Source organism: Zingiber officinale, chromosome 10B, assembly GCF_018446385.1.
Source record: "Zingiber officinale cultivar Zhangliang chromosome 10B, Zo_v1.1, whole genome shotgun sequence".
Taxonomy (NCBI): domain Eukaryota; kingdom Viridiplantae; phylum Streptophyta; class Magnoliopsida; order Zingiberales; family Zingiberaceae; genus Zingiber; species Zingiber officinale.
In genome coordinates, this window is record NC_056005.1 from 69,830,709 (window position 1) to 69,974,887 (window position 144,179).

Here is a 144,179-nt window from a genome sequence, read left to right on the forward strand (position 1 = left end):
CTACTCATGCTCAAACCTATAGCAATGAAATAGAAAATGAAATCTAATCATGCATATTCAATAGCAAATGGGAAAGTCCAAACAGCATGCTAGAATAAACCAAAAAAAAAACTGAAATGCTAATATACAATGTTAACCATTCAAAATCTGCTATGCTAGACAATCAAAAATCTGCAATGCAAGCTCTAAAGCTAGGATAGGTTTAATGGGCTGTTCTTGTTCAACTTATAGCACAAAAGGAATGGGTTGTTCTTATTCGGAATTTACTACAAGATTTTGAAACTAAACTTCCAAATCACCCAACTGTGCAGGCTTGTAAACTACAAGGAAGCCAACCAATAAGACTAAATCTGTTACAGGTTCCAAAGCAAAGACAAAGTGCACTAATTCCCTAACAACATAACTGGTTACAGCAGAAAACAACAAATTGTTAATTCAATCTAAAACCTTGTAATGATTTCTGGAAACGAAACAAAACCATCTCGAAACAGCAAATCTCATAGCAAGGGATCACAAGCTACTAATCTTATCCACCGAATTCAAACTTCAATTCAAAGAAATACAATCTGTTTCCCTTCTTCGTTCCCTTTTGAGACTCACGGCAACAACCTCACAACAGGCTCCTTACGGCATTCATCACAGAAAACAACAAGTAAAGCAAAAACTCGATAGCTACTCTTACCGCAGGTGAGTAAGCAACTTACATCGGTTCCTTAGACTTACAGCCGGCGAGAACAATTCTAGGGCTTCGGAGAACTCGAGCTTTCGGTCCCTCCTTGTGCTCACGGCTCCTCCTCGACGAGAGGAACGCAAGGAGATGAAGAAGCCTTTGAATGAGCCTTTGGCCGGCCACCGGAGACGCCCTAAAGCTCGGCTGCGTTTTCGCCGAGAAGAGTCGCGCCGTCGAACTCGAGAGAAGGGGAGAGGGATCGAGAGAATAAATTTCCTCTCTTAACTTAACCTCTTTTATAACCTAATACTTCTGTTACAGCTTAAGAATATTTCGCTTCCTTTTTATTACGAAATTCCCGTTGGATCACCTGGTCAGCAACGTTTGATCAAATCAAACCGTTGCTGGTTCGATTCCCCCGCAGCGCCCTTTCTCGTTTTAATTAATTTTGATTTCCCAACTACGGCTTAAGTATAATTCGACCCATATTTGATTAAATAACAACTGCTAGCCCAGTTGGTCCGTTGGGCTTTGCTCGAAGCCGCAGGTCTGGGCTTCGATTCCCGTCTGCGCCCCCCCTTTTTCTCCCATTTATTTTAAACGTTCCATCTACTGCATATATACATTTCGCTCCAAATAAGGTTAATAAAAATCGTGTAGCTCAGCTGGGTTGGCTGGTTTTGCTCGAAATCACAGATTGCAGGTTCAAAACTTGACTTCAACATATTCCTTTTCTCTTTTTTTTTTAAAACTTCTTCCTCTTGGTAAAAATACCAAACGAACTCCAAAAATTACATAAAAATATTCTAAAAATTTATAAAAATCTCTAGAATATTTTAAAAGTATTTATAAATATTTTAAAGTACTTTTAGGACTCCTAATGAGGAAAATTGGGTCGTTACAGGCATTATTTAAGTTAAGTTTTAAAATTAAAGTTTTGACATTAATTTTTAAGTTTAAAATTTTGAAATTAATTTTTAAGTTTTAAAATTAAAATTTTGAAATTAATTTTTAAGTTTAAAATTAAAATTTTGAAATTAATTTTTAAGTTTAAAATTAAAATTTTGAAAAAAACTTTGAAATTAATTTTTAAGTTTAAAATTAAAATTTTGAAATTAATTTTTAAGTTTAAAATTAAAATTTTGAAATTAATTTTTAAGTTTAAAATTAAAATTTTGAAATTAATTTTTAAGTTTTAAAATTTAAAATTTAAAATTTTGAAATTAATTTTTAAGTTTTAAAATTAAAATTTTGAAATTAATTTTTAAGTTTTAAAATTAAAATTTTGAAATTAATTTTTAAGTTTTAAAATTAACATTTTGAAATTAAATTTTAAGTTTTAAAATTAAAATTTTGAAATTAAATTTTAAGTTTAAAATTAACATTTTGAAATTAATTTTTAAGTTTTAAAATTAAAATTTTGAAATTAATTTTTAAGTTTAAAATTAACATTTTGAAATTAATTTTTAAGTTTTAAATTAAAATTTTGAAATTAATTTTTAAGTTTTAAAATTAAAATTTTGAAATTAATTTTTAAGTTTTAAAATTAAAATTTTGAAATTAATTTTTAATTAAACAAATTTAAGCCTTATTCATCTCACCCCGATCTATATTATCAATCAGGGAATCCTATGATTTTGTGAGATGAAATTGGATTTTTAATTATGGAGTTTTGGTTTAACTTGTGTTAGATTCAGATTTAGCTTTGGTCTCCACAAATAGGCAATCTTCGGATAAACTTCTAAGCTTGGTGCGTCACATAGTAGTAACCAACCTTTCGAGGTTTTCCGAATAGTCCTATCCACGGAGCTTAGTACTAAATCTTGGTCTAACTGGTTAGGATTCATTTAAGGGTAGCTTCGGTCAGTTCCACTTGGCCAAATGCACCAGATCGAAACCATATCTTTCTAGACATGCAATGCCCAAGCTTCCCTAACGTACTATCATCCAAAAACTTCACCAGTACCATGATTCAAGTTGAACTTGGTCTCTTTTTAACTAATCCTAATTACCCTGCCGGGTTAGTTAATTTTGGAGGTGCCAGCTATTCTGGAGCCTCCTTCTGAATTATTGACCTTTAATTTAAATTTTCGTTTTAGGTTTGTGTCTGTTTCTTTTATAGTTATAATTAACTTGGTGATAGTTTAAATTTTGTTGAGTTTTAAATTTTGAATTTTTCGATTTAGGTTTGTATTTTGGTTTTTTATTTGGTTTAATCGAGTTTATATAATATACTTTTTCTTTAGGTATATAATACTGATTAAGCCCTACTTGCGTGGCCAGACACGCTTTTGGAACCCAAGCTTGATTAGTTGATTTGTATTGAGTTATTAATGACTTAAAAGTTTTATTTGAGTTCGACTTGTATCCGAGTCCGGTTTTATTATAACATGCTTTTTGATTGTTCAGGATTAAGTCAAGATTTTTTGATCTTGTTGTAAATTTTTCTAGCATTTCTTTTAAATTTCTAATATCATTTTTTAATGATAAATTCTCCTCCTCAAGTGTTAGATCTTGAGTTGGATTTGAATTTTTGATTTGTTCCTTGAGGTTTTGATTTTCCTCAAGAAGTGATTTGTTTTCATTTTCTATTTTAATTAATTTACTATTTAAACAGGAAATGATTCTAAAAAATTTTTTGTTTAAATTAAAATATACCTCATTCGGGCCTTCGGAAACGAGTATGGACTCGTGGCTTGTTTCAGGTTCAGACCCGTCTTCATGTTCCGACTTGTCTTCTGTTTTAGCTTCGCGGGCCATCAGTGCGAGGTGGCTCTGATGTTTCTGCTCTTCTTCCTCCGATTCGTCCGAGGAGTCGTCCCACGTTGCTTTGAGGGCCTTCTTTTTGGTTGTCTTTGGTTTGTCGAACTTTAGTTTTGGGCATTCGTTCTTGTAGTGTCCCTTTTTATTGCAGCCGAAGCAAGTCACGTTCTTTTGTTCTGAGGGAGAACTGATCTTTTGAAGGTCCTTTTTGCTGAAGCTCCTTTTTCTCCTGGTGAACATTTTTCTTACCAAGTTCACCAGGTATTCTTCGTCTTCGGAGTCTTGGTCGGAATCTTCTTCATATTCAGGCTTGCTCTTCTTTTCTTTGGAGGAACCTGCAAATAAAGCTATACCCTTCTCGGCTCCAGCATTAGTTTGTTCATGTAATTCTAATTCACAGAAAAGCTCGTCTAATTTTAACTTAGAAAGATTTTTAGAAATTTTGTAGGCATCTACGATTGATGCCCACAAACTATTACGTGGAAAAGCATTTAATGCGTACCTTATTAAGTCTCTATTTTCCATATGGTGGCCTATCACATGAAGCCCGTTGAGAATGTCCTTGATCCTCGCGTGGAGCTGATTCACCGTTTCACCTTCCTACATTTTTATGTTAAGAATTTTATTTAAAAGCAGGTCCCGTTTTGTTACCTTGGCGTCGCTCGTTCCCTCGTGCAACTCGATCAATTTATCCCATAGCTCTTTAGCGTTTTTGTGTGGACCGACTCTGTTCAGTTCTTCTCTTGTTAATCCGCACTGTAGAGTGTTGATCGCTTTATTTTCTGTTGACGCCTTTTTCTTCAAATCTGTTGTCCAGTCTTCAGGATCCAGTATATTCCCGGAGTTGTCCGCTGGAATTTTATAGGGTCTCGTAACGCTCATCCACTGGTCGAAGTCTGTTTTGAGGTAAACCTCCATGCGCTTCTTCCAGTACGGAAAATCGTCCCCGTTGAAGAGTGGAGGTCGTACTGTGCTGAATCCTTCTGTCTGAGACATTTTAGTCCTGCGCACAGAAGAAAGAAAAGAAAAACAAAAATCCCAAGACTTGGTCTTGGATTAATAGTGCGGAAGAAGAAAAATAATATAAGTATCTAAATTGGTGTTGCACCAATTTAGTTTTAATTGCAACGAAAAAAAATTCAAAGCAGGTAATAATACCAGTTTGGAATTAAACATAAAACTGAAAACCGAAAAAAAAATAATTTTTCACCCCCTGTCTGATTGGTGGTTGCACCAAATCAGAGCGGTACCTGCTCTGATACCACTTGTAGGACCGTGATCGTTCGATAGAGGGGGGGGTGAATATCGATTCGAAAATTCGAGTGTAAAAGTACGCAGCGGAAAAGTAAATGAACACAATTGATTTTACTTCGTTCGGAGCCTGTGACGACTCCTACTCGAAGGCCCGTGGTCCTTGACCATTTTCGTTAGGCAATCACTAGCAATTCGAATGTGATTACAAAAAAGAGTACAAGAAATGCTAATGAAACAAAACACAAAGCTGTACCGACAGAAAAGAAAACTTAAAGAGCAAGGGTGCGTTGTCGGAGCTTTGTTGGCGTCGCTGGAGCACAGAGCAGCAAAGAAATCTGGGAATTCTGAGAGATGTTGTATTGGAAGCTCCACCCCTGGGGCTTCCTTTATATGCTGCTCCGGGCGCCCTGGTGCGACGTGGTAAGTCCAGTCAGGATGCTCCACGTGGCGAGGCAACGCAGAGGATAAAACTTGCCTCCGGGCGCCCGGACCACCTTTTTCCAGAGATTCCTTCTCCTGTAAAACAAGGTTAGTCTGAGGCAAAATATACCCTGCAACACAGATTGTTAGCACAATGAATTAACAGAAAAAGTATGACTTAGATTCCGTCTTTCCGAGACCGGAATCTAGTCACGATCTCGACTTAGATATCCGAAATGGATCTAAGCCGGATCGATGCCTAATGTTCCCTTCCTGGAAACGCGTCCTCGCAGTCACTCCCCTCCAGTGACTTACCTCACTTACCTGCCAGACGTCCGGTCAGCCCGTCGACCCGTCTGGACTTCGTGCCAGCTATCCGGTCAGCCCGTCGACCTAGCTGGGCTTCGTGCCTAAGCGTCCGGTCAGCCCGTCGACCCGCTTGGACTTCGTGCCAGCTATCTGGTCAGCCCGTCGACCTAGCTGGGCTTCGTGCCAGACATCCGGTCAGCCCGTCGACCTGTCTGGACTTATCCTGCACACTCGATCAGAGTGTTAGATCAACAATAAACCTAACTTAACATATTTGTCATTCATCAAAAACCTGGGTTAAATCGTTAGTGCTAACCGCACCAACAGAAGTTTGTTCTAATGATCCACAAACAAGCTCATCCGATATGGAGGAAGACACTCAAAGCCAACGCGCAAGCTTGTTTGCATCACTTAAAAACCAGTAATGGAGACCGTAGAATTTATTTAAAATCCCTCTCCCACTTAGTTATTTATAAATGAGGAATTTTAACTATGCTAGCCTACTAAACATGTATACTAACATACACACACAGCACAATATAAAAGCAATAAATAGAAAATCTAATTTTCAACTATTATGACTTTTATCTATGGTTGTCCTCCGTGTGTTGTCATCCCAAGCTGCTGCCATATTTGGCCACCGCCACCGGGTCTAGCTGTCGCATCCATCTTGCTCCTTGTTCCGCTGCGCCTCTGGTCCTCAGAAGGTTCCACGCTTTGTAAGATTTGATCCGCGACATAAATAGAATTTTACAATTTTGATCCTATATTCCATAAAAGGAATGTACATGTATCTAGATCAAAAATAAAATCCTAAAAAACTAAATACAGCTCCTGCTGTATTTTATAATACAATCATGCACACACATATAAATGCCCTTGACATGTCCAAGGGTCCAATCACACACATAAAACTATAAGCCATAATAGTTGGATCCTGCATCCATAAAGTTAGCACATCCTACTATTATCCTGCCTAAATTATGTATGACATGTGCATAATTAAACAAATACCAAATACACAGAGGCAAAACCCTAGCTCTGATACCAATTGTTGGTTGCTACTCGGAAAACCTAGAGGTTCCACTGTACAAAAAATTTTGTACAAAGGTCTGAACCTTTTTCTAGCTACCATGTGTTCTTTTAAATTAAATTTTGGATCGCCTGTGGAACTTAACACGTTTGATCCAAAACTTAATCTATTTGTTCTTTTAGGTTTTGACTTGGATCTCCTGCGGAACTTAACACGTTCGACCCAAATCACCTTAAGTTATTAATTCTATTAAATATTAATTTCCATAATTGGTTCCCAGTACTGACGTGGCGAGGCACATGACCTTGTTGGATATGGGAGCAACCACCACCGACTAGACAAAACCTTTTATGGAAAGCTAATATTTAATTTCCTAAAATAACTTTAGGTTAACCGAAAGGAACAATCAAATCACAAGGAAAAGAAATAAACATAAGAACACTACATCGAAAATAAATTCGAAATACTAGAATCGTAAGCCTCTTGTATTTGATATTATTTCCAAAAATAACTAGTATGATGCGGAAAGGAAAAATTACTAGTTATACCTTCTAGAAAGACCTCTTGATTTTCTACCGTATTCCTCTTCTAACCTCGGACGTTGTGTGGGCAACGATCTTCCGAGATGAGAAACCACCAATGCACCTTCTTCTCCTCCTAGCTAGGTTTGGCCAAAACAAAAGAGCTTTACCAAGGATGAAGAAAAAACCACCAACCAAGCTCCAAGGGATGTAAGCTTTCTCTTCTTCTTCTTCTTCTTCTCCAAGTAGTATCCGGCCACCACAAGAACTCCAAGCAAGAGGAAGGATTCAGCCACCACAAAGAGGAAGAGAGGAAGAGAGGTTGGTCGGCCACAACACCAAGGAAAAGAGGGAGAGAATAATAGAGGTTGTTAACCCATGAAGGCACCCCCACCCCTTCTTTTATATTCCTTGGATTTGGCAAATAAGGAAATTTATTTATAATAAAATTTCCTTAACTTTCCTTGACAACAATTAATTAAGAAAAATTAAATAAAATTTCTTAATCAATTAATCATGGTCGGCCACCTCATGGAGAGCAAATAAGACAATTTTTAATCAACAATTAAAACTTCCTTATTTATCTTTGGAAATTTTAAAAAATAAAATTTCCCTTTAAAATCCCTTCATGGTTGATAAAAGAAATTTCTATAATTTTAATTTTTCATCATGTGAATAATTTTCAAAGAGAAAAAAATAAAATATCTTTCCAATCTACAAATAAGGAAAGAGATCTAATCTCTTTCTTTAATCTTTTGTAGATCCTTTTAGAAGAGATATTTTAATTTTAATTCTCTTTAATAAATTATATCTTCCACATAATAAAAATTAAAATTAAACTCCTTTTTAATTTAATGATGGGGCCCTAAGCTTGGGTTCAAGCTAGGGCCGGCCACCCATGAATTAAGGCTTGGTCGGCCCTAGCTTGAACCACAAGCTAGCTTGGTCGGCCCCCTTATCATGGGTATGAAGGTGGGTATAGTACTCTATAAATAAGAGGCTACGATAGGGACCGAGAGGAGGAATTGGTTTTGGTCTCCCGATAAAATTAAGCATCCCGTGTTCGCCTCGAACACACAACTTAATTTTATCAATAATAATTCATTCCACTAGAGAACTATTATTGAACTACCGCACCAATCCTAAATTATATTTTTGGGCTCCTTCTTATTATGAGTGTGTTAGTCTCCCTGTGTTTAAGATGTCAAATGTCCACTAATTAAGTGAGTTACTGACAATTCATTTAATTAATATCTTTATCCAAGAATAGTACCACTCAACCTCATCGTCATGTCGGACTAAGTCCACATGCAGAGTTTAACATGACAATCTTTATGAGCTCATCTTGTGGACATTATCAACCTAGATTACTAGGACATAGTTTCCTTCTATAATCAACAACACACACTAAAGTAATATCATTTCCCAACTTATCGAGCTTATTGATTTATCGAACTAAATCTCACCCATTGATAAATTAAAAAAATAAATATCAAATATATGTGCTTGTTATTATATTAGGATTAAGAGCACACACTTCCATAATAACTGAGGTATTTGTTCCTTTATAAAGTCAGTATAAAAGAAACAACCTCAAATGGTCCTACTCAATACACTCTAAGTGTATTAGTGTAATTATATAGTCAAGATAAACTAATTCCTAATTACACTACGACCTTCCAATGGTTTGTTCCTTTCCATTTTGGTCGTGAGCTACTGTTTATAATTTATAAGGTACTGATAACATCATCTTCTGTATGTATCACCACATACTATGTTATCTACAATATAAATTAAATGAACAACTACAACTAAATGTAGACAATTTGACCAAATGTGATTCTTTATTCAAAATAAATGTTTACAAAAGCTTAGGCTTTCAGTATACGCTCCAACATCTTCAACCCCATATTACTTCCAAAATTTTAAGCTTTCCTAATAAAATGGAGGATACTAAGACACTTAAATCTTTTCTAGGATTACTCAACTATGCTAGATAATATCTGAAAGATATAGGAAAAATTAGTATACCCTTAGATAACAAAACATTATTAACTAGATAAAAATACTTTAATTTACAAGACCTAAAATTAGTCAGAGAAATTAAATATATGGTAAAAAAAAATCTCAATCCTAACATTGCCACTTGATTTTGATTACTTAATTATCTATGATTGTGAAACATAATTGGGGGGGGGGGGGGTTCTTTACCGAAAATCATCTAAATATGAACAAAAAACTATAGAAGTCATATATAGATATGCTTCTGGTCAGTACAAAGAAAAAGGACATTTAACTTCTCTTGATTATGAAATTTTAACAGTAATATATCGTTTAAATGCATTTCAACTTTTCATTTGTAGCAAATAAGAAATCATAGTTCGAACAGATTGTGAAGCTATAGTAAGATATAGTCAACAAACAAAAGGATTAAGAAAAGAACTTAATAAAAAAAAGACGGTTATAATTTATAGATACAATTATCAACAAAGAATTAATGATCCAATGGGAACATATTAAGGGAAGTAATAATTCCCCTAGCAGATACATTTTCTAGACTTTTACATTAACTTCATGACTGTTGCAGGCATGGATAAACAAAATAAAGTAAAAAAATTTTGCCATGAAAACCTTGAGGTTGGCAACCAAGAACTCCAATAGTTCACTCGTTATGAGGAACAATTCCACTATACAGTAAGAGAAAAACTTGACCATATATAAACTTGTTTACTTGACAACATATGTAGCATTCCAATAATCCCAGGAGGTTTAAATTACAAGATAGCTATTATCAATGCCCTTGCTAATTACTTTCAAACAATAATACAAAAATCAGTAGGAAAGAAGTTTTCTTGATATGTATGTAGTATACTGGTACACAAGCAGAGATCTATTCTGACTAGGAAGAAGTAACTATTCTTATCCAAGGATGCAAGCATCCTTCCTTTAAAGGTTTCTACTCCTTAGAAGAAGCCTTCACTACAACAAGAACAATCATTGACCCTAACTTTTTTATTAGCACTCTACTTAAAACAGGTGGCAAAGTACCAATGGAAACAGAGGAACTAGAACAGACTTATTCACAGGCCCTCACAATAATGCCTAGCCCCAATGTTGCAAAGCCTCTTATCCACAAACCAAAGTATTTAATTTTGGGACAATTAAAAGCTCAATCAAAAGCTACTTCAGTAAAAAGGACATCAGAATCAATAATATTAGGGCTTTCCAATTATATTCCTGAAGATATCGCCATCTACATACAAAGTTTAGCAAAAATATCTACCTTCTAGATTTTTTCTGACTTATGTGAAACCTTGAAACTATTACATCAAAAGGTACCAAAAGGAATGACAATTATTTATAAAGTAGAATTCAGTCCCAAACTTAAATGTTAAAATTAGAACAAAACTTGCGAAACTTCAACAAAATATGAGTGTTAATGTTAACTAGTATATTCATTCAGAAAAGTTCATATAAATATTGACACGTATGAGCCTCCAATAGTTAAAGGCAAGTTGATTACACCATTCCTCTTAATGGACTATGGTCTGCTTTACAATTTGTGGGTGCATAATCCTGATTCTATCTGAAACTTTTCAAAGAAACTTTTTAAAGAAACTTTGGTAGATCATCTCTTTAGTTCTTGAAGAAGAAGAAACATATATTATATATACTATTGATAGCTCTCCTCTAGAATAGGTAGATTTGAAAATTAAACTTGCTAGGCATCTTATTAAAATAAACATTGATGAGCTCAATGGACGACTACTTCTGATTTTGATATTGATTGGGATGCCTTCCCTCCATTAATTGATTAAGTAAAACACTATTGACCCTATGTCTAAGGCCCAAGCCAACATCTCTTACAACCAACAAGCCCAGTTTAATGAAGCCCAGAGAAGTAGTGCTACTCCATCAATGAATTTTATAGGTGAATATAACCTTGATAACAAGCTAGAGCCCTAAGGGTCCCACACTCATTCTGACACTCCACCACCACTCTAACAAACTCACTTTACAGCTCATTCTACTATCTTCATCTTTGTTTTATTCTCTTTTATCCACCAAATGCCTTCTTTTTTTTTCACTAAAAAAATGTTCCCTCTCCTTTATTTCAACCGCTGTCTTTCCTTCTCCATGAATGAACTCTCCTCTTCTCTCTTCCTCTATAAAAGACCTTCCAGGTTCAACCAAAAAACCTGGAGAAGTGCAACCCAAAGTACAAGTGCAAGCAGTCTCAGTTAAGTAAGAATCATTTGTAAGTCCGCACGTGTGCATGTTTTCTTTCCTAAGTTAAGTTTGAAGAGTCTATGTAAATTCCATATCTCTCTATCTATCTATAATTCACCTATGTAATTTTCTACTACTTTTTAACTATTATTTTATGGTTTTATAAAATTTATATGTTTAATAAAGTTGTTTCTATGTAGAACTAAAAATTCTCTAAGTTAGGAGACACTTTGCCTCATTTTCCAAACTAACAATTACTCTATAAAATTCTCTAAGTAACCAAGAGTCGAACAGTAATTATATAAGGAATAATAGAAGTTTGGTTGGATAAGTCTAAGAAAGATATACTGTCTAAATTTCAAAAGAATGACTAGGGCAATTGTTCAATTGTGAAGTCCTTTATATGTAAGACTTTTGGAAGAAAAATAGAGGAAAAGTTAGGGTAGAAAAATAGGACAACTTTTCTCTTGACCTAGTCTCTCCCAAAATACATAGAAAAACATCGTAGTATTCACAAGTACTATTCACTTTTTATGGTTCATAATTATTGTTCATTTTTTACAATTCATAATTACTATATACAAATTCTAAAATTTATGAAAAACACAATTACTATTAACAAACCTTGAAAAACATAACTTCTACATGAAATATGCAAAATAAGTTATGTTTTTCAGGATTTGTTAATAGTAATTGTGTTTTTAGAAATTTTAAGATTTTTGTGTAGTAATTGTAAATAGTAAAAATGAACCGTAATTATATATATAACTTAGAATTGATTTTACTATTCTAGTAAATTTAAAAGTCTAAATGAGTATGATATGCAAATATGAATTGACTATTCCTATAATTTAATTTGATTTTTAACTTTTTGAACCGATTAAATATGGAGATATGAATGACACATCGTTCTACAATTAGCGTCTTAAGATTATTTTTTTACTAGAGGAAATTAATCCACAGTATGTTATTGTGTGAATTGTGGCTTCACAGTCAACATCCCAAGATTATCTTCCTATAAATTAATCCGTAATAAGCCATAATTAAAAATTGACTCATAAGTACCTAGTTAACTAAAAAGCACCTTATCGTTGTAACTATTATTTCATATTGAAGCTATATGTAACAATGTACATTGTTTTCTTGGTGGTTGTCTGATCCCGTTATCGTTGTAACTATTATTTCATATTGAAACTATATGTAACAATGTACATTGTTTTCTTGATGGTTGTCTGATCCCGTGCCTCGTTAAATTTGATCCCCCTTTATATTAAATTAATTATCTTTTTTTAATAAAAAATATTTTTAAAAATAACTTTCAGACAAATTATAGATAAATTATGCGAAGCCGGCCAAGACAGTGTCCAGTTGCATCAAGGCCAAAGCCAACTGTTATTTCCTTTTCTTTTCCTTATTTATTTTCCCACAATTATATCACTTCACGAAAGACGGGCGGGCGTGATCATTGTTCCGCATGTAAAAAACACATGCGGGAACAAATCCACCGTCCGCTCGCCCTAATTTCTTCCATTTTCCGCAGTTTTTTTCTTTCTTTCAATAAAGTTCCAGAATAATACCGCCCACCCACCCACCACTCCACCAGCTGCCATTCCCCACTCACTCAGAGTGCTCTCTCTCTCTACCGCCGACATTGGCTGTGGCCGGGATTCGGCGCCTGCGGCGGCAGACTCGGAAAGATCGCCGTCTTCGTCGCGCTTGGATCGCCGCAAGGCGACCACCTATTTACCCTCTTTTCGCTGCTCAGGCGAGATCTTCGACGGATCTCCGAGCGAGCGACCACTGGCTCCCGATGCTCTCATGAGCTTCGGATTCCCAGCCCCGAGTGGAATTTGGCCTTTAAATAAGTAAGCATTAGGTTACTTTGGAAATTTTGTCGGCTCTTGATGATGGTATGGCGTTTTACCTCATCTTCACTAAATTTTCTTAAAAAAAAGCTGCATCTGGTCGTTATGGAAAGTGAATATTAACTTTCTATAACGATCCAGGTTTGAGATTGTTCCTGGCGTTAACTAGTGATTCCTACTAGTTGATCCTACTTCGGGTAGGTGTCTCAGATGGATTGCTCGAACACTTCCAAAAAAAAAAACAAATTGTGTGTTCAGGATCTTACCATCTCATTTTGTCTGCTTAGCCCACTTCTGATGAACCAATGATGCTGAACTGAAGCTCAAGGATAGTGTAAAGTAATAATAATAATAATAATAATAATAATAATAATAATAATAATAATAAAAGGGCAGCTCGGTGCACAAAGCTCCCGTCATGCAGGGTCCCGGGGGAGGATCCATTGTACATAGCTTTACCTTGCTTTTTGCAAGAGGTTGTTTCCAGGATTCAAATCCGTGACCTTTTGATCACATGGCAACAACTTTACCGTTGCGCCAAGGCTCCCCTTCTTGATTCAGGTTATTATAAGAGATGGATCCTTCAAAGAAGGGTCCAATACTACTTTTGTTTCTGTAGAATTATCATTGGAAGGGATATACTAATTATGTTGAAAAAAAGGTGGAAATCTGAAGGCATAGGGTTTATGGTGTTGGAAGTTGATGTTTGTAGCCAATTGATCAAGTTATTCGATAATGTAGGCTACACTGAGTGTAATTTAGAGAAAGCACAATTAACGAGTTCTAATTATAGATGTATAGAAAAAACAAATCCAATAGCAAATGTCCATTATTTAATATGGATATTGGAAAATTCTGTAGAAAAAACTTCCTCTGGCAATGAGCATTATCAATTAGTTTCTTTAGGCTCAATGTTATAGCTATTTTGTACCTAAAGAATACTTCAAGAAAAGGTCTCCTGTCATTTTCAGATTGTGAGATACATTGATGCTGATGCGTAAGTTTCCCTATGGACATAAGATTCACATGGGAAGTAATTTGATTTTTAATAAGGCTAAGCAGTAGACTATCATAAGCAATAGACTACCATAGCTAGATTGAGTATAGATGTGGAGTATAAGATTGAAACCCTAGCTACATGTGGGCTTCTTTGGGAGCCAATGAATCTATAATGTTACAGTTAAGCTGCCATGCTTGTAGCCACAATTCCCATGAGAAAATAGCATAGAGATTGATTGCCACTTTGTCATAGAGAATTGTATTATACAATGAAATTGTCGCATAATTTGGCATCTCTAGTGATCAACTAACAAATTTTCCAAACAAGTCTTCAATCATAAAGTTGTGTTTGCTTATAACAAGCTAAGTTTCATAATATTTTGTTACATTTTTATTTATATTATTATATATCCAAATATTTTTAATAGTAAGACTAATACTATTATTCACTCTTTGGTATTTGCATGTCATATTATTCTTTGGTATCATTATTTATAATATTTTTTAATTGATTTATTTGTTAATTATCTAAAAAATCCAATATTATTAATACGATTAATCATAATATTTTAAAATTGTTGATATTTAACATTTTTTAATTTTATTATTTTTGTTAACTTTTTCTATGATTATACTGAAGTGTTTTGATTTCTAATACTAATATTTATATTGATTTTATCAATCAAGAGTTTCAAGATCAGGAAAATATATTCTCCATTGTACACTAGATTAATTTGTCTCATCTACAGCAGAAAAGAGATGCTAACAGTCTTGCTTAAAACAGATTCTTTCTGTGTGCTGATGGTTGAACCTTATGAACATTGAAAATGATAACAATTGGTGCTGATCAGTGTGATTCTATAAGCAAATTATTAAATTTTCATTTTTCTAAAATGTCAGATAATTTATAACTGGAAATGCAAAATGCTAATGGCATACATCTGATGCAAATTTCATTTGCACTCTATGGTTCTATTGCCTAACCTTCCAAGTTAAACTCCTCATTTGAGCTTATTTTAGTATATATTTTTTTTAATTTTAAAATATATTTTAATTGCAAATAACCATGGATAATTCTAAATAGATTTAATTCTGATTCAATGATTTAAATTCTGAAGACTATCTCTTCTCTTTGATCCCAGCAGTGATTTTTCTCATGCCAAATTTACTTATAGATGTTTAGTTACCTGATTGAAGTTGAAGGTCATATATTTTTTTCTCAATGTGAATTTCTTTTTGAGGAACTTGTTTATTGTCAACTTGATTTATTGGACAATTCACAAAAGGCCTGTTTTTGGGATTATTGGTTTGATTCTGCTACAGATGGCAAGTAATTCACATTGTTGGAGACCTTCACTTCATTTTTTTTTTAGAAAAAGGGGGTGAAATAATCCATATATGTTCTTTTTATTCAGTAGCACATTGATGAGTCTAGTATTTATTTGCTTGTTCATCCATCAAGATTCTTGATAATGTTGTTTGTGATTATTCTTAATGCATTTTCTTGCTTTTTCTCTGCAGTTATCTGTTGTCTTGTTGATTAATCTTTTATCATCAAATGCGGTTGTGTTCTTCATGGAGCCGATGAGGAACTTATAGTTTGATGTAGGCTCATTATGCTTAATGAGCACTTCGATGGGCCAATTTCCATTGAAATTTCAGTGGCTTCTCTGTGTTATGACAACTCTAGTTTGCATGAGTATGAGCAATACAATAACTCCAGATGGTATGGGGTAGTTCTTTTATACTGCCACACTTCTCTTACATAACCTAATTGTTGGAGCTGAAAATCTATTACAGGTGAGGTTTTGCTTAGCATCAAGACAGCTATTGTTGGTTCAGATGTTGTTTTTCTCAATTGGAGACAAGAAGATCCTGATCCTTGTAGTTGGAAAGGTGTAACATGTGATTCTAATACTAAGAGAGTTACACATGTGTAAGTGAATGTTGGAAAAACATTGTAGGTTTAAGATTTTTTTTGAACTGTGTACTTTTCTTTTCAATTATGATGTGCCTTCTGTTAGTGTAATCTATGTGTTTGCCTGATCCCAATTATGTTTGGACAGTTTTACTTCTGGAGCATCTTCAGATGGTTTGATCTTGGTCAACCAGTTAAAATGCCATAACCATCACAATCTTCTAATGGACCAGATAGTTTTCTTAACTATTATGTAACTGATTCTGAGTATCACAACTGATTCCTATTCTATAAATCCTGGATGATTTTGGTGAATTCCTGGTGCCTTCCCATTAGTAAGCACTTGAGTCAAGTTTTGATGACAAGAACCATTCTGATTGATCAGAATGATACTAGTGTGTTTCTATCAATTGTAACAAAGCCATTACATAGGCATCTACCCCACTACGTCTCTGTGTTAGACACTTTGACATTAACATTTCGAGAATAATACCACAATGTCTGTTGATTGCTAGTAAAAACTTTAGGAAACAGTCGTGTTGAACTACTAGATCAATGCCTGTATCTGATACTTATATCCATACATGTCTAATTCCAAATCCAAACTTATTGTAAATCAACATATTTACTATTTGACAATCTGTACCAACAAACAAATGATTTTTGAGAAGATGGTTGTTTACTGATATAACAAACTGTTCAAATGAGAATGGGCTCATTAACAAGATAGACCTAACCACACAAGATCCCTAGATTTAAGTTAATTATTGTTCCCTCATCTAAGCCATATGGATCCCTTCATTAGCTCACAACATCCTTTGTCGGATGAAACTGGGGACTCACATTCCTCCTGTTAAGATTTCATATCATTGTCAGTGCCCTAATTCTCTTATCCAATATGATTGACACCTAGATCCAACCAATGGAGAGGTTTGTACAAAAGGAAATTATTTCCAATTGAAACACCTCATCAAGCCTTGGAGCCTAGGACTACATCTACTTCCACATGAGAGAAGTAGCTAACTCATTTCAACCACTAGTCTGAAATAAATCTAAGTTAGTGGTAGTTCAATCTTCTAAGCCTTACTGACTACTCGCACCAACCTAAAATTTATCTGATATGGAGTACTTAAACCATTTATTGAAGGGCATTTGGAAATACTTAAACAATGTAAAATTTTACATGTTTGAGTATGCATGACCGTTAAGTCATGTGCACTGGCTATTCTGGATGACTAAGTGGATGCTATACACTGCTGAGCTCTTTGTAATTTCATTTCATTAATATAACCAAGTTATTATGATGCTTTTTACTCAAGTAAACTTTTGTATGATCCCTTATTATCTTTCTAACCCCCTCATCATGGATTCAATTTCTTGTAATTATAAAATTTGTACATCATCTTTGAATGCTGATGTTAACTTATTTGCACTCATTTGTTATCTATTGAGGGCCGAGGCGATAACTAAACACTCACCAATAATACTACCTTCAATTTTATATATCCCAGTCACTGATACATTTGTCTCAACATGCTCATCTTTGCTATGATGATTGTTAAAATCAAATAATCTTGATCTGGATCAATTTTGTTATTGGATCAGCAGAGGGCCATTTTTATATTTTGTTGAAAATCAAGCATCTAAGGGAGATTCAAAGAATTAAAAAGTGAGTGAAGGACATCAATTGAAATATGATCAAGTCAAGTTTATTTGAAAACTTCACTTAATCTAGCCAATTTTTGTTGAGCTTAGCTGGGATCCAAAGAACGAGCACATGAGAGTCTTTACCTTTGGATCATGGTTTTAACCTTTAACACAAGTCCTCACCAGATATTATTAATAATTTGTATCCTTGTAATTTAATATTATTAAAACATTTCTTTAATATAATTTTATTAAATAATATTTTTGGTAATTATTAGTCAGATAATAATGTATTAATATGATAACATGAATTTATTATGATAGTATTACTATATTAATATGATAATATCAATATTATGTGAGCATAGTATATATTATTAATCCATTTAATAATTTAATATTAGAATTTTCTTATTTAATTATTTATTGAGTTATTAATAAGTATGGTGTTAATGACATATAATATGCATCCTTCGTTGAATTCATAAACATTTATTGTCATCTCATACATGAATTTTTTTGTCCCTTTTGGGGATTTTGTTTTGTCATTTCTGATGTTACCAATCTTATTGTGCAATCTTGATACATTGATTTTGACAATCATGACTTACGTAGTAACTTTTTGTCATGGAGCAGCCAAAACATATCATTCCTTCCATTCACCAATATTGATGACGTGTTGGAACAAATACATATTTGCACGTTCTTACATAACTTCAATGGTACCAATCGAGAAAAGGCTCCCTTTCCATGACTCATCCTTCAATTACATCTGCATATCATAAGGAGGTGATGAAACACTATAAAAAAAATTAGGGGAAGAGGATAAACACCAAGTAGAGGGCTCACAATACCAAGAAGAGTAACACTTGAATCGAAGAATCAAAATGTATTTATTTTGTGGACTAGTGCAGTGCCTGCTTTAGTTCTTGTTCTTCTAATATAAGTTCAACTATTGGTTGTTAACCAATATTTATTGGTGGACATGTGGAGAAATTAGTTTAGCTCCAACATTATTTGTGTCCCGGAAGCATTATTTAATATGGATTTTGAAAAATTATGAGGTTTATTGCATTAGGATGCTATAAAGACCTCACTTGCTAAACCCTAGACCTCACTTGCTCATCTAGAATTTTAGCTCCAACTCTTATCCAATACATGATACTCATTTTGGTATTAGTAAGATATAATCATTAGTTAAAATGCTTATTAAATTTTTGTAACTTATTGCTACAAAATTTAATTCAATTTATTTACTTATTGCTATAGCATAGATTTAGAGGTAAGCATCCTAAATGCTTGGAAGACAATCATAGGATTATAACTCATTTGAGGTCATACAATTCTTTAGAAAAACCTCACTTGCTGTATCCATCACTAAAATTGTACCTTTTTAACCATAGACCAAAATAACCACACAGAACAATCCTTCCTTGCTTTTTGTGTGATTGTTTCAATTGTAAACATTATCCATAAAGAAGATTGGTAGTTGATAGTATTTTTGCCTTATAAAATATTCTTTTAGCTTGAGGGGCACATGACAATCATACAATACGCTAGAAGTCAATTTTAACTATCCAATCTCTATCTCAATGAAAATAACTTCATCAACCTCTCTCTGTTGGATAAAATCCAAAAATATCTCCAAGTAATGCTAAACATATTATTATTTGCAGGCGTAATTTTGCTTAATTTAACTTTGATTTCTAAATTTGAACTTATTTGATTATACACTCCTTTCATGACAATTTACTTGTTTGTAGAAATCTTAATGACTGCTTTGCATCGTAAAAGGGTGAATAACATCCTCAACCTGATATATAATAGAATGCATATTGTGTGGATGACTGGCTTCTTGTTGCCTCTCGTCTAGAGTGACATTTCATCTATGGAGTTGTCAATCTTCACCAACTTGATTGTGGTTTTCGTTGGTTATTAGGTCTGCCTGATTTTTATTTTGTCAAATCTAACAGGTCTTAGAGGTGTCTGCTACTTGACTATAACTTTCTGTTATTTGTTTCAGAAGGCTTGCCTACCACAAGTTGATTGGTTCAATATCACCAGAAATTGGGAAGCTAAATCATTTAAAGCTCCTGTAAGTATTTTGCACTGGCTCATGATTTAATTTGTGTTGCTTTAATTACTTGCATATCCGATCCCACATAGTGGGATAAGGTTTGGTTGTTGCTGTTGCCGCTTTAATTATCTTGCATTTACTTCCGATCCTATTTCTTGTAGAGCTTTGCATGACAACAGTTTGTATGGTGCCATCCCTCCAGAGCTAGGAAATTGCAGAGAACTACAATATCTGTAATCATTTATCTTACATGCATAATTTTTTTTTTTGTTATGTTTCAGTCTACTGTGGTTGCTCTTACTGTCAATACTCTTTGCTTTCTTCAGAAGTTCTAAGTGTTTCTATAATGTTACCATGTATAAAATGTGTGTTCTATAGGACTACACACCACAAGGGTAAGTTCAATTATGATAAATTACTATGCAATCTTGAGTGACATCTGATGAAATCATTTCTAACCAAAGATGTCATTGATCTTGATTGAGCTAACATGAAATAAAGTAGTTGGCTTTCTTTGAATGCTATAGTCCATAATTTTAGTGATTGTGGAAGCTCAGTGGAGTAGTTACTGAATCTGAGTTCATCAGGACTAGGATGAATTTGGATCCTTATGTACAAGTAGAGTAGTAATGATCTCAACACTCCAAACTAGTAGTTACTTCAAGGCTAGTTGAGCCAAGTTAATATGTGACAATCAAATTAATGTAATCTTGTAGGAAAGATTTTCCCAAGTTGCTATGGTCAATTTCATAGCCCAATTATCAAAATTAAAAGTTTTGATAATTGGACTATGAAATTGCCAATTTTCAGGACTAGGATGAATATGGATTCTTAAGCACAAGTATAGCTGTTGTGATCTCAACACTCCAAACTGTAGTTACTTAGACTACTGGAGCCAAGTTAATGTGTGGCAGTCAAATTTATGTAATTATGTGGAAATTTTTTTCCTAGATCGCCCAATTATCAAGACTAGGATGAATATGGATCCTTATGTACAAGTAGAGTAGTTATAATCTCAACACGCCAAACTAGTGGTTATTTGACAAGGTGAGCTAAATTAATGTGTGGCAGTCAAATTTATGTAATTATGTGGGGAAGATTTTTCCTAAATTGCTACGGTCAATTTCATAGCCCAATTATCAAAATTAAAGGTTTTGCACAACCAATTAAACCTAAATATTGAATAAGTTAAGTATCCATGCTATGCTTCTGGTAAATACTCAGAAATGCTAAAATTCTTTGAAATTTGTCACTAAATCCCAAAGTAATAAAAGGGTCTATTGAATTAATTTAGTGGAAAAACTTTTAATAGGGTTCTTATAGACTTTTAATTGTGTCACTAAATCTTCTATGTCTAATTATGAACTTGGTCCTTAAAGAATTATAGAGCATATTATCTAAGATAAGACATTTTCTTTAAGTCATTCTTTTTGTAGCTTAATTATATTTGAAACATGGCTTCAAGTCTCAATTAATATAGTTTACACAGTTAAAATGCCCAAAACATATTATTTTAATTTCTGAACAGTAGTTTAGTCTTGGACTATGCTGGCTCATATAATTGTGTTAGTCCATGTTGACATGGTTTTAAATGTATCAACTGAGGCAAGACCTGCGATCCAAAATTAGATTCTCTTCCCATGACATTCTTTATTTCCATCCATTTATCACATGGAAAAATGTAACCCTATAAAGGGCGGGGAGAATGGAATCACTGACAAACAATATTAGTTATATAGGAAGATCTTTTTCCCATAACTCATCCTACAATTGTGGAGTGGAGAGGAAGAGGAGCACCTAGAGCCATCAATTTAGGTTGGGCCCATCGGGTTGGCCTGTCCCGTCAAACAATTTAAGTGGATTGCCCGCGAACCTCAAGGGCTTGCGCGGGTCGATCCGTGGCGGGCTTGGGTTGAGGAAAAAAAATTTCTCCAAAACTTAAAATTAAAATGGAAAATTCAATGGGCTTGTGTGTCTAACCCTCCTAATCCTAACCCACTTAAAATTTTTAATCTTTTCTATATATATTTTTATTTTTTTTATATTGTAGGGCTCGTGGGTTGACCGCCTAACCCACAACCTGCCTTAGGTTTAGTTGGAATTTTCCAATCTGTCAAGATGTCGGCCCGCCCCACCCCACCAAATGGCCGGCCGGTCCACCCTGCTATAGGTCGGCCCTTCTGACAGCTCTAGGAGCACCTACCAGTGCACTAATAAAGAAGAGTGACTTCAGAGTTAGAGAAATCAATATGTCCATATCTCGTGTATATTTTAGTTTCAATTATGCTACTCAAAGTCCAAATCTATTTAATCAGGAAATATTTATGGACATATGGAGATTCCAATTCTAATATCAAATGCCTTAGGTGCATTATCTAATACGTGTCTTGAAAATTATGGAATTAAGCTAAGTAGGATCTGCAAGAATCAAAGTTAGCTGCTTTGGAATAGGGATATTGGAAGACCATTCTTGATTTGGGTCAAAAGACATATAATCTTCAAATGTTGCCAGCTGTGTATTGATACCATGGATGTCAATTTTGATTAGGTGTCTTACTCGTTCAATTTTTAAGTTGATCCATTTTAGGAGGTGAGCTTTCAAAATGGCATACTATAAAAGTCTCCATTTCTAGGGCATGTTTGATTATCAAACCCAGTTTATGGGGAAACTTTTGAGAGGATTCTATATCACTTACCCATAACTGGTTAAGTAGTCCATAATCCATGAAAGTAAAGGGAGTTCTTATTCTTCCTTTGAATATATGGTGTTCAAATTTTTCAAAATAAATATCTACTTTTCGAAAAGAATAGATGAGTTTGCACCTGCTTCCTGTAGAAGGAGTAGCACATTGAGGAAATGTATTTTGACATTTCAGTTTGAGGTTGTATTATGCTGAATAAGTGACTAAGATGCCTGTAGTAGGATTTTCCTGAAACCATTCAGGGCTTCACAAAGATCCAAGAATCGATGGAGATTAGAATTCTCTTCCAGACTAATTATATAAGTGGAAATTTCTTCGGGTAGATTATTAGTCTGTCCAAAGAAAATATTTTCTGAAGGTTTTTTGGCTTGAAGGATTTCATGTGGAGACTCCTTTGGCTAGTGTGATAACTTGGGAACTGGTGTAGCACCAGAAAGGTGTATATCATAGAAGTCGTCTAATACTTTCTCAAAAGGTTTTTAGTCTTTTGAGAAGATGATGCCGTTGCTAAATAAGTTTTAGTTTTCTCATTGTAGTTGAGTGAAGTGTTGATGAAGAAATTAGGGCCTACGTTAGTCCTAACTGAGTCAAAAGCTTTATCTAAGGCATAGAACCCTCTGTATAAAGGTCTTTCACACCTAGAGATGGAAGTTTTGACTTCATTCCAAGTTGAGTAAACTCCTCCTTGTGTATCTGAAAAGACAGCATAACAAGAAAATTTCTACTGTTGTCAAGAAGTAATTAGATAGTGCATTGACAATAGAAATTTTATGGTCAGTGCCCTAGGGATATTCCAAATATTATCTATAAGACACTGTTGGATGTTATCCAGCTTTGATCTTAACTCAAATTGGAATGTATCTTCTCTTCTGGTGAACTGCTGAAGTTCTTGATTTCCGAACTTCTTAGTTTTAAAACCTGTATAAGTTCTTACTTTCTTTTGTCGATCCATACTTTGATGGATAAGAAAGTTGTTGCCTATTACCAAAAGTAATATGGATGGGTATGTTTTCCTGTAAGTAACATAAAACATCACATATTAGTGAAAAAGTCCAGAGCTAGAGAATTATTTGTTCCTTTAATGTGTTCTTGGTTCATTCTTAATCCTCTATTGATAATAATATTAGCAAACTTAATCTAGCATTTTGATCCTAATCCTTTTCTAGTTTCTTATAGTCATTTCCTGCTTGCTATAGATAAATAGCATAAAAGAGTCAAGACAATAAATAACTACTAAGATTTCTAGGGAAGGGGTCCTTTTTCTTTATATTTTCCAAATGCATATCAGCATAAGGATTCCGAAGTTTTAGAACGCATTTAGAAAGTTTTCTAAATAAAACTCCACCCCATTTTGATTCACAGTCATATGTTTCTATGACTAGGTAGTCAGAATGAAAGGGTAAAGTAAGTATTGGTAATTTTTTAACCATAGCTTTGACCTGTTTAACAAGATCTATATTTTGTTAGTTAAAATATCTTTGTCTAATGGCTGAAGTTTTATTATACAAAGGACCACTTATTTTTCCTATATTTTTAAGGTATGGTCTTGCATAATTTAAAAGTCCTAGAAAAGATTGAAGTGTTTTTATGTCTTCCATCTTGTTAGGAGGGTCAAGTATTTTGGTAGAGATGTGGTTTTGAAGAGAAATTTCCCTTTGTCCAACTTTTGTTCCAAGAAAGTCTATATAATTAGCAGCTAGTTTTATTTTCTTTATAGAAACAATTAATCTGTGTTTATCGTATAAGTTAAACACCATGTGAAGAAGTGCATTGTGTTCTTCCTTGGCCTTGGAGAATACTAATACATAAGCTATATAGACACAAGTAAAAGTAGATATCCTCTAAATATATCATCCATCTTTCTTTAGAAGATTTGAGGGGCTATTTTAAATCCAAATGACATTACTAGCCATTCAAAATATTTTTTAGACAAAAGAATGCACTTCATTCTATAGAGTCCAGATGCATCTTAACTTATCAAAATTCAAATTTCATGTCAAATTTGGAATACCATTTTGACTTCTGAATTTTGTTGAGTAGTTGGTCTTTGTCTGATATTTTATAGTCGTCTTCATGATAATTGTCATTAAAACGTTTATAATTAAATATCATTCTAGACTGTCATCTTTTCCGTTCAACTCTTTTTTTAACAATGAAAGCAGGACTTAAATGTCTTTCCCAATTGATAAATTTTAAATCTTGCTTTAATAGTGAGGTCAAGATTAATAATATTTAATCTGCAATAGATCCGATTTCTTTACCAATATTTAGTGAGATTTTCTCTTATAATTTCTAGTTTTTTCCTGCCTAGAGATTAAGGAGTCCAAAGTTTCGTGAGTTTTGATCAGGTTACAAAAGGAAGTCGGATTTACAAAGTCGTTAGGGACTTCATTGTCTTGATTGTGTAACAAATTCTCATGAGAGCTTTCACGACCAAGTAAAACTAGTTTTCCTGCTGACAAATTCTTATTTACAAGATTCTTTGATTTTACAGGAACAACTTCATGTTAGGTTAGTTGGGTTACAACTTTCAGGAAGAGGAATGAGAGCATCACCACGCTTACTAGCACTAACCTCTTATGTTCAGAAAGAATAGGTGCAATTACAAGCATGATAAGGAAAACAACATAGTCTCTATCAGGAGCAAGTAAGAAATTGAGTCCCAAGATTAAGTGTATATTTTTATGGGGCAATGGGCGAATCCATAATTGATCAAGTGAAATTAGAGGACTACAAGTGCCACAATTTGTATAGAAATGTAGTCGAACATTCTTAACAAATGTATTGCAAGTAAGTTTTTGGCCATCAAATTGGGTACTTACCAATGGAAGTTTTGATTAAATTGTGATGCAAGAGGATCTAAAGCTTTTTATTATTATTTTTAGTAATTTTTATTTTTTTGGTATTCAAAGTATTTTTTGTATTTTAAGTATTTTTAATAATTTCTATCTTTTTATATTTTTGTATTTTTAGTTCCTTTAGGGATTTTAGGATTGTGAGTCTATTAATTAATTTTTCCCTTTTCGATTTTTTTTTCTTTTCTTTACAAGATAAAAATTGGAGTGTATATGTTGGGATTTATTTCTTTTATCTGGTTTTAAGGTCTAGAGTCTATATAAACACCTGTATAGCTGTTTGAGGATGAATCCTCTATTCTTAATAAAGTTTCTTATTTTTGGTAAATCCTAGACAATGGCGGGTTTCTCTTTGTTTACGATGTTTTTTCTTCCTCCTTTCTCCGCCAATCTCCCTTCTCGTAAGGATAATCACTATCTTGCCCGGTGTCAGTTGGTATCAAAGCTGGCAGGTTTTGATTGAGGAAGCCGAGTGTCAGATCCTACAGAAGGACGTTGTAGTCATGGTAGGCAGGTTCCGATGGAGGAAGCCGAGCACCATGAAAGATGGTTGAGGATTGAGGATTTATTGGGGCAAGCCACAATTTAACCTAGCATGTAGTGGTGGTTACGTGAAATCATGAAGATTGTGTAGTACGTGGTCGAGAGGATCGACATAGAGACCTCAGGCTTTGAGTTGATCTACCCGAATTTTTTGGTACGTCACAATAAAGAATTTAGTTGATTGGATCAACAAAGTGGAGCGGATTTTTAACTATAATTAAGTTTCGGATCAGATGAAGGTGAAGCTGGTTGTCTTCAAGCTTAGAGGTCTAGTATCGGCATGGTGGGAGCACTTGCGACACTTACAAGACCGATAAGGTAAGGCCAAGATCAAGGATTTGGAGAAAATGATGAAGAACGATAAGTCCGAAGGTCACTTTCTTCTCTTTGATTACACTCAAACTTCATTCAAGGACGATTAAGTTTTGCCATAGAGAATGATAACTTCGACGCCCAAGTTGACCTTGACGGATTTGAAGATTATTTGGAGGAAGAAGTTGACGAGGTACTTTATGGTGATGACCCTGAGACTTTAATCGCTCATGAGGAATTTGACCTAGAAGAAGTTGATGAATTTGACACTTGCAAGTTGTGGAAGATGCTATAATTGAAGAGGAATCTCAATCTCAAATTCGAGATGAGATGACTAATAATCCAATTTACGATGAAGACAAGACTGAGTCAACTAGTGAGCTAATCTATGACGATGATGAAGTAGAAGAAATTGTAAATGCAGAAATTATCACTGCTTATGCGTGGGATAGGTTAAGTCTAGGCATAAGTGATGCTAGTGGTATCAATGGATGGACTGCTGTAGATGCTATGGGAAAGGAGCTGTTTGAGAACCAAACTCAAGATACGATTGATGTTGTAGCAAAACATGAGCACGACCATGTTGATTGTGAGGGGTGCGTTGATATCTACAATTGCCCTTTCCCAATTTGTGATTTCTGTCATGGATGAGAATTACATGAAAGTGGCGAGGTTGCTGAAATGGTGAGAAGCTCAAGCTTTGCTATTTATGGCCGCTATCAGATCTAGGACGACCAGCTGGAGAAGTTGGATGAATGTGAAGGGAATAAGTTCCAATTCAAAGGTGTATATGAGCCGTCAGATTCCATTGTTCTAGAACACGATCTGTTTCATGATAAAAACCAAATTGAAGGCAAAGAAGGCTTAGAGACAGATTCGACAGAGAAAAAACTGCAGACATTTAATGCAATAAAGGATATCAGTAACAAGCTTGAGGCGCAAAAAGATGAATGCCTTTCTCAGCTCAATGAAAATGAGATGCTGATAAATAAGTTAAAGCTCCTTGCTGATCACCATGTTTGGTCTGAGAAACAAAAAAAAAGGACAATCCGGTGCACGAAGCTCCCACCATGCGGGGTCTCGGGGAAGGATCCATTGTACGCAGCCTTACCTTGCTTTTTGCAAGAGGATGTTTCCAGGATTCGAACCTATGACTTTTTGGTCACATGACAACAACTTTACCGTTGCGCCAAGGCTCCCCTTCTTGGTCTGAGAAACACTTTGGCCAAAAATTACAGCAGAAGGCATTAGAACTTCAGCTCATTGAGCTCAAACTTAATCAACAAGAAGAGCAGTCAGCTAGGAACAAACACTTCACAGCTTTTGACAATAGAGAAAAATTTAAGATTACAACTAGCCTCTGATGAAGAGAGGTTTCAGCAGTTCCAGGATGTCATGCTCGTCGACGGATCCACGACGATTTCCAAAGTCCAGCAGCTAGTAGATTTTCTTGATTTAGGTGACGCTTGGTTTAGGGGTTTGGAAATAAGAGAATGGATTCATTCTCAAACTTTGTGTCTGGTTAATGGAAATGAAATCAAAATTTTGGGATGAAGTCCAAAAATTTGGGTATTGATGAACCCACCTCTTCTCTTGGGTTTTAATAGGAATGAGATGAAAATTAAGTTTTGGATAAAAATACCCTTAATATATTGGTTCAATTTTTCTTTCATTTCACTTTATCTCTTTTTGTTCTCTCTCATCATTCTTTCTCTCTCCTCATTCTCTCATCATACTTTCTCTCTTAACATATTTTCTCATTCTCTATCATTTCTTCCTATATTCTCTCTCATCACACACTCTCGTCATTTTCTCTCTCTCCATTCTCTTCCATCATACTTTCTCTTTCATCACACTCTCTCCCATTACACTCATTTTTTTTCATCCCACTTTCTCTCTCCTCAATCTCTTCTACCATACTCTCTCCTCATTTTCTCTCATCATACTTTCCCTCTCTTCATTCTCCCATCACACTCTCCTTATTTTCTCTCATCACACTTTCCCTCTCTTTATCTTTCCTAGCACACTTTCTCTCTCAGCACACTTTCTCGCTCATCACACTTTCTCTCTCATCACACTTTCCCTCTACTCAATCTCTCTCATTACACTTTCCGTCTCTTCAATTTTTCCCATCACACACTCTCTCATCGTACTTTTTCTCTTTTCAATCTCTCCTATCACATTCTATCTTCTCATTTTCTCTCACCACATTTTTCCTCTCTTCATTTTTTCTCATCATACTTTCTCTCTCATCACACATTTTCTCTCATCATTATCTCTCATCATATTTTTCTCTCACATCTAATTTTTTCTCTTATTTTCCTCTGAGGGTAAAAAAGAAAATTTCGGTTCATTCCGATTGAAAATATTCAACTAATCAAACATTATTTTTAAGAATAATACCCAAGCTCGTACCCATTCCCATTTCATGATACTATGATATCATTTCTATTCCGATTCCTAGAAGTGAACCAAACGCCACCTTAGTGTCAAATGATCTTCCTTCTGAGCTAAACCCTAAACACTACTCTAAATTCAAGAACGAGTTCTTTCAACCCGGTGACTGATGCAGGAGGATACGAAGATTTTTATTATTATTTTTAGTATTTTTTATTTTTTTTGGTATTCAAGGTCTTTTTACACTAATTATGGACGAACTCACTGTGCACATTCAAGGCACAGTATCGTGGTGCATGTTATTTGCAGATGATATTATTTTGGTAGATGAAACACGTGAAGAAGTAAAGGCTAAACTAGAATCTTGGCGGGAAACACTAGAAGAGAAAGGTTTTAAGCTTAGTAGATTAAAGACAGAATATGTGGAATTTAAATTTAGCAATATTAGAAGTAATGAGACAATTGTTAAGATAGGAGATGATGAGTTGCCCAAAATCGAGAGATTTAAATATTTAGGATCATTTTTGCAAAACGATGGAGGGATTGAGAGAGATGTCTTATATAGAATACAAGCAGGATGAGTGAAATGGAGGGGAGCTTCGAGTGCTTTGTGTAACCGTAAAGTACCTCTTAAACTTAAAGGAGTTCTATAAAACCGCAGTTAGACTTGCTATGTTATATGGAGTTGAATGTTGGGCTATGACTCGAGCACATGAGCAGATGATAAGAGTTGCAGAGATAAGGATGTTAAGGTGGATATGCGGACATACGAGGATGGATAAAAAAAGAAATGAGAGCATTAGAGAGAAAGTCAGAGTTCATCTATTGAGGAAAAACTCTGAGAGATACGTTTAAGATAGTACGGACATGTACTTAGACGATCAGTTAGGCGATGTGAAACTATGATAAACATGCATATCAAACGAGGAAGAGGAAGACCAAAAATGACTTGGTTAGCAATAATAAAACAAGATAAAATTTATTTAAATATAGATGATGATATAGTAGGAGATAGAGCTCAATGACGTAAAAGGATTCATATAGCCGACCCAATCTAGTGGGAAAAGGCTTGGTTGTTGTCGTCGTCGTCGTTGGTATTCAAGGCCTTTTTAGTATTTTAGGTATTTTGGTAATTTCTATCTTTTTATAGTGTTGTATTTTTAGTTCGTTTAAGGATTTTAGGATTGTGAGTCTATTAATAATTTTTTCCTTGTTTTTTAAATTTTTTTTCTTTCTTTACAAGATAAGAATTGAAGTCTATATGTTAGAATTTATTTCTTTTCTTTGGTCTTAAGGTCTAGAGTCTATATAAACACCTTTGTTTGAGGATGCCTCTATTTTTAATAAAGTTTCTTATTTTTGGTAAATCCTAGAGAATGGCGGGTTTCTCTTTGTTTTTGGCATTTTCTTTTTTTGTCTTCTCCTCCAATCTCCCTTTTTATCAACCCGCAGGATAATCGCTATCCTCCCTGGCGTTAAATTGGACAGGATGAAGGAAAGGAGAAGTGCTTCATCAATAATTGAGTTTGTTGCTCCACTATCAAGGAAAGCATGTAACATAAGTTCATGCCCCTAAATATTCAAGGCACACCGTGCACGAATGTATATAGTGTCCAATATTACACATACTAGGTGTTTTAATAAACATTAGATCTGTATCTTCTGTAAACACTAGAACTGTATCTTCTGTTTCCTTAGATGATAATACCTTTTCCTTTATCTAAGGGAGGAGTGTTTTTTTTTTCTCTAAGGCTTGCTATGTCAGTCTCAAGTAAATTTATTCGAGTTTCAAGTACTGATACTCAGAGTTTCGAGTAGTACATTTCTTATACTGCCTCGGACAATATGCACTGTAGTAATATGAAAGATTTGTGTTAAGCAAAGATTGGAACATTGCTTTTTGTAAAGTTTACATGTTCCTCTTTTATTGATAGAGGGGTAGAATCCACAAATAAAATAGGAAATGCTATCAGTTCCTTCTTTAAGTATTCAATCATGTGGGCATTCCCGCTGATCAGATCTTTAAGTCTGTTAAATTATATGGTATAAATTGGTGATACATTAAGTCAAAATCTTCCAACTATTCTTCTAGTTCAGTTAGATCTTGTTGAAGGTTTGTCATCCCATATTTTTCAGTCAGTCCATAAGGACGCTGAAGGAATGAGTTGACTAATGTATAATCTAATGAAGAAGGGACTTCTTCCAGATCCTCTACAGATAATAAAATAGATTGAAGGCGCATCTGATACATCAGATTCTACTTCTACTAAGTCTAGATTTGTGCATCCTTGCAGTTTAGCTTCTCCTGTTAGGGCATGCAAAACATGTTATAGTGTTGGAATAAGTCTTTTTAGGTTTGAAATTTGAAACATGTTTGCCTTTATTCAGATAAGGCTTCTTTCCCTTGTTTTTTTTTTAAATAGTTTTATGATGTCTAAACATAGAAAGTAGTAAAGTTAAATATTCCTTAACTATAGAGTTGTTTGGGATTAAGTGTATTTAACGAGTTGTTTGAGAAAACAGTTAAGTTTCTATCTATGCCTATGAGTTCTAATCTATGGTTAAAAAAATTGTTTCTTCTTGCTAGTATGTTATGTAACCAAGGAGTTGTATTTGTTATTGTTTGCCTTTCTAGTGTTGTTTTAGAAGAGCCAGAAAGTGCTTCAGGGTGCTTGTCATACTCATTTTGACTGTTCTGACGTATAAGTTAAGAATGTGCAAGTTTTTGGGAATTTTCTGGTAACAGATTTCCCAAGAGATAACTTGCTTAAGTGTTTGCTAGTTTGTCCAAGGCTTCCTTCCGGTCATTAGTTTGAGTAGACCCTTGGAGTTGTGTTATTATTAAGAATAACCTATTTTCCAGTAGTGTTATTCTATGTAGTGAAGTTAAAAGGGCTAGTATAGTATTGTTTTGCTTGGCGAAGATTTGATCACCTTTTCTAGTTAATTCAATCCTACAATATCTGTCTTTTTTAATTTTAGAATATTGATGTGTGTATTCTAAAGCTTCTTCATACTGAGTGTTTTAAAATCTAAGTTTGTTCATGTATACTTAATTTCCTTGAGTATCTTATGAAGAGCTATAAGTTCTTCATTGATTTGAGTCTTATTACTCGTAATCAAGTCCTTGAGTTGTAGTAATAATGCTTTGGGTTGAGCTTCCAGGCTTTGTGGTTTGTTTGTCTCGATTAATTTTGATAAGGCTAGTATATCCTATGCAGTAGGCATACTATCTAATCTTAAAGTTTTTCTTAAGGATTCTTGAGCTTCTTTAAGGTGGTCAAGATTTCTTAAGACTTCAGCTAATATCTGATTTTTCTGGACCAGACTGTTAGTTATATTGTCTAGGATTTGGAAGATGTTTTGTTGTTGGAATTCTAATGAGCTTACTAAACTTATAAGTCTGTAATGGAGTTCAAGTGTGAATTGTCAGTGTAGACAATGAGTATGAGTTTTGGTTTTAAAGTAGCAACCGTGTTTGTTTTGTTCTAAAGTGATGATCTTTCCTGCTGGATGTTGTAGAGCTAAGTCAAAATAATCAAATTTTCTGCGGAGAGTTAGAAGTCATATACTAAATGTCAGGTTTCTAGCATGACTCTGATACCATTTTTTTCTCTACACTTCGGTCCTTGTCCTAGTATAGCTTGAGTAGAACGGTAATGCACAACACTAAGTTTGGTATTAAGAAGATTTGATCACTAGTTAAAATGCTTATTATAATTTTATAATTTGTTCCAAAATTTTAATCAAATTGACCTTCTGATTGCTATAAGCTTATATTTGCTTGTAACATATATTATAAGATTAAAACTCATATGATTTCAAACCACTTGAAGCCAGGGGCAGACCCATGATCTTATTCAGTGTAGGCAATATTTATCACATCACCAACATAAAAGAAATTTGAAATCATTTTTTTTGCTATAGATATATGGACAAAACATTGTATGTAAAATGCACATGCTGGAGGTGATGATGAAGTTTGGCCTGAAAAGGGAGAGGTCGAGAGAATCCATGTCCTTTGGCCCTAGTGCCCCGACATCGAGCAACAAATGCTAGCTGTGCTGTTGTGCGAGGGTCATCCACTAGTATGAGTATTTAGCTCCGGTGATTGGACTGGGCTGGGAAGAGGAAGAGCCCCACTGCGGAGTCCTTCCTCCTCTGACTCGGGTTGGAGATTTGCTTTGCTTCCTTAACTTGATGGAGCATAGCTTGAGGGTTGGTCACTTGAACTTCTCCCTCCCACGCTGTGCCATCTAGTTCACCAACTGGCTGTTGTGATCGAACATCATCAACGATTTCTTGTTGGAGCGGAACGGATAGGTTTCAGCAAGCAGTCTGAATAGCTGAAGGTGAACACCAGGCCGTATTCATAGTCGGGGATGTTGAGGTAGTCCATGATCTTGGTTTTGACATTGTACTCCATCGTGTCTTTCTCAGCATCGGCGTATAGGGCATGTTTCCTCAGGTTAGCGGTGATCTCTGAGAGGTTGAATGCGGAGGACTCCCATGCCTGGAAGCTCTCAAGGTAGGAGAACAAGCTGAAGCCGCAGTAGATGAGCTCGACTTTGGCATCAATGTCAGCAAGGTGACAGTATTCATTGCGGGGGAGGCCATCGATGCGGCTGGACGACTGGTACTTTGGTCACATGGTGACAAACTTGGTGAAGGCCTCGTTCAGGGCAGTGATGGATTTGGTGGAGAGGAAGGCTCGCTCGACGGCGAGGGCGGTGGCGCATAGGAACTCCTGTTGGGCTTGAAGGTGGGCGAGCGACTGCGAGCAACTGATGGAGCCCTCATAGGGGTTACCGCGAGTTGCTCACACTGAGCCCATGTGAGCTCCGCCACTGCTTGAAGCCTGTTGAAGCATGCCAAGTGTTGGCTCAATATATTACTAAAATTGTTCCTTTTCATTGAGGATGAAAAACTCTACTAGAAAATAATACCTTTACCTTAGTGAAGACAAAATTTATAATGCTAATATATTTGATACCATTTAAAATGGTTTTATATCTATCTTTTTGAGAGGCATCTATTACGTGCAAATTTAAATCTATGCGTTTGATGAATATTTATGTTGTAGACAAAAAAAGAAGAAGAAAAGTAATCCTCTTTTCATGTCTCTACATGGAAGTTGAGATAATTTGGAAACTAAGGTAGTAATTAAGCTGTGTGCACATCAAACAAGTTAGGAAGAGAATATCTTGACTCTATAGGCCACAACTTTGCTGAGATGTCTATAATTTAAGCTCTATATGCTGCATTCTAGAGATTCAAAGGCAGGGTCACTCTGCCATCAAGCAAATGCTTTTTCTCTGCTACATTTTAGGATTGGGTTTGCAATAATCACCAGAGTCATGAATCCTTCATATGCCTCTCTTCCTTTTCTCTTAATACTATTAAGATTGTGGTTGCTTATTTTCATTTAGTTTGTAGAAAAGTTTTAACTTGAAATCTTTCCTCATATTATCAACTTGTTTGCAGATCTTTGCAGGGTAACTATTTGAGTGGATTTATTCCGCAAGAGTTAGGAAATCTTTTGGAGTTGCAGACCTTGTAAGTTTCTGGCTGTCATTTGTCTTAGCACATCTAGATATGTTTATCATAATTCTTTCTTTGAACTATGTATATGAACAATCCAGCAGCTATCTCTTGTGATTTGAAATCTTATACCTTGTTGGGTAGCATAATCGAAGCGTATCTTTTTAGTAATTTACCAAAACCTGATCAGTACAGATAATCTCGAGTATTGATTCTGCTAATGAGTATCATGTCGTGCTAATACTTAGCACACCTTGACATGTTACAACACAATGACACAAAGTGAATTCAAGTAACATTTTTTTCTTTTGTGTTATTAAAAATTATAATTCAATTGATTATCTAATTGTTATAACTAAACATCTTAAATTAAAGATGATTATAGGAGGAACATATTGAAGAAAAAGAAAATAAAATCATTTTTAATCTAATTACTAATTGATTCAATCTTATTAAAAAAATAAAATTTAAGTGAGAAGTTAAACGAGTAAAATTTATTTGAAATACTTAAACAAATTTAGAGTATCTAATTGCTATATTCTTATTTTCAATGTAAATAAGCTAAGTGACTGAGTATTGGAGGAATAAATTCATCTAAATTCATTTGAGCATACTATGATGAATGCCAAATCTTATCAACACAATACATCGTTGCAACTCTGTCATCATAGTTATGGACTGAAACTTTGGTATGAAATGCTAGTTCAAATTTTGCCCTTAGGTATATGGTTGTTTTATCTTCTTTTTCTTCATCTTTTTCATCTATCCATTTCAATTTACCACTGACTCCATGGGTTAACACTCTTGCATGATACTAAAATTCATACTATTCCATTCAAAAACTAAAACTTCAACTTCGACCTGATTTTCAAACCTCGCAAACTATCATTATCATTAGTTATATTGGTGAAAATTTGTCAAATAGAAGGAAGCATGGTGCCATAAAATGGAAGCCAATAGAGTCCTAATTAGAGAATAATGCAAGAGCTCATACTAGATGTTGATAGTGGGTCAACTGATAAAAAGATAGGAAGGAAAAGATGGAAGTGAAACAAAAATGTACAAGCTTTATGTGTAATTTTGTGATTCTTTCTCTCTCCCTTCCCGTTCTTGACTTCCACCCATGTAAACCTAGCCATAGAGAGAATTCTACCAATATTGTTTTGAGATCCAACTGGTACAACATCTAATTGGGATGATTCTAACACAATCTCTTGAATGTTGAACCAACAAGCCTTTTTTTTTTGATAAAGGTAAATTGTATTAAAGTTGATCAACACTGACCTGAGGAGCACTAAAAAATCTAAAGATAACCTTTCTAGACATCCTCTCAATGTTCGGCAGATCCCCTTTATATTGACATCGATTTCGGTTTTGCCAAATCAAATAGATCATACAAGATACACCCAAGTGACAGGCTTTGTTGAGCACGCTCCCTCTATGATATCGCTGTTGGAACGTCTCCAACAAGGCTGCCACTGTCCCAAAGCTGTGCCCAATGTGTAATCAACTTTGCGTCCCCATAAGGGTTTAATGACAGAACACATGAAAAAAAAATGGTCAGCCGTCTCGTGTGCCTGCTGTCACAACAGATAGGTTTTGCAGTCTACATATGACAATCTGTCCTAAGTGTGTACTTTGTCGTTTACAAACTATCACATGACTAATTGGTGCTTCGGCATAATGTAAGGCTTCCATACAATTACTGCCCACGCCTTCGTGCTACTCCGTGGCTTGAAGAAATCACATGCAGTAGCTCTGTGCCGCAATTCTGGATTGAACCATGAGCCCAGCATTGCTGCAGCCTGCTTAGCAGAACCAGCCCCTGTTGGACTATTTTGCGGATTTAGATAAGTGTCTTGATGAGGGAGTTGTCAGATGGTTTTGCTTGCTACTCCAACTCTCATATGTCAGTACGTTGGAGGTATTGGTGGTGAATCCACCGTACCCAAAGGGAGTCATTCTTTTGCTGGATGTTCAACAAGGACTTGGACAACAGTGCAAAATTCCATGTCTTGAGATCACGCAGTCCGTATCCCCCATCATCTTTTGCCAAGCACATGGTGGCCCGAGAGATGAGTGAATGCTTGGTGGACCATACAAAAGAGTGATAAATATCATATAATCTTGTCTATCACTTCACAAGAGATTGGTAAAATGGAAAGCCAAAAGCATTCGATACCTTGGAGCACTGTCTTCACCAATTTGAGCTTGCCGGCATATGATAAAGTTTGCTTGGGCCATAAAGTAAGTTTTTGCAGGAAAGCGTCCGTCAAAGGACCATAATTGCAGGTCCTCAACTTCTCCGCCGCAAGGGGAATGCCCAAGTATCGGAATGGAAAAAAACCTCTCTGAAAACCCGTGATTTCCCACAGTCTATTTGTTGTGCGGTTATCAATTCCAGCCATGAACAAATTGGATTTGTTGAGGTTAGGATGCAGCCCTACAGTTTGTCCAAACTGCCTTAAATAGTCTACCATCAAACTGATTGTTGGTTCATCGGCCCTAGCGAAGAGTAAGAGATCATCCACATACGTAAGGTGAGTGATACCGATGTCGGCACACATAGGATGATAGTGAAAAGCCGGCTTCATGGCAGTATATCTGAGCATTCTTGAGAACACCTCTAAAAGGAAGGGTGATTGTGGATCACCTTGCCTCAAGTCCCTCCTCCCTTTGAAGAATCTATGCATTGCTTCAGTAATATCCATCGAGTAGGAGACGATGATTACACATTCCTCTATCCATGTGACATACCACTTAGAAAATCCAAACCGCTGGAGTGCAGCAAGCAAAATTGACTAGTCGACGGAATCAAAAGCCTTTTGGAGATCCACCTCAAGTATACACCGTGGTGAAGTCTTCTTCTGTGTGTTCTTCCTCGAGCTCTTGGGAAGATGGATGTTCTCCACAATGGAACGGTCCTCGACATAAGCTGCTTGTGTCGGATCAATGATGTTGGTCATCACCTTGCGCATACTTCTCGCCAAGATTTTGGATATGATCTTGTACAAGACAGTGTAGCAAGCAATCGGTTTGTAGTCCATAACCCTCGATGCGTGATCTGACTTCGGAACTAACACGAGGAGGGTGTAATTCCATTGCTCGAGGAGCTGCTCTATTTCGAAAAATTCCTAGACTACCGTATAGACATCAGAATGCACCGTGGTCCAGTCCTCCTTGAACAAATTTGAGCCGTATCCATTTGGTCTTGGAGCCCGAACGTCGCCAATGTTGAAGAGGGCTGCTCGTATGCCCTTAGAAGAAATTGGAACAATCAAACCTTGCTAGAACCAACAAGCTTCTTGATTAAATCCTCTAAAGTTCATAATGAATTCATTTAACAATCTTCATTAAAGTGTTGATGGATGGGTCGCGGTGGGCGGCAATGGATCAGTGACAAGAGGTGCTGTGTTTACTATAAGAGAAAACTCACATTGAGGGAGAGAAGGGTGGAGAAGAGGAGGATTAGAGGGGTAACAGGTGGGTGGTGATGGATGGGTGGCAATGCAAACAATAGTGACGAGATGTGGGTGAGAGTTGCTTTGCGATAACTATGGAAACAATAACAAAAAGTCATGTGGAGAGAGAAAACGTGTTAAATAATAATTCTTAGTTTTTAAAAATAATACTAATCTAATTAAATATGATTCAATAATTGAACCACTCTATGTTATATATAAATTTTGGTTCACCTTTAAATTGACCAAAATATATTTAAATTAAGCTTGGTTTTAACCCATTAATCCTAATCACACTGTTTCTATTTGATAGGTTCCACTTATCCTTAATTTGACTTTAACTAGACCTTAAAATTTAAAATATTAATTCAATTTAGCTTAATTAGTATCTGTTTTTTTTAAAACATTTAAAATATAAAAATTTAAATAGTATAAAGTTTAGTATTTAACATTAACAAAGATATTTTCTTGTATTTTGACTTTTTTTTGACACCGAAAGATTTTGCAAGCAAGCAATAAAAAAATTAAGGTTCAACAAAACTATGTTAAACTTTTTCCATGTAAAATTAATCATATTATTATTAATAATTCAATTGTATAAGTATCAAAATCATCCGGCACGGTACAACATTGTACCAAAACCTTATCTAGTCAAACGTTGAAACTCTAGTACAACTCAAAATTTTAAACCTGGACACCACCTCCATCTCTCTCAAATTTGAAGTCGTATTGATGAAGGCTCAATCTACCAAATTTGAGAAGATGATTGATATTTAGAAGCCGAAAACGGAGATGGTGCAGTTTTTTTTTGTTGTAATGCCATAACTTAAGCTGGAGGAGAATAGACGAGCTAGTATCAATTGATGGAACAATGTTGAGGAAGTGAGAATAGCTACTCAACCTTGAATTTATTGCTAGAGAAGACGAAGATTACTTAAGAAATTGGATTTGATGGATCAAATTGGAATGATGGTAATAAACACAGTTGGCGTTATTTAAATGTTGGACACCTCAATGTTGAGTGTAGGAAGATCCATTGCCTATTACATAAATTTTAGATAGGCACCCAATTGGTTAAGATTCGTTGCATTCATTGCTTAAATATTATCCGATATCAGATGAAAATGGTGGATGTCAGACCAAATTGAAAGAAAATATGGAAGAAGTGGGAATAGAATAATTATCATGATTGCAGACCTCTTGCCCACTTTGTTAAATCCAATTTAAAAAGCACAAATATCACTCTTAAAAATAATTGAAACCTTTCACTAATTATTACAAATCAATGTGTTATTTTTTTCAAAATAGTTTGGTCTATCAAGTTGCCAATCGATTTGTCTTTTTTGATCCCATCAAATAGTAGGAAAGAGTTCTCAATCATTGGGTGGTAAATTATATTAGGATAAATGCTAATGTGGTGTACAATAACAACGAAGTTTTTATCCCACTAAGTGGAGCCAATTACATAGATTCTTACCATTGACCCTGGGACGGGTTGGCGGGGGCGCTGTGAGAGAGCGTATTCGCCTTTTGCCACTATCTATATTTAAATAAATTTTATCTTATTTTATCATTACTAATCAAGCCTTCTTTGGTCTCTCTCTTGTTCGATTACTGTCCATATTTGTCATGGTCTTATGTCGCCTAACTAAGATATTTATTGGTCATCTAAGTACATGTCCATATCATTTTAAATGCGTATCTCGAAGTTTTCCCTATGCGATTATAATTTTCTCTAATGTTTTCAATTCTTATTCTATTAATCCTATGTTCGCACATCGATCAAAACATTCTCATCTTATCTCTATGATTCTCATCTTGTGCTTACTTTATAGCCCAACGACCGACTGTTTTGTTAAACTTTGCTTTAAGCTTTAAAGGTATTTTACGAGCACAATGAACACGTGATGCCCTCCTCAATTTCAATTATCGTACTTGTATCCTATGTAAAACATCTCTATCAACCCTCTATCTTTTTGTAAAAAAAAAGATCCTACTTATTTAAAATTTCAGTTAGGTAATTCATCATCTTCTTAATAATTGTCCGACTATGTCCATAGTTATTTAAGGCACGAGATGCCTAAAAGAGCATAGGTGCGGTGAGGCTTGAGATGCTAGGTGCAAAGTGAGGCGTACGCCTTATCAAAGTAAGGCGCTCTTGATATAAATTTTTACAATTCAAACATATATAGAAGTTTTCTATCAAAATATTTCACTAATAAAATCATGCAGAGAAATATGTTAATTAAAAGCATGAGATAATTTTAAATAAATAAATAAATAAATATATATATATATAATTAATGGGATAATTTTATTAGAGTTTAATTAAGTCTATTTAAATTATCCTTACTATAGCTGGAAGTTGATTGAAATTATTTACTTACGTTTTATTTAGTTAAAAGCTTGTTACGTGTAGCTTGTGATTGCGATGCTCACATGAAGCTTCCGCCTCGGTGGTTGAGCTCGCACTTCCTCCGTGTCCGCGGGGCTCTTGTGAAGATTCTGCCACGGTCGCGGTGCTCGGGTGAAGCCTCTTTCATGACCATTAGGCTCACGCGACGAGTCCTTCGCGATCGCGGGGCTCACTTGAAGACTCCATCGTTGTTGCGGGGCTCGCACGACACTTCTGTCTCAGTCGTGGGGCTCGTGCGATGCTGCCGCGCTGCTACAAGGTTTGGGCTTCAATTGAGCGAGTAAAATCGCGCCTTACGCATGATTGTCACCTTTCAAAGACGTGTGTTTAAGCGCGCTTCTTTGAAATTTAAATTTTGTTTATTTTATATTTACTCTACTAAGTCTAAAATCTTAACTTTCGATGTCTTTCGCTAAGATTTGAGCTTAATATTTATTTCTTCACATGTCCCATCGTACAAAACAATGTTATCTACAAACAACATGCACCATGATAACTTATCTTGGATGTGTTCAGTGAATTCATCCATAATTAGTATAAAAAGATATGAACTTTGATTTGATACTTAATATAGGAAACATTTCGGTTAATCTATTTGAAGTGTTCATTCTTGTCATATATTTTTAACTATTTCAATATACATTACTGTAACATATTTCTTTTCTAGAATTCTCTATATAATTTCACTCGAGCCTCTAGGTCAATGAATACCAAATGTAAATCTATTTCTTTTTTTGATACTTTACAATTTGTTGTTTGATAAGATTTGTAACTTTATCGTCGACTTTTTAGTCATGAATCCAAGTTGCTTTTTAGTCACCTTGGCCCCCTTGTAGTGTCGGAGCTAGAAATTTTATAACCCGCGCGCTAATCCCGGGTTGATCGGAAAAAAAGCCCTTGGGCTACCTTTCTCTCTCATATTCTTCTTTTCTCCCATCGCAAATCCGAGCTACAGCTCTTGAACGTCGTCGGACCTCGTGTTAAAGCTTGGGCAGGCTAACACGTGGCTCCACCTTTGTCCTCTTAATTTTTTTCAAACACTCTTTCCCAAAGTGGTATGCTCATTAGCTTTATGCCCCTATACTTCACATAATTTTGTTGTCTCTTTTGTTTTATATCGAGGACTAAAGTACTTACTCTCGAACAAATATTTTCATTATTTTCAATATTAGATTGAATAATTTTATAAGTCATTCAACATGTTACTTCCTTAGGCATTTTCATAACTTTACTTAAAAGTTGATAAAGTAGGCACTTTCATACCTCTTTGGAATATCATCATTTCAGCTACTTTTCCATTTGTTTATCCCTAAAATCTATCTTACTTTTGAAATTTAAATTCTCGAATAAAAAATTTAAAATTCATATTTTTTTACCTACTTTTCCAATTGGTTATTTAAACTTTCATTAAAAAATTAATAAATATATCTATCTCGTCACTCCTTTTTATTTTCTCATCCTTGTACAATATTGCATTTATCTTTAACGTATCTTTATTTAGATAAGTTCTCTTATTTTCTTCAATAGCTATTCTATAGAGATGTCCTTTTATCCTTCTTTTGTAACAAGCTATAAGTGTTCAAAAGTTTCATTTTTGACTTTACTTATTGCTTTCTTGGTCTCTTTCTTAGGTGTTGGTATTCTTTTAACTTTTTTTCGTCCATATTAGTGTTTTGTAATTTATAGGTTGCTCTGTTTTCGTTTAGTTCTTTTTTTCCTTTAGTTTCTTCTATATTTCTTCATACCACTGCCAAGATTCTTTATTTAACATTGTCTATCCTCTTGACTCATCAGGTACACTTTTGGTCGTTGCTCTTGTTCACTGTTTTCAAATTGACGCCATCATACATCATGTTTTATTCAATTTACTATGTTTTATTTTAATACTTGTGCCCCTACTCTCCTTAAACATACTTTATGGTCTATCCTTTAACTTAGATCACTTGATTGTCATGCATATCTAACATGTTGGGTGGTTAAGTTTTCTCTAGGGTTGATCTTACTATCTTTATAAATTTTTCTATCCTTCTTCTGTCAATTTGCGACTTATTGTTCTCATTTTTGAAAATAATTTGGTGTTTTCTCTCTTCTTTAAAATCATATTAGCTATTATAAGTTTATATATTGCCAAATCTAACATAGTTTTTTCGTCTTCATTTTTTTTGCCAAAAATTATAACCCCTGCATCCCATTATATTCTTTGTTTCTTATTCCTACATGCTCATTTAGATCTCCTATTAAAACTATCTCGTTTGTCGAAATTTTTTGTTCCACCTTATCTAAGTTTTCCAAAACTGTGTATGTTATCTTCATCTAATCCTACTTAAGATGGTGAAAATATGCTAATTACATTAATAGTTTTTTTTTGCTACCGCTATCTTGATAGCCATACTTCTATTTCTAACTACTCTTATTTCGTCATTTAACAGACTATCCATAACAATACTTACTCTTAACATTTACAATTTTGAGCCATGCTGGACTTTTAGTTTATGATCATAACGATACGATTTCAGTATCGTATCGTGATATGATTTAGTATTTTTAAATATAAAATATAGTATAGGATTAACAATTATACCATATTTTATTATTAAATTATATTATAAGATTAAAAATAATTTGGTTCAATATTTAATTAAAAAATAATAGTATATTTATAAGATTAAAAATTATATTATAATTTCTATGAAAAAATTCTTAGTCATAAAAGAAAAAGAATGGATTCTTGGGAATAGGAAACAAAGAGGAACATTAAAATGAAAAACAAAGAATAAAAAGAAATAACCAGAAAAAAAGAAAATGAAAATGAAAAGCGAAAGTAATTAATTAACAAGAAAGAAAGAAAAAAAGAAATATATGAAAAAGGGGAAAAATTTGGTTAGAAAGGAAAGAAAAAACAAAAAACAAAGGAAAAAGGGGAAATAAATTATTTGGAAAGGACACAAATTAGTAGGAGAGAAAATAAAGGGAATGTGATTAGAACGTAATAAAAATTGAGGAAAGAGGAGGGGAAAATGTAGTTGAGCTTGGTTGTGGGCCTGCAGAGGCCTCGTGGAGGCTACACGACCAGCCAAGGCTACTGTGAGAGGCCTCGTGATCTTGCTTAGCCATCGCTAGCTCGCGGCGGTCTCGTGGCCATCTTTGTGTTATTGGAATTTTAATGAGAAGAATCGCGAACCATTACTGCCCAACCCTCATCTGTTGCCGCTAATCTCTTCTCTTTAATTTTTATTGGCTTTGTGCCTAATCCAATACCATATCGATTGGCAGACGGAACGATAAATTTTGCTCATGTCGATCGACATTTCTTGTGTTTCATAACTTAAAACTTGTGTTCTCTATATTTTTTCTTTCTTTCCTACTCATTTTGTCTCTTATAAATAAAAAATATTAATTCTTCTCCTAATCATCATATTTACTTTCTCCATTGCTTTGCTAGTCAGTGTTTCAACATTCCACGTTCCAAATCTAAGATAATGATATTATGTTTTTATCCAATTTAGGATGTGAGAACTCATGCATATTTATTACTACATCTAAATTCTCATGGAGATATAGCGGTCGTTGGTATGACGTTGCAGTCGAATCTTTCAACGCGTTCTTCCGGGAATAACCTAGCATTAGTGCATTAGTTTGATGAATTCATATATAACATTTATCTATGTTTTAACGTTGGCTGCTCTCCTTTATCCCGGCTTTAGACCGTTATGATGGAGTTTATTCACCATGGGTGGAGTTTGCTAATGTGGTCTAAAATTTAAATTCAAAAACAATAAATATTTGGCTCCTAAAATTTTTAATGTCCCAATTTGTTCTCTGAAGTCATCTTATGCTTATCAATTTTGGCATAGACAACTCTAAAATGGTAACACATTTGCATCTTGAATCAACACAAAAAGCCTTAGTTGCTTCTCATTAACCCACATGTTAATGAACTCACTGAGGGCTACCACTTTTACTTTTAATCCTTGCTTGAATAGTATAGATCATGCAATGTTAGGCATAAGGACAGGAGAGATTAGCCAAAGGAAGCTGTGGTTGGTTGTCCATGTTTTGCCAATGGCTCTCACATGGGGTTGAAGATCCAATGCCCTCAGATTCCTATTGTAATGAGTCAAGGCACTTGACTTCCACGTGTGTCTGAATTCCATTAACCGGTGCAGGATGATGTTGTTTAGAATAATTTTTTCCTTGTTTATCACACAGGACACATGAAATATTTTTGTTGAGATTGAGACAATGTTACAAGTTTGGGACTATCAAAGGCCAAATTGATACACATTTGTGGAATAGTGACTAACAGATTTGTTGAACATAAAAAACAAGAGTTGAATTGAGATTTTTTATTTTTTTTTTGTAAACTTCAAGGAACAACACAATTTGTCCATCATATTATTGGAACTATGGTATGCTAACCGGTGGTTATTAAATATTTGTTATGTGCAACATATTTGTGGGAAATGGTAAAACACTTATATTTGTACAAAGTTGATTACCACAATATTGTTACTTAACTATCTTCATTTTAATCATAGTTTAAAATCTCGTACCGAACATGCGAAATACTTGAAACGAATTGTTTAAATTACCAAAATTTAATACGACTTAGCACAAACAATATCTCCTTCGTATGTTTCATCTCCTTTGTTTTCTAACCTCTAATCCCTCATTGGCACAAACATTTAAAATCTCATGTTGTACCGTCCGATACGAGTGAAGCATTTTGTTTCGCCCGCCAACCATCTCCAGCACGCCTTCGGTGTTAACAAGCCTCGAAGCCTCGTGGATGCGTCCTGCGAGCCCCGCGGCTGTTGCGGAAGTGTCTGCAAGCCCCGAGGTCGTTGGCGGTGTGGACGCGGAGGAAAGGGTTGCAAACGAGAAGGGAACTTAATTTTTAATTAAATAACTTATGCTAATAATTTTAATCAACTCCTAACTATAATTGAGATAATTTAAATAGGTTTAATTAAACCTAATAAAACTATCACATTAATTATATATATATATATATATATATATATAATTTATTTATTTATTATTTTTAGTATTTTAAAAATATTTAAATTAAATTTTTTATTTTTAATTAATATATTTTATATTTAAAAAAATACCGAAACCGTATCGGCATAGCTTGATACAGTATCGTTCGGTCCGGGACCAAAACTTCGGCATGATTTGAGATTTCAAACCTGGATTGATGTTATATATTAGAATGCCAAGACATTACTAACCTAGTATAATTCTAGTCAAAGACCGAAACTTGATATTTTAGATTTTAATGCTTATGGATTTTCTTGAGCATGAGATTTTACGACCAAGTCATTTAGCTATTGTTGTGCTATCAAGGGTCAATATGCACAAGAGATGAGTTCTCTTGGTGTGCATAACATACTATACATTGATGGATCCATGTGGAAATCTTTAAAGCAATGCCAATTGCCAATAAATAACATTACATTCCAAAACTCGCATTATTTCACAAAACATCCACTTTTTTAGAATTTTAATAGTTTAAATGCTTAATGGAAAATTCAAAAATTAGTATGTTCCTGAATATGTCAGTTTCATCTAGCAAAAGTTTCAGTCAATTATAGAATGCTGGTAATTTAGTAAAAATTCAAAATCATAGGAAATCCAATTATCCATAAGTGAGTTTTATAATATCTCAAAACACACCTGTAATAAAGCTCAATAAATCCAGTACATATTACTCAAATCTCAATCTCACAAATACTCTTTATGATACTCTATTTTCTCTTGCAATTTATTAAAGCCAAGATTAATATCCCATCTCACAGTTGTACTACAAAAAGGTATGAAATCATATATATTAACTAATTCCCACTTGACAGAGATTTCTGAGATCAACATTTTGAATCAATGGTCTTGTTCCAAGGTCTATGGTATTTGCATTATGAAATGCCCTGTATGGTGCTCCAATAAATAATTCCATAAATCAAATCTTATCAAAATTCATGTTGAATTAGATGTCATAGAGCGATACAATGGTGTGAACATTCTGAATGAAGTACAGCACTCTAACCAAATTTAATTTTGAAAAAAATTAAATAGAAGATCTGATAAATTGTTGTAAACAACTTATATTAATAGCATGTTTATATATGAAATACCCTTCTACCATCATACTTTTTCTTTATGTTTTAGAGACATTTCTAGCAACACTTTGAGTGGAAGCATTCCTCTATCTCTTGACAATCTCACAAAACTAATGTCATTGTAAGTGACTTCGTATGTTCAAATGAGACTGTGTTTCTATGATTATTGGAAACTAACTTTTACAATTTTTTTGAAGCAATGTATCCATGAACTTTTTGACTGGAAGAATACCATCTAAAGCTGTACTCCTCAAGTTCAACGAAACATGGTAAGTAGTATATGCTGCATTATGATGCATAGCATTGGCTTCATTGTCAGTTCTAAACAAATTTAGTACTGATGACTTCATCTATGCATTTTTTTTATTGCAAAAAAACATTATTATACAAGTAGGAAGTCTGAATTGGTGTATGATTTCAGTTTTCTGTTATATTTTTTATTTTAAGCGCTTAAGTTAGTTGGTGGATGTGTTTACATATTTAAAAATTTCTTGTAAACCGTACTGGATCTTAACCATGTCATTTATAGCAGTAAAGTTGTTATTAATAGCTTTCATAGTCGAAGTCAAAAAGTTAAAAGCTCTGTACTTGGATGCTTTATATACTGCCTCGATACTTGTGTTAGATAGTGACATATTCCAAGATTGGCACTTCGAGTTGACATGTAACACCGCTACTGATCATTTATAAATGTTGTAGAAATAATTTTGTAGGAAACTTGGAACTATATCCATGTCAGATACTCATTCTTGAGATTGAATGCATAATTTAAAAGTTTTGTTATTCAGAATTGGGTACAAATATTTGATACAAGGATCGATCTAAGTGTCCGATTGTTTCTACAGAATGTTGGTGTTGGTGCCAAAAAATAGCATTAATGGGTAGGAAGAGCCCAAGCATTAGATTTTAGAAATATATGCAAATTGTATGTTGTGGATGGTGGGATTCCATAGATATTGTGTGTACATGTTGTGGGTGTACATATTGTCATTATTAAGAAGTTATCTGTCACTGTTACATGGATAAGTTAAAAACATTATTTTTTGTCTGATCTTATAGATTAGTCGACACAACCAATATTTTGTTTTTTAGATTGGCTTATGCTAATACGGGTACTAATTCTGAGAGCTATAGTTGATAATAGATGTTGAAAATCTAAAAAAGCTATCTTCTTATGTCAATATTATTGTAATGAAGTGGTGGATATGCAAAGGTATACGGTTTGGAAAAGTGTTATGGCTTTAAGAGATGATGGCAAAGATTACAAGAAATATGGTTTAGTCTCAATGTATGCGATAGTAGTTGGGATAGAAGAACAAAGAGATATAGCTAGCTGATCCAGGGCTCAGTTTGTCATGTGTAGGGCTGAGAATATAAGCATAAACAATTAAAGATTCTCAATGTTAACGAGAAGGTAATTTGTTGAGAATAAAGATACTCTATAGCTTTCATTTGTGCATTTTTTTTAAGAAAATAATTTTACCATCAAGTATAAAAATGGGACAAAATTAAGTAAGCAACTATGAGGCGTGAATTATATTCTCTCTGATATTTTTTAGATGTGTACACATGAAGCATCATCATTCTATTGGCAAGTAGATGATTTTTGCATTTTGCTAAGAGGTATATGCATATGCGGTCTAGTATGTAGTATAGATACATGGTTTGGTATGTATTAAAGCACGGGGAGATAAATTTAGATGTTTTTTACTCATTTAGCCCTCATTTATTTATATTTTCCACTTTGATAAGGATAACATCAATTAATAATTGAGTTAGAATGATTTTACTCATTCTTACTTCAATATTTGATGAGATAAATTTAGATTTTCAACTTTTAATAACACTATATCAGTTTGTAATTAAATAAAAAATTATTCTTATTTTTATTTTAATATGTTTTGAGATGAATTAAATTTTACTCCAATTTCATTACATTTAACTTTTTTTTACTTATAAAATGAAAATTAGCTAATCAATTAAATTGAATTAGAAATTTAGAGAAATAATCTACAAAAAATAGCAGGAATTATTTGAATTTATCTTAATGTGTGCCGGTGTCCTGAGTATTGAAACAACACGATAGTCATCAGTATGGTTGACACATGTGATGAAGGAGCTTTGATCGATAATAGGGACCATGCGCTTGACGCCCCTGCATGTACCTCCCTCCATATTTGTGGGGCCAGCACTAGGGGTCCGTTAATGTAGCGGATCTACATTTTGATCGATAATAGGGTTAGTAATTTATTTGAACAATATGTTTCAACTGCATTGTTGATATGATACAAGCTTTCAAACCTTTGAAAAATAGAATTTGGATAATTTCTGAGAGCTTAATAAATAGTTAGTGATCATCAATACTTAATACAAATAATATCTAAATTTCTAGTAGTTATGAACTAACAAAATATATGATCATTGTACAAGTTCAAAAGTTTGTTTTAAAACAATTACAATTGAATTCTAATCATCAAATTTGTTACTCTCTGCTTGTATCAAGTTGCAATTGATTTATTGGGCTGATTCAGATTTTGAACATTTTACATGTAAATCTCCCACTAAGTATGTTCCTAGTGTCAATCTTTATTGTTATGAAAAATAAAAATTTACTATTTTAAATTTATTGAACTTTTTCAATCAAGTCGTCTTCCATTTTTTTTTGTTGATTCTTCAAGTTTGTGTTAGCATTTACTTAGGTATTAAATAAGGTCACCTATTTAAAATAAGTTAGAACTAATAACTAGGTTTATCTTCATCTAAGCTAGCTAATTGGACATTATAGTAACATGCAATTGCATTTGTATGCATGATACACCACACTGACTTAAGATATGTGGTGAACCGTATAAAGATGTTCCTTGGAAACACACAAACTGTTCAATTTGTGGCTCAAGAACACTATAAGTTGTTTAATTATAATTCTTTACTGGGGACTGACAATTATCCTTGGAAAGTTGCAGCCTAATGCATTTGTAGGCTCAATCTCTCTAATTTGGATTCAGCAAAATTAATTGCTAAGATTGATTGCAATTTAAGCACAAAACTTTTGGAAAACTGGAAAACTAATTCCGTTATTCTTGAACAACAGATGCTACTTTTAGAATATGATGAAGCTTAGAAATTAGTGTCACACATTAGTTTGGGAGAAATAACTGAATTCATTCATATCAGCAAGGAGGATTAGTTTTACATTACTTGGGCTGTATGTTTGGGGTTTAATAGATTCTTGAACTACATCTTGATCTGCATCTTTGTTGCTGTCTGTGCTTCTAGTGAGTTGTAGGAAAATATCTTAGAGAATAAAGTCTCATAACATAATAATAGTAGTAATTATAATTTTATCATTATTTGTCAATGTCTCAGTAGCAAAGAGTGAATAAGATTGTAATACTTTTTTTAACAAGTTAAACAAATTATTTAGTCTTTTCAGTGATATATTGTACAGCGCCATTAGTACTTAGCTCAGGAGTCTAGTACTGGGTGGTATATGAGATTCAATTGCTTCCCGTATAGATTGGAAGGGGAAATATGGAAATTAACTTATTAACAATGCTGGTTACTCTTGCAACTAACATGGTTTATCTTTCTGATATCAATGGTATTCTGCAGCTTTGTTGGAAACCGCGGTTTGTGTGGTAAGCAGATTGATATTAACTGCAAGGATGAGATTCCATCGCCCTCAGGAAATTCTCAACTTTTCTATTCAGGTAGCATAAAAACACATTGCTATCTATGGCTTTCTTTTGTGTTTAAATTTGTTAGTAATTTTGAAGTGCAGCTTGAGGTTATTATCAAAAGCCAGTAATTCGGCAATCTGTCATATCTGTATATATCTAAATTTTGAGAGTGAAATTAGTTGCCCATGATAGATTGATGAAATTTACTATGAAGCCTAAACATATTGCCCATCTAATTGATCAAAGATTATCATCTAGACTCCAATAACTACCATTTGGATGTACCTTTTTTGCATAATGTACTAAAAATATCTTGAACAATGGCTTTAAGAATAATTCCCATCCAGCTGTGGGACCAGGCTGTAGGATGCATCTATTGTCGAGCCTGAACTTATTGCCAATCTAATTTGCCAAAGATCATCTAGACTTCAATATTTCCCTTGGTTTATGATGTTAGTGTTGGTTGCTACTCGGAAAACCTAATGGTTCCATTGTACAAAAATTTTGTACAAAGGTCTGAACCTTTTTCCTAGCTACCATGTGTTCTTTTAAATTAAACTTGGATCGCCTGCGGAACTTAACACGTTTGATCCAAATTTAATCTATTTGTTCTTTTAGGTTTTTGATTTGGATCTCCTGCGAAACTTAACACGTTCGATCCAAATCACCTAGGTTATTAATTCCATTAAATATTAATTTCCAAAATTGGTTTCCAGTGCTAACATGGCGAGGCACATGACCTTCTTGGATATGGGAGCAACCACCACCGACTAGACAAAACCTTTTAAGGAAAACTAATATTTAATTTCCTAAAATAATTTTAGGTCAACCAAAAGGAACAATCAAATCACAAGGAAAAGAAAAACAAAAGAACATTACATCGAAAACAAATTCGAAACACTAAAATCGTATGCCTCTTGTATTTGGTATTATTTCCAAAAATAACTAGTATGATGCGGAAAGGAAAAATACTAGTTATACCTTCTAGAAAGACCTCTTGATCTTCTACCGTATTCCTCTTCTAACCTCGGACGTTGTGTGGGTAACGATCTTCCAAGATGAGGACCACCAAAGCACCTTCTTCTTCTTCTTGCTAGGTTCGGCCAAATCAAAAGCTTTACCAAGGATGAAGAAAAAACACCAACCAAACTCCAAGGGATGAAAGCTTTCTCTCCTTCTTCTTCTTCTTCTCCAAGTAGTATCCGGCCACCACAAGAGCTCCAAGCAAGAGAAGGTTTCGGCCACCACAAAGAGGAAGAGAGGGAGAGAGGATGGCCGGCCACAACACCAAGGAAAAGAGGGAGAGAATAATAGAGGTTGTGTCTCATGAAGACACCCCAACCCCCTCTTTTATATTCCTTAGCTTTGGTAATAAGGAAATTTAATTACAATAAAATTTCCTTAATTTTCCTTGACATGAATTAATTGAGAAAAATAAAATAAAATTTCCCAATTAAACTTGTAATGGCCGGCCACCTCATGGAGAGCAAACAAGACAATTTCCAATCAACAATTAAAAATTCCTTATTTGTCTTCGGAAATTTTAAAAAATAAAATTTTCCTTTAAAATCCCTTCATGATTGATAAAAAGAAATTTCTATAATTTTAATTTTTCACCATGTGAATAATTTTCAAAGAGAAAAAATAAAATATCTTTCCTATCTACAAATAAGGAAAGAGATCTAATCTCTTTTCTTAATCTTTTGTAGAAGAGATATTTTAATTTTAATTCTCTTCAATAAATTATATCTTCCACATAAGAAAAATTTAAATTTAAAATTAAAATTCTTTTAAATTTAATGGGGGCCGACCACCTAAGCTTGGGTTCAAGCTAGGGCCGGCCACCCATGTTCACAAGCTAGCTTGGCCGGCCCCCTTATCATGGGTATGAAGGTGGGTATAGGTGGGTATACTACTCTATAAATAAGAGGCTACGATAGGGACCGAGAGGAGGAATTGGTTTTGGTCTCCCGATAAAATTAAGCATCCCGTGTTCGCCCCGAACACACAACTTAATTTTATCAATAATAATTAATTCCACTAGAGAACTATTATTGAACTACCGCACCAATCCCAAATTACATTTTTGGACTCCTTCTTATTATGAGTGTGTTAGTCTCCCTGTGTTTAAGATGTTAAATGTCCACTAATTAAGTGAGTTACTGACAACTCATTTAATTAATATCTTAATCCAAGAATAATACCACTCAACCTTATCGTCATGTCGGACTAAGTCCACCTGCAGAGTTTAACATGACAATCTTTATGAGCTCATCTTGGGGACATTATCAACCTAGATTACTAGGACACAGTTTCCTTCTATAATCAACAACACACGCTATAAGTGATATCATTTCTCAACTTATCGGGCTTATTGATTCATCGAACTAAATCTCACCCATTGATAAATTAAAGAAATAAATATCAAATATATGTGCTTGTTATTATATTAGGATTAAGAGCACACACTTCCATAATAACTGAGGTATTTGTTCTTTTATAAAGTCAGTATAAAAGAAACAACCTCAAATGGTCCTACTCAATACACTCTAAGTGTACTAATGTAATTATATAGTGAAGATAAATTAATTCCTAATTACACTACGACCTTCCAATGGGTTGTTCCTTTCCATTTCGTCAGCAATCGCTTATAATTTATAAGGCATCGATAACATCATCTTCAGATGTGGCACCACATACCATGTTATCTACAATATAAATTAATCGAACAACTACAACTAAACGTAGAATTTGACCAAATGTGATTATTTATTCAAAATAAATGTTTACAAAAGCTTAGCTTTAAGATACACTCTAACAATCTCCCACTTATACTAACGACTAAGCTGCCATATCTACATCTGATTCTCATTCCTCCACATGCCGATCGAAAGCTTTTGATTGAAGGGCCTTAGTGAAAGGATCACCAGTTATCTCACGATGCATCTTGGCGATGAATGACTTCTCCTCGCTCACGATATCTCGATCGTGGTACTGCATCTATATGTTTACTCGCCTTATGGGCTCGTGGTTCCTTCGAGTTCGCAAACTGCATCGCTATTATCACAATAAATCATGTTGATTTTGGGCAAACCAGAATCACATCTAAGTCCATTAGAAAGTTTCGAGCCATACTACTTCTTTAGCCGCCTCGAGTCGCTATATACTCACCCATGGTCGAGTCCGAACCCATTTTGCTTAACACCTCCACGAACGGCTCCACCTCCCAAAGTAAACACATAGCCGATGTAGACTTTCTATTCCCTATCGATTGAAATCAATCCGTGTAACCCATGGGAGCAAATCGTCTGCTGTAAACTAGCATATAATCTCTAGTCCTTCTCGTACTTTAATATACGCCACCGCAGCCCAATGCCCTGTCTGTGGTTACTCGATATCCGCTAACCACGCCCACGACAAAAAGCGATATCGTGTCACGCATACAGATCGATACATTAGCTTCCTACCAAGCATAAGGAATCGCTTTACGTCCTCTATCTCCTTTGATGTCTTCGAGACATCTCTTTAGATAGAGCTACTCCATGCCTAAAAGGTAAGAACCTTTCTTGGAATCCCTGACGCTAAAACGAGCAAGGATCAGATCTATATACGAAGCTTCAGATGACACAACATTCTTTTCGCGATCCCTTATAACTTTCGATCCCAAGAATGCGCACAATCTCCCAAGTCCTTTATATCAAATTGTTTGACAACCATACCCTTACGTCCGATAATACCACATTGTTGTCAATTAACAAAATATCATCTACGATAGTACAAGAAATACCACCATCGCTATACATTTCAGATACACAAGACTCATCCTTAATCGAATAAATTCATACGATCGATTACTTCATTAAACCGATGTTCCAAGATCTTGAAGCTTGCTTAGTCCATAAATGGACCGATTGAGCTTGCACACTAGACGCTCTTTGCCTTTTTCAATAAACCCTTCGTTGTTTCATATGGATGTTCTCTTCAAGACTTCCATTAAGGAAAGTTGTCTTGACATCCATTCGCCAAATCTCATAATCCATACGAGCAGAAATGGATAAGAGTATCCTGATAGACTTAAGCATGACTACGGTGAAAAGGTCTCCTCATAATCGATTCCCTTTCCGAGTGTACCCTTTCGCAACAAGCCTACCTTTGAAGGTTTCTACCTTCCGTCCCTCTTTTCCTTTTGTAGATCCACTGCATCCAACGGCTTTTACACCATCGGTGGTTCTACAAGCTCCTGCACCTTATTGAGTACATGACTCTATTTGAATTCATCGCCGCCAAGACGCATCTATATCTCGAGTGCTTCATTATGTTCGGTGATCGTGTTCATGTTTACCCGGATCAAGTCCAAGACTCTCCCAAAACATGAATCTTTCAGTTGCCTTACAACCTCCCACTACGACGAGGCACCGTCTGGGTCAGTATCACGCGTGACACGTGTTGCATAGCCTCGTGGTACTTCATCTTATCATGTATCAAGCATGTATCCTCTTTAAGTTCTTCTAAAACAACTTTGCTACTAGGCTTGTGATCCATTATATAGTTTTTCTAAAAAGCGGGCATTGGTGCTAATAATGACCTTCTGGTCTTAGGACTATAAAATAAACCACCTTTCGTTCCTTTCGGATACCCCACAAACACGCGAACTCATGATGAGATTCTAACTTATCAAGATCCGTTTCAAAGATACGAGCCGGACTCCCAAACCGAATATGTTTAGGCCGGGCGCCATTCCACACCCCGGAGTAAGAAACCGATTTAGAAGGTACTAAGTTCGAATGTACAATCCGCTTCCGAGCGTATCCCCAAACGAATTTGGTAATCAATAACTCATCATCGATCTAACCATTTCCATAAGAGTCCTATTCCTTCGCTCGCCACCCATTCTGCTGGGGTGTGCCAGGTGAATCTCAGCCTCCGATAAGTAATTCCTAAACTCTCCTAAGAGGTATTCGCCACCACGATCGGATCGTAGTGTCTTGATACTTTTACCTAGTCGTTTCTCCACAGCCTTGTACTCTTCGAACTTATCAAAGCACTTGGACTTGCAGCATTAGGTAAATGTATCCGTATCTCGAATAATCGCTCATAAAAGAGACAAAATATTCAAACCACCTCGCCTCGGACATAGATCACACAAATCGAATGAACTAATTCTAACACTTCTTCGCTCTATACCCTCGCCTTAAAAGGTCTCTTGGTCATTTTACCTTCCAAGCAAGATTCACAAGTTGGAAAATTTTCCAACTCCAATGAACCCAAAAGTCCATCGCCTATAAGCCTCTGAATCCTACTTAAGTTAATATGACCAAGCCTTAGATGCCAAAGATATGCTTGAATTCATTTAGAAGGTTCTTTCTCTTATTAGAGTTAGAAGATGTATAAATTTCCTTGTTTTGCTTTGTGGGAGAAATGGATTTAAAGTATACAAATTGCCAACTAATGCACCGTAACAGATAATCACTTTATTTCTCTTAATAACTATATCGTTACTAAAGAAACCGAATATCCATCTAAAAAACTTTAGAAACTGAAATTAAATTCTTTCTAAAACCGTACATAAAGACAATTTCTTAAAACCAAATTTCTATTTCTATTAAAAGATAAGTAGACGCCTCCCATCGCAATGTACCGCCACCTTAAGAGCATTGCCCACGTGAGCGGTAATCTCTCCATCGGCCACGTTTTCGAACCCCGCAAGGAATCGCAGACATGATCGATGGCTCCTCAGATTCACACACCAGCCGGTAGATAACACCGCTAAACATGTTTCAACGACTAGAGTAGAGATATACCTTTGTTGTTCGATTCTACGAGGACCGCCTCCAATGCCCTGACCGCTTTTAGATGAAGCACTTGCCCTTCTGCTTCTTCATTTTAGGTCCCGTACTCTAAGATTTATTCACTTTCTTTCATGAACCAACTTGTTCTTCTTCTTCTTCGGTTTTTTCCATTCAGTACTTTTGGTGAATCATGATTTGAAACAATCCTTCCGTCTCAAGTTCACGAGTTCCGCCAATGAATATACCCTTTATTCATATTGGAATTCGAAATTGCTCAAACTTAGTAGTGTTGGAGAATCATATCGATCCGGTTTCCATCAATTTCTCCTCCAAGGATCAGTATTTCGTTTAGATAAGCCATCATCTTTAGGATATGATCCTCACAGAGTACCTGCATGGTGGCTGTCATTATCTTTCTCACGGCTTCTTGCCTGAAGCCCGATCCCGATGACCAAAGAGTTCCTCGAGATTGTTCATAATATCATAAGTCGTTGGTAAATCTTGATGCGATGTTGCAATACATTTGACATTGAAACAAAATGTAACACTGCCATCTCATCCGCCTTTACCCATTTCCCATGATATTCAATCTCCTCGGTAGATTCACCAGGGTGCATCAAGGCTCGACAAGACAAACTTATAGCTTAAAAACAATGTCCGTGTTTCTTTTCCAATCTATGTAGTTAGGACCAGTAAGTCTATTCGTTGTAGTATGATGGATTGGGTTGAAAGTCATCCTAAGAATTACAAATAACTTTTGGTCGAACTCTAAATTTAGAATAATATTGATTCCTCAAACAATACTAATTTAAATTAACCAACACCTCAAAACACCGTGAATTTTGTATGCCACGATGTGGACGATACAAATTCAACATTTGTAAAGGAGGTTTTAACCCATTAATTTTATTATCTTGTCAACCTAACTTTTCGACAAATAAAATTAATAGTTGGTATCCTTCGTCACACAAATAATAGCAGTGACTCATACATCTAAGTGTATACCATTACTGACACTAAGTCCATTAATAAGATCGTGCCCTTCCAATGGGAAAGATCACACGCCTTAATTAACTTCCTATAGTCATCCAAATGGAAGTTTGTTACAGTGATCCACAAACAAGCTCATCCGATATGGAGGAAGACACTCAGAGCCAACGCGCAAGCTTGTTTGCATCACTTACAAACCAAGAATGGAGACCATAGAATTTATTTAAAATCCCTCTCCCACTTAGTTATTTATAAATGAGGAATTTTAACTATGCTAGCCTACTAGACATGTATACTAACATGCACACACAGCACAATATAAAAGCAATAAATGAAAAACTAATTTTCAACTATTATGGCTTTTATCTATTGTTGTCCTCCGTGTGTCGCCAACCCTAGCTGCTGCCTTATTTGGCCACCACCACCGGGTCTTGTTGTTCCGCTGCGCCTCTGGTCCTCAAAAGGTTCCACGCCTTGCAAGATTCGATCCGCGATAGAAATAGAATTTTACATTTTTCGATCCTATATTCCTCGAAGGAATGTACATGTAAACTAGATCGAACATAAAATAAAAATTTATATCCATCGATCCTATATTCCATAAAAGGAATGTACATGTAACTAGATCAAAAATAAAATCCTAATAAAACTAAATACAGCTCCTGCTGTATTTTATAATACAATCATGTACACACATATAATTGCCCTTGACATGTCCAAGGGTCCAATTACACACATAAAAACTATAAGCCATAATAGTTGAATCCTGTATCCACAAAGTTAGCACATCCTACTATTAACCTGCCTAAATTATGTATGACATGTGCATAATTAAACTAATACCAATTACACAGAGGCAAAACCCTAGCTCTGATACCAATTGTTGGTCACAAAACCTAATGGTTCCATCAGACAAAAATTTCATAAAGGTCTCGAACCTTTTCCTAGCTACCATGTGTTCTTTTAAATTAAACTTGGATCGCCTGCGGAACTTAACACGTTTGATCCAAATTTAATCTATTTGTTCTTTTAGGTTTTGATTTGGATGCGGAACTTAACACGTTTGATCCAAATCACCGAGGTTATTAATTCCATTAAATATTCATTTCCAAAATTGGTTTCCAGTTCTGACATGGCGAGGCACATGACCTTCTTGGATATGGGAGCAACCACCACCGACTAGACAAAACCTTTTAAGTAAAACTAATATTTAATTTCCTAAAATAACTTTAGGTCAACCAAAAGGAACAATCAAATCACAAGGAAAAAAAAAACAAAAGAACATTACATCGAAAACAAATTCGAAACACTAAAATTGTATGCCTCTTGTATTTGGTATTATTTCCAAAAATAACTAGTATGATGCGGAAAGGAAAAATACTAGTTATACCTTCTAGAAAGACCTCTTGATCTTTTACCGTTGTGTGGGCAACGATCTTCCAAGATGAGGACCACCAAAGCACCTTCTTCTCCTCCTTGCTAGGTTCGGCCAAATCAAAAGCTTTACCAAGGATGAAGAAAAAACACCAACCAAACTCCAAGAGATGAAAGCTTTCTCTCCTTCTTCTTCTTCTTCTTCTTCTTCTCCAAGTAGTATCCGACCACCACAAGAGCTCCAAGCAAGAGAAGGTTTCGGCCACCACAGAGGAAGAGAGGGAGAGAGGATGGCCGGCCACAACACCAAGGAAAAGAGGGAGAGAATAATAGAGGTTGTGTCTCATGAAGGCACCCCAACCCGCTCTTTTATATTCCTTAGCTTTGGTAAATAAGGAAATTTAATTACAATAAAATTTCCTTAATTTTCCTTGACATGAATTAATTGAGAAAAATAAAATAAAATTTCCCAATTAAACTTGTAATGACCGGCCACATCATGGAGAGCAAACAAGACAATTTCCAATCAACAATTAAAAATTCCTTATTTGTCTTCGGAAATTTTAAAAAATAAAATTTCCCTTTAAAATCCCTTCATGATTGATAAAAAGAAATTTCTATAATTTTAATTTTTCACCATGTGAATAATTTTCAAAGAGAAAAAATAAAATATCTTTCCTATTTACAAATAAGAAAAGAGATCTAATCTCTTTTCTTAATCTTTTATAGAAGAGATATTTTAATTTTAATTCTCTTCAATAAATTATATCTTCCACATAAGAAAAATTTAAAATTAAATTTTTTTTAAAATTTAATGGGGGTCGGCCACCTAAGCTTGGGTTCAATCTAGGGCCGATCACCCACGGCCACAAGCTAGCTCACTTATCATGGATATGAAGGTGGGTATAGGTGGATATAAGACTTATAAATAAGAGGCTACGATAGGGACCGAGAGGAGGAATTGATTGGTCTCCCGATAAAATTAAGCATCCCTCGCCCCGAACACACAACTTAATTTTATCAATAATAATTAATTCCACTAGAGAACTATTATTGAACTACCGCACCAATCCCAAATTACATTTTTGGGCTCCTTCTTATTATGAGTGTGTTAGTCTCCCTGTGTTTAAGATGTTAAATGTCCACTAATTAAATGAGTTACTGACAACTCATTTAATTAATATCTTAATCCAAGAATAGTACCACTCAACCTTATCGTCATGTCGGACTAAGTCCACCTGCAGAGTTTAACATGACAATCTTTATGAGCTCATCTTGGGGACATTATCAACCCAGATTACTAGGACACAGTTTTCTTCTATAATCAACAACACACGCTATAAGTGATATCATTTCTCAACTTATCGGGCTTATTGATTCATCGAATTAAATCTCACCCATTGATAAATTAAAGAAATAAATATCAAATATATGTGCTTGTTATTATATTAGGATTAAGAGCACACACTTCCATAATAACTGAGGTATTTGTTCTTTTATAAAGTCAGTATAAAAGAAACAACCTCAAATGGTTCTACTCAATACACTCTAAGTGTACTAGTGTAATTATATAGTGAAGATAAATTAATTCCTAATTACACTACGACCTTCCAATGGTTTGTTCCTTTCCATTTTGGTCGTGAGCTACTGTTTATAATTTTTAAGGTACTGATAACATCATTTTCTGTATGTGACACCACATACTATGTTATCTACAATATAAATTAATTGAACAACTACAACTAAATTTAGACAATTTGACCAAATGTGATTCTTTATTCAAAATAAATGTTTACAAAAGCTTAGGTTTTCAGTATACATTCTAACAGTTAGCATGTTGCATATCATGGTTTAAAATCTTGACCTATGCAGGTTTCGGTCCAGACTGGAACGATACGGTTTCGGTATCATATTGTGTTGTGTCGATACGGTTTTGGTATTTATATATATATATATAGTAATTATTAGATAAATATGTTTATTGTGTATAATTTTAAAATAAGTTGTATATTGATTTTATATAAATTCTTAATTATTGGACAACTTAATATTGTTAGAAAAAATAATTAAATATAATTTTTTAAAGAAAATTAATTATCTATTCATCTAATTAATTATTAATTTAAATGATATATATTTTAAATATTAATTAAACAGTAAAATAGTTAAAAAAATATATAATAATTTAAAAATTATTATAATATAAATCTAATTTATTAAAAAAATTTATAATTTTTTAAAATTTTTAAATGAAATTTAAAATAATAAAAGAAATATCAGAATATAAATGAATTATTATAATTTAAAAAAAAAAATTAAATGAAATTTAAAACATTAAAATAAAAATTTTTAGAATATTAATTAATAAATTTAATTTAAAAATTTTTAATTTTAAATATATTTTTTATATATTTTTGGGGATAATTTAATTTGGATTTATGAAAGTCTATTCGAAATATCACACATACCTTGGGAATTGTTTAAATTAATTAAATCAAAAATTTAATTTACTGTGCACAGGGTGTCTGCGGCATCGGCTTCCCGCGACATTTCCGGTGGTGCCAGAAGCGTCGCGGGAAGCTTCTTGCGGCTTTGGAAGCGTCACGGGAAGCTTCCAGTTGTGCCGGAAGCGTCAGGCGGCGCGGACAGCCCCCTCAATCCCACTGCGTGACGCTTCCGGCTGCGCGGACAACCCCCTCGATCCCACCGCGATCCCCTGCAGCCGTCCGTGAGTTTTGTGTGAGGTGCTGGTTTTGCCGTGCGGTGGAACAATAAATACCGTCCGTGTTGCTCGGCATGGAACGACATTTCACTCCATATGTATAACAAAATATTTTGAAATATGTAATTCATATTTGTAGAAATTTGCCAACAAAGTTAGGATAATACCTCTTAAAATTGTGATAATGCTCCTAGAACCTTGTTTGGCAGATCCTCTAGCAGTCTCAATTTAAAATGTTTGATTCCTTGATTTCCTCCTTACCTCTTACCACTGGTTTTTTATCCTTCTGGCTCAATGAGGATTATCATGAAGAACTTGTGTCATGCCTTACACAAGCTAGAGTCATCGAAAGGCAAACTTCATTCTCTGCGCTTGAACTATAATAATGTTTGAGTGAAATACAATATATAAAGTAATTAAACTAGGTTTCCTCTAAAGAGATACCACAAGTACCATGCAAACTAGAGGCCAAAAACTCTACAATGTGAGCATAAAATCAAAGTGAGTTAAGAAAGAAGTACATGATTGCATATTTTTAAATGAATCCAAAGAGCATTAATATTCAAAATTGTTATCATTATCACTATTCCACAATTTTAATCTTATTAAACTATCTCACACTTTTGTTGTTTGATTACTTAATGTAGTTTCATCGTTTTCTATATATATATATATATATATATATATATATATATATATATATATATATAGTGCAATCAGACCCTAAGTGATTCAGACTTATTATAGATTTTGATGTTTAATAAAGAATTTATCAGGATTTGATTTGTGTGTTGCATTGTGTAAAACTTGGAGTATATACACAAAAACTTGTTGTGGCCTGTCAATAATAGGCAATACATTACAACAGCTTAATTACTTCTCTAATTGATTCCCTAATAAAGGTTGTATATACTCTCATAAATAAGAGATTTAGGTTAACATATTTAGGTCCAATTACCTCTATAAAATATTGTAATTGATTCTCTAATAAAGGTTGTATATACTCTCATAAATAGGTGATTTAGGTTACCATATGTAGGTTGATTTACTCATGTATTTATTTTCCTTATATAGTTGGTCATCTTACCTATATAATGAAAGACCTTCTCTAAAGAGAAGACAATTTTCAGACCATTTTGTCATGGTATCAGAGCCAACACCCAAGAAATCGTAGCCTTCTTAGTCATAACCTTAGTGATTATGGAGAAGTCAGATCATGTCTGTGTCAAATTTACTGGGAAAAATTATGCTGCCTGGGAGTTTCAGTTGGAGATCTTTCTCAAGGGTAAGGAGCTGTGGGGTCATATAAATGACAACACTAAAGAAGGAGCTACTGCTGCAGACAGGGCAGCTTGGGCTGCTAAAGATAATCATATCATGACCTGGATTCTTGTTTCTATGGAGCCACATCTAATTCTTTCTTTATGCCCCCATAAGTCTGCAAAGGCAATGTGGGATTATCTCAAGCAGGTCTATAATCAAGATAACAATGCAAGGCGTTTTCAACTTGAGTTAGCCATTGCTAACTATACTCAAGGGGATCTATCAGTTCAAGAATATTATTCTGGTTTTCTAACTTTGTGGAATGATTATTTAGATCTTGTTATAGCTAAGGTCTCTACAGAAAGTGTGGAGGCAGTACAACAAGTACATAAAACCAGTCAAAGAGATCAATTTCTAATGAAACTGCGACCTGAATTTGAATCTGCCCGATCCTCTCTATTAAATCCTGTTCCAACTTTGGACATCTGTTTTGGCGAACTCTTGCGTGAAGAGCAACGGATCAATACTCAGAACATCACATTATAGAGTAGATTCGCGTTACTTCTAATAATGTTTCAATTGCTTATGTTTCATATGGCATGGGAAAAGGAAATGGATGAGACATGAGCACAACCCAGTGCTATAGCTGTAAAAAATACGGCCATATTGCACATCACTTCCCTAAGAGATTTTGTAACTATTGCAAGTAATCTGGGCACATCATTAAAGTGTGTCCTACTCGTCCTCCTCGCTCCAATGAACTGTTATCTCAGCTGCTGCTACAACAACTCCTACTGCTGCCCTAAGCCTAAAACACCTCATCTAACTCGAGAGTCAGGAAATGATTGTGCAAGCATTTTCAGCACTTGGACTTCAAGGTACTGATTTTGTATCTACTTCGTGGATCGTAGACTCAGGTGCCTCTAATCATATGACTAATTCTTCTCATGGATTAAGTAATATCGGAAAATATTGTTGTTTTTATCCATTCAAACAACTAATGGTAGTGATCTACCTATTGCAGCAGTGGGTGATGTATCTTCTTCCTTTAAGGATGTTTTTGTATCACGTAATCTTTTTGTGAAATTAGTATCTGTTGGTCAACTTGTGGATCAAAATTGTGACGTTCATTTTACAAGATCGGATGTCAGGGCAATTGATAGTGAAGGGGCCTAAGCATGGACGTTTGTTCGTTTTGCAATTATCTATTCCTTGTAGTTTTTCCTCATCTTTTGTCCAAGCTTTATTTTGTATTGAGTCTAGAGTGTCCAATGAAGTTGGGCATAAGCGGCTTGGTCATCCTAACCTTAGGATTCTCTCTCGTTTGTTGAAATCCGGTCTATTACATAAGAGAGTGCATTCTTCTATTGAGTTTTCTGATTGTGCAACTTGTAAACTTGGCCTATCCTTTCCATCTTAAGGTAGTAGAGCTACAAACAGTTTTGAAATAATAGATGTTTTCTATGTTCAACTTATTTGTAGCTCTCATTCAAACTTAATTTTCTGCTCAAACATATTCTTAGGTCTGATTTAGGAGGGGAATATGTATCTCATGATTTCCAATCTTTTTTGCAATCTAGAGGAATTATCTCTCAATGTTCGTGTCCTTATACTCCACAGTAAAAGAATCGTCATCTTTTAGATGTTGTTAGGACTTTGCTAATCAAGTCATCTGTTCCTCCTAAGTTTTGGGTAGAAGCACTCACTACAGTCATTTTCTCATCCATAGACTTCCTTCTAAAGTTTTAGATTTTGCGCCTCCATATGTTAAGTTGTATCATCGTCATCCTACTTACACAAATCTTCACATTTTGGGGTGGTGTTCGTTTTATGCATCTTCCCCAACGGAAAAACATAAACTTTCTGCTCAATCTATTTGTTGTGCTTTCTTAGGGTTCAATGTCACATAAAAAGGTTTTTTATTCAATAATTCCACTTCCAATCGGGTTCATGTTTCAAGGAATGCTTTATTTTTTGAAAATCAATGGTTCTTTCCTTTATCTTCATCTCCACGGTCGTCTTTTCAGCTCTTGCCTTTTTTTATAACACTTCCAGTGCTCATAATACTCAGGTTGCAAGGTTTAAGCTTGACATTGTTTATCATCGGAGATCTTCAATGTTGACCCCTTCCACACCTGCCTTGTCTGCTAGTCCCTTGCGACATTCCATAAGAATTACTGGTCCACCTGATCTATATGGATTTCCATCCCATGACACGGGTAATCCTACATCTGCCCTCTCGATTACTCTCTTCCATTACTGTTCCTACTAGATATTCACATGTAGTCAAAGAGGAATGTTGACAACAGGCCATGCAAGAAGAATTATGTGCTCTTGTAACTAATAAGACAAGTGGTTGATTGTCTTATTTAACTCCACTTGGCTGGAAATGAGTTTATTTTGTTAAGGTCAAGTCTGATGGGAGTTTAGACAAGTACAAAGCCCATTTAGTTGCTCTTGGCAATAATAAAAAATATGGAGTTAATTATGAGGAGACTTTTGCTTAGTAGCCAAAATGACTACCGTACGCACTATTTTGGTTATTGCGGCTTTACAAAATTGGAGTTTGCACCAAATGGATGTGAAGAATACATTTCTTTATGGAGATCTCAAGGAGGATGTTTATATGCATCCTCCGGTTTAATTTCTAACTCTACTTCTGTCGTGTGCAAATTGCATCACTCATTGTATGGTATAAAATAAGCGCCTTGTGCATGGTATGAGAAATTCACTTTTGCCTTACTCAAGTTTGCTTTTTAAAAAGTTAAGTTTTATGTATCTTTATTCCTTCTCAAGATTGAGCAGGGTATTGTCATTCTTTTAATATATGTTGATGATATCATAATCATGAGTATTGATTTAGTTCTTATCTCTCAACTAAAGAAACATTTACAGGACTTTTCACATGAAAGATTTGGGCTCTCTCACATATTTTCTTGGTATAGAGATTAATGTTGGTGTAGGACTGATGCACGTGAGAGAAGGGGATGAATCACGTGATTTTAAAAACTTTTCTTTTGTTTTGAAATCAAGTACGTTGCCGAAAAATTAAACTAAGATGAGAAAGGAAACGAGGACATGATCAGTTTACTTGGTTTGGAGCCTTCGAGAACTTCTATTCTAAGAACCCGGTCCCTCAGACCTATCAATGGACAATCCACTAAATTCTCTATCGATAAACTCTCGGTAGAGTAATCGAGTATAAGAAGAATATAAGGACAATATAACAAGCTACATTTCCTTTAAGCAGTAACTTAAATGCAATAAATTAAATTCATTACCAATCATGTAGATAACGAAGCGGAACTCTCGTGCTTTGGTGTCGGTCAATCGGCAACTGTCGAATGTAGCATACCAGTTTGCACGTGATCGGAGCAGTAGAAGGATTGTAATTGCTTGTTTTGAAGTGTGTTCAATCTTCTGGTCGAACGAGCCTTTTAAAGAGTGTTGAGGGCGCCTCCAACCCCATCTAAGGCGCCTCCAACCTCAAATTTGATCACGCACTCGTTGGCCTCTATCAACTCCGATGCCTGCGATTTTTATCTGCATGAGGGCGCCTCCAAGCACTTTGAGGCTCTTCCAATGCACCTCTGAGGCTCCTCCAGAGCACTCCAGGGCCGCTTCGCACAGTAAACTTCTATCCTCAAAGTTGATCTGCGCGCGGGTGCCTCCCATTGGGCTTGTTCAACCGATCGGTTAACCGGTTTATCGGTTCTGGTTATTTCCGGTTTACCATATTTTATATGGAATCGGTTAACCAACCGGTATTCTTATCGGTTCGATCGGTTCCGGTTGGTTAACCGGTTCCAACCGAGAACCGATAACAGAATTGAGTCTAGGTAAGTGAACTTAGTGAATGAGTTATTGGGCTTATGCTATTGAAGGTGGTGAATATTTTATCATGTGAGCTTATAGTGGATGAGATTTTGCATTCTAGAAGTGCTGAATTGGGATAATGAACTTCGTTGTTTGACAGGAATAGAGATGTTTCTTTTGAATAATGAACTTCGTTGGTTTTTTTTTAAATACTGTTTGATACTTGGGGATGATAATTTTGAAATATCTTAATTACCAATGTGTATGGCAGTTTGACAGGGAACCACCAAAGTAAGACATGTATTTGAAATAAGTCGTGGTGGTAAATATTCTTTTTTCATAAAAGTATATTAAGGAAATGATTGAAATAAAAAGTTTGAATTCTCCCACTCTATCATGCACAATTTTGAAATGTCATGAATATGATATCATACATGTAACCGTTCGATTGAAGGAAATAACATCCACACCCTTCTCTTGCTTTATATACCATCCACACTCATTGATTTAGCTAGTCGGTTCTGGTTTTACCGGTTTATCAATTAGACCGGTAAAGAAAATCTTAAACCAGGAATCAATCGGTAAAAACGGATAAATCGGAACCGGTTAAAACCGGTTAACTGGTTAACTGTTAAACCAGAACCGGTAAATTGTTGGTTCCAGTCTGGTTTTCGGTTTTCCAATTTTTTTGACAGCCCTGCCTCCCATGCAGCTTCAAGGCGCCTTCGGTCAGCTTCGAGGCGCCTCAAGCATTGTTCACCCGAGACTTAACTTGTGCACTTCCCTCCTGCAAAATGCGTTAGTCCAAAAATAAAAAATGATTTGTAAAATAGAGTTAGCACAATTAAAATAAAATTATCATTAATTAGATCATGTCTTCCCAAGACCATGATCTAATTAAAATTTCAACTTAGACATCTGAAATAGCTCTAAGCTGGACTGTGGCTATAGTCCCACCGGGACTCGACCTTACTAGATCATTCTCCTCCAATAACTTACCTTCACTTACCATTTGCAGTTACTTGACTTTCCTTTTGACCACCTTTTTGCCAGTTGTCAGGTCCGCAGACTCACCTAGACTTTGGCCAGTTGTCAGGTCCCGCAGATCTAGTTGGATTTCCTGCTAGATATCGGGTCACACCTTGACCTATATGGAGTTCGTGCCAGTTGTCAGGTTCTCGGACCTAACTGGATTTCAACCTGGTGTCAGGTCCTCTAGACCCATCAATTCCTACACACTCGGTAAAAAGGTTAGACAAACATAACACCTAACTTAAATTCATTTGTCATTCATCAAAATCTGAGTTTGACCATTGGTGCTAACTGCACCAATAGTTAGTTCCCATAGTATTTTTCTATCGCAACACAAATATGCTCAAGACTTGGTGGCAGCTGTTGGTCTCCAAGATTCCATTCCCCTTGATACTCCGATGAAGCTTAATCTCAAGCTACGGAAAGAAGAGGGTGACTTGTTATCAGATCCTGCAACCTATCGAAATCTTGTTGGCAGCCCAATCTGTCTTACTATTTCTAGACCTGATATCTCTTATGCAGTACAACAAGTTAGTCAGTTCTAGACTTCTCCTAGGCACCTACATAGGCTGTAGTTCGTAGAATCATTCACTATGCCCATGGCACAGTTTCTTGTGGACTTTTTTTTATCATGCCTCTACTTCACTTGATCTTGTAACATATAGTGATGTTGATTATGCAGGGTGTAGTGATACAAGGCGTTTTACAACAAGATATTGTATGTTTCTTGGACCAGCTCTTATTTTCTAGAAAAGTAAGAAACAAGACCGTGTTTCTAAGTCCTCAGCTGAGTCTGAATATAGAGTTTTGTCGCAAGCTTGTGCAGAAATCCACTGGCTTATGAAGCTTGGATCATTTCTCTTATGTTTCTACCAATCTTTAGGTGGCAGATATTTTTACTAAGGCTCTTCCACGGCCGAGATATATTTTTACTAAGGTTCATTCTATAAGAACCTTGAGGTCTCAAGTAATTTAGAAGATTTATTTTCTTCTATGGAATTATATAAGTTGAAGGGGAGCCTTGACGTAAGGTAAAGTTGTTGCTTTCTGACCAAAAGGTCATGGGTTCGAATCCTGGAAACAACCTCTTGCAAAAAGCAGAGTGTACAATGGATCCTTCCCCGGGATCCCGCATAGCGGGAGCTTTGTGCATCGAGCTGTCTTTTTTTTATGGAATTATATAAGTTAAGAAAGATTAGTGAAATTGGAGCATACGAGTCCCCAAACGAATTTTGAGAGAGGTTAGTGGAATTACATGAATGGATAACAAAGGCGTAATTGTTAAAATGGACCTCTTTTGAGCTCAAATTAATAGTTTCAAGATGCAAAAAGGGGTGAGAATGGTAAAACTTCTTGTAAGCATGATTTAGAATCTCATGCTGTATCGAGTGGCACGAGCGAAACATTTCATTCGGCCTGTCAATCGGTAAGGCGTCGACACTGGTACACCTTGCAGCTGCTACGGAGGCATTGCTAGAGCCTCGCAGTCGCCGCAGAGGCACATGCTAGTCCCGCGGCCGTTGCGGGCTTGCGCGACGCTGAATTTCTTTTTGTTTTCAATTTAAATATTTTTTGTATTTTTTTTTCAATTTTTAATTATATATTTCTTGATTTTTTAATAATTAATTATTTTTCCTATTAATTCTTTCTCCTTTCCCATATGTTATTTATATGGAAGTTTTTTTTGTTAATTATTTTTCTTATACATTTTCTCCTTAAATAAATAGAAAAAATTTCCTGATTCAAATAAATTAAATGTGAATTTAATTTAATGCTTGATCTTTATCATTACGTCTAGACTTTAATTAATTCTAATTAATCAATAAATATAAATAAAAGAACAAGCATGCATTGGTAATCTAATTAATTATTAAGTAAATGATAATTACATTAAAAAGTTAATTGAAAGTTATAACTTAAGTGAAATTAATTTAATTAAATAAGTATTGAAATTTAAACACGATAGACTATTGCAACAATAAAACTTTGGCACTTCTAGGCTTGAAATTTTGAATTTTGCTTGTGACTAACATGGCTTAGTGATTTTGGATTTCAATTCATCATAGTTTGAGAATGTAGTTTAAAAAACTTGGATCAATGAGCTTATACAACCCAAACCATGTACAATTTGAAAAACGGGTTGCAAACCTACTTCTCTATGTTGCTACATTAGATTTTGCAGTGCTCCGTTTAAATAAAGTTCTAGTTATATTTACTTTTTGTCCATTCTTTTGTCTAGTTATATTTACTTTCTCAGTGTATATTCATTTTGGCATAATTCTGTTTTGGCTTTTAATATGTATGATCTTGGACCATATCATGCCTATTATAAGTAATATATCATCCTGTGTCTTCACTTAGTTGGCTCGTGTGATATCTTCCAAGATCAATTCTTTATTCTAAGCTACAGATTGTTTAGGACATTGGAGTTTCTGATTGCAATTTTCTCTTTGGTTTAAGTTTGTATTCGCTGTTCATTGTCACATGTGGAATGTACAGGTGACATAAAGCGCACAAAGAATTCAGCTAAGCTAGTCACTAGTGCTGTAGCAACAGTAGGAGCTTTGTTGTTAGTGGCATTAATGTGTTTCTGGGGATGTTTCCTTTACAAGAAATTTGGTAAAGGTGACATTAGTGGCCCGGCAATGGATATAAGTGGAGGTATCAGTATATGTTTAGTTGTTTCAATTAATTTTTTAACATTTACTGGTCATTCATACTGGAGATAACTATATGGTGCCTTCTTTCTCTCTGACTTAATCCTCTGTTTCAGGTGCATCAATAGTAATGTTTCATGGGGACTTGCCCTACTCATCAAAAGATATACTTAGAAAACTAGAAACCTTAAATGAGGGAAACATCATTGGTTCTGGGGGCTTTGGAACTGTTTACAAGCTTGCTATGGATGATGGAAATGTGTTTGCTTTAAAAAGAATAATGAAGACAAATGAAGTGCTGGATCGGTTTTTTGATAGAGAACTCGAGATCTTAGGAAGTATTAAACATCGGTATCTAGTCAATCTTCGAGGATATTGCAATTCTCCTTCGTCTAAGTTGTTAATTTATGATTTCTTACCTGGTGGAAGCTTGGATGAAGTCTTACATGGTATGTTCTACCTCATTCTGGCTTTCTGAACCATTTGTCATCTATATAATAACATTTGAGATGTGCTTATTAAGATATGAATTCTGGTATCACTACCAAAATAGAAAATTTCAGTTTTTCAAACTACCTCACTGTATATTTAACCTTTGTTCTTTGCATCTTCTATGTAATGGAACACAAACTAAATTATATGTGCATGTTGATTCTACTATACTTGTTCACTGTCTTTTGAGCATGTGATACACCTAGGTAGAGAGATATTGACCTAGGGGACATTTCTCCCTATATGTATAAATAGGTCCTAGAAGTGGAGCCTTGACGCAATGGTAAAGTTATTGTCGTGTGATCTAGAGGCCACGAGTTCAAGTCTCGGAAATATCCTCTTGCAAAGTATGATAAGACTGCGTACAATAGACCCTTCCCCGGGACTCTACATTGGAGGGAGTTTATGCACCGGGCTGCCCTTTATGTATGAATAGGTCCCACCCTAAATTTAAAATACTAACGTGCGAATCAACCTAATACACCAATAACTACCCGATACTCGTAGCAGCTCCCTCAAGTTGGAGCATAAACACTATGTGTAGCTTTCATCTTGAAAACAGAATAGTTGCACACAAGAAAAACAAGGTATAAGGAGTCAATGAAGCACAAAGCTAATTATTGTTGGTCTTAGATCAACAAATCTTAGGAAATAATTAATTAAGTATGCAAGTGATGATTCCTTCAATGTCAGACCAACTTGCACATCAAAGAGAGATGATATAGAGATAAATGATGAAGTACAATGAAAGTGAAGAGAAATAATGAGAACCATCTCTCAAGTGAGCTTTACCATGAAAAAACACATAACAACATGCCATGGACTAAAGGAAAAGGAAAACCCTCGAGGGTTTCAAAGGATGGATAGTGTAGTCAACCCTTTGCTCATGTAGCAAAATGAGTTAGATATTTACTTTATTTTGGTTATCACTGAAGATGGATAGGACAGCTTGATCCTTTGTTGGACATGATAGAATAAGAATAGGACATTTTCTCTGATTAAAGTTTTATTGGAAATGAATAGAACAGCTCGACCCTTTGCTTGAAATAGCAAACTGAACACATGAGTTTTCTCTATTCAGATCTACACTGTAGATGGACTAGAATGCACATAATGGGGAAGAAAGGGATAAAAACAATGCTTAGAAGTGCTTGAAGAGGAGATCAAGATAGAATAGGCTGATCACAGAAGTAGAAATGGCAGCTTAAGGAAGACAAATGCTCAACCACTCTCTCTTCATGTTTCACTGAGATAGAAGGAACATGAAGAGATGTTGGTTGAGAGGTCAAACAATGTGTAAGAAGAAGAGGACACAGTAGTGAAATATGACATTGGCAATGAACTGGGAGATCTATGCATTGATTGGTGGTTGTTTCCATAAGAAAACTGCAGAAGCATTGTTGCTAAAGAAGAAACATTTCCAGGAGGAATACTAAAACAACAAAGAGAATCTAGTAAGAATGAAGCAGACCCAGATGATAAAGAAGCAATAGATTCAGATGAGAGAGAAACAAGCAACAGATTGTTTTTTAGATGGAAATGGTTGGAGATGCAGAAGGAAAGGACCAGAGATAGAACAGATCAAAGGAGATGTGATGAAGGGAGAAGACAAACTCATTGTCTGGATTCAAGGAGAGTTGTTGGCCAGATATGCGTTATTTCGAAGATTGTATTTGATGAGATAGATTGCCGGAGATATGCTAAGCAAGAAGAAGAAAGTTGGGTGGCAGCTAAAGAATAGGATGCTAAAAGATATGACATCAAGAATGCATTAAGTTGAAGAAGAGATCTATAGAAGAACTAGAAAAGATCGATATTTGCATTGGTGCTCTTCCTTCTTGTTCAGAGGCATATTAAGCATGTCTGGTTTAGATGGGCTAGCTATCCTCATTGTAGATTGGAGACGGAGGATGAGATGTTTACTATTGAAAAGGAAGCACCAAAGGAAAATTTTGGAGATCTTGTAGAGAGTAGCTGATTTGATTGGCCATCATTAATTTCTGCATTGGAGATTATGAATCTGGCTCTAAAAGGATTTGCAATGTGGGAGAGAATAGTGGTGCTTGATCGATGGAATCACTCTTCTATAACAAGTAGGAAGTGGCAAGCAACCATGGCTGGAAGACAATCACCATGCAGTAGGGGTTATGAATTCAAGCTTCATTAGGTGGGATGACAACAAAGATGAATTGGTTGACTTGCCAATGCTCCTTTCATCCTTAATTGAGGTGGTGATGCAAGAAGCTGAAGATTTCATTTCAGTTGGAAGTGACAGTGATAGGCCATGAAGGCATACAAGATTTGATCTTAGTCAAGCCTTCTAGTTGTGTGGTTGCGTCCTCCAGGTTACAGTAGTTTAGGCAGCAGCAAAAATGCAATGAAGCATGGACAGCAATCTAATGAAGAGAAGATGGGAGGAAACAGACCTAGAATGTGCAACTCGTGCGATTGTGGTGGCAATGCTTCACATGTGTTGTGTGGATGAGTGAGAAGGGAGCAGAAGGATCGAAAGATGAGGAGGTTGACTGGCTGGCAGATAGGTTCATTTTGAAATCATTATCTTGTATAATCTGGTTCAAATCTGGAGACAAGATTGGAAAATAAAAATATGAAACTGCCTTCATCATGTTGCTGTCTAGAAAGGACTTGCGATTTTCATCTTATAAGTTTTTTAGTTATTAGTAACATTACTGCCAATAGGATATAGTAGTCAGAAGGTGTTCATCGCATGCCAGACCCCAAGCTGTCAATGTTAATGTGATGGTCTCTAGTTATCAGTTTCCACCAATTCCGTCGACAGAAGTTTAGGGTCATTACCAATTATGCTACTCGAACTCAGTTGGATTATCTGACATTGATATTGATGTAGATCCATATGCTCAACACATGCATTTCCAGAAACTTTTACACGTGGTCAATAATATTAAATGTCCACATGGAGTGGTCTATAGGTGCAGAGTGGATAAATGGAGAGCCCGAGTATTAAAGATTATTAGCACCACCTCTTTAGGAATGCTTATTTATTAAATTTGCTTCTTCAACCTGCACTCTCAATCCAACACTTCAGTCCACCCAACAGATTCTTATGGCTCATGCTATAGGGAGATCTTGGTGGATTCTTCTGTGTTTCAACTGGATTATAAATTGTTAGTAGTTAGTTTTTATATTAATATTACGACAAATTGCATTATGAAGTGTTCTTAATCTTCTTTTGAGATGATTATCGACTGAAGTTAATATTATTAATTGTAACTTGAGCAGTAAGAGCAGAACAATTGGACTGGGATGCACGCCTTCACATCATTATGGGGGCTGCAAAAGGCCTTGCATACTTACATCATGATTGTTCGCCTCGAATAATACATCGTGACATCAAGGCAAGCAACATATTACTCGATGGGAATCTGGAAGCTCGTGTCTCCGACTTTGGGCTTGCAAAACTCTTGGAGGATGAAGAGTCACATATAACCACTATAGTTGTGGGAACCTTTGGTTATCTTGCTCCAGGTACAATGCGTATTATATCAACAAATTGATTTCATGTTAAAGATACATATTCGATCTTGTCAACTGATCTGCCTAGAGAGAAATTTCTGATGTTAGATAACTGCTGAATAAATTCCATTTCCAGGTAAAATGACCAAAATCTGAACCTGAACTGAAATAAATATCGGTTTGGTTAATTATAGTCTGAACTATAAAGGTTATAAGAATATTATCGAGAACCTTTGCTTGTAGCAAATCAGACTATAATGTGTAATGCTTATATCCTACCATCAAGTACCATCAGTGTAGATATTATTTGGTGAGTTTGCAGACTTACTAGATGACATTTGGCTTGTTTGTCACCATGGATGAACTTTCACTTGTAAAAGATTCAACCGAAATTTTTACATGTGTCAAATTATCTTATCACCATGCTACCATTAATGAAAATTTAATTTGGTTAGTTGGCTGACTGGTTAGATGATGTATGTGTGTTCTTTGGTAACTATGAGAGCCACATCCCTCATTTGTTTTATGAGACAAAATCATAAAATCTCTAACTACATTAACCAAGCAAGTGACTTTTAGAATTTATCATGGATTAAAATAATGGAAGATTTCATTCCACCCACCAATTGACATGTGGAACTCTCCAAACCTGATAAAACCCCTCAGAAAACAAGTGTCAATCTTCTGTGAATGTGAGGCGGAATATCAGGGCATACAAATCACCAACTAAGCAGTTCACAAAGTCTTTTGTAATGCATCGTAGGTTTTCGTGTTAGGCACCCAAGTCACACAAGTCGTTTCATGAGTCTTTTGTCGACGCACTATGACACTAACACGAATCTTCCACAAGCATGTATCGATTTTTTGGAAGCTTTCAGTGGTGACATCCAAAAATCAGGAGAGATCTAGTTATCTTGACTCTAATCAAAGATCCAAAGCTTCCTTAATGCAATGAGGCTTCTCATGAACGGGGGCTTCATTCCTTTCCTTTCTCATACTCGTATGTGAGAATTCCATGACACTTCATCTCGACTTTATAGCAATGTAGCAAAACAAAGAGCAATAAAATCAATATTTAAAAATTATTTTACTAACATTTTTGAAATAAAATCTCAACTGCATTAAACCCCAAATTTGTCAATCACACAAACATAAGTCTAAACAAACTATCTAAAACCATTCAAAACTCATTCTTTAAATAAAAATTCAACATTTTAATTTTCAAGAATATTCAACTCTCTCAATTTAAAAATCCTCTCATAAAAATTCATTTAACATAGTTTTGCGGAAGTGTAAGGTCCTCGGGAGTGTATTGTCATGCTCGGTCTGTTGACGGTTGGCTCATATTTGGATGAAGGCCAATGTGATGGATGTCATGGAAGAAAAATCGATTAAGATTTTTCCTAATAAAATTCTGTTGCGATTTTATATAACAGAATTCTGTTACGATTTTTTATAACAGAATTCTGTTACGATTTTTTATAACAAAATTCTGTTACGATTTTTCATAACAAAATTCTGTTATGATTTTATCGGGTCTGGAGTTTATGCATTATTTATAGGGATCATTGTAAACCTATTGTACAACAACAATCACAAGAATCATTGGATGTGATTCTCTTGTGTAGAGAGAATTATAATAAAGCTTCGACTGTTTTTGCGGAGTAGGCACGTCGTCAAACCACAGTAACTCTTCTTCTACTCCTTCCTTGTGTTTGCTCTTTTGTGCGTCTTTGTCTTGTTGCTCCGCGCGATCTCTTTCTCTCTTCCTCTTCTTCCGAATCACGAGGTTGAGAGGTGTTGCCCTCTCTTTGCCCAACAATTGGTATCAGAGCTACAGGTTTTGGCGGATTTCTTCAACATGTCGGGGATGACTTTTGCGAAGTTTGATATGGTGAAGTTTGACAGAACTGAGAACTTCGGATTATAGCAGAGAAGAGTCAAGGACTTGTTGGTGCAACAAGGCATGGTGAAGGCGCTAGTAGAAAGGAAATCGGAAAGCAGGGAGAAATCAAATTGGGAAGAACTTCATGCAAAGGCAGTGGCAACAATTAGGCTTTGTCTTACGGATGATGTGATGTATCATGTCATGGACGAGAAGTCACCGGTGGCAGTTTGACAAAAACTGGAAAGTTGATACATGTCAAAGTCATTGACAAATAAGCTGTATCTCAAGCAAAAAATTATTCGGGCTAAAGATGACAGAAGGAATCGATCTGAGCCAGCACATCAACGCATTCAACCAGATTGTAAGTGATATGAAGCGGATTGATGTGAAGATCGAAGACGAGGAAAAGATGCTGGTGTTGTTGAATTCTCTATCTTCATCTCCTGCGTACGAGAATTTGGTTACTACTTTGATGTGGGGTAAGGAAACTCTCAAATTGGAGGAGATCACAGGTGTGTTGCTAGGTTTTCACCAAAGGAAGAAAACAAGCAATGAAGTTTCTCAGGGAGAAGGACTTGTGGTAAATAACAACCAAGAGCGTGGTAGGAGCAAATCTTAACATGAATTTGGTAACAACAACAAGGCTCGTTCTAAGTCGAGAAGGAAGAAAGTGATCACGTGCTATAAATGTGGAGGCAAAGGTCATATCAAGAGAGACTGTCTAGAGATAAAGAAATATGTTGCAGAGAACAACGGTAGTTTGACAAAGTCTGCAAACATAGTTAAAGAGGAAAACTCAAAGAGCGGTTGTAACACCCCAAGTTTTTTTTAAAAAGAATTTATAACTTTTAAGAAAATACATAAACCGCGGGCATCACTTACTCGTACTTCCGTAATAGTTTCTTAGTTCAAATAAGATTATATAGACGGTTCAAAAGAAAACATAACTAAATATAGAATTTAAATTGGATCGTCCTTGGGTTGTACTGCCCTTGTTCGGAGCTGACTCAGTGGTTCATGCCTCCTGTCTCGTTCGTCTTATTGTCTGGGAAAAAAAATTATAATCTGTGAGTCGAGAGACTCAGCATATTCAAAACTATGTTAAGCAATAGTTAACATCTATAATTTAGTATATTAAGGGAAACACATACTAGGTAGCTTAGGTCTTACCTACTGGCACATCATGGACATGAGCATAGACGTCTACATAGGCATATAAGCATAAACATAAGCCTAAGCATGTACGTAATCTAAGTATAAAATAGACACAACCAGGAGCATGTATATAAACATAGGCATAAGCATAAGCATGTAATTAAACTAAGCATGAAATAGATATAATCATGAGTATGTATATAAACATAGGCATAAGCATACTAGCTGACATAAACGTACATACTATGGATGAACAGAAGCATAAGCATGTAAATAAGCTAAACATGGAAAAGATCATAATCACATAGAGTTAGTGAGCTCCCGGGCTAAGGTCACCGGTCACACTCAACTACATAGTTTGGTGAGCTCTCGGGCTAAAGACACCGGTCGCGCTCAACCACTTAGAATTTTGGTAAGCTCCCGAGCTAAGGACACCGGTCACACTCGACAACGTAAATTTGGTGAGCTCTCGGGCTGAGGACACCGGTCACACTCGACCACACTCGATCACGTAATTACATAGCATGCAAATTCATAACATAAACATGGACATAAACTTAATCATGCACTTAACATAAACTTGATCACTATCTAAACGTGAGCATGATCGTAAATCTTAACATAGCATGCAAATTCATAACATAAACTTAAACATGGATTTCACGTCATTCTGTGCATAAACATAGTGTGAGCATGAATAAATATAAACATGGCATAATTGTAAACCTAAACGTAAGTATGTAATTTTTATATCGTAAGCTTAAGCATAGACTTGTGCATCAGCTTATCATGTGCATGCTTAGCAACATAAATAGGGCATAAACATGAACTTAAACATAAACATGCAAAGATCTCTAGTTTCTAATGGAAAACAACTAGAAGCATGAAACAAACATGAAGTGCAACATCAAACTATATAACTTCTAAAAACAGAATTTAAAACTCACTACAACAGAACCAAAAGCAGCAAGGTCACAGCATAATTCTAGATTCGTCAGTCAGTGGTATAAAAATCATATGAAATTCATCTTTGATACGAAGGGAGTTCTGTAAACTGATAATGAAAGATAACTAAATTTTCTATATTTCAACAAAAGACACCGTAGTGAAATTCTTTCACCCATTGAGGCTAATTTACACTACAACAGAACAAAAAGTAGCAGGGTCATAGCATAATTCCAGATTCGTTAGTCAGAGATATAAAAATCATATGAAATTCATCTATAATCCGAAAAGGGTTCTGTAAATTGGTAATGAAAGGTAACTAAATTTCCTACATTTCAACAGAAGACATCGAAGTGAAATTCGTTCATCCACTTAGGCTAATTTACACCACAAACGAACCAAAAGTAGCAGGGTTACAACATAATTCCAGATTTATCAGTCAGTGGTATAAAAATCGTATGAAATTCATCTTTGATCCGAAAATGGTTCTGTAAATTGGTAATGAAAGCTAAATTGGTAATGAAAGCTAACTAAATTTCTCAGAAGACTAAAGTGAAATTCGTTCACCTATTGGGGCTAATTTACACCACAACAGAACCAAAAGCAGCAAGGTCACAACATAATTTCAGATTCATCAGTGGTATAAAAATCATATGAAATTCATCTTTGATCCGAAAATGGTTCTGTAAATTGGTAATGAAAGCTAACTAAATTTCCTACATTTCAACTGAAGACCAAAGTGAAATTCGTTCACCTATTGGGGCTAATTTACACCACAACAGAACCAAAAGCAGCAAGGTCACAGCATAATTTCAGATTCATCAGTGGTATAAAAATCATATGAAATTCATCTTTGATCTGAAAATGGTTCTGTAAATTGGTAATGAAAGCTAACTAAATTTCCTACATTTCAACTGAAGACCAAAGTGAAATTCGTTCACCTATTGGGGCTAATTTACACCACAACAGAACCAAAAGCAGCAAGGTCACAGCATAATTTCAGATTCATCAGTGGTATAAAAATCATATGAAATTCATCTTTTATCTGAAAATGGTTCTGTAAATTGATAATGAAAGCTAACTAAATCTTCTACATTTCAACAGCAGACACCAAAGTGAATTCGTTTACCCTATTGAGGCTAATTTACACTACAACAGAACCAAACCTAACAACTATAAATCCAAAACTTCACAAGACATAGAAGCTAAATAAAACAATAACATGGTTGAGAGCATGCCTTAAGCACTTAGCCACCCACTCCTTGTCTTCCTTGGAAAACCTAGCACCGGTGGAGAACAAGAGGGTGAGGAGGTCTTCCTAGGGCCGGCGGCAACAAAACCCCGAGAGGGCTTTTGAAGGTAAGGTTTAAATAGATAGGGAGACTTAGGACTTAGTCTAAATTTATATTTCCATGTCTATCTATATATAAAAATTCACAATACATAAAATTTGCTAAGTCATTTATTTTATTTTTATAAAACTTAATACCAAGTATAGATAGAAATCCTTGGTTATATAATTCCGTATATATTTTACTTAGTCATATAAATTTATCCATGATATATATATATAATACTATAGTTTCTTAATTAGTTTATATGCATTATATATTTTTACACATTATATATCTCATATTTTCCTTATTTAATTTCATTTATGCTTTATAATTTATATTATACATTTTATATTATATAATATATTAGTTATATTTTATTTCTATATTAATTAGATGAATAATCTATAAAAATTTATACATACTAAATTTTATCCCTTTATAAATGCTAAGTCTTATAATTTTTATATACTAAGTCATTAATTTTATATTAAATTAAATTTCCTATATCAATCCATATATATACCATATATACATATTACAATATATACGTTTTTATATGTATTAGTCTCTTATATAATTTATATTATATATTACATATATATGTTTATAATACTATGATATTGTATATCATATTATCATATAATATATTATACACGTTTTTAACTATATATATATATATTATATTTAGTACATATAATATATATTATTTATATTTCATTTTCATATTGATTAGATGGATAATTTACACACATAAATTATATAAATACTAAGCCTTTATATATATTTGTATATTACTATTTTCTTAATATAATTTACTAATCCAAATTTCTTAATTGTAGGCTAACTTAATTAATTAGGTCTATTTATGTAAATAAATTCTCAATTAAATCCAATAACTCCTCTTAATTAAATAAGTGATTTCGAACACTACAGCGGTGATGGAGATATGTTATCAATTATGCAGAATTCAGAGCAGCTGACGGATGCATGAATCTTAGACTCTGCATGTTCATATCACATGACTCCAAACAAGGAGTGGTTTGACACCTATAGGGCAGTGGATTCTGGTTCAGTTTTGATGGGAAATGATGCATCATGCAGAGTTATCGGCATAGGGAATGTTAAATCAAGATGTTTGATGGTGTGATCAGAAGAACCTTATGTGATGTCAGATATATACCAGAGCTAAGGAAGAATTTGATCTCACTAGGTACACTGGATGATATTGGTTGCAATTACAAATCAATGAGCGGGGTGATGAAGATCAATAAGGGAGCTCGAACGGTAATGAAAGGACAAAAGGTAGCATAAAACATTTACAAGTTGATAGGAACTACAGTTGTAGGTGGAGCCGCCTCGGTGGAGTCTGAATCAGACAGTACTATCTTGTGGCATATGCGGCTAGGGCATATAGATGAACGTGGGATGCTAGAACATCACAAGAGAGATTTGTTGAAGGATGTCAAGACGTGCAAACTTGAATTCTGCAAATTCTGTGTTCTTGGGAAATAGAGCAAAGTGCAATTCAAGATAGCAACAAACAAGACGGAGGGGATTCTGAACTACGTACATACGGATCTTTGGAACTAGCCAGTGTAGCATCACGTGGAGGGCACTTGTATTTTGTGAGTTTTATTGATGATTTCTCATGAAAGGTCTGGGTATACTTTATGCGTCATAAGCCGGAAATTTTTGCAAAGTTTAAATTGTGGAAAACTGAAGTGGAGAATCGGAAGGAAGATCAAATGTCTTAGGTCAGACAATGAGACTTAGTACAGTACAATCATTGAGAAGGCAAGATATCTCAGGCTGAATGTAGGGCTTGCAAAGAATTTCTGGATGGAAGCGGTTAACATGACATGTTATCTCATTAATAGATTACCAAGGGCAGCACTAGAAGACAAAGTATCAGAGGAAGTATGGACAGGGAATCAAGTAGATTACTCTCATCTTCAAGTTTTTGGATGTTCAGCCTATGCACATATCTAGTGAGGAAAGATCAAAGCTAGATGCAAAGTCAAAACAGTGCATTTTTTTGGGGTATCAGAAAGGAGTTAAAGGCTTTAAGCTTTGGGAAACTAAGGCAAATCAGGTGCTGATCAGCAGAGATGTGGTGTTTGACGAGAAAACTATGCTACAGTGTACTCAGGAAGAAGGAAAGGAAACACCACAAAGCAATAAGGAGAAAAATGTTGTGCAGGTGGAGCTAGAGACTATGACTCCAATGATTCTAGCTCAGAGCACGTAGAGCTGGTGGTAGAACGAGACGAGTCATGAAATCACCCACCAAATACGGATTCGAAGACTTGGTATCTTATACGCTTATCACTAGTAGCGGAGACCCTAACCCTACATCTTTTAGGAGGTGATACATAGCTCTGAGAAGGATAAGTGGACGGGTGTTATGGTAGAGGAGATGGAGTCGTTGCATAAGAACCAAACGTGGGATCTAGTGGAACTTCCTAAAGGAGAGAAAGCTATAGTGTGCAAGTGGATATTCAAGAAGAAAGAAGCAATGTCAGAGGGAGAAGAAATAAAGTTCAAGGCTCGATTGGTAACAAAAGGGTATTCACAGAGAAAGGGGATTGATTATAAAGAAATTTTCTCTCCAGTGGTGACATACGTCAATTAGAGCAGTGTTGGTTATGTCGGCACATCACGATTTGCAGCTGGAGTAAATGAATGTGAAGACATTTCTTCATAGAAATTTAGAGGAGTAGATTTTTATATCGGCACATCACGATTTGCAGCTGGAGTAAATGAATGTGAAGACGACATTTCTTCATAGAAATTTAGAGGAGTAGATTTTTATATCGACACATCACGATTTGCAGCTGGAGTAAATGAATGTGAAGACGACATTTCTTCATAGAAATTTAGAGGAGTAGATTTTTATATCGGCACATCATGATTTGCAGCTGGAGTAAATGAATGTGAAGACGACATTTCTTCATAGAAATTTAGAGGTGTAGATTTTTATGTCGGCACATCACGATTTGCAACTGGAGTAAATGAATGTGAAGACGACATTTCTTCATAGAAATTTAGAATAGATTTTTATGTTATAACCTGAGGGATTTAGTCAGTCCGAACAAGAACGGTTGGTTTGTAAGTTGAAGAAATCGCTATTTGGATTAAAATAATCTCCTAGGCAATGGTACAAACATTTTGATTCATATATAATTCAAAACGGATATAGGAGATGTGAGTATGACTGCTGCATATATGTGAAGAGCTTTGAAGATGAATAACTGGTTTTCTTACTACTATACGTAGATGACATGCTCATTGTTGCAAAAAAGATGAAAGAGGTTGACAAATTAAAGAGGCTACTGAGTAAGGAATTTAACATGAAAGATTTGGGAGAGGCCAAGAAGATTCTTGGGATGGAGATTCACAGGGATAGAGCTACAGGGAGATTATGGTTGTCTCAACGTAGCTATATGGAGAAGGTGTTGGATAGGTTCAACATAAAGAATGCAAAGTCGGTGAGCACACCTATGGCGCATCATTTTAAGTTATCAGTGCACAGTGTCCGAAGATGGATGACGAGATGCAAGAGATGCCAAGGGTTCCTTATGCGAGTGCAGTTGGTTGTTCTGATGTATGCTATAGTTTGCACGAGACTAGATTTAGCGCAAGCAGTTAGTATGTTAAGTAAGTTTCTCTCAAATCTTGGTTAACCATATTGGGATGCAGTGAAATGGATTTTTAGATACTTGAGAAATACAACTGATTATGACATTATGTTCAGTAGACAATCGGAAGATCCTTCAATTGCTGGGTATGTAGATGCAGACTATGCAGGAGATTTAGATAACATGAGGTCTACTACAGATACGTGTTCACTGTGGTAGGAGGATCCCTTTGTTGGAAATCTATGATACAATCTATTATTGCATTGTCTACTACGGAATCCGAGTACATGGCAGCAGCTGAAGTAGCGAAGGAAGCTTTATAGCTTACAAGGTTGGTCAGAGGACTGGGTGTTCAGTAAGGTGGAGTCAAGTTGTTATGCGATAGTCAGAGTGCTATCTATTTTGCAAAGAATCAGGTGTATCATGCTAGAACCAAACACATTGATGTGAGGTTTCACAAGATTAGAGAGTTGATTGCTTTCGGGGAAATTCAACTTGAGAAGGTTCACACGGCAGACAATGCTGTAGATATGCTGAGAAAGCAGCATTGCTTGAACTTGATCCATATCTCTAGATGCTAGAGGAAGGAAGCCCAGACCTAGAGATCTATGTGGAGTTTTGTTTAGATACTCGTGTTTTTCGAAGGGGTGAATATTCGCTAAGGTGGAGATTGCTGACGGGTGGCTCATATTTGGATAAAGGGCAATGCGATGTATGTCATGAAAGAAAAATCTGTTAAGATTTTTCGTAATAAAATTCTGTTGCGATTTTATATAAAAGAATTCTATTACGATTTTTCATAACAGAATTTTGTTGCGATTTTTCATAACAAAGTTTTGTTATGATTTTATCGGGTTTGGGGTTTATGTATTATTAATAGGGATCATTATAAACCTATTGTACAATAACAATCACAAGAATCATTGGATGTGATTCTTTTGTGTAGAGAATTATAATAAAGCTTTGGCCGTTTTTATGGAGTAGGCACGTCGTCGAAACACGGTAATTCTTCTTCTCCTTCCTCATGTTTGCTCTCCTTTTGTGTGTCTTTGTCTTGTCTTTGCCTTGTTGCTCCGCGTGATCTCTCTCTCTTCCTCTTCTTCCATACCACGAGGTTGAGAGGTGTTGCCCTCTTCTTTTCGCAGCACGGTTCAATCAAGAGTCAGAGCCTCCTACCTCCATATTTTCATCACCTGCAACCATTCAACCCTAGTGAGTCTAATGACTCAGCACATTCAAACCCTAATAACAAATACATAAATATACAATCACATGCATTTAAAAATACTTTTAAAAATAATACATTTAACTTTTAAATCATTTGCATTTACATTCACATAAATATTTAAAATACTTTAAGCATTATATACTTTTTCCTCATCATTAATCCTAGACATTTTAGGTGAAGTTTGATCATTGAAAGTGACTCCTCTATCCTCTATTCGATTAATTGATCTATAAACCATGGTACCAAACGGTGGAGTTCAACGACCACTTCTTCGTCACATCCCTTTGGCTTATATATGAGATTTTGATACTAGGCTCCCTCTGGGGCCTTTTCCCGTAACCACTCCCTTTGGGGCATTTTCCCTCGCGGTATTCCCATTAATCATTTTGTAAGTTCATCGGAGTTCAACGACTACTTCTTTGTTGCATCCCTTTGGGCTATATATATGAGAATCTGATACTGGACTCCTTGGATCTTTTTCTCGTAACCGGGTTCCCTCTGGGGCCTTTTCCCTCGCGATATTCCCATTAATCATTTTTTTTTGTAAGTTCATTGCTCGTGTTTTTTACGGATTCCTCACACGTCCTCTTTGTCAAAGTCAATCACATTTCTTAAAACATTTTTCCTTTCCTTTCTAAAAGGAAATTACCTTTTTCATTATTTTCATAAAATAAACATACATCCGTACATTTCATACCGTTAACACATAGCTTTGAAACTTTTAACACTTTTTATATAACCTTTCAAGCACTTATTATGGTTACTCGGGATATTGCCTTGACTTCTAACCTTTCCTTGAGACATAACTTTACTTAGTCATAGCTAAACTTACCTATTTTAGACTCTTACTGTCTTAAGCTTTAATAACTTTTTCCCTGACTCAAACCGAGACACAACCAGACCTTTATTAACATCCTAAGACATGATTCAAACCCTAGGAATCTAGCCCCAAGCTGCTGCAACGCACTTGGATCAAAACAACCCTTGGCCGAGCCCTAGTGTCCATGACTCCTCTGAGTCCTGAACCCCTCTAATGGCAACAACGTCCCATGCAATCATAAACTTCAAACAATCAAGAAAACTTAAGAATCTTTCAAGAAAACTCAACAACTTAAAGAAACATAATCTTTATTCAACTAAAACGTGATTTCACATATTTTCATGCATAAACACAATAACATACATACTATGATTTGAATGGTGCAAAAAAGAAAGGCTTAGAACATGCATTTGCATTTAAAATGCTCGAAATTCGAATACTGACGTGAGGAGATGAAGAGGACGAACGGGGATCGATTTGGCTTTGTTTTCTCCTCTCAAAACATATGATTTTTCCTTCTGAAATATGCAACAAGGGTCACGACTGCTGCCTTCCTCCGAGAACCCTCTATTTTCTTTTTTTTTTCCAAAAATATCATCGAGGCTAGGGTTTTAAGTCTTTTATGTTCAATGCAAGTCTAGGCCCACTAACCCATGTAAACTTAAGTTAATTAGGCCTATTTTTAATCTGATATTATGTTTAATATATATATAAATTTCGAAATTATAGGTCCTCTATTTTATCAAAATTTGGTTTCTCCAACTCAAAAACTCTTGGTTTGCAAATATATATAAAATCTATAAATTTTAGAAAGTTTCATTCTTACTTGAACATATTTTCAAGCCTAAAAAATAAATATTTTAAAAATATATATTTCTATCTCAATCGTCCTTGATCTTCTTTCCTCGGTCAAGTATCGAATATTCGTTTGAAAATTCTCAACTTTGAAATCATGCAGCATTACACAATTAATCATATAATCATTTATTAAAATCATTTAATTAAATCAATTTAGCATATTTAATATTTTTATGTGTGTGGTTTACGAACACTTTTAAATTTTGGGGCGTTAAAAATACTTAATATGAAATTCATTAAAATACTTGATATGAACTACTAAATTGATGAGGATGACGAATGATGGAGTCGTTTTATAAGTGTTCAATCTTCAATGTTTCTTGTATATTTTTCTATGATAAGATCATTTAATTAATAAAAAAATTATCAATAGTGTCTGTACTACTAGCTAACTCCACCTAGTGGGATAAAACTTTGTTGTTGTTGTTGTAGTGTTTGTACTACTATGATTGAGAAGCAACTTTAATACTTACCATTAAGTTTCTATTTTGTCTAAAAAGTAAACATTTGATGACATCCTTAAATTGTGCCTCTACCTTCCATTGGAATTCGGGTCATGTTAGTTGAATTGCATAATTCTTAAATCCTATCCTTGCAATGTAAGTCTTTGCAAAAGTGCATCCAAAACCAGTTTGATTGACAAATTTAGTATCTTTGTCAAAATTGAATGCACCATGATCAGCATGACAATCTTCAAGGCAACACATTTGGTACACCTAAACCAAAGCCTAAATCATGAACTTGAAAGGTGTGAATATAATTACAAACAAAATGAATATGATCAAAAGTAAATATGCCACACCTTTTTTTTTGGTGGCAAGCATGATCCATACAGAATTCAGGATTTCTCAATTGATCTTAAAATTCGAATGGTACCTGTCAATAGTGCTTACAAACACCTATAAGTGACACAATAAGGAATAAAAGAAAATGGCAAAACAAAACTGATCCACGAATAATCTTTATGGCTAGTACAAGCTTCAACAAATCTCACATTTAGATATGAAATCTCCAAAAGCCACATAAGTATGTGAAATATACTACTCTTACATATTCATGAATGCCTTAAATCTTATTGGAGTTCAATTATGAGATAATAATCGCATATTTTAATTTTACTCAGATTGACCGTCAATATACATATTTCTAGTACAATGATTTATTTTAGCAGAAATCCATAAATATATATTATATGTAGCACAATATTGCTAAAGCGACAGAATGAATCAAAATGTAGGCAATTACAGAAACATCTAAACTTATGGGGGAGAAAGAGAAGGAAAGAGTGTGTCTAAGAAATTTAAGCTATTTTTTTTATAAAAAATTAAAATTTCAAATTTCTCCAATTGAAGGAAAACCTTGGATGTACGGACATTCAAGAATGAACAAGATAAGAAACAAAAACATTAGAAAGAAAGTTAGGATTAAGCCTATTGAAGGAAAATTCCGAGGGACATGTTTAAGATGATACAGACATGTACTTCGGTGACCAGACCATGACAAATAAATATATTAATCGAGGAAGAGGGAGACCATAAAATTTATTTCAATCTAGATAAAAAAATATAGTAGGGGATCGAGCGAGGAATATAGTCGATTCCACTTAGTGAGATAAAGGTTTGGTTGAAATTAATATGGTTTTAATGAGGAGAAATGATGGGAATGACTATGGGTATGAGAATCCTCAAACACTCATATTTAGTGAAGGCAAATTTCGAACCCAAGAGCTAAGCAAAAAATTCCAATGCTCTTACCAACTGGATTAGTTGGCATCCCCCATTTAGATACATATGCATTGTAATAGTTTCTAGAGGATTTTTCTTTACTTATAGTTGCTGATGTGGCAATGTAAGTTAGATGCCTACCTACATTATTGCCAGCATCAACATCTCAAAATCCCATGCGAGTGATGGTTGATGTTGTAGATGGAACCAAGAGCTTTGAGAAAAACTAACAAAAACCTCATATTCCTGTTTCAATTGTGAAAAAATGAAACAAAGATTTCAATCATTAAATTATGTTGCACTCCTACCTAAATTAGTGCCGACATCAAAATCCAAAGGAAGAGAGAAATGTAGAAGTGGCAGCCATTATTGACGGGCCAAGAAGACGACCTAGGTGAATGAATTAGTGACGTTGTTGATCAATGACTGCAGGATGATGCTTCTGCTAGGGCACTTTGTAGAGAGGGTGCTGCTGGAGTTGTTGTTCCCAAGTAGTAGACGGGAGGAAAAAGCAGGTGGCTGGGTTGTGAAACTTCAAGGGTTCGATGCCAGAGCTTTGAGGGGAGATGAAGAAGTGGATCAGCGTTAGGACTTCAAGGGGAGGAGATGAAGTGGTTTCTAATCTGACAAATATTCCAAGTGGCTGCATGTTTCAATTGATCCAACTGTTCATCTGTTGATCTGAAGGCTCCAATTATTTGTTGATGTGGTATTGCGAAGTTGCTCAAGCCACACATTTTAAATATTAAGCATGTAATTGTTACTCATTTTGAAGTTTATCCCAACTTGTTTGAAGAAAAGTTCAGGATGAAATTGTCAACTCTTAAATTTCAACATAATATTACTTAACAATTTCCAAGGCAACCACAATAAAACAGCCTATATAATGCAGAATATCCAACTTGAACTAATCACTTCTAAGCTAGCTGCGCTTGACTAATAAATTTTGCTAATATTATGTTTCTTGTATCAATAATTTTCTAGATTTGTTGGTTTTGGTAAACTCTTCAGTATTTTAAACATAAGGCTATTAAAACTTATAATTGGTAGAAGAGGAAAAGGGTAAAAAGTCTACTTGGACTTGGCAGAGTCCACTTATACTCATAAAAAAATGATAAACCCAGTTAGCCTTATTGACTATCCCTAGAGGTTGACCGGCCCGGCCCCACGGAAGTTTTCCACTAGCCACTAGGGTAAATTGGGAAGCTTGCGGCCAGCCCAAAAGCCCATGCTGACATGGCAGGATGTGGGTACAGGATGAGCCAAATTCAACTAAGAAAGATATAATTAAAACTCAGCTTGTTGCACATAATACTTGATCTTAGGATCTTTTAAGGACTTAGCAAATTCACAATTCTGATCATTGGAGCTGATAAATGACATGGCAATTTGATTGCACTTCTCTTTGATAATGAAAGATGGACAGTTTCATCATATCCTAGATGAAATTCGTTACCTCAGTGGTACACCATTGCTGGGGACGAATGAGACCTTAAGGAAAACGACTATGCACTTTGGGATTGTTGCTTGCTCCATTCTGAAAGTAACTCAATACATTGCTGGGTCACAGAAGTTTTTCAATCCTCTTTAAGTTTAGCTTTAGCTTTAAGCTAGATCAGATCTTCATTTGTTGAAAGAAAATTTTCTTTTACAATTATCTTTCTCAAGAACATTGGAACACTGTCTACATCTCAGTCATTGGGCTTTTTTTGCAGTCTCACAACTTCTCAATTTGAATCACCAAATAGGCTTATTGTTGTGTCAACACAGATAAAATTTTAGATGTCATTTATATTTGTGGTTTATATCTTTCTCCCTAGAATGTCTTACACTACCTGAACGATTGAGACTCAGTTCTATTAACTGGCAGTTTCATAGTATTTTTGGTCGCATCCTAGCTTGCTTGGTTTCTCTTTGCTCTAACTCTTATGTGGCAACCTATCTCTAACCATTCAACTATGATAATGTTTTCAGAATACATGCAGAGTGGTAGAGCTACAGAGAAAACCGATGTATACAGCTTCGGCGTGCTGGTGCTTGAGGTATTAAGTGGAAAACGACCCACTGATTCAGTATTCATAGAGAAGGGTTTGAATATTGTGGGATGGGTGAGTATATATTCTCTAACTACTTGTTTGGTTATGATTCATTGCCTTCATCCATAACTACAAGGCATTGGCTATCGAAAGAGTTTTGACAGAAATGACATATTCATGTTTTGCAATTTTCAGCTGAATTTCCTGATAGTAGAGAACCGTCCAAGAGAAATCATCGATCCCATGTGCGAGGGAACACAGATAGAAAGCCTCGATGCGCTACTCTCAGTGGCCATCCAATGTGTGTCATCTTCTCCGGAGGACAGGCCCACAATGCACAGGGTGGTTCAGATGCTGGAGTCAGAAGTGATGACTCCCTGTCCTAGTGATTTCTATGACTCAAATTCTGATTGAGTTGTGTATTATTATGTCTCCTCCCTCTCAATTCCTGCATTTGCTTCTAGTGGACATGAAATTGACAAAACCTGGGGAAGCACACTTATTGTTAATGCATTCTCTCAATTTCTTCCTTCTGGCCCTCTTCCTCTTTGTAGGACTCCATGTGCATCACTGTCATGTCTTACACATGTCGCTTGTTCAGCAAGATTCTTGTTTTTGCTAAATTGATCGTAGAGTCGATTAGCCGAAGGGGTGACATGCTCTCTTTTGTCAATTGAAGAAACATCCGACAAATTATGTTGTTCAGTCATATCAATTGTTCATAAGACCATACAAATTCAGCTTTGCTGGTTATTTAATAAAAAAGTATCATTCAAATCATATCGCTCAGCATGTAAATAATCTATATGTTAGAAAATATCTAATTAACCACCTTTAAATTCTTTATGCATATCCTTCTGATGAATTTTAGTAAAGCACAAGTTAAATATGTGGCATGTCTCTGCTTTCCTTGGAGGTATTGAAGTGATCAACAATTCAATATGATTTGGAAAGCATATCAGAAATGATTGAAAATAATAGATAATAATTATTGTTTCCATTAATTATATTCTTTCTCTTTTGCTTTGATCCTCTAAGACAACACATCAAAAGTTTATCGAAGTTTCATCTCCAGATGCATGCTCATTTCACAAGGTCATCTCCAGCTGCTGTCCCTCTATCCACAGAGCTATCTTCCCCTAACATGTGCACCTTTGGGTTTCATGGTCACAGAGTAGACGACAACCACCATTGGCGCTATGGTGGAAATTGGATGAGGTTGTATCTCTGACCACGGCTCCATCTTCCCCCTTGGCATATACTACTTTTGTTTCATCATCATGGAGAGGGAGTAGGTGGGTGAATGTGTGACAAAGTTGCTATGTAATGAAGGGGTTTACTAGCTGATTTGGATCGCAGACTTGAGGAGGCAACTGCAATTTGGGTAGTTAACAAAGATGTGAATAACTTCTTAAGAGTAAGGAGTAAACTGTCTCCACAGATGAGGGTATAATTCAAGCACCTTACTTGAATTAATAAGAATTAATTACAACTCCCTCCAAAGTATCTGAAATAATCTTAAAAGTTAGCAAAATATTAAAGTTGGGAATTTAGATAATGTTGCTAAAGTGTCCACTAACAAACAATACCAATTAAATCTTATCCTACTAAGTGAGTCAGTTATATAGATTCATTTAAGTTATTAGATTTTATCTATTCTTATATCATCATCTATATTTAAATTAATTTTATTTTATGATTACTAATCAATTCTTTTTTAGTTTTTTTTTTCTCATTGGATGTGTATAATTTCGCATTGCCTAATTGAAACATTTATTATTTCTATTATCAATATTTTTCAATTAATGCAATGATATTATCATGTGAAAATCTTGATTTTATGATTACTAATCAATTCTTTTTTAGTTTCTTCTTTCTCATTTGATGTGTATAGTTTGGCATTGCCTAATTGAAACATTTATTATTTCTAATGAAAATTTTTTCCTTTTCCTCTTCTATTATCAATATTTTTCAATTAATGTGATGATATTATCATGTGAAAATCTTGATACACTAAAATCAGCAATTCTGTTGGTAGTATAGTAACATTATGTTATGATGTTAAATTGGGAAAAAATAGTGCAAAAGATTGAAAGAAAATATATTTCCTAGAGAATCTTACTAGTAGATTAGTTTTCAAAGAGAGAAAGAGAGTGTAGGAAACATTTCAACATTAGGGGAAATGGTCAAGTCCTAAAAATTTTATTGAGTATTCAAGGATTATAGATTGGTCCACTTTTGATGGGTTACATTGAATCCTTAGGCATTGATTAGAATAACTATTTCAGAATTTAGAAAAGGATACAAATTATATTAACTAATATATTAGACAATAATGAATAATCCATGGTGCTATAGAAATCTACCATCTCATTCGACATCACTAACGAAACTTTTGAGATTATTTAAATGGCTCTCTTCTTTTAACATGATCGATTCTATGAGGAATGACACTTGTTAGAGGGCTTATCAGGGGTTATCTTAAAAAGACATCTTTGATGCTTAAGTTGTTATAGTGCATCAATCATAGAATGAAAAGAGAGAAAGTAAAGAGAGAAAGCGTATACTTGATATTTATCAGTGCAGCAAGAGGGTATGATATTTCGGAGACCATGATAAAGTAGACAACACATGATGGAAAAGTGGGGTGCACTTCATGGCCCCATGTCTCTCTGTAGTCTGACGAGTCTAGATAAATAAGCTCAGATCAGCCCGATAGCACAAACTAACTCGGATTAGCTCAGAGGTCAACAGGTTGAACCAACTCAATAATATAGGAACGTTGCACATCGAGAGAGGGGGTCAAAATCCTAGAGACTAATTGCATGAACAAGTAACTCGATTCAACTCAGTTCGATAACTTGCCCCAAGTGTGACTCGAATAATGATGACTCAACAGGATGACAGACTAGCTCAGGGTGAAGCCACGTAGTCATGTTCTGTATGTTGGGATTTTCGAGCCGCAAAAACCGCTTTTTGCATTGCGGAAACCTCGAAATCTCATACCACCGGATCCGTGCGAAGATTAAAAGAACAAAAATTTTGTGTACATGTTTTTCTATCCTAGATCTAAATGGTTAAGAGATTACCCTTGTAGCGAAGCCCTTCGCTAATCCCGCTCATCCAAAAGTTGCCGGATCTCGAGTGTGTTCAAGTGGACACACCTCTATACCTATCCACACGAACAATAGAGATGGAGAAAACACTTAGAGTGTGCTAGCACTCTAAAGGTGTTCGGCCAAGGAGGAGGAGAGGGAGAGAAGAAGAAGCAAGGAGGAATAATAATGATTGATAATGAAAATAAGAGTAAAAAATGACTTAAGTATTTTCATCTAATGAAAATACTTAATGCTCATTAGCACCATTAATGAGCCTCATTAATGAGCCTTAATGAGTATTTAATATTCTTCATTAAATGGTCATTTTGAAACTCATTCGAAATTTGAATCTAAAATTCAAATTGAATTCCATTTATCATTGAATTCAAAATTCAATGAATATCATCATTAAGCCTCACTTGAGTCTAACTCAAGTCTAACCTCACTTGAGTCTAACTCAAGTCTAACCTCACTTGAGTCTAACTCAAGTCTAACTCAATTGAGTCCTACTCAATTAATCTAATTTGGATTACTCTTAATCCAATTTGGTTCATTACATGAACCTAATCCTCTAGGTACATCAAATGAACCTAATCTCCATCTAATTGCCCTTTGTGTGCGACCCTATAGGTTCTTGTAACGTTGACAATGCTCCTAAACCCATTTAGAAGCATAAGTAATGAGCGGTATCTAGCAACACATCATTACTATCCAAGTTAAAAGAATGTTGAGATCCAACATTACCTTGTGACTACTAATTGTGACTCTTCACAATATATGACAAGTGTCCTATCCTTGACATCTAGATTGATCAATTTGAGGCATAGACGGTGTCATCCTCTGATCAATCTAAATCTTGAACTCCAAGTAGACTCACTCTAATCAAATGAGCTCAATATCTCATATTGACTCATTTGGGCATGACCATGCACTTAATGGTCTCACTCTATCAAGAATAACGATGTCACTCCCGTTATATAGGAGGGATAGATCCCATCTACATCACTCACATCCCTCCGCATAATTTGTTACATACCCAGTAATCGCCTTTATAGTCCACCCAGTTATGGGTGACGTTTGACGAAGCCAAAGTATATAACTCCTTATGTAGGGAACCATGATGACTTCAAGTCCAAGGACTAATAATCATACTAATAGCCACATGAGAAAGTATATGACACTCATATAATGATCCATGATACTTTCTCATGGCAGGTCATTCAGTATACATTCTCCAATGCATACTCATGTGTCAACTTGATATCTCTATATCCATGACTTGTGAGATCAAGTCATCAAGTTGACCTACATGCTAGTCTCGTCGCATTAACATTGTCCCTGAATGTTAATACTTGACTAGGAATGATTAAGAGTAGTGTTCTCTATACCATCTCACTATCGATTCAACCAATCGATTGATATAGATAAGAGTCTTCTACTCAAGGATGCTATTATTCTTAGTTATTTGACACCAATACAAGTAAGTATAATAACCAAAACAAACGCCTTTATATACAAAAGAATATGATACAATGAGTCCATACAACAATCATCATATGATTGGCTCTAGGGCTCTAACTAACAATCTCCCACTAGCACTAGTGTCAATCAGTGTAGGCTCTAAGGCCCAATGACCTAGTGTGGCCATCATGCTTTCTCTATGCCAAAGCGTTGGTCAAGGGATTTGCGACGTTAGCTTCTGTGGATACTCTGTGAATCTTCACATCTCCTCTATCGATGATCTCTCGAATGAGATGGAAGCACCGTAGTATGTGTTTGGTCCACTGGTGTGAGCGAGGTTCCTTATCCTGCGCAATTGCTCCATTGTTGTCACAATAGAGCTCAATAGGATCCACTATGCTAGGAACCACCCCAAGCTCAGTAATGAACTTATGGATCCAAACTGCCTCCTTTGCTGCTTCTGATGCAGCAATATACTCGGCCTCTGTTGTAGAATCAGCGACTGTGTCCTGTTTCGAACTCTTCCAGCTCATAGCACCACCATTTATGCAAAACACGAACCCAGACTGCGATCGATAATCATCCTAGTTAGTTTGGAAGCTAGCATCACTATAACCCTTTATAGCTAGCTCGTCATCACCTCCGTATATCAAGAAATATTCTTTAGTCCTTCTCAAGTACTTAAGAATATTCTTGACCGCTATCCAGTGACTTTCACCTGGATCTGACTGGTATCTGCTTGTCATGCTCAAAGCATACGAGACATCAAGACGAGTAAATAGCATGACGTACATGATAGATCCTATGGCTGAAGCATAAGGGATCTGATTCATGCGGTCTCTTTCATCTCTAGAAGAGGGACTTTGAGTCTTCAAAAGACTCATATCATGTGACATCGGCAGAAATCCCTTCTTGGAGTTCTGCATGGCAAACCGTAGTAGTACCTTGTCAATATATGTACTCTGACTTAGGCCAAACACTCTCTTAGATCTATCTCTATAGATTTGTATGCCTAGAATACGGGCTGCTTCACCTAAGTCCTTCATTGAGAAACAATTCTCTAGCCAAGTCTTTACAGACTGCAGCAAAGGGATGTCGTTCCCAATGAGTAGTATGTCATCCACATACAATATAAGGAAGACAACTGTGCTCCTTACAACCTTCTTGTAGACACAAGGTTCATCTTCATTCTTGATGAAACCAAACTGTTTGATCGTATCATCGAATCGAAGATTCCAGCTCCGAGAAGCTTGCTTTAGTCCATAAATGGATTTATGCAGCTTGCATACTCTGCAGTATGTTGTGGATCTACAAAACCCTCAGTTTATGTCATATACACATCCTCGAGCAGGTTTCCATTCAGAAACGCGGTTTTGACATCCATATGTCAGATCTCATAATCGTGGTATGCTGCAATAGCAAGCATGATCCGAATGGACTTACATTGCGACTGGAGAAAAAGTTTCATCATAGTCAATACCATGAATTTGCTTGAAACCTTTTGCTATCAAACGACCCTTATATATAAGTCCATCCATGTCAGTCTTTCTCTTAAAGACCCACTTACACCCAATTGGTTTTATCCCTTCAGGTGGATCAACCAAAGTCCATACTTGGTGTACATGGATTCCATTTCGGATCTCATAGCCTCTAGCCATTTCTCAAAATCTGGTCTCATCACAGCTTCTTGATAAGAGGCAGACTCATCCTCAATGAGCACAACGTCATCATGGTTAGACAAGAGAAATGAATATCTCTCAGGCTGACGACGTACCCTATCAGACCTGCGAAGAGGTAGGTCTACTTGAACTGGTTGTTGTTCCTCAACTCCTTATGGAACAACATCATCCACAACACTTTGTGGTTCTAGTTCAACTTCCATCGAGGCTTCAGTGCTATGGTTCACATCTTGAACTTCTTCAAGATCGAACATACTCTCACTAGTTTTTCTAGAAACAAAGTCTCTTTCTAGAAATACCCCAGTCTTTGCCACAACTACCTTGTGTTGACTGGGAATGTAGAAGTAATATCCCGTAGTTTCCTTGGGATATCCAATAAAATAGCACTTATCATATTTGGGTCTCAGTTTGTCCGAGATTTGACGTCGAACGTAAGACTCACATCCCCAAATCCTCATAAAAGACACCTAGGCATCTCTCCCAGTCCATATCCTATATGGTGTCATTATCACAGCCTTGGATGGAACTCGGTTGAGTATGAAGGCTGCAGTGTCTAGAGCATAGCCCCAAACAGATACAGGAAGATCTGTGTGACTCACCATAGACCGTACCATATCTAATAGGCTATGATTCCTCCTTTTGGATACACCATTCTACTGTGGTGTTCCAGGAGGAGTGAGCTGGGATAGAATCCCACACTCAGCTAGATAGTCACGAAACTCATGGCTAAGGTATTCTCCACCTTGATCTATCGAAGTATCTTAATACTCTTGCCAAGCTGAGTTTGTACTTCATTCTTGAATGCTTTGAACTTTTCAAAGGATTATGACTTATGTGTCATCAGATACACATAACCATATCTACTGAAGTTATCAGTAAATGTAATGAAGTACCTATAACCACCCCTGGCAGCGACGTTGAAAGGGCCACATACATCACTATGTATAAGTCCTAACAAGTCAGTCGCTCTCTCGCTGTATCCACTAAAGGGAGTCTTGGTCATCTTGCCTAGTAGGCATGACTCGCATGTCTCATATGATTCAAAATCAAATGAGTCCAACAAACCATCTTTATGGAGCTGGGATAAGCGTTTGTCATTTATATAACCTAAGCGACAGTGCCAGAGATAGGTTTGGTTCATTTCATTTGATTTGAACCTTTTGGTATTTATGTTATAGATGGGGTTCTCTAAGTCTAGAATATAGAGTCCGTTAATTAGAGGTGCACTACAATAGAACATATCATTTAAATAAACTGAACAATATTTGTTCTTTATTATAAATGAAAAACCTTTCTTGTCTAAACAAGAAACTGAAATTATGTTCTTAGTAAGAGCAGGCACATAACAAGATTCATCTAATTCTAGTACAAGCCCAGAGGACAGAGATAGATAGTAAATCTCTACAGCAACAGCAGCAACCCGTGCTCCATTGCCTACTCGTAGGTTTATCTCGCCCTTCGTCAATGCCCTGCTATTTCTCAGCGCCTGTACATTAGTACAAATGTGAGAAGCACATCCGGTATCTAATACCCACGATAAAGAAATAGAGAGATTGACTTCTATAACATGTATACCTGAAGTAGAAATCTTATTTCTTTTCTTCTTAAGATCTTCCAGGTATCCTTTACAGTTCCTCTTCCAGTGCCCTGCTTGTCCTTGATATAGTTGACGAAGATGTTTAACCATATCATAAACAATCATCAACTCGTGTTGCTTCTGAAGCTCAGAGTTCATGGTTGCGAGCATGAGGCATGACACATCTAATGCGTCATCTTGATGCTTCTTGTAAGCATCTCGATCAGCTCTCGTGGCAATGGCAGGAGATGCCTCGGGAATGGGCGTCTCCAGGACGTACAGTTTTCTTTCCTGAGTGAGAACAATTCTCAGGTTCCTGTACTAGTCCAAGAAATTAGCTCCATTGAGCTTATCCTTGTCAAGGACAGAACGCAGGGAGAAGGTGTTCGTGTTTGACGACATGACAATCTACAACAAAAAATGCAGAAAATAAATAATCATATTCCACTAATCATTTAATTAGGCCTTTAACTAAATGATGCTCCCACTGAATTATAGAACTTTTGTAGAATCAAGTCATGGACGTGGTCAAACCACACTTACTAGATTCTAGCTATAATTCGTGCGGGACAAGATCCACATCATACTACGCCTTGAGTTAGCTTTGGCTAAATCGCCCAAGACTTTAGTATGATCAGTAGGTAACTAATTACCAATTACATCTCTATGCAACTCTTGTTTATAGGATCAATACTCGCATGTATATTAAAACTTGAGTTAGCTTTGGCTAAATCACCCAAGAATTAATATAAATGTGATTTTAACCTATCTACCAACCATTGGAAAATGACTATAGTTAAACCCGATCCAATTGAGTTTAACTAGTTTTACTCAATCTAATTGAGTTTATACTCGCCCATGCGTTGATAGGCGGGACCAAGATTGTCCCTCCACACCCTACCAAGATAATATGCGTTGCTCTGCTTTGGCAGATTCAACAACAACATGTGATCGAGGTAGTGATGGGTATCACGGCATGGTAGACATTTCGAGTTGATGCGATTTAGATCTAATCTAATCGTTGATGTGTATCAGATACTCGATTTAGATCTAATCTAATCGTGGTGCATCATATACGCGATTTATATCTAATCTAATCGTTAAAGCACTAATTAATTACTCTACTCTAGCATGCATCACATACACACACACAAGAAATTAATTAAATTGTGATTAGTCATGACCCTACTACGATCTTCTCAAGCCAATGAGAAGATCGGATGGTCAACCTAGAGTCAACAATCTCTCCAAGCTCCTCCCTTTGACCGCCATGTGTTGCTCGCACCCTCCTTGTAACTCCGTCTTGAGTGGACCTTCCACCACTCCAATTTTGTACATTACAAATTTGAAACTCGAGTTACATTCGAGTCTAAACTATTTACAACAAGAATATAAAATAAAGAAAGGCACGACGCGTAGGTCACGATCATATACAACACGCACAAACACACAAAATAGCACGCAGGCCATATTATGAATTACAACACATGTATCCAATCCAATTGGGGTTTTTGGGTTATGACCATCAAAATATTATACATAATTCTAAATTATATATTTTCCCATATTTTCTGTAATTTTACTACTGATTTTTGCAATTTTACGAGTTGCAACTTTCCGACGGTCCCGTTTAGCGATTTTTGGGTGCGATCGCGGAACAATGCCCCTTGCGGGGTTAAGGGCAGCGCCCCTTCTCGCGAAATGAATCTCACGAGTGTCCCACGACGATCTAATAGTGCCTGAGCCCGCTGCCCCAAATTATTTTGGGCGAGACCTTGCCGTTTTGGAAGGTGTTTCTCGGTAGTCGAAGCCTACAAGTGTCCAAACACTTGTTGCTTTGCCTCTACGAGAAAAATACCCATAAAATATATAAAAATCATAAATTTACAGAAAGTTACAGATCTGTAATTTTTCATAAAAATTAAAATAAAACATGTACATGCTTCGCACGTGGCTCTGATACCACTGTTGGGATTTTCGAGCCGCAAAAATCGCTTTTTGCGTTGTGGAAACCTCGAAATCTCATGCCACCGGATCCGTGCGAAGATTAAAAGAACAAAAATTTCATGTACATGTTTTTCTATCCTAGATCTACATTAGATCTACATGGTTAAGAGATTACCCTTGTAGTAAAGCCCTTCGCGAATTCCGCTCGTCCAAAAGTTGCGGATCTCGAGTGTGTTCAAGTGGACACACCTCTATACGTATCCACACGAACAATAGAGATGGAGAAAACACTTAGAGTGTGCTAGCACTCTAAAGGTGTTCGACCAAGGAGGAGGAGAGGGAGAGAAGAAGAAGCAAGGAGGAATAATAATGATCGATAATGAAAATAAGAGTAAAAAATGACTTAAGTATTTTCATCTAATGAAAATACTTAATGCTCATTAACACCATTAATGAGCCTCATTAATGAGCCTTAATGAGTATTTAATATTCTTCATTAAATGGTAATTTTGAAACTCATTCGAAATTTGAATCTAAAATTCAAATTGAATTCCATTTATCATTGAATTCAAAATTCAATGAATATCATCATTAAGCCTCACTTGAGTCTAACTCAAGTCTAGCCTCACTTGAGTCTAACTCAAGTCTAACCTCACTTGAGTCTAACTCAAGTCTAACCTCACTTGAGTCTAACTCAAGTCTAACTCAATCGAGTCTTACTCAATTAATCTAATTTGGATTACTCTTAATCCAATTTGGTTCATCACATGAACCTAATCCTCTAGGTACATCAAATGAACCTAATCTCCATCTAATTGCCCTTTGTGTGTGACCCTATAGGTTCTTGTAACGTTGGCAATGCTCCTAAACCCATTTAGAAGTATAAGTAATGAGCGGTATCTAGCAACACATTACTACCCAAGTTACAAAAATGTTGAGATCCAACATCACCTTGTGACTACTAATTGTGACTCTTCATAATATATGACAAGTGTCCTTCTATCCTTGACATTTAGATTGATCAATTTGAGGCATAGACGGTGTCATCCTCTGATCAATCTAAATCTTGAACTCCAAGTAGACTCACTCTAATCAAATGAGCTCAATATCTTATATTGACTCATTTGGGCATGACCATGCACTTAGTGGTCTCACTTTATCAAGAATGATGATATCACTCCCGTTATATAGGAGGGATAGATCCCATCTACATCACTCACATCCCTCCGCATAATTTGTTACATACCCAGTAATCGCCTTTATAGTCCACCCAGTTACGGGTGACGTTTGACGAAACCAAAGTATGTAACTCCTTATGTAGGGAACCATGATGACTTCAAGTCCAAGGACTAATAATCATACTAATAGCCACATGAGAAAGTATATGACACTCATATAATGATCCATGATACTTTCTCATGGCAGGTCATTCAGTATACATTCTCCAATGCATACCCATGTGTCAACTTGATATCTCTATATCCATGACTTGTGAGATCAAGTCATCAAGTTGACCTACATGCTAGTCTCGTCGCATTAACATTGTCCCTGAATATTAATACTTGATTAGGAATGATTAAGAGTAGTGTTCTCTAAACCATCTCACTATCGATTCAACCAATCGATTGATATAGATAAGAGCCTTCTACTCAAGGATGCTATTATACTTAGTTATTTGACACTAATACAAGTAAGTATAATAACCAAAACAAATGTCTTTATATACATAAGAATATGATACAATGAGTCCATACAACAATCATCATATGATTGACTCTAGGACTCTAACTAACACTATAGACCTAGAACATGCTAGATATGGACAATATCAATCCATTTATAGAAATATTTATAGAAAATATTTGATCAGTTCTACTAAACCTAGTCTTGGAAGTGAAAAGGAAATCTCAAAGCCTTTTAGTAATTATCACAGTCAAATAATTTCACCATATATGAACGACATAGCACTACATGTAACTTCTATTTAAAAAATCAAAATTGAGCATTGTTTTGTTTATTTCAAAGAAGAGAGAATCTCCTTAAAAAGATGCAATAGTAGAAAATCGAGCATTAAGTATCTATGCATTTAGCTTAGTCAATATTACTAAATCTTTTTAACTATAACTTAGAATCTTTAGAATAAAAGAATCGTGATTGGACAATAGTCAAATGTAATACATGAGGGTTAGGATTAGAGTGAAAATTATTTGATAAATTATAGTACATGAGCTATATTTGGACATGTGTCCATAAGGTGAGCACAGATCCATTAGATCATAATTTATGATCCATAGGATGAATCATACAAGTTGATTGGTTGATAGAGATGGATCTCACCTATTTAATATGTGGGATCCATCCCCATCAACTAATGGATGTAGTGGTGCTTCCTCTAGACCGTAAATTGCGGTCCAGAGGATCCTGGCTGCTATAAGGTAGGCTACCTTAAAACGTAAAGATACATATAGACTGGACCCATGGAGTGCGACTTTTTGCTTGAAAGGGTAGACAAAAGAGTGAGTGTACTAGAAAGGTAGTTTAGAGCTCTCGAGGTGAGCCGTCTTCCCTTATTCGTCCATTGAGTAAATTTAAAAGTGCTCATAATAGTTTATTTAGATTATATATATTTATTTATTTATAATTTTTTAAGACAATTTGGTCTTTTTTCTTATTTTATTTAAGGTTTAGGGTTTCTTAACTTAGCTATATAAGGACTTATACTCTGTATTTCTAACATCAATTTTTGAATTTAATAATATGGCTAGTTTTTCCTTTTCTTAATTTCTCTATTATATCAAAATGGTTCTCCTTCTCTGACCTAATTTTTCTACTACCCATGTTATTGCTTGTTGTTGTTGTTGCCGTCTCCTATTGTTACTGTTGATTTTGGCACCGACATCCTTCTCTACCGATCTCGGCATTGACGTCTTTTTTTGTCGATTTTGGCACCGACGTTCTTTTCTGTCGATTTTGACGTCGACGCCCTATGCTACCGATTTCTGCACATACATCCTTTTCTACAAATTCAGCACTGATGACCTATGCTGCAGATATCTACGCTGACATCCTTTTCTATCTCGAATTCTTTGTGTGACCACGGGTCGTCTTGACACTATTTTTTTGTAGATCGTACAGATGTGTATTCATACAGTTTGGTTATTTTAAGCATTATTCATTCTGTCACCATACCTGGTCATACAAATGTTTCATGAAAATCTGATTCGTATGTGTTAGAGCAGTTTCAATAGTTCCTTGCTTCACAACCCTCTAACATATCAATTTTCTCTCATATAAGTTTGTCATCGTCTAATATTTCAGGTATATCTTCATTCTTGTGGATTTTGGACTCTAGTGCCTCCCATCATATATTATTTAATTTATCATCTTTTGTTTCTTTTTCTCCCAGTTCATCTATATCTATTGTGACTGATAATGGTACTCATATGTCATTAATAAATATTGGTTCAATTGTTACATTTTGTTTATCTTGCCGATGTTTATTATATTCTGGGTCTTAATTTAAATCTTACTTCGGTTAGTCAGTTGTGTGAATCTGGATACCTAGTCTCTTTTTCTTTATTTAATTATTATGTTCAGGACCTGTGATCTTAGAGGCTAATTAGGACAGGCCATAGGCATAGAGAACTCTATATTTTAGATCAACTCAAAGTACTAGAAGTTGTAGCTTCGAGTGTGGATTTATCATCTTTTAGACTGAGTCATTCATCTTCTAATTTTTATTTATGACACTATTGTTTAGGTCATGTTTTAGCGTCTCGTTTATAGTTTTTAGCTTCTATAGGAGTATTAGGAACTTTAAAAAGTTCTAATATTTTTGATTATAGTGGTTGTAAACTAGTTAAATTTTCTGTCTTACCATTTTCTAAAAGCCTTTCTTTTCTTCTGTTCCATTTGATCTTATTCATTTTGATGTGTGGGAACCCTCTCTTATTCCTAAAAAAGGGGTCAAGGTTTACACTCGTTACTTTTGGGTCTATCTTATGAAATATAGGTTTGATTATCTTACCATTTTCAACAACCTTAGAGCTTTTGTAAAAACTCAACATTTTAGTATGATAAAGTATTTTCGTTGTAATTTGAGACGATGAATACATTTTGAATTATTTTTTATATTTACTTGCTTCTAACGATACTATTCATCAAATCTAGCATACAGATACTCTTGAACATAATGGTGTAGTTGAACGAAAATATAGATATTTTGTTGAAACAATCCGTTGATTTTTATTGTTTGCCAGTGTTCTTAGTGCCTTTTGGAGGGAAGCAATTCTTACCATTGCTCACATGATTAATAGAATTTTAGTCTCACATAATTTAGGCTTGTCACTTTTTTAAAAATTATATAGGCATACTCCTGCCTATTCCTCTTTGCGTGTTTTTGGTTGTACTTACTTCGTCCTTTGTCCACATGTCAAGTATAATAAGTCAACCTCTCGGTCTGCTCTTTGTGTCTTTTTGGATTATGGTGTTAGTTAAAAAGGATATCGTTGCTTTGATCCCGTTAGTAAAGAATTGTATGTCTTCCGTCATGTTGTGTTTCTTGAGCATATTCTATTTTTTTCTCTTCCGGCTAATTCGCATAATATGACAAAGTCAGATCTACTTTGCATTGATCTTTTCAATACCGTTACTAAGAAAGCTTCACCCATAACTCTTACTGGTAACTCAACTAAATTTGATAGTTTTGTTCTAGAGATCTCCACTCCACATGCTCCTCCTTTGCCACTACCCAAACATCTCCTGAGATTGCGGATGATCATTCTCTCCACCATAGTCAATTCACTCATGTTCATAAGTCCACAAAACTACTAGATTTTACTTTCTCTTGTTATTTTCATTCTTTTGTTTCATTTGTTGCATCTATTCATTGTCTTTCTGAGCCTGTATCTTATAGAGAAGTTGTTCATAGCGCACTTTGATAGAGTGCTATGGTTGAGGAACTAACTGCTTTGCATCAGACTCATATATGAGATTTAGTACCGTTGCCACAAGGAAACCACACTATTAGTTCTCGTTGGATATATAAGATCAAAACTAAATCTGATTGATATATTGAATGATACAAAGCTCATCTTGTTACTATACGTTATTCTTAGGAAAATGACATGGATTATGAGGAAACATTTACTCTTGTTACAAAAATGATGATTGTTCATACTCTGATTACTGTTGCTTTTGTTTGCTGATGAAGAATATCTCAGATGGATGCCAAGAATGCATTTCTAAATGGTAATCTTCATGAAAAAGTTTATATGATACCTTCTCCTAGTATTTCATATCAACCTGGTGAAATTTGTAGGCTTCATAAAGCACTTTATGGTCTCAAACAAGCACCTCATGCTTGGTTTGAGAAGTTCTCTATAGTGATTATTTCGCTTGATTTTCATCCTAGTAATCATGATATAGTATTATTTTTCATATGCATGAGTGCAGATCGTATTCTTTTATTATTATACATTGATCACATGATTATTATTAGTGATGATTATGATGAAATTGCTTACTTGAAGTTTGAGTTGGCTTGTTATTTTGCTATGAACGACTTGGGTATACTATGTTATTTTCTGGGCATTGAGGTTGCTTATTCTTCGAAAGGTTTTTGTTTATCCCAGTCAAAGTATATATCTGATCTGTTTGAGCATGTTCATCTTATTAATAATAAAGTCGGTGATACTCCTATTGAGACTAATGCTCAATATTCTTTATCTAATGGCTCACCTTTGTTAGAGTCTAGTTTGTACAGAACTTTTGTTGGAAGCTTAACTCATCCAGATATTGTGTATGTTGTTCATATGGTTAGTCAATTTGTCGCTACATCAACTACAGTTCATTGGGCTATTGTTCTTCATATTTTCAAGTATCTTCGGAGCACTCAATTTCAAAACCTTTTAGTTCCTTCAACTTTATCTCTGGAGCTACATGTATACTATGACGTTGATTGGACCAGTGATCCTATGGATCACAAATCTACCACTGACTTTTATGTTTCTCTTGGTGATTCCCTCATTTCTTAGAAGAGTAACAAATAAGATGTTATTTCTATATCTTTCACAGAAGCTGAGTATCGTGTCATGAGATCAACTACTTCTGAGATAGTTTGGTTCCGTTGGCTGCTTGCGAATATGGGTATCCCTCTTCATCAACTTACTATGTTGTATTGTGATAATCAAAGTGTTATTCAATTGTGCCTAATTCAGTTTTTTATGAGTGGACGAAATATATTGAAATTGATTGTCATATTACTCGTCATCATCTTCAAATTGGTGCCATCACATTGCCTTTTATTCCTTCAAATCTACAAATTATTGATATGTTTATCAAGGTACATTCCGTTTCACGCTTTTCGTTTCTTGTTTGACAAACTCTCAATGCTTCTAGTTGCAGTATCGTGAGTTTGAGAGGGGATGTTAGATTATATATATTTGTTTGTTTATAGCTTTTAGGATAATTTGGTCTTTTTTTCCTTTTTATATTTAGGGTTTAAGATTTCTAATTTAGCTATATAAGGATTTATATGCTGTATTTCTAACATCAATTTTTGAATTTAATAATATGGTTAATGTTTTTACTTTCCATAATTTCTACAACCTCCTCAGTCGAAAATTCATGGTAAAGTTTGCCCTTGCCCCAATTGTGCTTCGAACGATAGTATTTTGTGAATTCATCAAACGCCTTACCGCTACATTATACCGAGGAGGCATCAAATGTTAGTTTGGTAGATATTGGTGTTCAAATGTGGTAATAATTGAGGCATAATAGGCAAATCTTCAACTTGTCGGTCATTAAATAGTAATACAAAAGAGAAGTATATGGCAAAATTGAAAATTTGTTAGGAGTGAGTATTTTAATGAGAAGATTAAAATATGTTACAAGAAAAATAAATTGTATCTTCAAAGAAAAATTATACTCTTACTCTTTAATCTAGCATTAATAGCTTTCTATATCTTAAAGTAACCAAAAAATATACATTCATTTAATTAGGCTTCGAGTTTTATATGTTACGGAAGAAGCATAAAGCAAATGCATCTAAATACACATAATAATTGATAGTTTAATTTGGGAGATATTCATATTTATATAGTAGACAAGTGTTGGCTTATACTCTGTAAGAAGATGATTAATCAAATAATTTACCGAAAAAATACTAGGCAAGTTTATAGAAAAAGCATAGAGCACAAGATATTTCCATAAGATGCTAATGTTTCCTTTAGGTAACGATATTGTTTTAAGATGGTTATGGATAGCTTCTTTTTAGAAATGATGCCTTTTTTTTAAAAAAAAAACTTATAGATTAATTTGATATGCATTTTCTTTCAAAATTAACTTTGTTCACATCTAAATAGGAATGTAAATGAATCAAAAAATTTGTGAACAAGTTGATGTTAAGTAAGAATTTATTTATATCCATTTTAATACACAAGATAATTAAATGAATAAACTTAACAAGTCATTAAACTATATGAATAATCTTGAACACATGGGTTTAGCTCATTAATATTTATGAACAATGATGTGGCGATGGAGGGAGGCATACCTAGCATAGAGTCAACTGTTAGGGTGGAGGTCAAAGTCAAGATGGTCAATGTTCGGGTGTCAAAGAACCGAACGGGATCAATGCCCGGACGTCAACTGTTAGGAATTAAAGGACTTGTCCTCTAAATCGTAACTAGCTCGGGAAGAACAAAACAACAACAAATCAATTTACATACCCCCCAAATTCTTGTTGTAGTGAATCAACACCATTTTAAGGAGGCAATGCAAACATCAAAAACTGAACAACATCTCACAAATCCAAAGCAGTAAATCAAGACGATATTAAGCCAAAACAAAGACATCATTCGGATCATTTGCAACCCCACAATAAGAATCACTAATACCTACTAAGGAGATTTTCTTGCCCTTTTCTCACGGTATGGAGGAGAAATTCCGCTTCAAGAGAGGAGTGCTGGAGAAATGGTGGAGAGGGGTTAGGGCACGGCTGCGTTGGCGGTAGTGCTATGTTTGGGCTGATCTGAGAGAGATGGGAGGAGAGGCAAGGGTCGCGGCTCTGGTGCTCGCCTAAGGGAAAAGGAGTCGCGGTTGTGGCTCGAGGGAGAAGAGGAGGAATATCGTCGGCTACGACGCTCGTGTGAGGAGAGGCCGACGGCTATGTGTGGTGCTCGAGCGAGGAAGAAAGGTCGGCTTAGGTGCGAGAACTCGACGGTTGTGGCTCAACGGAGAAGAGAACGGCGACAGCTTGAGGAGAAGAGGCTCGGCGAAGGAGGCGGCGCCGCGAGAGGCTCGGGGATGGAGAAGATTGCCATGGATTTGGGGAGAAAATTATAAGAGAGGGAGAGAACGCGTGCGGCTCGGGAAGAGGGGGTTCGGCGGTGGGTTTTGGGGAGAAGGGTTTGGCGATTATAGGTTTATAACTTAGGAAATTTTAAATAAAACTCTAGATCGGTTTCTCAATCAACTCCCACCTACGGGTATTCCAAACAGGCTTTTCTCAAGCCCATAAATGCATCCCCTCTAAATATGTCATACAAGCTCCGATTAAATCCCAAAAAAATTCTAAAAATTCTTAAAAATTACAATAAAATTATTTCTCAATAATCCTATTATTTAGTGTTAGTTTGGGTACCGTATTTCATATTCTCCCCTACTAATAAAAATTTGGTCCCCAAATTTACGACCTAAGTACATTGAACGACAAATGACATTTTTATAGTCAGCCAATCTATGCCTAGGATGATATCAAATTCCACCCTTCCCACACATGTAGATCCATCACAAGTGTCTGACCATCAAAGTCCAAGGAACATTCTTTGACTTCTTGACTAATAATAAGTACCTCTCTAGATGGTACAGATACTGCCAACTCATATGTCCGGCGTGTAGGTAACCCCCTGATCTTATCCAAAGATACCCAAGAGGTGAACGAATGAGAACTACCAGTATCTATCAATAGATCTACACTAAATGTATAAAGTGAACTGATACCTCAAAAGTCCAATCCCTCGGCCCGCTGCGCCTCCTCCCATGTGACAGCATAACCACGCCCCACTTCTCTGCTCGATGGTGGCATCCTTGAAGTAGACTGATGTGGAATCGGAGGATCGACACCCGGCTGCTGCTGCTGGTACTGAGGCTGCGGCTGGAATGCAGATAAGGTTGAGATGGAAGGGAATGGTCCTGTTGTACAGGATATGTCTGATAAGGAGATGCTGCAGTAGAGTACTGCGTGGTCGCTGGCATCACTGGATACTCCTGACTCTGGATATGATATACCTTTCCCTGGGGCACTGGCGGTTGTGGCTAATATGAAGCATTCTGAGTCCTCTGAGGTCCTTTCTGTTGTCGTGGCTGGGCGAGTCACCCTCCTTGAGTGGTATCTTTAGTCGTCTCCAACTGAGCCTTCAGATTAACTCGAAAAAATCATAATTCGCAACGAGATCGAAATCCCAAAAATGCAAAACCCAACATTTGACTCGAACCTGGTTCCGATACCAAAAATTATCACGCCCCCAGAGGAGTCCCTACCGACAAAAATCCGACAACATCTCCCCTGTACCGATGATAATTGAGACCAATATACATACACAAATAACATATAACATATTCATCAACCCACACGGTTGGATATAAGCACAACCACGCAGTATAATAAGCCCACACGGCTGAAAGTAAACACACAACCACGCGATATAATAACAACCCACACAGCTGAAAGTAAACACACAACCACACAGTATAATAACATCCCACACGGCTGAAAGTAAACACACAAACCACACAGTATAATAACATCCCACACGGCTGAAAGTAAACATAGTGGAAAATCATAAAATAACACGAATGTAAGACCAATAAAGCCACTAACTAAAATACTTGCAACCACCTGACTACACTCCAAAATCCACATTAACTTATTGGAAAACAAAATACGCAAAATCAACCTACCACCCAAATAGTTACAAAACCAAAAAGAAGACTATCCTCGAGTGTGACGGGGGACTGGCAGCCGGGACTCTCCAAGCATCCATGACTCATCTATCTATTACCTGGCGGAAGAAAATCAGTTTGCGAGGTGGTGAGTATTGGAACTCATAGGATAAGGAAAGATAGTGCATGAACATAATATATAAATAGAAAGTGAGCCAAGAGTATACAGTCTCATAAGAGAAATAGAAGATACTAAAACAGAATCATTATAAATGCTCATACCTGAAATCATATCCTAGGCTAGTAATAGAAGGTCAGAAGTAGTACTAATATGCTACAGTACTGCTCATAACTACAGAGAAAATATGTAAGGTATATACAAACATCCAATAAGTAAACCAAGGACTAAACACCTACAACGATGGTATATCTCAACATAAGCAAGCATAGCAACATAAGTGAGCAACAACAGTAAGTAAGCAATAACAGCATATGTAAACAACAGCAGTCAAAGCAAGTATAACAACAGTGTATGCACGGATGGTCACTCCCGCCCACCTCTTTGCACCATGACCCCTGTATGGTCGAGAGGCCGAGTCAGTGACAGACTGTACACCACTCCAGCTACCACTCTCTCGAGTGACCGAGGGGACAGTTGCATAGAAGCTAACTAGCTATATATGCGACAGGGATCCCTACTGCTCGCAACTCCAGCTATCACTACCTATGAGTGACCAGTGGAAGCACGACAAGACAAGCAGCATCAACTCCAGCTACCACTCTCTTGAGTGGCCGAGGATGCGGCCTTGGTCAACGACTCTCTCGATCGCAAGGGAGAATTTGTCATTGACATACATGCCATGATATGATGCGCCAAATGCAACAGTCATCATACAAATATAAGTAGAAATTAGGTATGCTACATGAAGCCAGCATGCTCAATACGATACATAAATAAATAGCAATCAAAAACATGCAAACATGGTATCTAGTATATGCTACGTATCATGGATATCAACAAGAGACTGTATAGATATGGAAACGAGTTTCTCAAAGATCGCGTGGAAGTATCAAGCGCAAGAAAATAAGAGTGAAGTCAAGGTAAAACAATTCTTATCTAAAAATAGCTCATGCACCAAGGTCAAAGTATTAAAAGAAACAAAGCAAGAAGTATCCGCCTTTATACGTAGACCGTGACAAAAAAAATCTCACGTCGAGACGCTCGTCTCGAATCAAAGTCTTGCATCAACATATTTACGATTTCAGTTAATTCAAAGTGCTAAGCAAGGCATTATCATGAAAACAACAAAGCACGATCTACCCGAAATTTCATCTCAAAAAACAAAACTAGCATGATTAAACAAACCCTCCGTGAACTCTTTAACAGGAATTCCCTAAATCAACTCTAATACGCCAAACCTGCAAGTTTTCAGCATACACACATTGGATGCGTTACCAAGACAAAAACATCACAAAATCAAATTCGTATTACCCTTCCAACTAGATTGTGCATGCTTACACATTACACTCAATGCAAGAAAAATCGCAACGAATAATCAATCACAGCAACCCTTTACGGCAAGAACTCCTGAAATCCGACGAAAAGAAAAATAGGAATTAAAGGACTTGTCCTCTAAATCGTAGCTAGCTCAGGAAGAAGAAAACAACAACAAATTAATTTACATACCCCCAAATTCTTGTTGTAGTGAATCAACACCATTTCAAGGAGGCAATGCAAACATCAAAAACTGAACAACATCTCACAAATCCAGAGCAGTAAATCAAGACAACATTAAGCCGAAACAAAGACATCATTCGGATCATTTGCAACCCCACAATAAGAATCACTAATACCTACTAAAGAGATTTACTTGCCCTTTTCTCACGGTTTGGAAGGGAAATTCCGCTTCAAGAGAGGAGTGCTGGAGAAACAGTGGAGAGGGGTTAGGGCACAACTGCGTTGGCGGCAGGGCTATGTTTGGGATGATCTGAGAGAGATGGGAGGAGAGGCAAGGGTTGCGGCTCTAGTGCTCGCCTGAGGGAAAGGGAGTCGCGACCGTGGCTTGAGGGAGAAGAGGAGGAAGATCGCCGGCTACGACGCTCGCGTGAGGAGAGGCCAGCGGCTGTGTATGGTGCTCGAGCGAGGAAGAAAGGCCAGCTCAGGTGTGGGAACTCGACGGCTGTGGCTCGACGGAGAAGAGAACCGGCGACAGCTTGAGGAGAAGAGGCTCGACGAAGGAGGCGGCGTCGCGAGAGGTTCAGGGATGGAGAAGATCGCCGTGGATTTGGGGAGAAAATTATAAGAGAGGGAGAGATCGCGTGCGGCTCGGGAAGAGGGGGTTCGGTGGTGGGTTTTGGGGAGAAGGGTTCGGCGATTATAGGTTTATAACTTAGGAAATTTTAAATCAAACCCTAGATCGGCATCTCAATCAACTCTCATCTCCGGGTATTCCAAACAGGTTTTTCTCAAAGCCCATAAATGCATCTCCTCTAAATACGTCATACAAGCTCCGATTAAATCCCCAAAAATTTATAAAAATTATTAAAAATTTCAATAAAATTATTTCTCAATAATCCTATTATTTAGTATTGGTTTGGGTACCGTATTTCACACCACATTCAGTTAGCAGAGTCACCACCTCTTAGCTTTCCAGTTTCACGCTTTCGAACAAGATCAAACAACATTGGTGAATAATGTTTTTGAACTATGTTCATCAATAAATCTCTTATCAACATGTTAAATAAAGAAAGAAACTTTCAAAATGGACAAAAAAAGTTTGTATTATCAAACTCAATAACCAACCAAAAAAGTTTAAAATGTAAATGTTTCAAACAATCAAATAAGTTTAAATTGAGAACTCGATAACATCTAAACGAATCAAACTCAAGTTAAACTTGAACCAAGCTCAAGTTAAGTTTGAACCAAGCTTAAGCTCATAAAAAAGAAATGAAGCTAAACTTGAACAATTATTTTAATGACTTACTTCATTTTAGGCTTAACTTAGCTTAGTTACCTTATTAAAATGCTTGAACACTACAAAACTTGACATTGCTTGTTTACAACCATACATCTAAGTTGAACCATGACAGAGAAATAATAATAATAATAATAATAATAGGACAAATCAAAAAGGATTTTTTTTTCAAATTGTCAAAGGGGCGCTCCACTTTGATTTTTTATCAAAAGGGTGTTCCACCCCAGTAAAATGATACAATTGTCTTTTAGTATCGTTTCGATTATTATCTTGTTTATATCTCTGATATAAAATGACACATATTGTAGTAACTATAATTTTATATCTGTTTCAATTAACAGTTGTAGCAGCTAAGATTTAGTAGCTACTACAACTATAACAATTGTAATAACACTACAGTTTTGTAGCTACTAAATATAACATGGAAAATAACTTAATTAAGAGGATTAAAATTTTTTGAAACCTTCGAAAAAGCTTTAAATGATATTTTTTGGCCTAAGATTAGGCCATTACAGGTTATCTCTAATGATACATATAAATCTCTGAACGAGATTCGATTTGATATATTATGTATTTCGTAATTCAACCTGAGTAAAAAAATTATGATATCTCAAAGTTTACTTAATATTCACATAGTATGAGCAACGATTTCATAGATGGTACACAGTTTATAGTTGCTATAACTATTTGACAACTCAATTATAGTAATTACAAAATCGTAGTTGTTATAATTATGTAGCAGGTACGAAATCATAACTGATATAATATTCATCCAATTTAGGATTTAGATAGAAAATATAAAGGAAAGATAATAGTGAAACAATACAATGGAGGATAATTCGATAATTATACATAAGGATAATATGCCCTTTTGATTAAAAAAAAAAAATTGGAAGGGGGCATCATCTTAGTGATTCCAAAAATAGAGAGCGCACTTTTAATTTTTATTACTACGACTAATAATAATAATAATAATATTATTATTATTATTACCACCAAAATGCATTAATAGAAAGGCTTCTAATTGCAATCCATCACTCTCTTGCGTGTTTTATTTTTTTTTTAATTTATTTTTACCACATATATATGAAATTAACTAAAATAATTTAGTTTTGGTATGAAGGTAAATCTCCGCTGTCGGGTCTTCGTATCGGATTCGGATTTTGTATAATGGATGTCCGACCCATACGCCAAATTTCTGTTTTTCTCGGAAGGACAACCGAGACAAACCCTAGCTTAAGGATCCGTCCGCACACCGTTTCCTTATCTACCGGATCGACGCCTCTGCCTCCGTCGACCCCGCCGGAGCACTGCCTCCATCGCTTACGCCGGACCGAAGCCAACACTAGCCATCTGCTTGATGTTATCTTTGTAAGTGTTTTTTTTGTCGATGTTCTAGTTCCTTTGTTCCGATGATCCTCTACTTTACGATGTATGCGCAGTAAAAGCGTTTGTTTTGTATTTTTCTTTTTTCTCTTTTCCTTTTGGATCTTGCCTATTTAGCTAGATTAGTGTTTGGGTCAACATTTTGTGTTCTTAAACTTGAGTTGCAGAAACATGATGGTTGTACTGCTAAACTACATGTGGAAGGTAAACTATGGTCTTATTTTCCATAGGTTGATGCCGTTTCCTTTTTCACCGTAACCAATTATTCAATGTTGCATTTGGCCCTTATCGTGTTGTTGATCTTTAGGAACACTGTTGGTTGTTATAATAGAAGCTTCATGAAGAACAGAAGGGAGGACGAGAAGTGTTCTAGGGATTTACTATTGTGCTACATGTTTCTGTTTGGATTTTATCATTTTTGCACTTTTATATTTTTTTTAAGTGGTATAATGTATTAGGAGACTCACAAGTGGACTTGTTAGATTTGAGATTTTTGTTGACGAGTAATTGCCTTGTTAAAATCAGCAATGCCAAAATTAGTTTTTAACTGGTATATTTAGAGGCACTAGATGCATCTAGGATCTAAAAGGTCTGGGCCTGGGCACACAGTGAAAGGGGTAGGGTGTTCCTATGTTACATGCGGCACACACTTTTCAAACTTGATTATATATCACACATCTCCATTTTATACTAGTGCATTGGCGTGTGCCTTCCTTTCACCTTAATAGAGTCGCCTCACTTTAACTACTAGAGGTACCTAGTTTGTTGTGCCATCTAGTGCATAGGCGTGTGCTTTGGAGAATACTTCACTAGTTTGTACTAAAATCTTTGATAGCGATTACATTTTCTCTTGTACCATGATGTTCCCTTCTAATGCTTTCTTGGACACCGGTTGCTTATTTAAAATTACCTATTTTTTTTATCAACATGAGTATCGATCCCAAATTGTTCTGACTCAGAAACTTCTGTTGTATATTTTTGTCTTCTGTTTGCTTCACTATCTTCTAAAAATAGGTAGATCTTCTCATAATTTGTTTTTTTGACAAAGATATTGATTTCAAGCATTAATTTACCCAATTTTAGCTTTATATTGACTTTTTGTAATTTATCTTTCTATGTTTGCTCGTTGAATTGGATAGTGTTCTTATTGCTGAAAATCTTTTTATTTAGAATTTCAAGGTTTTGAGCTAGCAGTCAACAGGAAAATGGCTTCACGTTTCTGGACACAGGTGTGCTTTATTACAATATATATATAGTACGAGTTCCTTTTTTAGTTTGATTTGTTATTGAATTCTGGCCTTCAGGGTGGTGATAGTGATACTGAGGAAGAGGAAGAGGAAAACAGTGAATATGATGGAAGTGATGCAGAACAACCTGCAGGTGATAATTCTGGGGCTGCAGCTGGGAGCAGGTACCTCCGTGGTCAAGCCAGTGATAGTGATGATTCAGATGGCCAACACCGAGTGGTCAAGTCTGCTCGTGACAAAAGATTTGATGAGATGGCTGCTACTGTCGATCAGATGAAGAATGCTATGAAGATAAATGACTGGGTTAGTTTGCAGGAGAGCTTTGAGAAGATAAATAAGCAGCTTGAGAAGGTTGTTCGTGTCACAGAGTCTGTGAAGGTCCCAAATCTTTATATTAAAGCCTTGGTGATGCTGGAGGATTTCTTGGCTCAGGCCTTGGCTAATAAAGATGCTAAGAAAAAGATGAGCAGCAGCAATGCTAAGGCCCTTAACTCAATGAAGCAGAAGCTGAAAAAAAATAATAAGCAGTACGAGGAGATAATAGCTAAGTACCGTGAAATGCCCGAAAGTGAGGATGATGGAACTGCAGATGAAGATGAGGAATCAGATTCAGAGGTGGAGGAAGATCCATCAAAGATTGTCATGTCTGATGAAGAGAATGAGGATGATGATGATGATGATGAGGATGGGCATGATGAGGCAACTGAGGGTGATGGAGTCTGGGAGAGGAAGATGAGCAAGAAGGATAAACTTATGGACAAGCAGTTCATGAAGGACCCAAGTGAAATCACATGGGATATTGTCAACCAGAAGCTCAAAGAGATTGTAGCAGCTAGAGGCAAAAAAGGAACAGGGAGAGTAGAGCAGGTTGAGCAGCTTACTTTTTTGACTCGTGTTGCCAAAACACCTGCCCAGAAACTTGAGATTCTATTTAGTGTCATATCTTCACAGTTTGACATCAATCCAAGCTTACTTGGGCATATGCCTATCAATGTCTGGAAGAAATGTGTTGGTAACATGCTTCTTGCACTTGATATCCTTGAGCAATATCCTAACATTGTGGTTGATGATACAGTTGAGCCTGAGGAGAATGAGACTCAGAAGGGTGCAGATCATAATGGAACTATTCGTGTATGGGGTAACTTGGTTGCATTCCTTGATCGACTTGATTCAGAATTTTTTAAGAGCTTGCAGTGTATTGATCCATATACTCGAGAGTATGTTGAGAGGCTTAGGGATGAGCCCCTATTCTTTGTGATTGCACAGAATGTGCAGGACTATTTGGAGAGGATTGGAGACTTCAAAGCGTCTTCAAAGGTAGCACTGCGCCGACTTGAGCTTATATATTATAAACCTCAGGAAGTTTATGATGCAATGAGGAAGTTGGCAGAGCAGACAGGAACAGAAGATGGTCTGGGGAATGGTGATGAGAGTGAAAAAAATCTGTCTATGGAGGAAAACAGAGGACCTCCAGTTTTTGTCTCAATTCCTGAACTTGTGCCCAGGAAGCCCACATTTTCAGAAAGCAGTAGGGCATTGGTGGATGCGTTGGTATCTCTAATCTACAGTTATGGTGATGAAAGAACAAAGGCTAGGGCTATGCTGTGTGACATATACCACCATGCTATTTTTGATGAGTTCTCTATTGCTCGAGATCTCCTATTAATGAGTCATCTGCAGGATGGTATTCAACTCATGGATATATCTTCTCAGATCTTGTTTAATAGAGTAATGGCCCAGCTGGGACTCTGTGCCTTCAGGGCAGGGTTGATTCAGGAAGCCCATGGTTGTCTCTTTGAATTGTATCAAGGTGGTAGAGTAAAAGAATTACTGGCTCAAGGCTTTTCCCAAAACCGATATCATGAGAAAACTCCTGAGCAGGTAACTATCATTCAACAAAGTTCCTTTCTTACTGCTTGATGTTGCTGATTGATTAAGTAACTGACTTTATAAGATAGGAACGGTGTCTCCAGTTGCGCTGCTGGTCAATTTGAATTATGCACTTTATGTATTTATTTTGACTGTATCTGTTTTGTGACTCTATTTAACTCAGTTCTGTTTGATTGTTGCTTATTGACTGCAGAAGTGACTGACTTTATAAGTTAGTATCTTTTTTATAACTTAGTAATTTTCCTGCTCATATTACTGAACTCATTCATTCTATTGTCTCCTGTTTCAAATCTTCCTCTTTCCAAGTTTTAGCCTGCTTTAGACTATCTTTAAATCGATAGTTTCAACAAACTGATCTTTAGTTGTTCAAACTTTTTAACTAGTTTTTCTCTTGCCACATAAATATTACACCAATATTATCTAGTTTTCCTACTTCATGCAAAATTTATATCATTGAATAGTTAGATAATATTTATATCTTGGCTTTGTGTGTTGTATGAAATTTGTGTTTTGACCTAGTATTTTATAAGTCAGCTTGTTTGTTTGTCTTGTACTGCTTAATCCATGTAAAGTTGAACTGGCACTTTGAGTTCCATAATTGTTTTGATGAATAATTCTGCCATGGCTGACCTTATTTTTTAATTAAAAAATCTTTCGAAAAGGTTTGATATTTTCCATGTAGAATTAATCATGAGCTACTGTTTAACCGATCAAATACACTGTCAGAATCTTATTGGGGCTGTAGTTGGTTGGTGTGAGCTCTAGTTTGATTTCGGTTTTTGGTTAAGCAGGTAGATTTTTTTTTCTCTAAACTTTTTTCTGTGCATAAAATCTGCTATAATGTATATTTTCAGCTGAGTGTTGCCTCTCTTCACTATCTATTAATCAAACTACTTTATTATGATATATTATTAGACATTAGTGCATTTAGATGATCACAGAGAAATCTGGTTTCTATTGGCATTCTAGATGAGCAGACGACCAACTGGTGGCTGCATGTACTTGTGTTGTAGATATAATTCTACTTTTATGCCATTATACAATATTTCTTTTGCTGTTCCACTGCAATGCTTTCCTCTCATTGTACAAATCCTCCTCGTGACATTCTTTCTTGGTTTTTGGTGACTAAGTGATATGGTCTAATTATCTGCTTTGTGTGTCAGCGCAAAGATTTTCTTTTTTCCATTCAAGCAATATTGCTTTGACTATTATTTGACTTATCCTGTGTGTTTTAAACTGCTGTGCAATGAAAATAATATATTTATGTATATATTTTTATTTCATCAGGAGAAGGCTGAGAGGAGAAGGCAGATGCCATACCACATGCACATTAATCTTGAGCTCCTTGAAGCTACTCATCTGATCTCTGCAATGCTTCTGGAGGTCCCTAACATGGCAGCTACTGCATATGACCCTAAGCGCAAGCCTATTAGCAAGACATTCAGGAGACTTCTCGAAGTGAGTGAGCGGCAAACATTCATGGGTCCTCCAGAGAGTGTAAGGGACCATGTCATGGCTGCCACAAGAGCCCTTAGCAAGGGAGACTACCAGAAAGCTTTTGATGTAATCAGTTCTCTTGAGATCTGGAAGCTTCTCAGGAACTGTGATAGTATACTGCAGATGGTGAAGTCCAAGATCAAGGAAGAGGCTCTCCGGACTTACCTCTTTGCATTCGCGTCCTGCTATGATTCTCTCAGCTTAGAGCAGCTTACTTCTATGTTTGACCTCTCTAAGGCTCATGCCCACAGCATTGTTAGCAAGATGATGGTTATGGAGGAGCTGCAAGCAAGCTGGGATCAGCCTACAAAGTGCCTTGTCTTCCACAATTTGGAACAAACCAGGCTTCAGAGCCTACTCTTCCAGATGGCAGATAAGCTTGTAATTCTAGCTGAAAACAATGAGAGGGCTTTCGAGGTGAGGACTGGTGGGGGTCTTGAGGGACTTCCGCCAAAGCGCAGAGAGGGACAGGACTATACTGCCTATGGCGCAAACAGATGGCAGGATAATTCTGCTTCAGGAGTCTCACAAGGTAGGCAGGGTAGCGGTTATGGTGGCCGCCTTGGATACAATGGGAGGACTGGCGGCTCTGCACAAGCCGGTGCAGGTTCACGGGGCGCAGGAGGGCATTATGGGAGTATGGGACGGACATCGTACCGAGCAACAGCTATGAGAGCCTCACAAGTTGAGGGTTTTGCAGGAATGGTGAACTTAAGCAGGGCTGGTAGAATTTAAGACTTGTATCTTGCTCAACGGCATATCCTTTTGCCATTCAGAAGAGTTGTTTATTTGTTATTTTTGTTTGTCTCATGATCTGTTCGCAGCAGATTCGAATGAGGACTTAGCACCCATTTGTTTTCACTTAAAATTTGTTGTAGCGAGATTTATAACTTATGCCACCTTATTTCATCTCATGTTATTCTGTATGATTTAAATTTGCTTATTGTAGGTCTTGATATATAAAATCATGATCTGGATTGTAGGATCTAACAATTTTATGATCCATAAATCCTAAATCGATCTAGATCGGTTGGGGATCAGTAGTGGAATCAGAGCATACAATTGGAATCCTATAAAATTGGTGGGAAATTGGAACACTCTTATGTTGCAAATGAATCCTATAAAATTGGTGGGAAAATGGAACTCTTATGTTGCAAATGATTCTTCTCGTTAGCGGGAGCGATAGCGGAGGTGGTGATGTTGATGGCTTGTGGAGGGGATAGACGGGTCTCCGACTATCGACTGGACTTCTCACGATGGGAAGCGTTAACTAGTGAGCAACAATAGTAGAGGAGGCGATGCTGGCGGCTTGTGGAGGGGATAGATGATCTCTGACGATCGATGGGGCTGTTTATGATGGGAAGCATCGACCAATGGCTAGTAATGACGAGGTCACGAGTGAGTGCAGCGGCACAGTGATATCAATTAAAAGTATCGACACAACGAAATACAAACTTTAGAGTTTTAATTAAAATTTTAGTTAATTAATTTAACACAATGAAATAAAAACTTTAGGGTTTTAATTAAAATTTTAGTTAATTAATTTAATCAACTCTTGATTTAAATGAGATAGTTAATAAGTTTTCTCAAACCTTAATAAAATTATCTCATTAAACTATATATAAATTTATTTTAAAATTATAAATAAATAATAATTTTTTTTATTATATATATTACCAATCTACTATTATCATTAATATTATTAACAATATTATTATTTATTTATTTTAAAAAGATTTGTAATCAAATATCATATTGATTTAATATTTATTCATCAATTCAATCATTTTATCAAATATTAAATTAAATTTTAAGAATTCCTATAAATTATACTCAGCCGTGTAAGGCAAAGTAGCTTCAAAGTATGTTAACAGATTAGAATCATAGCAACTAATCTCGTGCATAGATCATCCTATTTTTTTTCTTTTCTTTTTTAAAATCTTGCACGATTGCCTTCTCTAACTCGTTGCATGAGTTTTTGCTACTGGCTATCACTGTTTTATTTTGTTTTCGCAGATAATTTTTGTTAAACGTCTTTTGCATTGCTTGTGAAATTGGATATTCTTTTTTGATTTTCTTAGTAATGCACTTTCATTGCCAAGATGTTAATACGGTATGAGTTGTGAGAGTTGAGAGACTTGTATTTTCGGGAGGGTAAAATTACAAAGACTCAATCCCGAGGACGAAGGTGATTTGAGTCAAATATTGAATTCAGTTAAATAAGGAGTTGACTCAGGCTAGGAATCGATAATCTAATGAAGCTGCAGTATAATGATTTGATGACTTAGGTTATAGGCTCCATTGGTGAATTGCAACTTGAAATGATTGGTAGTATTGATAATGGATTTAGTCGATAGAGTAGCAAAATAATAAATGAAATTGAAAGATATTGAAAGTTATATAAGACCAAGAAGAGTGTTTTAAGGTTGGCAAAATGCTAATTGTGGGAATCTATTGAGCCATAATCTCTTATACATTTTAGCTTTCCTCTTAGCTCATAATGTAAAGTTAGTTATGTGAGGTTTCTTCTCGCCAATGAGTTATGTCATGAAGTAAGGAGAAAGTGCTGGTTAGAATTGTTATTGAAGTTTCACTATATTAAAGAGAATTTTGATTATGAAAATGAGGATGTAAATATGGTTCAGGATAGACTTGCAATGGTGTTTTTCTTAGGGAATATAGATTTGAAGCTCCAAGAGATAGAAGGGAAGGTTCCTCAAGAAAAATAAATGGACAGAGGGACAAATTGAAACATTTGAAAGTAGCAAGAAAAGTATAGAATTTATTATTTTAGTTTTACCTAATAATGTTTTAAGCAAGATAGGGAAATACAAGAATGTCAAAGAACTTTAATAAAAATTGTCCATTTCCATGAGAACCCCATACAAGAAGAGGATGCTCGAGTGCAAAACAAAATTAAAGAGGAAGCGGAAGAGGTACACAAAGAATCGAAATATCTAAAAGAGAGAGGAGGAAATTCAAGTTCCAACATTGAGAAAATCAATGGACATAAAACCCTCTTTATCAGATGAGTTGAGTAGATAACTATCTACCTCTTTAAGGAATGAGAAAGAATCCAAGTGAATAGAGGAAGAGATGTTGGAAGCTAAATACTTAAGTGTTTGCGTTCAATATCAAATCAAAAGAGTACATCATTTACTTTGGATAGTATGAGAAGAAGCACTACAAGAACAAATATCCAAAAGGAAAGAGATAGAGAAGACATTTGAAACTTAGTGAATTTAATAAATTTACTAATCTAAGTTGTAGGAAAAAGGAAGTACAAACGAAGGATCACATCATTCAATTGTAATGCGGTGAGAGCCGTCATTATCACACCAAGTGCTTGAACAAAAAAGTGGTGAAGAGAAAGAAGCCTAAAAAAGAGTGGAAGAAAGTTGGAAGTGAAGGATAGGTAAGGAGTGATAGGGGGGTGGGGAAGCGACAGCGAAAAAAAACAATACAAATGACACAAGTTGGTTACTTGGTTCAGAGTCTATGTCGACTCCTATTCCAAGACCCGTGAACCTTGATCGCACCATTGGGCAATTCAGTATGATTCTTCTTTCTGAAATCTTCGGAAAGAAGTAATGCATACAAATGCAAGTAGAAGATAGTAACAAACTACTATCTTCTTTGAAGTTAAATACAATTCAAGCTTAAATAAATATACCAACAAGAATAGAAGATGAAGCTCGGTTGACACTTCTGGATGGAGTAGCTTGCTTGAAGATGAGAAGTAGAGCAGTAGCATCAACAGATACTTTGCACAGAGATGAACAGAAAACTTCGTTACTGCCTCGGACCTTGAGCTCCCTTTTTATAAGCATGGTACAGTTAATTGATAAATCCTTCAGTCAATCGAACCTCCTATCGGTCGATTGAACCCTGGGCTTTCCTTCTTCGCTGAAATCCAATCATCGCACATGAATGAGCTTTAATGGTTTAGTCGACTGATCCCCTTGATCGGTTGACTGATCAGTCCGGTTTCTTGGTTCATCGAGATCCTCCATTAATGAGCTTTAATTGCATTTAATGTTCGGTTGACTAATCCCTGTATTTGGTCGACCGATCAGGCTTGCTTCCACTTTGCTTCTGATCAATCTGGTATGTGCCATGTTGGCTAGGTTCGATCGATCGATCCACTGGTTCGGTCAACCGATTAGTTGTTTAACCGTACTCTGCTTTAGTCTGAATTCTGGTTTGAGTCGACCTGGTTTGGTCGATCAATCCCGGGTTCGGTCGACCAATCAGGCCAATTCCTGCAAAATAGAGTTAAACAGAATATCCTTGTAAAATAAAGTTAGCATAGTACGAGTAGTAAGATGCATGAGTAGTATTTGACAGTAGAACTACCCTGATTTAAACTTGGAAACCTTCCCGATTTCTTCAGTTGGATCAATGACCTAAGGTTTGTTTCTTTCTGAAACACAACCTCATTGTCACTCTTCTCCAGTTGCTGACCTCAACTTACCTACCAAACATGGTCCTCCAGACTTGTTTGTCTTTCTCTATTTAGTGTTTGATCTTTGATCAACTAAGGATTTTCCTGCAATATTACATTAGCTAATAGCAATAATAGTAATGCAGAACACTATGGTAAAACTAAACTTAGATTTACCAAAATCTGTTGGTCTGGTCGACTGCGCGCGGTTGACCGAAAACCATCCGATCAACCTTGCTTGGAGTTCCCTCTCATACCTAAGGTTACCTTCACCTAGGATTTTCTCAATCTGGCTTCATTCACCAGAACTTAGAGTTATCGCCCTCTAGGATTTTCTTCACCTGTTTTCACTCACCAGGAACTAAGGTTATCATCCCCTAGGGTTTTCTCCACTTGGCTTCACTCACCAAGACTTAGCAATGGATCGGCCCACCAGAGATTTGATATCTGGTCCTCCAGACCTATTGAATCTACTTGGCTTCTACGATCTACTGAGATTTCCCTTGCCTAGCCACAACTATGGCTTCTCTTGCCTAACCGCAGCTAGGACTAGTCACTCGGTTGACTTCTCACCCTTGCCTAGCCGCGACTAGGAATTCCCTTGATCAAGCTCATTTAAACATATTTATCGGATATTAAAACCTTGGATATCGATTGCACTAATAGGAAGCTCAAAACAAGAGGGAACTTCATATGTAAATGAGAAGATATCAACTCCTAACTTGAATTTAAATCAAATTTTATGTCTTCCATGTATAATTTAAATGTTCCATTACCTATGAGTAAGGATAGTTTTAGGTATAATATTTTACTATGAGTAAGGATAGTTTTAGGTTTAATATTTTACTCTTCTTAAGGCTAGGAGAGTAGATAAAACCCCAAGAAAACAACTTGAAAAAGGATAGCCATATGTCTATATTAAGGATTCTAAAATTGGAAAATCAAATTGAGATTAAGGTTTGATTCTTTAGAAAATACCCTGAGAAGTTTACAACAAAATGGTCTAAGACCTTAGATATGGTTTCGTAGAAGCAAAGGCCCAAACATGAAAGATCAAGTTTGGAATACAAACCTTCATCATCGAAGACCAATGTGTTGGGATCGATTATGTAACTAGAGGGGGGGTGAATAGCTCGTCGTGTGCTCGTGGTCAGCGTTACTTGTTTTTTCAAATATGTGCAGCGGAAATATACAAGAAACAACACACAACGCTAACAAGTAGATTTACTTGGTATCCACCTCACAAGAGGTGATTAATCCAAGGATCCACACACTCACACACCCTCCACTATGAATAACACTTCTTTATGGTAACTACCGAAGGCGGAGAAGCCCTACAAGTTCACACTACAAGAAGAAAGGAAAAGGATACACAAATACAAGCAAAAGCTTACAATGAGTACAGAAAACCCTAACCCTAGCTTTCCTCCTCTTGCTGTAAATCCGCCTCTTGACTTGGAAAACCTCTAAGAGCTTCAAGAACTGGTGGTGAGAACCCTGTGGAGAAGAACTGAAAGCGCAGCAAAGGATCGGAGATGAATCGTGTAAGTTCTGTCGAAGAAGACGCTCGCCAGCAACCTAAATATGACACAACGGTCGAATCCCGATCGATTGGAATGCTCCCAATCGATCGGGGAGGCTTTGGATCGATCGGTCGATCGATCCAGAGCGCCTCTGTGCTCTCAGGAATTGCTTGGATCGATCGGCTGATCGATCCAAGGCTTATCGTGTGAAATCACACTCCCCAATCGATCCACTGATCGATTGGGGGCTCTGGATCGATCCACTGATCGATCCAGCCCTGTTCTGTGCGCGCGACATTTCTTCCCAATCGATCGGCTGATCGATTGGGAGGAGCTCTGTCGCAGGGACTCACCCGATCGATCGGCCGATCGATTGAGAATCATCCAATCATCGGCTGATCGATCCAGATGTTGGTTTTTGCCCAAAACCAAGTCCTAAGTCCCCCAAACCAACATCCGGTCAATCCATGACCTGTTGGTACATCATGCCTAGCATCTGGTCACCCTTGATCTGCTAGGACTCCCTCACCAAGTGCCCGTTCAATCCCTTTGACCCACTTGGACTTTTCTCCTTGTGCCAAGTATCCGATCAATCCCTTGACCTACTTGGACTTTCCTTCTCGTGCCAAGTATCCGGTCAATCCCTTTGACCTACTTGGACTTCCCTCCTCGCGCCAAGTATCCGGTCAATCCCTTTGACCTACTTGGACTTTCCAACACCATATGTCCGATCAGCCTTGATCCATCTGGATTTCCTTGTGCCTGAGTTCACTCACCAAGACTTCCTTCTGCCTAGCTTCACTCACTAGGTCTTTCACTTGGCTTCACTCATCAGGATTTCCTTCTGTCTAGCTTCACTCACTAGGACTTCTCTTCTGCCTGGCTTCACTCACCAGGTCTTTCACCTAGCTTCACTCACCAGGATTTTCCATACTGCCTAGCTTCACTCACTAGGACTCCCTCTGCCTGGCTTCACTCACCAGAACTTTCCATACTGCCTAGCTTCACTCACTAGGACTTCCCATCTGTCTGGCTTCACTCACCAGGACTTTCCAGTCCGCCTAACCTCCAAGTTAGGACTTTCACCTCGCTTCACTCACCAGGATTTTCCAGTCAAGTATCCGGTCAACCTTGACCTACTTGACTCTCCATCACAATCTCCACATATGAACAATTGCACTTGCAATCTCCATGTGTTGTCTACATGTATTGTCAACATGTATTGTCAAACCATCAAAACATAAACATTAAGACTCGAGCTTGACCCAATTCAAGCTCATTCAAACTAGGTCAACCTTGACCTTGGGAATATTGCACCAACACTCTCCCAACAATCTCCCCCTTTTTGATGTTTGACAATACCTTCTTTAAGTTAGGCTAATCCCATAGCCTCAACCTTCTTCATGCCACTAGGTAATGAATGTTAGGACCTTCGGATGGCTAGAGAGGGGGGGAGTGAATAACCTCCTCTAAAAACTCAATTAATCTCCTCACAAAAGTTTGTTAGCACAGCGAAAATAAACAAAAAGAAAACTGATGCAAGGAAAAGAAACAACCCACCACTAACACAACAAGGATGTACGAGGTTCGGGGATAACTTGCCCCTACTCCTCGGCGTGTCCGTAAGGTGGACGATCCCTTGATCTTTCGGTAGATCACACCCCGGACAAATTCCGGCTAAGTATTTCTCCTTCTCGGTGGAGTAACCTCTCCACACAAAGTCTCAGAAGAGATTTGAAATGAAGCACAAGACTTACAGAGTTTAGTGGCTAAGAGAAATGAACAATAAACTTACAGCCACGATGAAAGCAAAGCGCAAAGACAGAAGAAGTTCCTCAGCCAAGAGCTCAAACACACAGCCTCTTGCTTGATCGACAGAGAGTTTTTGAAAATTGCTTACACAAACCTCTCTTCTTCCTTCTTCTTATTCCTCTGCTTTCTTACTGTCTTCAGCCAGAGCCGAATCTGTCACCTGTATCGAATCACTGCGACCAACTTAGGCGTCGCCAATCACTCTTCCTCCTCATTTGGTTCTCTGAACTCACACCAATACCATCCATGGTCTTCACTGGTGTCTCTGAGTTCGAACCAATAAGCAAGAGTCAAGCTGATCGCAGCCAGTGAACGTTGACGCTCCAATTGCACCATTTGCAGCGAAACACAGCAGAAAGAGCACTTGGTCTTATTCTTCTGATGGAGCTTAATTTGAATTTAAGCATTGGCACAACACCTGCAATCTGTAACTCAAAAATGCTTACAGCAGATGGTTAGATCAGATGAATCAGAAATCGCAGAGAAACAGCAGAAGATAAACGACATAGTTGTGGATCGGTCAACAGACCGATCCACAACTCTCTAGACCGATCAGGACACATCCTGATCGGTCTGGAGAGATGCTGATCGGTCTGTGGACCGATCAGCCTATAGGTGGATCAGTCCACAGACCGATCCCCCTATCATTCCCCTGTTGTCTCGCTTCTTACTGATCGGTCACCAGACCGATCAGATAACCCACAGAAAGTTACTGTGTGGTTACTGATCGGTCACGAGACCGATCAGATAACTAAGGTATCACTGGATCGGTCGACAGACCGATCCAGACAGCCAAAGTATCACTGGATCGGTCAACAGACCGATCCAATGCCTCTGTTGGTTTTAGAGCTTCCCAGCCCTAAACCCTAACGTCTTCCTGGTCCAGAGAACGAGCTACCGAGCCCTCTCTGACCTAGTCCGGAGAACGAGCTGCCGAGCCCTCTCCGACTTCGTCCGGTCCAGAGAACGAGCTACCGAGCCCTCTCTGACCTAGTCCGGAGAACGAGCTGCCGAGCCCTCTCCGACTTCGTCCGGTCCAGAGAACGAGCTACCGAGCCCTCTCTGACCTAGTCCGGAGAATGAGCTGCCGAGCCCTCTCCGACTTCGTCCGGTCCAGAGAACGAGCTACCGAGCCCTCTCTGACCTAGTCTGGAGAACGAGCTGCCGAGCCCTCTCCGACTTCTTCCGGTCCAGAGAACGAGCTACCGAGCCCTCTCTGACCCAGTCCAGAGAATGAGCTGCCAAGCCCTCTCCGACTTCGTCCGGTCCAGAGAACGAGCTACCGAGCCCTCTCTGACCTAGTCCGGAGAACGAGCTGCCGAGCCCTCTCCGACTTCGCGTGCCAAGTATCCGTACTTGGACTTTTCCTCTCCACATGATCAACCTTGATCATTAATCAGTCTGAGTTTAATTAATATCTGATACAAACTTAAATCAGTGTCAACATCAAAACAACAGCCAGGTCAGACTGTATTAACAATGAAGACGTAAGTTAAACCCTACATTCTCCTCCTAGGAGGGCAAACTCCCTCTTAGATAATGAAGGCCTAACTTAAACCCTTCATTCTCCCCCTATTGACACACATCACAACCATACCCCATCTTTGGGCACACATCAACAAATTCACTTGTTGAAAACTCTCCCCTTTGAGACTCTCCCCCTGAAGAGTTGCTCATCGTTGTTCACAACTTCACTCATTGTGATCAACACGATAATGAAGGTCTCATACCCTTCATTATCATCAATGCTCGCCCTTGAGCATTAACAAGGTCCAATAACCCAAATGAAGGTCTCATACCCTTCATTTGTATCGAATGCTCATCCATGAGCAAACACAACTTAAACAATGAGGATATCCACTCCCCACTAATCTCAAATGCTCAACCTTGAGCATTTTCTCGAAAGAAGGTTAACCACCTTCCAAGGTTTATGAAAAATAATTTTCATGTCCTTAAAGAGTACCTCCCCCTAAAGACATGGTGGTAATTTCTGTCATTGCACCAACAATGACTTTGAATCCCTAAACCTTTAGGAAACCTAGATTTAGAATTTTGAGGTTCAAAAATTCAATATTGAAACCAAACCTCAACCTAAACTTCAATTTAGTCTTCCTCAACCAATCCATCCTTGTTTTCAACATGAAAACACCCTTTTTATATATACAAATGTATTTTTAGGGGTTAGGAATGGTGACCTAGACTAAAGATGGTCCAAAATGTTGAAATCAAGCTTTACCAGCCAAAATCAGCATTCCCAATCGATTGGAGTTGGGTCCCAATCGATTGAACCTGCTTGAATCGATCCACTGATCGATTCAGACAGTCTGGATCGATCGACTGATCGATCCAGCGAGCTTTTGCTCGCGAGAATGGCCTTCTCAATCGATCGGCTGATCGATTGAGGCACTCCAATCGATCGGGTGATCGATTGGAGACCTGAAATTGCTGAAAGTCAATTTTAGCCAATTTCAAAAACCCCTAGAAAATTCTACAAAATTCTAAAAATCATGAAAATAGTTTTCGACATTATTTAGGGCATATATTATCATGGAAAAATAGTTTTATAAGAAAATACTTCATATTTTCCAATATTGATACAAACTTGAAAACTTGCAAAAACCTTAGTGTTTTCTTCCAAGTTTATGCTTAACTTTTCAATGGTGATTACTATCAAAAGATAGCCTTCACCAAGGTTTTCCAAAAGCATTTTAAAATGATTTTCAAAACCAATATCTCACCATGTTCCTTGGGCTTAATGCACATGACTTGTACATTAGCTTTCCCAATGATGGGAAAACACATAACTATGTGTTTTGATGAACTTAAAACTCAAAAGAATGCACTAAATCAACATTTTGAGTTTTGTTCATCATCCTAACATCTCACTTGTATCTAATGTGCACTACAACACATACAAGTCACCTTATGGGTCTTTGTGAGATATAAAGTTTGGTTTTGCCCTAATCTAGGGATCATGCATATCTATCTAGGCATTTTTGAATTATAGACATACACCAAGGATGTTACTTGTTAATTAATGCCATTAATCCTTAATAAACAAGGAATTAAAATGATGCATGATAATGTTATAGCATACATCAAAAAGAAATAATTTTCGAAAGAAAATTTCCTATAACTATATGATGTATGTATGACATGACATGATATTTTTGTATTTTTCATAGTAAGTCATGAATGCAAAATACAAAACTAAATATGATGACATGACATAAAGTGAGCAAACAATCATGGCAAGGTTTAGCATAAATAAAATACCTAGATTACCTATCTAAGTGTCCTTAAACCTTAGCTAAGTTAAAAATTAAACCTAGATTGCCCTCTAAACGCTCCAAGAATATGCCAAAACCTAAATTGGCATTTCTAGTTATCTTTATTAACTTATGCCAATTGAAATTAAGCTTATTCCTCAAATGTTGGAATATTTCGTTCTTCCACAAGAGTAACACTAAGAAAATACCAAAATCCCAACTTGGTATTTCCTTATGTTTTCACAATATGTGCCATTTTAAAATAAAATCAATACCTCTCAAATTTGGCACATTTTACTCTTTCAAAGAGTAAATCATAATTCTATTTCATTTTCAAAGGTTAATAATAACCTTAAAAATGCTCCTTGAGTGTCAACTTCTTCATGATTAGGTTAACTACCCTTCCACTTAGAGTTGACACTCTCTAACCCATCTATGGGGTAGAGAAAATGCTCTTAGGAACCCAAAACCTATTGGTGCTCCTTGAATGCTCTAGGTACTCACTAGGGATAACTTCCCTAGATACCTTCCTAGTGACCTTGTTTGGCTTCTTAGAAGCCTTGGTCACATTTTCTAGGTCAACTCTAGGGATTTCTTCTCTTGTGACCTTCTTAGTGACTTTCTTTGACTTCTTAGAAGTCTTAGTCACATTTGTTGTTGCAAAGATACTTCTAGGGATAACTTCCCTTGTATCCTTGACTTGACCACTAGGCCTAGGGTTTGTTCCATAACTATATGGAGCTCTATGGTAAGTAGGTACATCCTTCTTGGTTTTAGGTTCGTATCCCAAACCCTTATGACCATTGGATGACTTTGAATCTTTGATACTTCTAGACCTAGGTTTTGACTCTCGGACCCTTGTGTCATATTTGTGATTTTTCTAAGAGTTCTCTCTAATTTGTCAAGTCTTGACTTCAAGACTTGATTTTCCTTCCATAATTCTTCAACCTTAGGTTTTCACTAAACCCTTGATTTTTCTTCTTCTTAGGTAAATACCTAGAATCCTTAGGGTTCTTGCCTAAATTCCTATCTACCTTTATAAACCTAGGTTGAGAGGTTTTAGCATGATAAGCTACATGATTTTCCTTAACTTTATCATGCCTCCTATTTTCATGGTAAATATCATTGAAATGATATAGATTAGAACTATCATGCTTTTTACCATTATTTAAGGGGATAGGCTCAATGAATGATACCTTCCTTTTTACCTTGGAGGCTCCCCCTTGAGTTGAGCTTCCTCCTTGAGCCTTGACCGCCTTCTTCCCCTTAGGGCATTGACTTCAGTAATGCCCCTTTTGATTGCAAGAGAAGCACACAATGTGCTCCTTGCTCTTCTTTGTATTGGAGATGGTCTCCTTGGGCTTCTCCTTGCCCTTTTGTGCCACATGACCCTTCTTCTTGGCCAATTTAGGGCATTTTCTCTTATAATGCCCATGTTCCCTACATTCAAAGCATATGATATGATTTTTATTTTTAAATGAACTATTTATACCTTCTTGTGTAGGGGTGGCACTTGCTCCTCCATTTGACTTGGAAGTAGAGGCTTCCTCTTGATCCGAAGATGATACTCCTCCATTTGATTTTGCTTGACTTGTGGAGGTGGAAGCTTCTTCTCCTTTTGACCCGGATGTAGAAGCTTCTCCTTCTTCTTGATACGGTGCCACCGAAGGTCGCTCCCCCTCAATCCTAGAGGTGGAGGATTCACCTTCTTCTTCATCCTCTTGTGCATGAAACAAGGAATATGCTCCTTCCTTGCTCTTTTGATTGCACTCCTTTGAGGATGAGGATTCTTGGACCTCTTCTACCGAAGTTGAGCATCTCTCAACTTCGAAATTCTCCTCCTCTTGGTCTTGCTCCAATGAGTCACCCTCTTTGGATTTTTCTTGGATTGGTACAGTGGAGGGGATCTCATGAATAGTTGTCAACTTGCTCCAAAGATCCTTGGCATCCTTGAATTCTCCAATTTGAGCCAAAATGTGGCTAGGCAATAAGTTGACCAAAAGCTTGGTCACTTTATCATTTGCCTCGCTCCTTTGAATCTGCTCTTTGCTCCATTTGCTTTTCTTGAGGACTTTTCCCTTGGAGTTCTTTGGAGCTTCGAAACCTTCCATAAGAGCAAACCATTGCTCTATCTCCACCATTAAGAAGTTTTCGATCCTTGGTTTCCAAAGATCAAAGCTTGTAGATGTGTACGGTGGAGCCACCCTTGTGTCAAATCCAAGTCCATCTTGGAATTGCATCTTGAAGTTGAGCTTCTTGAATTCTTTGACTTTGATAATTTTGCTCTAACTTCTTCACCCTCTAGCTTTGCTTGTTTTGTTTGCCCCTTCCGGCGATGATTCCGGTGAAGAGCGACCTCACTCTGATACCAATTGTTGGGACCGATTATGTAGCTAGAGGGGGAGGTGAATAGCTCGTCGCGTGCTCGTGGTCGGCGTTGCTTGTTTCTTCAAAGATGTGCAGCGGAAATATACAAGAAACAACACACAACGCTAACAAGTAGATTTACTTGGTATCCACCTCACGAGAGGTGACTAATCTAAGGATCCACGCACTCACACACCCTCCACTATGAATAACACTCCTTTATGGTAACTACCAAAGGCGAAGAAGCCCTACAAGTTCACACTACAAGAAGAAAGGGAAAGGATACACAAATACAAGCAAAAGCTTACAATGAGTACAGAAAACCCTAACCCTAGCTTTCCTCCTCTTGCTGTAGATCCGCCTCTTGACTTGGAAAACCTCCAAGAGCTTCAAGAACTGGCGGTGAGAACCCTGTGGAGAAGAACTGAAAGCGCAGCAAAGGATCGGAGATGAATCGTGTAAGTTCTGTGGAAGAAGACGCTCGCCAACAACCTAAATACGACACAACGGTCGAATCCCGATCGATTGGAATGCTCCCAATCGATCGAGGAGGCTTTGGATCGATCGGTCGATCGATCCAGAGCGCCTCTGTGCTCTCAGGAATTGCTTGGATCGATCGGCTGATCGATCCAAGGCTTATCGTGCGAAATCACACTCCCCAATCGATCCACTGATCGATTGGGGGCTCTGGATCGATCCACTGATCGATCCAGCCCTGTTCTGTGCACGCGACATTTCTTCCCAATCGACCGGCTGATCAATTGGGAGGAGATCTATCGCAGGGACTCACCCGATCGATCGGCCGATTGATTGGGAATCATCCAATTGATCAGCTGATCGATCCAGATGCTGGTTTTGCCTAAAACCAAGTCCTAAGTCCCCCAAACCAACATCCGGTCAATCCATGACCTGTTGGTACATCATGCCTAGCATCTGGTCACCCTTGACCTACTAGGACTCCCTCACCAAGTGACCGGTCAATTCCTTTGACCCACTTGGACCTTTCTCCTCCGGTCAATCCCTTTGACCTACTTGAACTTTCCAACACCAGATGTCCGATCAGCCTTGATCCATCTGGATTTCCTTGTGCCTGGGTTCACTCACCAGGACTTCCTTCTGCCTAGCTTCACTCACTAGGTCTTTCACCTGGCTTCACTCACCAGGATTTCCTTCTGCCTAGCTTCACTCACTAGGACTTCTCTTCTTCCTGGCTTCACTCACTAGGTCTTTACCTAGCTTCACTCACCAGGATTTTCTATACTGCCTAGCTTCACTCACTAGGACTTCCCTCTGCCTGGCTTCACTCACCAGGACTTTCCATATTGCCTAGCTTCACTCACTAGAACTTCCCATCTGCCTGGCTTCACTCACCCGGACTTTCCAGTCCGCCTAACCTCCAAGTTAGTTCTTTCACCTGGCTTCACTCACTAGGATTTTCCAGTCAAGTATCCGATCAACCTTGACCTACTTGACTCTCCATCACAATCTCCACACATGAACAATTGCACCTGCAATCTCCATGTGTTGTCTACATGTATTGTCAATATGTATTGTCAACATGTATTGTCAAACCATCAAAACATAAACATTAAGACTCGAGCTTGCCCCAATTCAAGCTCAGTCAAACTAGGTCAACCTTGACTTGGGGAATATTGCACCAACACTCTCCCAACACAATGTACCATCTATTGGGATCGTGAGATGTGCTAGAGGGAGGGGTTGAACAACAATTTTAAGCTGCAAGTGATAGTCCTACTTGCTATTAGCTAACAAGGTTACATACAATTAACACAACAAGAATAAAATAATCATTCAATTAAATATTTACAATTGCAAATATAAGGATTTTTTTTTATGATTTGGTAGTCCCCAGACTCTTAATACATAGTCTATGATCTATTGATGGATCACTTCTTGAAACTTACAGGATATGAAGAAACTTACAAGATCACACTCACACAAAGAATTACAATAAGACTTTAAACACCAAGGAACATGCTTCTAATAGGGGGTTTTCCAACTCTATTTCGTCAACCTTTAAGCCTATGTGAAACTATACTTTTATAGCCTTCGAAACCCTCTATTATTATATAATTTGTAGCTAATTAGTTGACTAGTTTGCTTGATCTTATTGTTGTACAATAATGACTCTTTCCTGCTTTTCATCTTAGGATCAGTCAACTGTTTAGATAGTTGGTCACAAGTAGAAATATTTTGCTTGCTACTCCTTAGATTTAGTCGACCGGTTCACCAATTGACTACTTAAACTCTAAACTTGAAACACTTTAGGAGATTAAGTTTTCTGTTAAGACTATGAGGCCAACTAGAGGGGTGATGGATAATTATTGTGGACTGCAAGTAGGATTTTAGAATTACTATTGATAGCAAGGTATTAACAAACCAATAACATAAACAACTAAACAAACATACAATCACACTTACCAAACTATTAACACTTTCTTTAACATGGTTCCATAGCCCCCTGTGTGTTGGTATAATTGGCCTTTTGTCAAGGTTGAACATGTTCTGATTGAGTTTTGATATTTGATTAATATATATTTGATGGTGGAGTAATATGTTAAATAGAACAAAGTTGACTAGATATTTGATAGTGGAAAATTCCAAGTGAGGTTAAGCTTGCTTATACACTTGACAATTAGAAAGTCTAATAGGGAGTGACAAGGAAGAAATTTAAGTGGTCAATGTTGACTAGAAACTTAACAGCTAAAATCCAATTGGTGTTGGCAATGAAAGTTCTATCAGATTATGGGGGACTAAATGTTAGATATGTGGTAGGAAATCCTAATAGGTCATGGAAGATTAGATGTCAAACAGTTGATGAGAAGTCTTAACAAGTCATAGAGAATTTGATGCCAATCAATAGATGAGAAGTTCGGATAGGTTAAAAGTAAATGAATGCTTGGTCATAATGAAAGTCTAGGCACATCATAGAAGATTGAATGCTTGATAAGGGATGAAGTCTTGACAAATCAAAGGTGATTGGATTATAGACAAGGTTTACAATCCTACATGAGTGGATTTTGTTGGTACAAATACCCTGGGTCAAAGTTGATTAGGTTGACTAAGCATGAGTTGGCTCAAGTTTGATGTTTGAGTTTCGATGTTTAACAATATATAGAGATTACAGTTGTAATTACCCGTATGTGGAGATTGGTCAAGTAGGTCAAGGTTAACCGGATGATTGAAAACCCCTAACTAGAGGTTAGGCAAGGGTAAGTCAACGAGAAGGTTGGCAGAAGATGAAAATCCAGGTGGATCAGTGTTGACCGAACACTAGGTGTTGAAAGTCCTGGTGAGTGAAGCTAAACAGATGGAAAGTCCTAGTGAGTGAAGCTAGGCAGATGGAAAATCTTGGTGAGTAAAGCCAAGTGAAAGTCCTAGTGAGCGAAGTTAGGCATATGAAAAATCCTGGTGAGTGAAGCCAGGTGAAAGCCTTAGTGAGAATCTAGGTAGAAGGAAAATCCTAGTGAGCGAAGCTAGACAGATGGAAAATCCTAGTGAGTGAAGCTAGTTGAAAGCTCTAGTGAGTGAAGCTAGGCAGAAGGAAAGTCCTGGTGAGTGAAGCTAGGTAAAAAGAAAGTCCTAGTGAGTGAAGCTAGGCAGAAAGAAAGTCTTGGTGAGTAAAGTCAGACATGTGGAGGTCAAGGTGGGTCAAGGTTGATCAAACATCTAGTGTTAGGAAGTCTAAGTGGGTCAAGGTTAATCAGACACTTGACATGAGATTGGAAGTCCAAGTGGATCAAAGTTGATCGGACACTTGGCATGAGATGGTAAGTCCTAGTGGGTCCAGGTTGATTGAACATTTGGCACAAGGAGAAAAGTCCAAGTGGGTCAAAGGATTGACCGGACACTTGATGAAGAAGTCCTAGCAGGTCAAGGTTGACCAGAAGCTAGGCAATGAGGAGTCTCAATAGGTCAAGGTTGACCGGATGTTGGGTAAAGAATCCTAGACTTCAGTTTGGGAAGTTAGGGTTTAGTAATCAACTAAGGTAGTTGATTACCATAGCTTAAGCAACTAAGGTAATCGCTTAAACTTGGAATCATGAGAAAGGTCCTTTCATTGATTGGTGTAATCGATTAGGACACTGTAAGCGATTAAGGTAATCACTTACAGTGACTTTTGCTTCAAACAGAATGGTTCTATTTGAAGCTTAAGCGATCAGGTTGATCGCTTAAGCTATTTAGTGTGATTGAACAGACTATTGCTGAATCGATCTGGCTAATTGATTCAGCAATACCTAATTGACTAGGGTAGTTGATTAAGGTTGAAAATATAGTCGTTTATACAGGTTGTTGATGAGGTAATAGATTAAGGGGATTCTTAATCGATTAAGGCACCAACAGTAACCTAGAAAAGGGTTTTTCGAGCTCGGTTCTCAGCAGCACTCACACGGTTCTCTTCTCCACTCTCATCATCAAGCTCACCAGTTCTTTAAGCTTCTTAGAGTAAAGTATTGCTGCACTTCCAACGTCAAGAGGTGTTCCCAAATAAGAAGAAGACAGCTAGGGTTTCGTTTGTGTAAATCTTGTAAGATTTTCTTTATATTTGCTTCTTTCTTCCTCTTGTTGTATTGAGAGTCTTGTATGAGGTTTCTCCACCTCCAGAGTCTTCCTGAGAAGGAGTATATTCTTAGTGGATGTGTGAGTGAGGGTCGGATCCTTGAATTAATCACCTCTTCTTGAGGTCGATACAAGTAAATCCTCTTGTTAGCATTGGGGAGCTTTTGCGTCGAGTTTTATCCGTTACAATTCATCATCGACGAAACACGAGAAGATATTCACCTCCCCCCCCCTCTAGTTCCAAAGTATTCCAACAAGTAGTATCAGAGCAAGACCGCTCTTCACCGCACTCATCGTCGGAAGGGCAACGAGCTAGAGGAAGAAGAAGTTGAACCCCCAATTTCAACAAGTCAAACATTTCAAAAGCTCAACTTCAAGATAGATTTCCGAGATGGACTCGGATATGATACAAGGATGCCTCCACCATTCACATCAATGAGCTTTGATTATTGGAAATCAATAATCGAAAACTTCTTCATGATAGAGATAGAGCAATGTTTGCTCTAATGAAAGGATTTCAAGCTCCAACAAATGACAAGGGCAAGAGCATCAAAAGGAGCAAACGGAGTCAAGAGAAAATCCAAAGATGTGAGGCCATTAATAAAGTGACTAAGCTTTTGATCAATTTATTTCCTAGTAACATCTTGAACGAGATATGAGAATTTGAATATGCCAAGGAGCTTTAGAGCAAGTTGGCAAAGATTCATGAGGCCCCCTCCATTGCATCAATTCAAGAGGAATCCAAAGAGGGCAACTCATTAGATCAAGAGGAAGAAGAAGAGGAGTCCGAAGTTGAGAGATGATCAACATCGGAAGAAGAAGATCAAGAAGTTTCATCCTCAATGGAGTGCAATGAAAAAGGTAAAGAGGGAGCATACTCTTTATTTCATATGCAAGAGAATGAAGATAAAGAGGGTTCCACCTCTAGAATTGAGGGGGAGCATCATTCATTGACACCATAGCAAGAAGAAGCTTCTACTTCTGGGTTAAATGGAGGATCAAGTACTACCCCTACAAGCAAAGGTATAATAATTTCAAGTTGTAATAATAAAGATCATATTATTTATTTTAAGTGTAGGGAGAAAGGGCATTACAAGAGTAAGTATCCCAAATTGACAAAGAAGAAGGGCAAGTGGCACCAAAGGGTAAAGAGAAGCCCAAGGAAGTTGGTCCCATGGAACGAAAGGCAAGGAGTGTGTGCTTCTCTTGCAATCAAAATAGATATTACTGGAGCCAATGTCGAAAGGGGAAGAAATCGACCAAACTCAAAGGAGGAAGCTCAAGTCAAGGGTGAGATTCTAAGGAAAAACCCAAGGTATCATTTATTGAGCTAATTCCTTTGAGTAATGATAGAAAGCATGATAGAAATAATTTATATCATTTCAATGCTATCTATCATGAGAATAGAAAGCATGATAGGATTAGAGAAAAATATGTAGCATATTATGCCAAGACAACTGAACCTAAGCCTAGAAAGGTAAATAACAACTTAGCCAATAACTCTAAGGACTTTAGATATATGCCTAAAAATAAAAATACTCATGGGAATCAAGAAAAATCTGAATCTATGGACTTATGGAAAGAAAATCAAATCTTGAGGTCAAGATTTAATAAATTGGAAAAGACCCTAAAAATAATGAAAAATACCTTTAAGGGGGAAAAAGAGCAAAGCTTAGGTTTAGGAACACAAGAATCTTCCAATGGCCATAGAGATTTGGGATATAAACCTAAGGCTAAGAAGGATATGATCTCTTATCATAAAGTTCTATATAATTATGGAACCAACCTAAGGTCTAGAGGTAAAGCCAATGTTATAAGGGAGATCATCCCTAGAATTAACCTTGAAAAGACCAATGTGACTAAGGCTTCTAAGAAGTCTAAGAAAGTCACTAAAAAGGTTATAAGGGAAGTTATCCCTAGAGTTGACCTAAAAGAGTCTAGCATGACCAAGGCTTCTAAAAAGCCTAGGAAGGTCATTAGAAAGGTATCAAGGGAAGTTATCCCTAGTGAATACCTAGCACACCCAAGGAGCACCAATCAATTTTGGGTTCTTAAGAGTATGTTCTCCAACCCTAGATGGGTTTAGAGAGTGTCAACTCTAATCGGATGGATAGTTAACCTAACTTTAGTGAAGTTGACACTTGGAGCCATTTTCAAGGGACTTGTACTCCTTGAAAATGAGAAGGATTAATTGGTTAATTTTTAGAAGAGTAAAATGTGCTAGAACTTGAGGAAGTGGACTTAATTTAAATTGACACAAATAGGAAAGAGTCGAAGCAATGTCAAGTTGAGATTTTGACATTTTCTTATGAGAAAAAGGGGCAATCTAGGACTTATTTTTAATTTAGCAAATAATTAGGGATACTTAGATAGATAATCAAGGTATATTTATTTATGCTAAATTGCTATGATTGTTTGTCTATCATATATCATGACATCATATTTTGCATTCATTCTTGTTATGAAAAATATAAAAATACCATGTCATATCATGCATACATTATGTAGATAAAAGAGTTTTTCTTTTGAAAAATATTTATTTTGGTGTATGCTATAAATCATCATGCCTATTTTAAAATTCATAGTAGCTAAAGACAATGGCATTTATCAACAAGTGGCATCCTAGGTTGATCAACATAACAATACCTAGATAGATATGCATGATCCCTTAGATTAGGGCAAAAAATGAAAATCTACATCTCATAAAGACCATAAGGTAACTTGTATGTGTTTTAATACACATTAGATACTTGTCATATATTTTTCCTAACTTAACCCAGGTTGTCATTGCATCAAAAAGGGAGAGATTGTTGGTGTAGTTTGCACTAATAGTTTAACTCAGGTTTTGATGAATGACAAGTGAATTAAGTTAGTTATTTTGTGATCTAACTACTTTATCGAGTTTGCAGGAATTGATGAGTCCGAAGGATTGGACACCAAGCTGAAATCCAGCTAGGTCCACAAGATCAGATAGCTAGTGCGAAGTCTAGATAGACCAATGGGCCGACCGGATATCTAGTAGAAAGTTCGGTTGGGTCCGCGGGACCGAACAATCGGCAGAAGTCTTGTTAGGTCTACAGGACCGGAAAACTAGCATGAAGACAGAGGGTCAAGAGGCTAGTCAACCAACAACAATGGTAGGTCACTATAGAAGAGTGACTAGGTGAGGACGCACCCCCCGAAGAGAGAACAGTAGGTGTCGATCTGACCTAGAGTTTCAGCGAAACTCAAAGTCATGACCGGGCAGTCCGAAGGCTGTCAAAACTTATCTTTACATGTTTTATTATTTGTTATTCTAATTCTGTTTTACAGAAAGATTAACATTTGTGTAGTTAATAATTTTACCGAAATCGGGCGACTGAACATACGAATCAGCTGACCAAATCCCAGAGATCAAATCAACTAGAGGCTAAGGCTCGACCAAGGGATCAGTCGACCGAACAGTGGATATGCAGTGATTGAGGTCAGGCCAGATTTATCGGATTAGACTAGATAAGCTAGCGACGGGATTTGTCAACTAAATAGAGAGATCGGTCGACCAAACGAAGACTCATCGAAGCTGAATCTAGACAGGAAGATGAGCCGAATCAGGCAGGAATGGTCGACCGATCAGCGTTGAGTCAAACCTTGATCCTGAGATTAGTGGATCTGGATCAGGTCTAGCTCGGCTATATAAAAGGCCTCGACCAGCACTTCGAAGATACAAAAAAAAATAGAACTTGATACTGAGCTTCTACGATTCTTCTGCTACTTTGACAACAATCTGCTGCTACTGCACTACTACCCCGCGATATCCGACCGCTACCGGCAAACCAACATCAACACATGAGCCTGTTTAGATTCCTATCATCTAAAGTGTTTGTAACAAATTTTTTATTTACTGTTTACCTATCATACTTGCAAAAAGGAAGTGTAGGTTGTTACACTGTCCTACTTTCATCTTGTATTTGATAACCTCTTCTAGGGGTACCGGAAGAGGCGTTTAGTGGTTTACCCATCGATAGGTCCACGAGATCTGAATCTTGGAGTAGGAGTTGTCGCAAACTCTAAACCAAGTAAAATGGTTGTGCTTGTGTACTTTCTTATGTGCCTTTTTTGCTTTGTTGTCTAACTTAGTTTTCCGCTGCGTACTTTGATCTTAGTTTTAAAAAGAAAAGATAAGTTTTTCAAAATCACGTGATTCACCCCCTCTCATGTGTGACTCGATCCAACAAAACCTTCACAATTGTATATGCTCAAGGGTGAGCATTCGAGACAATAAAAGGTATGGGACTTTCATTGTGTTGTTGTGAACAACATGTAAGGTTGTGAGCAATGAATGGATAACTCTTCAGGAGGAGAGTTTTTAATATGTGTTAAAAAGGGAGAATGTAGGGTTTAAGTTATGCCTTCTTAACCAAAAAGGGGAAGTTTGTCCTCTTAATAAGGGGAAGAAGGAATAAAACTCTCATTCATGCTTTAGCGTGAAGAAAGAAGTTAAGACTATGGAATTAACCTAACTTAAACGTATTGTCAAATATCAAAAATATTGGTTGCTACTCGGAATACCATCCTAATTCCCTTGTACAAAAATTTATACAAGCATAGAACTATCATAGCTACTCATGTGCTCTACTGAAGTTAAATTTGGATTGCAAACGATGCTTAACATTATTAATCCAAATTGTCCTTCAGAAATTAAACTTGGATTGGAAATGATACTTAACATTTTTACTCCAAGTTTAAACGATGTGATCTTCCTAAGTTAAATCATATTACAGAAGTTATCAAATATCTATTTCAAAGATCAGCTTCCAGGTTAAACATGGCGAGGCACTAGGCCTTCTTGGGTATCGGATCATCCGCCACTTCCTAGACAAAGTCTTTCAAAGAAATTGGATATTTAACTTCTTACAATAAACTAGGTTTAACTATAGAGACCTCAATAAAAACACAATATCGAAACATGAAATCGAACAATAAAATCGATAACAAAAATGATAACCTAAAACCGTTAACCTCTTGTGTTTGGTTTTCCGAGATCTATACAAAAGGATGAACTAGTCATGATGCGGAAACAAAAACTAGTTATACCTTTTGTAACTTATAGACCTCTTGATCTTCTATTGTATTCCTCTCTTTCTCTTGGACGTCGTGTGGGCGACGATCTACCAAGATGAAATCCACCCAAGCCTTCTCTTCTTGCTTCCAAATTTCGGCCACCACCAACCTCCAAAGGATGATGAGTTTCAGCCACCAACCAATCTCCAAGGAATGCTAGAAAACAATGCATCCTTTCTCCTCTTCTTCTTCAAGAAAAATTCGGTCACCAAAGGAACTCCAAGAGATTGATGTCGCCGGCCACCAAAGAATAAGAGAAGGAGAATAGGAAGTGTCGGCCACAAGGAATAAGAGAGGAGGAATAGAAGATATCTTCCTTTTTTTTATGAGGCACACCCTCCTTCTCTTTTATAATCCTTGATCTTGCCAAATAAGGAAAGTTTTAAACATAATTAAAACTTCCTTATTTTCCTTGCCAATGACTAAAAAAGAAAGTTTTAAAACAAAAAATTAAAACTTCCTTTTCTTCTTGTCATGGCCGGCCACCCCTATTGCTTCAAATAAGGAAAGTTTTAAACATGAAATTAAAACTTCCTTATTTGTTTCCAGTAAGAAAAATTTTTAAAATAAAAATTTCTCTTTAAAATCCCTTCATGGTTGGTTATAAAAGGAAAATTTTAGAAATTAAAATATCTCTTTTAAAACATGTGGATGATTTCAAAAAAAGAAAGTTTTATCAAAAATTAAAATATCTTCCTTTTAAACTACAAATAAGGAAAGATTAAAAATCTTTCTCTTAATCCTTTGTAGAAAGCTATAAAATGAAAGATTTAAAATTTTTAAAACTCTCTTTTAAAATCATGGCTCCCACAATAGGAAAGATTTCAAAATTTAAAACTCTCTCTTAATTTCATTGTGGTCGACCACCCTTGCTTGGGCTCCAAGCTAGGTCGGCCACAACATACCTCCCATCTTGGTTTGGTTTGGCCGGCCCTAGCTTGGTCTCCAAGCTAGGCTTGGCCGGCCACTTCAAGATGGGTAAGAAGTTGAGCTTTAGGTGGATATATGACTTTATAAATAAAAGGCTACAATAGGGACCTAGAGGAGGAATTGGTTTTGTACTCTCTCAATGAGCTTGAGCTTCCCGTGTTCGCCCCGAACACCCAACTCGAGTTCATCAATAATAACTCATACCACTAAAGAGTTATTATTACACTACTGTACCAATCCCATATTATAATATGAGTTCCTTCTTATCATGAGTGCATTAGTCTCCCTGTGTTTAAGATATCGAATGTCCACTAATTAAATGAGTTACTGACAACTCACTCAATTAATATCTATCTCCAAGAGTAGTACCACTCAACCTTATTGTTATGTCGAACTAGGTCCACCTGTAGGGTTTGCATGATAATCCTTATGAGCTTCTCAAGGGGACATCATCAACCTAGATTACTAGGACATAGTTTCATTCTATAATCAACAACACACCATATAAATAATATCATTTCCCAACTTATCGGGCCTATTGATTTAACGAACTAAATCACACCCTTTGATAAATTAAAGAATTAAATATTAAGTATACATGCTTGTTATTATATCATGATTAAGAGTACACACTTCCATAATAACAGAGGTCTTGTTCTTTTTAACAGTCAGTATAAAAAGAACAACCTCAAATGGTTCTGCTCAATACACTCAGAGTGTACTAGTGTAATTTTATAGTCAAGATAAACTAATGTCAAATTATACTACAATCATTCCAATGGTTTGTCCCATTCCATCTTGGTTGTGAGCAACTATTTATAATTTATAAGGAACTGATAACATGATCTTTTGTGTGACACCACACACCATGTTATCTTCAATATAAATTAAATGAACAACTACACTTAGCATATAAATGTAGACATTTGACCAATGTGATTCTTATTTCAAAATAAATGTTTATACAAAAAGCTAGACTTTTAGTAAACACTCTAACAAAAAAGGGAGAGATTGTTGGTGCAATTACCCTAGGTCAAGGTTGGCCAGGTTGACTAAGCTTGAATTTGCTCAAGTTCAAGTCTTGATGTTTGGATTTAGATGTTTGACAAGATATGGATATTGCAGTTGCAATTGTCTGTGTGTGGAGATTGGTCAAATAGGTCAAGGTTGACCGATACTTGATTGAAAAGTCCTAATTGGAGGTTAGGTAAGGGCAATTCCAACGGGAAGGTTGGTAGAAGATGAAAATTCAGGTGGATTAGTGTTGATTGGACACTTTGTGTTGAAAGTCCTGGTGAGTGAAGCCAGGTAGATGGAAAGTCCTAGTGAGTGAAGCTAGGCAGATGGAAAATCCTGGTGAGTGAAACCAGGTGAAAGTCCTAGTGAGTGAAGCTAGGCAGATGAAAAATCCTAGTGACTAAAGCTAGGTAAAAGCTCTAGTGAGTGAAGCTAGACAGAAGGAAAGTCCTAGTGAGTGAAGCTAGGCAGATGGAAAATCCTAGTGAGTGAAGTTAGGAAGAAGGAAAGTCCTGGTGAGTGAAGCTAGACAGAAGGAAAGTCCTGGTAAGTAAAGCCAAGCATGTGGAGGTCCAGGTAGATCAAGGTTAATCAGACATCTAGCATTGGGAAGTCTAAGTGAGTCAAGGTTGACCAGACATGTCACGCCCCCAGAAGAGTCCCTGTCCGAGAAAATTTCGGCAGCATCTCCCCTGTACGGCGGACAATCAAAAATTTTCTACAAGCACTAAATACTCAGCCACAGGCGGCTGGAATAATAACAGTAAATAAAATCAATCACCACGCAGTTTATATATGTATTCAGCCTCTGGCTGTCACAACCACGCAGTTAATAAAATAAACAACATAGTAATACTTTGACTCGAAATCAACCCTACTCAACTACACTCGTAAAGCCCAAATCCGATTTTTCTTACCTTTTCTGCCGTCCAAGCAGGCATGTAGTAGAGTAAATCCAAATCATACTAAAAGTCCATCCAACGGAAAGATTCCATACAATATCCATATGTAAGTCCAAAACAAAACTAAAACAAAGTCTGATAGCGAAAAGCTAAAATGAAACAACAACTCAAAAACCAGCAGCGGAGTAGCACTACGTGCAGTGGGGACTAGCGACTGGAACTCCCTCCTGACAGCATCAACCTGAAAATAACAACAATGGAGGCGGGGTGAGTCCAACACTCAGCAGGTACAATTGATATGCAAAGTAAAGAAACAACACCTAGCATTAATCATGCGTACAGTCTCCTGCTAAGAAAGATAATAATGCATCTGAAGTAAACAGGAGAATGCTGTACTAACCAGGTCCTAAGTATAAGGTCAAACAGTCCGAGTGGTATAGGAATCCTGTATGCATGTCAAACATAGGTATCCAAACAATATGCAGCATATAAATGCAGCAAACACAAACACAAGCAATAAATGCATCATGCATATGATGTCA

The 144,179-nt window shown here is 36.4% G+C and overlaps 2 protein-coding genes across 3 annotated transcripts; both read left to right on the top strand.

Moving 5' to 3' along the window:
- The first annotated feature begins 11,198 nt into the window (after positions 1 to 11,198).
- LOC122028812 (LRR receptor-like serine/threonine-protein kinase FEI 1) lies at positions 11,199 to 89,771 on the top strand. Of its 2 annotated transcripts, none has more exons than XM_042587728.1 (14): positions 11,199 to 11,215; positions 15,586 to 15,790; positions 15,865 to 16,000; positions 19,653 to 19,724; positions 19,868 to 19,939; positions 34,000 to 34,071; positions 46,102 to 46,173; positions 46,250 to 46,321; positions 49,665 to 49,762; positions 69,218 to 69,379; positions 69,492 to 69,824; positions 73,129 to 73,374; positions 88,930 to 89,063; positions 89,187 to 89,771. In XM_042587728.1, exons 2-14 carry the CDS (start codon positions 15,688 to 15,690, stop codon positions 89,403 to 89,405), a joined length of 1,791 nt encoding a protein of 596 aa, XP_042443662.1. In that variant the 5' UTR covers positions 11,199 to 11,215; positions 15,586 to 15,687; the 3' UTR covers positions 89,406 to 89,771. The 2 variants fall into 2 exon arrangements, with proteins under 2 accessions (XP_042443662.1, XP_042443660.1); XM_042587726.1 differs by lacking the exon at positions 11,199 to 11,215 and adding an exon at positions 12,784 to 13,065.
- Positions 89,772 to 112,879: 23,108 nt separating this feature from the next.
- On the top strand, positions 112,880 to 118,606 carry LOC122028903 (eukaryotic translation initiation factor 3 subunit C-like). Its single transcript, XM_042587876.1, has 4 exons — positions 112,880 to 113,043; positions 114,229 to 114,287; positions 114,363 to 116,186; positions 117,483 to 118,606. The coding sequence occupies exons 2-4, from the start codon at positions 114,264 to 114,266 to the stop codon at positions 118,425 to 118,427; spliced, it is 2,793 nt and encodes a 930-aa protein (XP_042443810.1). The 5' UTR covers positions 112,880 to 113,043; positions 114,229 to 114,263; the 3' UTR covers positions 118,428 to 118,606.
- The last annotated feature ends 25,573 nt before the right edge of the window (positions 118,607 to 144,179 follow it).

Excerpts from the sequence above, each read along its gene's own strand:
- LOC122028812 (XM_042587728.1), top strand. The coding sequence starts at position 15,688 with ATGAGCACTTCGATGGGCCAATTTCCATTGAAATTTCAGTGGCTTCTC. Across the intron at positions 15,791-15,864 it reads CAATACAATAACTCCAGATG|GTGAGGTTTTGCTTAGCATC; the intron begins GTATGGGGTAGT and ends AATCTATTACAG. Across the intron at positions 19,725-19,867 it reads CTAAATCATTTAAAGCTCCT|AGCTTTGCATGACAACAGTT; the intron begins GTAAGTATTTTG and ends TATTTCTTGTAG.
- LOC122028903 (XM_042587876.1), top strand. The coding sequence starts at position 114,264 with ATGGCTTCACGTTTCTGGACACAG. Across the intron at positions 114,288-114,362 it reads CTTCACGTTTCTGGACACAG|GGTGGTGATAGTGATACTGA; the intron begins GTGTGCTTTATT and ends TCTGGCCTTCAG. Across the intron at positions 116,187-117,482 it reads ATGAGAAAACTCCTGAGCAG|GAGAAGGCTGAGAGGAGAAG; the intron begins GTAACTATCATT and ends TTATTTCATCAG.